This window comes from Nelumbo lutea, chromosome 1, assembly GCF_056320005.1.
Source record: "Nelumbo lutea isolate HS-2025 chromosome 1, American lotus-T2T, whole genome shotgun sequence".
NCBI lineage: Eukaryota > Viridiplantae > Streptophyta > Magnoliopsida > Proteales > Nelumbonaceae > Nelumbo > Nelumbo lutea.
In genome coordinates this window covers 78675405-78819583 of record NC_142684.1, presented here as the reverse complement: position 1 = coordinate 78819583, position 144179 = coordinate 78675405, and the positions used below count along the sequence as shown (strand labels likewise).

The following is a 144179-nucleotide window of genomic DNA, read 5'->3' as shown; positions in this document are numbered from 1 at the left end:
GAGGGTCCTGGCTCCAGTTCCTTGACCTATGAGTTGAGATTTGCAAGCGCTTATTCCCTTCAAAAGCTGCATTGGAAGTAGTTGCTTCATCTTCATCAGCATCAGGACCCATTAGAACATTCTCTAGTTCCTGTAGAACGTGTTTCATGCTCTGGCCACAATTAACATCCTGTGAGAGTGAACTCCCACCAGAAAAGAGCTGTACACTGTCTGGCAGATGGACAGAAGAAGGGCTTTTCCAATGGAAAGAGCTGTTGATTTCAAGTGATGAATTACAATGACTAGTCCCTGAGAGGTTATCTGTTCCTGTTGAGCTGTATTGCTCCTGGCTATTGCTCAATGAAGTAAAAGTGTCACAGTCAAAATGAGTTGAAAGTGGTGAATCGGGGGAGCTATCTAGGTTGAATTTCATGGACCGAATCATCCGTTCAGAAGTCACTGGAGTAGTAGCATGAGAAAAATCACAGGACATATCTGCATCATTAGCATTGTATCTGAAAAGCTGGTGCAAATCCATACTAAGAGGATTGCATTGGTTGCTCGTCTGAAAAGTTGTTATCTCCTGATGATTCAAATATGGATTTTGCTCAGACCTTTGTCAGTTAAAAACTACGGGATGCTACATCATCTTTTGAAGAGTGGAATATGTACCTCCATTCTCACAAACAGAAAGTTCAACCTGCAATAACAACACAGAATTGAGAAAATAGAATTGATCCTAAGGGTTTGAAAGAAAAATGGATAATCTCTACCACTGTTTGAAGCTTCGTGCTAGACAAGCTCATCTAAATCTTTTGTCAAGTTATAATTGTGCATTTCTAACATTGAGAGTATTATGGAGTATTCCGTATAGCATTCATTACTAATGAACTGTCTAAAATATGGTACAAGCTTCTTTAGGATGAATCTTACACACCTTAATGATGTCCAGATGACCTGATCCTTATGCAATTAAAAATTGCATGTTGCAGAACAAAAAAGAAGAGAAAAATAACAGCGTAGGAGTAACTGCTATTCTAACTCCCATGTGCCTATTCTCATTTAAAATGTAAAATTGACAATTAATGCCTCATCTGTCAAGTATACGGTCATATTGAAACTGTAGAGCTGTCAATGGGTTGGGTCTGGTTTGGGAAAGGTGTACTAGTCTTGAACCAATTATTAATCGGTTCCATAAGATAGACCCAGAACAGGAAGTAATTATTAATTGGGTATTGGAATAGAATTGGGATCTGCTCCTCCTCACAGCCACATCCCACCCTGTATTGGGAACATCTCTCCATGAATAATAAATACAAGTACAGGATATGTTCCCAATGTGCGGCCAGGACATGTTGTGAGGTTGGTGTGAGCTGTGATCTGTGAGGAGCAGATCCAGACTCATTGGGATGATCGGGTCTGACCTGATGAAACCCAATTATACGGCCTAACATCTAAAATTACTTATGATAGTGACAGTGACAACTTAGAACTTTACTTTTGATAATATGACCTTAATAAAAATAGCTGTAAAATAGTAAACTGATTGTATGTCGACAAAACAAGTGTTTTTTAACCTTAATTATCTTATATACTGACTATAAAATTTACCCTATAGGCATAAAATATAATAAAAATTGCAAAAAAAAAAAAACCACTACACCTTTATATATTATTAACTATATAATCAGTTTGGAACAGAAAGAAGCGGTCCCCAGCCCAATTTTTAATTGGGACAGCCACAGAACCAGAACAAACATAATCCGGTTCTGTTATATTGGGTAACCCAACCCATTGACAGCTCTAATTAAAGGCAGGGGTGCAAGTCAGGTACCTAACTCGAAGAATTTACATAGCAGCAGGCTTGGGCTCTCAAGTCAGGCTCATGCAAATTTTAATAAATGCTTAACTCAAGCCTGCCCAAGTTGCAGGCTTGCAGCGCCTAATTTAAAGTGGTTTAATTTATCCTACATGTGGTATATTGAAATTCAGCATTAACAACTTTGGACGTTGCCTGCTTGTAAAGTTGGCATAATCAATATGTAGTAATACCAAACCCTGAATTCGGCACCTGTTGTAACCACTTCTCTACAAACTAGTGCATTAATCATCATATTACTGGTACATACCTAAGCATCATCTTAACCTTAAAAACTGAAGATGTTTTGGCGACCAAGATCTCAAGTCTCAACTTAGAAAACAGAAAAGAAAAATTACTTGAAAGGAAAAGGGAAATGTATCAACCTGACTTAATTTTTTTTTTTAAAACAATAATCAATAGAGTATCTTATCAGCCGGAAAAATTTTAAAAACAATAATTACTAGAGCATCTTAGTACCATATCATTTTTGTTTTCAGAAAAATTTGAAATGTAAATATTAATATTTGCTTCATCTAGCAGTAAATTAACAAGGATTTGATTACCCTTTAGAATATAAAACCATATAAAAAACATATAGCAGTAAATCAACAAAGGCTAGCAGATAACCTCAATTGTAAGAAAAGGGAAACAAAAGAAAAGGAACATGTGCTAATCTCCTTGTTCCTTCTACTATAAACTTGAAACAAAAGAAAACAAAAGAAATTTTCTCTTTCATTTCTTATTTCAATAATTATTTTTTTTTCAATAATTGGGCATTAAAATCTCCTGAAGCTCTGAGTTTAATCGAACTAAAATTAAATTAAAATGGAAATTCCCAAGGATAGATCATAGATGCAATAGTTACCAACCTTCAGGCAAAAGCTTACATTAGAAGATAAGTTTTAATTGAGAACCTCGAATCCTAAACTTAACCCAGAAGAACGAATCCTCTCAATAAGACCATCAATGGGACTCGTACAGAGATTCTTCCTCTTCCCCGGTTGTCAAAAACTCAAAATTCCGAGCAAGAACGCAGAAAATTCCCTTTAGAAAAGGGAAATGAAAAAGAAAAAACTATACCACACCTAAACCAGAGAAAGAAGGCCTTGAAAATTATACTAGACAATCAAATTGTAATTTGCCAGATACAATCCCGTAAATTTACGAACAATGTTTTCTCAAGAAAATGAATTTCCGTGACACAAACAAGACGATTCCTCTCAACAACATGCACGGAAGAAACCAATTCCAAGAATTAATTAAGCACACAATTCCAAGAATCTCGAAGGGAATAGCTCAAAATAGGAGAAGAAAGAAGATACCATTTTGAAAGTTACCTCAAGCTTCTGAAGAAACCAAAACCAAAGCCCCTGCTTCAGTGCTTCTTGTTCCTTCTTCTTCTATAATTTAAGTTGGGGCCGAAGCCGACGAAAGAGTTGGGAAAGAATCGCCTGAGAAGCTGCAGTTTTATAAATACAGAGACCGAGTAAGAAAGAGAGATGGAAGGGAAAGAGACAGTGAAACGGAAGCTTCGTACGGCAATGGTGATTAACGGTAACGGCTGTCATGGTTGGTCTCTTCTCTTCTTCTTAGAAAAAGGTCGTTTGTCCGCGTCTTTGACGAAACCACGTCATTGAAGAGAATGACGGCGTGTCACCGACCACACCTTACGATCGACCTCATACTAGAGCATTCAATTTCCTGCGCATTGTAGCACCCTGGAGTTCTACCATCTCTAAGGTGCACCTAGCGCGTTGTGTCGTAGGCTTACTTTGGGCCGGCTGACGACCACGTGACATATACGTGACGCTTTGCTGGGTTGAAAACGGCGGACTTTGGTTTTTGGCAAAAAGGATGGAAACACGTGAGAATGCGCATGGACTATGACTCATAAAGGAATACTTGGGACACGTGTAACGTTGTTTTGGTAAAAGTGTGATGGTTTGACCTGACGTGGCACGCGATGAGGAAAGTTTGGTTCTGAACATCGAGGCTCGAGACGGAAAATAAATGACCCACCACCAGGATTCTGGAAACCGGAAAATGATTCCAACGCACAAGGGTGCCATTACGATTATACCAGCTACGGGAACCAACCTCTCGCTCTAAACCGTGGGCTGCCCTGTCCAGCTGGATTGTGCTGGATTTTTCAAAGAACTTCCTGGTAATTCCCATCCAACGGCTGAGAGCTTGATAATTGCTTAGTGGCTCTATAGTGATCCTAAGTCTGAACACTGACCAGCGGTCAAATTTCAACAAGTAGGAACGCCCCAAATAATCGAGACACCACTTGAAGCTCATTAGCTGAAGGATCCCCCACCCATCCCCCACTTGAAGCATATGTTTTGTCTTATCAAATCAAAAACAGAAAGAAAGAATATGTTTTGATAGGCTGTGTTTGGTTGTAATGCAAATAAGTTTATACTGTTTTGACTTATTTTTGTTTTAAATTTTAATTTATTTACAGTATAAATGAAGTAAATTAAAACATAAAGTATAATAAAATAAAATTCAAAACAAAATTAAACAGGATTTACATATTTTTGCATTTGCACTCTCATACATTTATACTAATATAAATATAAATAAAATTATACAGCAAACAAACACAGCCTAAGTTTCTCTTTTATTTTTGGATATGTAACGATTCAGGAGGAGATAAATTATAAATGAAACGATCAAACGAAACCTTCTTTAATGCGGAAACGCAACTTGAGTATAGTCGATGGTCATGGTCCAAAGTAAATTCCACTACACAGTAGAAGCTAGTATGCATGGAATCGAATTGGTAGCACGATAGCTGATGTACACCTCCCAATGGGTCCACCGTGGTAAGTTTCAGATTTAAATGCGCACCCCAATCGTGTTAACAAGGCTATTTAAATAATTGTCATTTTGTAATGCATGTTTATTTGGTATGTGTTTGGTATAATTTTCGTTTATTCATTAAACGTTTGTAAAAACGAGAAAAATAATAATAAAATTATTTATTGACAATTAGAAGCGTTAGACATCATATATTAGTGAATAAACGTCTAATCATCTGAGAAAATCATTAAAATGAAGATTCTCCTATTGATAGACATGCACATAAATCAATACCAGCTTTTGCAATTCTCTATGTAGATGAATAACATGATGGGCTAAATGCTGAAGTGGCGCCTATGTAGTAACGTTTATTGAAAAAACACCCTTATTCCATAAGTGCATTTATCATTTATTTTCAAAATAAATAAGACAATAACCATTTTATCCTCATGAATTGACGCTAATCGTCCTTATTTTGAAACAATGGAAAAGTTTTTCATAATCTTTACTTATTAACGAAAAAGACAAGGTGGTTGTCATTGGTGTGCAACAGAGAAGGCGGATTTTTCTCAACAAAAAGATATCCATCTCTTGAATCTTTGGATAAATTCTCACTTTTGGAGCTTCTTTCGGCCCACTAGTTAGGTTAACTTAGCAACAAAAACTTAAAGTTAAGGAGTAGGATGTTGGGCCCTCTGATACATTATCCTTTATTCACGCCAAATTTTGAAAAGATGGGCCGACTCCTTGTTGTCATCTCTTCAAGCCTTTCTTATAAATGGAAGATGGGCCACTCCTTACTCTTAGGTTCCATTCACTTTTCGGTAAATTATTTATTCAGGTAAGTGCATTTATCCATGTTCTTTTATTTTTCAGGTAAATAAGGCAATGATCATTTTAGCCATAAAAATTCATCATTAAAAGGGGTATTTTTGTCCCATTCAAGTGTTGGCAACTTCCCTCTATGTGAGAAAGTTATTTACCGAGATGGGTATCACTTTCCTGGGTAAGTGATACCTAGGAAAATAAACTTTCACTAGTTTCTACATAAAGCTGAATAAAGAACTTGAGATTCTTGGTCAATGGGAACCAAAATCCCATTGACCAACTTTCCCCCCTCTCCAAATCCAAAAAAAAGAACGCCCCCTTAGTTGTTCCTCTACAGTAGACGGGAGTGAGGGTTCAAGTCCATTCAATTGATGATCTCGTTTTGACAAGTCTTTTTTGTGTGTGTTTCCTCTTTTGTGTTTGTTGGTAGGTGTTCAAGTATTTGTATTATCTCTTCATTGTTATAGGAATCTTCAAGGGATTTGTGGTTTATGTTGAAGGATTATGACCTTCATTTTATTGTTGATTTCCTCATTAATGCCGATTGCAAAGACCTTACTTGTTGATGCTCTTAGTGCTCAGCTTATCTAGGTTGTTGTTTCTTTCTTGATGTATGGTGGTGTCTAATTGGTTTTGAGTCTTGAATTCCTTAAACTTTCTACTTATTTCTTGTAATCCGAGCATTTTCAATGAAAAATTGCTTTTGGCAAAAAAAAGGGTAAATCTCTTCAACCATTCCTACCGTTCACAAATTTGACATGTAGTACTCTTATTGTTTAAATATCATCTTAAATACCCTTAAATTTTTTGACAATTATCCAAATACTCCCCTATCATTCCTCAATGTCGGATCCCATTTACATATGAGCACATGATTGATAATTTTATCCATAATTTTTAAACCCTTTTACCGTAAAAAATACACTTTTAATTTTAGTTTGGGCTCGCTGGCTCTGTCAGCACTGGACTAATTGAACTGTTACGTGTCACCAGCAGCACTGGAACTACCGTCCCACCTCTTCCCCACCCTCTCCACCACCCCTTCACCCTCTCTGATATAGTGTGAATCTCACCGTTGTAGGAGAGGTCACTCCCTTCATTTTTACTTCATCAGTCCCCGTAGGCCATAGTCGTAGACGACTGTAGACGAAGAATAGAAAAGGCAAGCAGAAAAATCTATGGCCTCCAATTCGAGGTTGCTGGTCTGTTGTAACCTCCTGCTCTTCCCCATCCTATACCTTCGTGACCGAAGAGGCAACTACGGCGGTGAAGTCTCGATCGATGGCAGAGAAGGCACCGGAGGTTTGTGCAGAACAATCTCTCATTTTCTATAGAAGGCCATCTTTTGAAGCTGGAGTCCAGATGTTCTTCTCTCAGGTGGTGATAGCGGTGCTATTAAGGATCACTCTAACGATCTCAGCAACGGTTGTGCCATCCTGGTAGTGGTCATGGTTTGCACTTATATTTTATCGTTCGTGTGGTCATGGGGCCTCTTGGGTGGTCTCTCTCTCCTCCATTCTCTCTCTCGCCCCTGTTTTATCATCGCCGCCACTGCAAGTTGCAGCGCGGTGGTGATGAACTAGGGGCAAGAGAACAAAGGGGAGGAAGAGAGAAAGGGAGGGAGTGTCGTCGCCTGCGATGGCTTCGCCAAGAGGGAGAGAGAACGAAATGGCTCATCACAGGCACAACTATTGTTCTTTCTCCCTCTCGGCACAGCCGTCGTAGGCGATGGTAGCCACCGGCGAAGGGCTCCCTCCCTCTCTTTCTCTCTTCCTCCCCTTCATTCTCTCTCTCCCCCAGTCTCTCTCTTGCTCCTGTTTTATCACCGCCGCTTGCAGTAGTGGTGGTGATGAAACAGGGGCGAGAGAAAGAAGAGGATGTTGGGGAGGAAGAGAAAAAGGGAGGGAGGGAGCGTTTCACCGGTGGTTGTCGTCGCCTGTGACGGCTTCGCTGAGAGGGAGAGAGAACGAATGGCTCATCGCAGGCACAGTCATCATTCTCTCTTCCTCTCAGCATAGCGGTCACAGGCGATGACAACCACTAGCGCTCCCTCCCTCCCTTTCTCTAAGCACAGCCGTCGCAGGGGACGACAGCCATCAGCGAAGGGCTCCCTCCCTCCCTTTCTCTTAGCACAGCCGTCGTAGGTGACTACAGCCATCAGCAAAGGGGTCCCTCCCTCTTTCTCTCTTCCTCCCCTTCGTTCTCTCTCTCTCCCCTTCGTCCCCTTCGTCCCCTTCGTTCTCTCTCCCTCTGAGCACCCTAAGCCTTTTCCCTTGCTGCTTCAACATGCAACACCTCCTATATCTTTCTTCCCAAGCAACAACTTACAACCATGGATATATAAATTAGGACCCAGACTGCGGAGAGCTTTTGTGTACTGTCTATGTGTGTCTTCAGTACTTTCGTGGTGGGTTAGAGAAGAAAGTGTAGGAGATCACTTTGGATCTTCTCGGCTGAACGATGATAAACAACTTTCGGGCGAGAATAATCCTTTAATGATAGTGGAAGGGTAAAAACGTGAAATTAATTTTTTCGTCCCGATTTAATGATAATGATAATTGTCAAAAAAAAACTTAAGAAGGGTACTTCAAAACAATACCTATAAACAAACTTTCTCTTATCCCCATATAAATATGAAACAAGAATATAAATTTCAAATTCATAATCCCATTGACCAACTTCCCTCCATTCTAAAAAAACCCCTTTTCTTCTTTATTTTTTCCATTCTATATTCAACCAAGTGTATTCAATTGACTTGGTGGCTTGTGAAGGAAGAGGCTGGCTGTCACTACTTCAGTCTAAACAATAGATGGGACTGTGTTTTCATTTGACACGGTCTATTGATATTCAAAGTTTGCCCCAAGTTATTGGTCAGAGGTCAATACATCTATTAAAAAGGGAGCTCAGAGTGGCCCTCCCTTTCATAACCTTTATCTATCCATCTATGGCTCAAGCCTGAGACCAATTAAGGGTATAAATGGACTGGATCATAATCCCATCCGATCCTCTTTTTGTTAGATTTGAATAACCCCTGTCATATTTTTGTATCTGATCAGACTGAATAATAATATCCGGTTGAAAATTGAATCGAATTTGAAACACTTTTTATCTAATTTGAAAGAATTTGATCTTGTCCAGTATATACAAGTTGTTTATTTATTTATAAATATGTTATTTTACATTTTTATACTTATTTTTATTAAAAGACTGTATATGATGAAAATGGTTGAAAAAATATTTGTATTATTTATTTTTCATTATATAAACTGTTATTTTTTCTTTTAATAATTTATTAAAATGTTCAGAAATTAAATCAGAATGAATCAGATTTTGACATCCAACATCCATAATGGAGTTGGATTTGAACCGCTGTTTATGAGATTTGATATGATCTTTAGATCAGATCAGATATAGGATATGTATTATTGGATTGCATTTGAATATACTCTAATTTGAATCTGACATTCCTAAGACCAACTTGAGAGCTATTGGATACTTGGGTTTAATTAAGTCGGCTTGGGCTGGGAAATTTCAAGTTTATCGGGTTAAACTTGAGACTGGATTCAAGGCCCGACCTAATCCCCTCAAGTTGTTCACTGGTCATGTTCATCATTTTTTAAGGCACATACTACTGTAAAGTAAGTGCACCTACTCTATGAACTACACATTCTGTGTATTTGGTAAGCTGCCAGCTTATAATGTTACTCACTTAGTCCCCCTGAAATATAAGTTGAGGTTTTTCTTTAAGGTGATTATTTTACTGTATGTAATGAAGAACCCATTTTTTAACAAAATATACATAATATAATAACCTATCAGAAAGCATAAAAACCATTCCTTCAAAAGGGGAAAGCTTTGGCTGTTTGATACCTTCCTGACTTCCTCTGCATGAGTTTCTTTTTTGTCTTTTTCATTAAAAGAATATTAAGAGCAAATGAGCAATTAGTCTTTTACTCCATGTCTATAGGAATTAGGCAGCAAGTTAAATAAAAAGTCATCACGTTCCAAGAGCTCACAAGTTGTTTTGAAACCACAAACCTTGTGAGGGCATGATAATAGACTTCCAACTTACTCTATCTCATCCCTCTCCTCCTCCTCCCTCTCTTTATCATCATCTAAGCCTTATCCCAATTAAATGGGGTGGATTACATGAATCTTGTTTGACATTCTATTATGTTTAATGTTAACATTGTAAAACACTAGAAAGAGGAAAAGAAAATGTAAAAGAAAAATGAAACAAAATTAAAGAAGAAAAACGTTCTACAATTTACATGAAGCTTTGATAGGCCAACACCTATATTGATATGGCACTCTATCAAGTCATGACTCATCTTTATTCCCTAACTTCTTAAAATAATATTCCTAGTCATATTAAGTGGTGTTTAGTAGTGTGGTGAAACCATGATATATTGGGTTTCAAATCGTGCTACACCTCATTGGGGCATTCGGTTATGGTGTGGTGTGGCCCAAAACCCAATATATCGTGGTGTGCTCTATACCACACCCTAAATATTGACCACAGTATTTTCTTGTGGTCGTAACCACGCCATAGGGGACTATAATCCCATCGAGAGATATGGTGCTTCACATTTGGGAATTTGCAAAAAAATATATTATTATTATTATTATTATTATTATTATTATTAATTATTATTATTTTACACAATATTTTTAGTGATTTATCCTATATGTGATTAATAATATTTATCTTAACATTACAATTGTTATTACATTGGATATTAAAAGTAGAACTTTTATTTATTTTTATGTTTTTTACTAATATTATTATTTTGGTATAACTTTTTAATAATTATTTGTCATTAATATTGGTTTTCTTATGTATGTTTTTATATTACTTTTAATTTTTTAATCATTATTAATTTTTCAATTCAGCCAGTTTTTTTTTATTAATTCGTATTAGACATGGTTAAAAATTGACCACATGTTAAATTAATTTGTATTATTAATTTTTATTTTTCTTAAAAAAGCAAAAAAAAAAAACCCTTTATCAACAACGTATATTATCTCACATCATGTATTTGAGATGTATGGAATCAAAACACAAGGTGTGGCTTAAACCACACTACATCCTGCAAAATGTTTATGTGGTTTGGTGTGGTTCAAGCTATCCATTTTTTACTATGGCTCAATTTGGAAAGAGTACAAATACAAATACGTATTGTACAGATAAAAAAAATTTTGAAAAGCATGCTTTCCAAAACAGAAGTACCATTTTCTGTTTGGCAAAAATATTATATCAATTATGTGATTCATCTGATCTTATATGTGACAAAGGCCACATTACCCATGATTGGCCACCTGTATACACTAAAGATACACACACATGCACGCATACACATCATGTACACGTGGCAACCACTTAGAATTGGCACTTGGTTTAGAAAACAAAGTGATTTTGTACATGTATAATGCTATATATAACATTAAAAGAAATGAGGAAAATATGGAACCATAATCTATATTTGTGATTCCGGTGAGAACTGTACATCCGGCGACGATCTCTGGTGGCAATGGTGATTGGAGATGGGTGATGGCGGAGCAAGAACCCGTGGTGGCAAAGAGGTTAGGGCTTGAAGACGACAAGAGAATGGGGGAGTCTTGATCGAGGGGTTTTACTTGAAAGGTGGAACCTTCACACGAAATGGTAGCAAAGCTTCCCCAAAAGCACAAAGTAATAAAAGTTGACTTCATGCTTTTGGGGGGTTTCATGCTTTTAAAAAGTATGAAAGCCAAAGTATGAAGTATGCCATCCAAACACGAAGTGGTGTTTTTCGTACTTTTGTACATACTTTTGAAAAGTCTATCCAAATAGGGCTTAAAGTTTTGCACTCTACGTATTTACATTTGTACTCCTTCCAAAATGAGCTTATAGTACAAAATGCTTATTCCATTGTGGTGTAGTGTGTTCTCAACCACACCGCACCTGTGGTGTGATTGAAAACCCACCACCCAATTTCTCAACCACACTATAGAACACCCCCCGTTAATTAGTAGTGAGCGGTAAGATGTCTTGTTTTGAAATATGTTTTCTTCATTTCCATGTGTTGTGTATATATAGGGGGTGATTCGAATTCGATCCAAAAATCTGAAATATATATGGATATCATCTGATTCATTTGCACCCCTACAAGATACAAGATTCATAGGTGCCTTAATTTGCAATCTGCCATGTGGCTAGTTGGTAAAGTCTCTTGCTAACAGGGTTGAGGGTGGGGTTATGGGTTTGGGGATGGGCTACCCGCCCCTTGTTGTGTAACCCATGGAGCCAAAAAAGAGTTTATGCTACCAACATTATTTGATAGAACACATCTCATGCATGGTGGGTTCCACTTTTATGGTGGGCCCTAATTTCATAGTGAAGTGTGTGGTGTCAGATCAAGTTGATGGGTGTTGGAATGTGTTTTGTTGGTAGGAGATCCCAACTCTCAAAAAAGTACCCTAATTCATCTTTTACTATCATTAACCAACTGCTGTTATTGTTATTGAAAATATGCTATAAACAATATTTTTACCATATAAATGTTTTTTTCATCACGATGAATTTAGAAATAGCTGATTTTAGTGTGTTAGTTCTGTATTTTAGCAGATTTAAATTTCCTAGGGGGCTAGTAATTTGAAATTTGTGGACTTACTTAAGGGTTGTGTCTAATCCTATTTCCTTTCCTCCTAATAGAGATCGTATAAGTCCTTATTAGTGGTTAAGGATCTAATTCGACATGATGCAACATGGGATATATAGTGATAGAGTGAGGTTTATGTTTACTAATGGTGTACAAATATGTACAGTATAAATATATGCAAAATAGTACAAAATACATGGTTTTGCAATCTACATATTTATATTTGTACTCCTTTCAAATGGAGCCTTAATCAAATTCGATAACTTAAAATTCCTCTCTGCTTTAGGGGCCTTCTTTTTTTGGATTTTAAGAGGGGGAAAGTTGGTCAATGGGATTTTGGTTCCCATTGACCAAGAATCCCATGTTCCTTTTTCAGATTAATGTGGGTAAGTGATACCCATCTCCTAGGTGGATAAATAGCTTTCTCACCTGGGGAAAAATTGTCAACACTTGAATGGGACAAAAATACCCTTTTTAATAATGGATGTTTATGGCTAAAATGGGCATTTCCTTTTTTACTTGAGAAATAAAAGAACATAGGTAAATAAACTTACTTAGATAAGTGTTTCTTAAGAAAAACTTACCAAAGTAATTGCATTTACCTGAATAAGTAAATTACTTAAAACAAACGAGGCCTTAGGCTTTCACTACAAGAAAAACTGGATAAGCTGGGGGTCTTTGAAATTGCTGGTTCAGATGTGTTTAAGGTGGCATTATTTCTTGACTCGCCGGCATGAATTTGAAATTTGAAAAATAGAAAATAGGGTGATGATTTAATTGGTCTAATTCGACAATTATTTGGGTTAATCCGATCTAAGCAATTCAAGTTAGAAAATTGGTTTCACTATTTCCTATTCGACCCTTTCTCCATTTCACAAAAGAGAGGAGATTTGCCACCAAGCTGCTTCTCATCTTGCCGTCCAGGAGACGATAGAGGATCTCTCTCCGATCAAGTTGCAGCCTTAGTCAATAGTGTAATTCTAGCCCTAAATCAGAACCCCATTAAGCCCTAGTATGTAAAAACACCACTACAAACTTTACTTTCGACAAACTACTCTTAGGCCCCGTTCGTTTTTCGATAAATTATTTATCTGGGTAAGTTTTTCCTATGAAACACTTATCCGGGTAAGTGCATTTACCCATGTTCTTTTATTTCTCATGTAAATAGAGCAATAACCATTTTATCCATAATAATCCATTATTAAAAAGGGCATTTTTGTCCCATTCAAGTGTTGTCAACTTCCCCCTAGGTGGGAAAGTTATTTACCCACCTATGAAATGGGTATCACTTAAACATTCTTTGATCCCCACATAAATCTGAAAAAAGAACATGGGATACTTGATCAATGGAAACCAAAATCTTATTGACCAACTTTCCCCTATCTTAAAATCCAAAAATAGAATGCCCCCTTAAAAGCAACCAGAAATAAAAGCTAAAGATGATTTACTTGGGCGGCCAAACAAAGTTATTCACATTCTTTATGGATTTAAAGCTTCATTTCTTTACTGCTACTTTGGGGAGTTGAAGGTTTAATGAGTAGGGTAAGATCCATTTGATGTTTCTTCTTTGCTCCTAATCTCAAAGAAGCCCTAACCAACTGGTATAGCTTTTACTTTTCTTGGTTTTTCCTAATTTATTGTTGTCGTTCCTTTTTTTTTTTTTGATGATTTATGATCTTACTTCGGTTAGTTCTATGGTCTTGTTCCTTTTGATTTTCTGTTTTGGAGTTCAATCTCAAAATTATATTGAGTTACTTTTATTATCTTGATAATTTCTCTTCCCCTTGATTTTTGAGATATTTGCTTGCTAGTCTCTTTGAAGGCCAGTCTTCTTTCGGTATTCAATCTAGTTCGATGGAGGGCAAGAGGGAAAAAAGTCCTCGTAATAAATATTCTAAACAGAAATAGAGAAAGCGCCTGCGGCCAAAGAATGAAATCACTTGCATGGCCTCTAGAAAGGCCACCTCCATCCACTTAGAAATTGACAGCAAACCACATCAAAAAGGACATCTATCTATAAGGGATTAATAAGACCTATAGAAAGCAAATCTCTTGGACTTACAAAATTATAAGTTTATTCTTAGAATTGGGATTGTAAGCTTGGTAGTGTTCTCATATATATATATATATTTTTGTCTTCATATCAAAGGATTAGGATCCAACCATCCATGCTAATCCTTCAAATAGTAACATGTGGTAAGTTATGAAAGGCCTAGACCGTATTTGTGGGCCCTACAACTCCCTATAAACATGTCCATGGGCAAGAGATCTTCTGCACAAGAGATTATAGTTTTATTTAAAATGAAACATAGAAGCTTCAAATATGTTTTTGTTAAACTGAACTATTTTTTGTAAGTTTACCATTTGGACCAAATTATAATATTGAGAGCTAAATTAGCAGAATAGAAGTCTATTCCAAATAGGTATGCCTATAATGACCTGTATTGTGATAATTTGAGTCAGAATTTCAAATTTCACAATGGCACATTTACAGATTGCTGGATTATTAATTCTTTTTTGTAATTTCTTTCATTTGTGCAAAAGAATGCATATAATAGTTTCTTTAATTTCTCTTGACGGTTCAATTTTGTGGAAGCTCTTGATCTTCAACAAATTACTTGGCATGGTCATTTGAGTTTTTCTCTTATATCTTTTCAAGAATCAAGAATCGAAGAAGAACATACAATCGATTTTTATTGATTTACAGAAAAGGCCTTCTTGGTACAAAGAGATGGTCTATCTTACGAATAAGATGATGTGCTCTAAACATTATCTTTGTTTAAACATATGGTTTGTTCAATATGAAGTGCCGTGTTTTCTGATATTGTGAGTGGATGGTCAATGGATTGACTTGATCTAGTTTTGTAGAACAAAGCTTCCTTTACGTGCTTATGAAGGACAAAATATTTTAGCAAGAAAATATCTCTAAACCCCCTCCCATTTTGTGCTTTGCAGGTCCATAAGACTTGCAATGCATGTTATGGTGGTAAGTTAGATTCTGTCTGCCTTTTTCATTTTCTGTCGCTTTTGTTGTTATTGCTTACTTGTTTCTTTTGGTAGGTGAATTCTTCGATTCATGCATTAGCAGCCCAAGTGGAGAGGAGCTCGCGACAGGCACGAGCTGCTGAGGCTGCCGCCCATGCTGCCGAAGAGGCTTTCCGTGTTGCAGAGGCGAATACCCGAGCTGTTGAGGCGGCCGCTTATGCTGTCGAAGAGGCTGCTCGCATCGCAATGGCCAGGCAGGCAAGGTCTCAGCGTGATGCCGAGGCCATGGGGGTAGTTGTCAAGCACATGGCGGACTTGAAGTTGGATTTGCAGCATCAAGTCGAATATCTTCAGGAGGACATCAGGGAGAGAACATAGATTTTTTCCCAAGGCATTGAAGACGCCAAGAAGAAGGCCGTTGAAGACTACATTGCCTCTTCGCGTTTTGACGATCTGATGGTGGATTCTTACAGGAGGGGGTTCAAACTGTGCAGGTGGATGATCCAGATCACGTACCCCGACCTCGATGTTAGTGCCATATCCACTTTGCGTATAACTCAGGAGATGGCCAATGCTGCCGATGGTGAGTCGGACACTGAAGGAGAGGCAGGGCCTTCGGGTGTTGTTGAAGTGCCTTCTAATGGCGAAGAAGTAGCTCTGGGCATGTAACAACTTTTTTTTTTGTAAGTCCCTTATGATGGCCAATGTACTCCTATTTCTTGCAACAGAATAGATAATCTTTTTGCCCAAGTGTTCATTTTCCCCGAACTGATTCTTTGTCGAACTGAATATGCCACTTTCTTGTCCGAGTTATTATACTTCCGTGACCTGTTTTGCCGCGAAGGCTTTTTGCAGCGAACTGATTTTTTGCCGACCTGATTTCGTCCACTTCGCTTGGCGGTTTATAGGTAGTATCGCCTTAAGTTCACGATGTTCCACGCTCGAGGTACTTGTATGCCTTCCAAGGTTCCGAATTCGTATGCCCCCCCCCGAGCGCTCTTTTTACTTTATAGGGCCCTTCCCAGTTTGGTCCAAGTTTGCCCACGCTGGGTTCGGGCACCATAATCTTATGAAGGACCAGGTCACCGACTCGGAAGCTTCGTTGCTTTACTCTGGCATTATAGTAGCGAGCTACCTGCTGCTGGTATGCCGCTCTCTGGATGTGCGCGAGGTCCCTTACCTCGTCCAATAGGTCAAGGTTGGTACGTAACTCGTCTTTGTTTGTCCGATCGTCGTATGTTTCTAGTCGCAATGTTGGTACTTCGATTTCCGCCGGGATCACTGCTTCAGTGCCGTAGGTGAGGTTGAAGGGGGTTTCTCCCGTGGCGGTTTTTTCTGTAGTTCGGTGAGCCCATAAGACACTTGGTAGCTCTTCGACCCACAATCCCTTAGCTCAATCCAGACGTGCTTTCAATCCGCACAGGATGGCTCTGTTCATTACTTCCGTCTGACCATTTGTCTGCGGGTGCGTGACTGATGTGAAGTTTTTCCGAATCCCCATGTTCTGGCACCAATCTTAGAACTTGATATCCTCGAACTGCTTGCCATTGTCGGAAATTAGTACCCGAGGTAATCCGAAGTGACATACTATGTTCTTCCAAAAGAAGTTCTATATGTTTCGGGCCGTAACAGTTGCCAGAGGTTCGGCTTCTATCCACTTCGTAAAGTAATCTACTGCAACAACTAGGAATTTTCTTCCACTTGTTGCTGGTGGGAATGGCCCCAGGAGGTCGATGCCCCATTGTGCAAAGGGCCACGGGCTGGCGAGGTATTTGAGGTCGGAGGTAGGTTGATGGTGGATATTGGCGTGCTTCTGACACTTGTCGCATTTTCTGACGAGCTCAACAGCTTCTGCCTTCATCGTTGGCCAGTAGTATCCTTGTTGAAGTGCTTTTTGGGCGAGTGCTCTACCCCCCAAGTGTCCGTCGCACAGGCCTTCATGAGTGTCGCGGAGTACGAACTCGGCTTCGGCAGGTCGCAGGCAACGCAAGTAGGGGAGTGTGTAGGACCGTCGGTATAACCGTTCATCTATTATGACATATTTGGCTGCCTGGCACTGCACCCTCTTGGCCGCATTGCGTTCTGCAGGGAGGGTTTCGTCTATCAAGAAGCTCGCGAGTGGGTTGATCCATCTTGGCTCTACTTCCAGGACGGGAGTGACCTCCTCTGCCCCCCTGAGAATACTAGGCCGAGGTAAGTCCTCTATGTACACGGTTCTCATGTTGTTGTGACTTGTGCTGGCTAACCGGGACAGAGCATCGGCCTTAGTGTTCTCTGACCTCAGGATTTGCCTGATGAAGTGTGACTAGAAGTTGAGCAAGGCCTCTTTGACCACGAGCTGGGAATTGCTGCAGATGATCAAGTGCTTTGCCTTTACCTCTCGCACCAGGTCCAGCCCAGCTATCAGTGCTTCGTACTCTGCCTCGTTTTTGGATGCCGTGAACTCAAAGCGTAGTGCGTATTCTAATTTTGTGCCGCCCGGGCCGCATAAGACTATTCCAGCCCCGCTGCCTTGCTAGTTCGAGGAACCATCCATGTGAAGGATCCAGGGCCCCTCATCCCAGTTCGCATTTCGCCTGACCAAGAGAGATGTCCCACTGGCTGCTACTTCACGGGGTTCAGACTCTATTGGCTCGGGAGCTCCGGGTTCGCCCAAACTGGGGACCTCGGGCTCGACCTGTAGGGCTTCGTGGCTGAAAGTGCACTCGATGATAAAATTTGCCAAAGCTTGGGCCTTAATAGCAGTTCTTGGCTTGTATTGGAGGTCGTACTCGCTAAGTTCGATGGCTCATTTCGTCAGTCGACCGGAAACCTCGGGTTTGAGTAAAACTTGTCTCAGAGGTTTGTCAGTCAGGACGATGACGGTGTGAGCCTGGAAGTATGGGCGGAGTTTCTGAGCTGCTGTCACCAGTGCGTATGCTAGCTTTTCTATCTGTGGGTACATTGTCTCTGCTTCCTGCAAAATTTTACTAACATAATAGATGGGTCGCTGGACCTGGTCTGTTTCTTTTATTAGTACCGAACTGACCACCTCGTCGCTTGCCGAGAGGTACAATTCTAAGACCTCGCCCACCTCGGGCCGGGCTAAGGTCGGCACACTAGCAAGGTAACCTTTTAGCTCGTCAAACGCGAGCTGGCAGTCCTGGGTCCACTCGAACCCTTTTCCTTTGATTGCTTTGAAGAAAGGTAGGCAGCGGTCTGCTGATTTGGACATGAAGCGGCTTAAAGCGGCTATGCGACCGTTTAGCCTCTGAACTTCTTTTACTTTCTGAGGTGGTCTCATATCTAGAATGGCTTTTATCTTGTCCAGGTTGGCCTCAATACCGCGCCGATTGACAATGTAGCCTAGGAATTTGCTCGAGGTGACGCCGAAGACACATTTGTTGGGGTTCAATTTCATGCTAAACTGACGCAGGATTTGGAAGACAGAATCTAAGTCTTGTATTAATTCTTGTGCAAACTGTGTCTTGACGACCATGTCGTCTACATAGCACTTTATCTTCGTGCCAATCAGGGGCCGAAACAGCCTATTTACAAGTCTTTGGAAGGTCGCCCCGGCATTTTTTAATCCGAAGGGCATGACCTTGTAGCAATATAGGCCAAACTCAGTTATGAAGCTGGTTTTTTCCTCATCGGATGGGTCCATCCGGATTTGGTTGTAGCTCAAGTAGGCGTCCAGGAAGCTTAGCAACTCATGTCCCGAGGTCGCGTCCACTAGGCGGTCAATTCTGGGGAGGGTGAAGCAATCTTTCGGGCAAGCTCGGTTCAGGTCGGTGTAGTCGACGCACATGTGCCACTTGCCGTTCCTCTTTTTTACCAGCACCGGGTTGGCCACCCAGCTCGGGTAATGGACTTCCCTTATGAAGTTTGCTGCGAGGAGCTTCTCGACCTCCTCGTCGACCGCCCTCCAGTGTTCTGGGGCTAAGTTGCGTTTCTTCTGTCTAACGGGTCTGACTACAAGGTCAGTACTAAGTTTGTGAGTTATCAGGCCGGGGCTAATGCCGGGCATGTCAGCCACAGACCAGGCAAAAATATCTAAATTTTGAAGTAAAAAACTCACCAGTTCGGTTCATAGGGGTTCCTCGACGGAAGCTCCGATCTGAAGTGTGTGAGCTGGGTCCGTAGCCGAAGTCGGGATTGCGACCGTTTCCTCTGTGGGCGAAGCTCGTTCCTCACCCTGCTCCGCAGGCCGCTCTAGTTCGAGGTTGTCGGCCGCCTTGGTTTTTCCCTTTAGGGTGGCAACATAACACTTGCGGGACTCGAGCTGGTCACCCAGCGCTACCCCCACACCGAAGTTCGTATGGAACTTCATGGCCAAATAGTAGGTGGAGACCACTGCCTGTAGGATATGCGTGATCGACCGCCCTATTATGGCATTGTATGGGGAGGGGGTCGCGACCACCAGGAAATCATGGTTGAGTCTGACCGCACAAGGCCATGTGCTGACTTCCACAGGTACTGTTATTTTTCCGAGGGGCCTAACTTCCTCTCCGCTGAAACCCACCAGGGGAATGTTCGCGGGCTTCATCTCGCTCCTCTGTAACTATAGCTGGTCAAACGCTGATTTAAAGAGGATGTCCATTGAGCTGCCCGAATCTACGAGTATGCGTCTGACCTCGAAGTCGCTGATCTTTAGTTTAATGACAAGCGCGTCATCATGGGGGTAGCGGACCCCTCATGCGTCATCATCCGTGAAGAAGATTGGTTCTTTGGTCTTTGGTCTCTTTGGGGGGTTCCGTTCCTCGAGGGCCGCTTCGTGAACTGAAGTTTGGGCCGCTGCTGAGGTACACCCTGCTACCACCGAACCTCCCACAATCACGTGGATGGTTCCCCGAACTGGCCTCTCTTCCGGAGGCTGTCGCTGCAACGGTTCGGCAGGTCTGCTGCTAGACTCGGGGGCATCCTTTTCGTGCTCCCCTTGCCGACATGCTTTATTGTTATTATTGTTGTGCCGTACAAAGTTTCTCAAGTATCCGCGACGGATGAGCCCCTCTATCTCGTCCCAGAGGTTATTACACTACTCAGTACTATGACCATGGTCTCTATGGAAACTACAATACAAATTCTTATTTCTCTCGTTTGGATTTCCCTTTAGGCGAGGTGGCCACTTCACGTACGGGGCATCCTTGATCGTCATTAAGATCTCGGTCCGTCTTGTGTTTAACGGTGTGTAATCCGTTCGAACTGCTAGGGGAACTCGGAACGACTAGTTCGGCTTCGGCTCCCGGGCCGGGTTTTTCTGTCGACCGGGTTGGAGAGCTCGCCTTCCCTCTTTCTTTTCTCGTTCCCGCCTTCGGTTCATTGGTTGATTTCTTCCTCTGTCCTCATGAACTTGTCCGCGAGCTTGAGGAATTCGGCCACGGTTGCGGGCTGGTTAGCCACCATGTGCCATTTGAATTCTTTGTGCGTTACCCCTCTTTTGGCCGCCGCGAGCTGCACTGCGGGGTCCAACCGCGGTATCTGCAAGCATGCTTCGTTGAATCGCTTGATGTAGCCCCGGATGGATTCTCCTTCCCTTTGGACTACTCCGAAGATGCTTTCCTCTGTTCTGGGGCACCGTTGGCTGGTGACAAAGTGTGCGGTGAAGACCTACACGAACTGGGCCCAGCACTTTATCGACCCAGGGGTCAGGTTCCTGTATCAAGTGCGGGCTACCCCCCTGAGGGTGGTGGTGAAGGCCACGCACATGCACGATTCGCTGGCCCTGGCGAGGTGCATTTGGGACTGGAAAGCGTCAACGTGGTCGTTGGGGTCGAAGGACCCGTCGTACTTGTCCAGAGGTGGGAGCTTGAAATTTCTGGGTAAGGGGACCGCCAGGAGTTCTGATGCGAGGGGGGAAGGAACCACGAGAATCAGGGCAGCTCCTACCTCGTCCGAGCTCGTCTCTTTGCCTCTAAGCTTTGACAAGACACGGGTGGCAGTTCGGCGACTTCGCTGACGCCTTCGTTGTTGAGTGGGCCTTGTACTGGCGCTGCTGGCCTCCGTGTTACCGAGCTCGATGGGCCCAGAATGCTGGTAGTCTGCCGCCAGGGCGCCGAATCGGTTTTCCGTGAGCGGGAACTCAGGCTTGGAGCGCCGAGGTGCCGATCTCGCGGGCGAGGTTCCCGACCCGCCTGCGAGTTGCGAGGCGGGGATGATATTTTTCTCTCTTTGGCCTAGGGACTAGGCCTGGCTGTTAGGGGGGTTTTGGGGCCGGGAGGCCTTTCCCTGGTGGGGGCGTCCATCCTGCGGGGAGGCCTTGACCGGCCTCGAAGCGGGGTGGCAAGGTGGAAGTAGTGGTTGGTTCAGTGGCAGTTGGGGGAACTGCTGTTGATAGTGATACTGGGAGATGTTGTGCAGCACTTGGTGCTGGTGAAGCTGGTGCTTCCAGAACTGTTGCATTTGGGCTTGCATTGCCCGCATGCACTGCATCAGGTCGTCCAACCGGTTTTGGCTGGCTGCCAGGGGGACGACAGTCGGTTCAGTAAAGGTTGTCTCAATAGGGGAAGGAAAGGGGATGCTTGTGGTAGGAAGGTTTACGGGCGCCACTGCTTGTGGCACGTTCAAGCTGGGGATCCCATCCACCGAAAGGGGGATGGTGAACTGTCCAACGCACACCACGGGGACTTGAAGTTGTTCCCCAGTGGTGTGTGTCTCCGTGCCACGTCCGGCGCTGCTGGAGGAGGTCATGAGTGTTGGGTTTTTTGAAGAAAAGGGGTTATGGAAGTTTGGAGGGAGGCCTTTTGTAGCGTTCCCACAGACGGCACCAATTGATGAAGCGCGATCCGGCCGATCTTAGCTATCAACGACCTTGCTTTTGAACTGGGTAGCAGGGAACCTGAAACGGAGGAGATGAGGAAGCTCCGGGGGGGTGGGGAACCCGGTGTAGCGGCTCCGAAGCTCAAGTTAGAATCCTTCAAAAGCAAGATAACACCAGATAGCGCAAAGTTTGCATACCTCGTTTGTTGGGGGCAGGGGGCTCTTATAATCACTTCGAGCACTCGCTCCGAGGCCCTTGTCAGGTCGGGTATGATTACCCTTGCGCTTGTCAATTCGGTCGTCGTCCTTTCTGCTGGGATAGAACCGTCACTGCCTAACCGTCTCTCTAACTGGAAATGGCGGTGTTAGTGGCGGTGGCAGGTGGCCGTTTAGAGTGCGGCCGCCAAGCGTCAGATCCCAAGTCAGTCAGGTGCGGCATCCTCGGGCACGGACTTCCTCAGTGTCAGGCATGGTATGACTTATTTGGTTTTGGTGCCCAGAAGGTGATGCGGTGGCGAGCGAGGCGAAGTCTTGAGTTCGGAGGTATCTATAGGGCAGGTCAGTTCGGTGAGGTGTATCCCGAACTGTTACAAGGTTGGCCAGTTTGGCGAGGTATATCCCGAGCTGTTGCGAGGTTGGCCAGTTCGGCGAGGTATACCCGAGCTGTTACAAGGTTGGTCAGTTCGGCGAGGTATATCTCGAGCTGTTGCGAGGTTGGCCAGTTTGGCGAGGTATACCCGAGCTGTTACAAGGTTGGCCAGTTCGGCGAGGTATATCTCGAGTTGTTGCGAGGTTGGCCAGTTCGGATTACTTTCTGATTTTGGGCCAAGGGTGAATTCGGGCTCCCAGTAGGGAGTTCGGTCCGATGGTGTCCCCTTGGTGTTCACGCCTTAGGCTTACTTTTTTGTCGAGCTGTTGTTTTTGCCACGTGTCGCATAACTGTGAGATCGGGCCAAATCTTCCTTCATCAGTTAGTATGGTTTACTTTTTCTTCCTTGCACATAAACTTTATAAGAAATTAGTTTTGATTTGTATAAATGAAAACTATTGCTAACATTCTAATGCTTGACTTGCAAGGAGCGGTGTGGAAATTCGAGAAACCCAAAGTTGAATGCCCAAAAGGAAGACAAATATCATTACCGGTGACGTCTATCGTTAATATGTCAATTGGATATTATTGGTAAGTTTGAAAGTTGATATCCATTAGAAATCCTAGTTTTAAGTTACATTTTTATTTACCAAAGTTTTCATGTATCAACTATCATAGGATTTCTAATGAGTAGGCATATTAAAATGCTGAATCATTAGAAAAATTCAGGTACCAAAAATGCTAAAATTAAGTATATATATATATATATATATAAAGAAAAAGGTCTATATCGGCGGTCTGTTCCTGCCGGCTTAGCTATTAGCAGGATAGAAGTATGGACCAAATAAGACCTAAGGCGGCAGTCAATGTCCGCCAGCTAGCTATTGACAATCATTGAGCTGGTGGTCATATGGCACCTAAGGCGATAGTTTGGACCACCAGTTTAATCGGGCTAAGCCGGTGGTAATGGAAAAACCGCCGCTTTTGATAACTTTGAACCGCCTTCGACCAGGAAGCAAAGGCGGCAATCATTCCTACCTAAGCCGGCAGTCTTGATTTAAGGCGAGACCGGCTTAGGCGGCCGGGATGTGAACACGGACTTATATCTAAGCCGGCGGTCTTTAGGCTTATGCTGGCAGTTTGGGACTGCCGGTTTAGACCATTTTTCTTGTAGTTTTTATTTTACGTGTGTTTGTAGAGGGTTTGTTGAAGAAGAGAATTATTATGGAAGGGGTGTTTGTACAGAGAATATTTATTCTTGTCCTTTTGCTAGGGCCATCCTATTTGCTAGTCTCTAGGGTTGACTTGTCTTACAAGGCAGTTGGTCATCTCGTTTTGATTTTCTTAGGAATATTTTAGCTTATTTTAATAGTAACTAGTGAATGCCCCAGTACTAAGTACGAGGAATTAGTAATGTTAAATTTATATCATGGAATCAATAATGTTAAATTTATATTTATTAATAATTTAAATAATTATTAAAATTTCAAGAAGTAATTATTTCAAAAAATAGCTTTTCAATAATTATTAGAATATGGATAGTTTTCTTTTGTTATAATACATAGAGGGTTAATGATTAATTGAGATTGATAGAGTTTAGACAGAAGTGGTTGTGAATACCGAATAACCACTTTTGCAATTTTTTTGCATTTTTTTAGGAGTGTTGAAAATGGTGGTAGAGGGTTGTGGACTTTAGTAGCAACTTCTCAGAAAATGTACATGTTTAGTTTTACATAAAAATGAAAAGGCCATTTATTTGAATGGTGGGGGGCTGTAGCTTGGTAGTGGGTTGTGGGTTTTAGCAAAAATTTCTCATAAATTGCCATGTGTCTAGCTTTATAGAAAATGAGAAGGCCACTTGTTTAAATAGTGGTAGTGGGCAGTGGACTTTAACAACTTCTAAGAAAATGCTACATGTCTAAATTTGAAAAAGCCATGTGTCTGAATGGTGGGAGTTGTAGCCTCAAAGTCTTCCTTTCCTATATACATATATATATATATACATATATTAGATATGGATAAATCTATTTTTTTGGGTTGGTTTGTAATTCTTTGATATTACATATGGCAGGCAAGAAATGATAAGTTTTTTAAACTGAAAAGTAGGGATAGGCCCAGTGCAGATTTCTGATTTCCATTGTAGAACTATAAACATTCAAAATGTAAAAATAAAAAACCATACTTTATACACCAATGCTCACCCATGAATTGACAACACTTCCGAGCTAGCACCCACCCGAACTGTACTTTGGGCCTAAAAATTCTGATCCTAGGTTGAATCATCATTCTCCCTTTTTTAAAGGTCTATCCCGTTCTTGTTCATGGGTTCTGAAACATATAGGTTTTGGATTTTTCTTTTGGAATGGAGAGTTGGTTTTGGGAAATTCAATTAGCATTATATCCCCCCGTAGAAGCAGTTTTTTATTTTTTTGGAATGGAGAGTTTTCTCACTATCATTAGCATTATATCCCCATTATGAGAAAATTAAATATAATAAAGTAAATACTAACATTTTCTTTTTCATTTATCTTTTTATTTGTATATATTTCAATCAAATGGATTAGCTGCAATTGATGGCTGTATTAGAGATTGCTTAACTAATAGTAACGCTTACGTCAACCAGCACGTAAATTAAGAGATTGCAATGCTTGTGGGGTAGCACAGGTTTTCCTTGGAATTTTGGTAGGCATCTAAGGCTCTATTTGGTTTGTGGGAAGATTTGAGTGGGATGGGATGGTGTAAAAATTGATATATTCATTGTTTTGTTATATGGGAAAATAGAAGGAAAAGTACCAAGAGATATGGGCGTACTAAGAAGGCATATTGCCATTGCTGAGAAAGAGGTGAAGAAAACGACGATCAGAGAAAGAAATAGATCTGGCTCATTGTCGTCGCACAATGAAGAAAACATTGAAGGATTGTGCCACTGCTGCCTCCTCTGTTCAAACAGGGAAGGCAATGAACAGTATATGGTTTGTTGCCGTTGTCAAAAGGAATGGGGATTGTTTGCCGTCATCACCGTCGCCGATGGTCCATGGTAAGGAGATTGTTCATCGTTGGTTTATCGAATCCTTAATTTTGTTGAGTTTTCCTACTGAGGTGCACTATTTTGATGTGACCCTAAATCCTTGATTTTGGGATCTCGCATCTCACCTTTTTCACAAACATGAGAAAGCAAACCTAGCCTAAGTGTTTGTTGTTAAGCTAAAAAACCAAAAATGATATATATGAAACTCATGTCCTCTTTGTCAATTGGAATCTAAAGGCTACAAAGTACTAGTGGTGGATAAAATATCGAAGGAACATAATTATACTTGAATCTAAATCAAGCAAAAAGAAAGCTTACCAAAAGCCACTAACTACAATTTGGTGCATTGAACGAAGCCAAAAAGCATATATTGATATAATATATGACAGTGAAATTGAAAAAGAAAAGCAATTTAGAGAGAGAGAGAGAGAGTACCTGTATATGCACCGCCGATTAATTTGAAGGAAGCGTTAATTAGGATTAACTCGAAAACTCTTCACTTGATTATTCACTGTAATATGTTTCTGCACCATAGGAAAGAAAAGAAGGATGACAAAAGTAAAAATAGGAGAAACGAAACCTAGGAGTGCGGATCTGCTACTTTTGAGTTTTGGCTACACTTTGTTGTGTACAGACAAAGCACAATATATGCACATCGTACGATATGTGGAAAATGGCAAATGCATTGCTTCTGTGCGAAAAAATCAGTCGCTCTTTGGCTTTGCATACAATAGAGCACTTATTGCTACGTACGTCCTGATTATTTACATCACAAACTGTAATGTAGCAAAAAAGAAAAAAGTAGATACGGACTCCTGGGAGTGAGTATATCTTCGCTCATTCAACGAGTGCTCGGAAAAGCATTCAACTGACGGCCGTGGAATTTATCGGTTTGAACGGAGCCTGAAATGAAAATTGCAAGCCTTGATTCAATACTGATTAGTTATTCACCACTGGGGTATTCGCCGCTAGACGACGTCCGAGCGAAAATCTTTCCCAAGCGGAAGTTCTTTTGTATATGTGCATGAAGACTGAAGAGGAGGAGGAGAATGTTGTGAGAGAAAGTAAAAGAGAAGAAGATCGAACCGGCCGTACCTTTGGAAACTTTAATTCAGAAATGAAGGTGGAAGGCTAAGGGGATGACACGCCCCAGCACAGCGTCAGGCAGCGGATGAGTTCTGAGAAGCTCTTCATTCCTTATCCTTTATATAATCATGCCGAGACGTGTGTACTTCAGCAACACTTTATTATGGAGGAGCTTTAAAGAGCGATCATTTATAATTTTAGTTCAAATTTTGTGTGTGGTGATGGGGAACCAGCCACCCAGCAACACTTTATTATGTTTCTAATCCAGTCTCTACTAGCTTAATAACCATGGTTTGCCCTTAAAAAAAAACCATGGTTTTAACAAACAAAATTTGGGTGGGGTGGGGGCAATGATACGCACCAATGAATTTGCATCAACGCCCCCACTTTATTATGTTTTTAAACCAGCTTTCACTAGGTAGTTTTAACAAAAAAATTTGGGATGGGGAGGCAAAGACACCCACCAACGACTTAGCATCAGCGTCTCATACAATCAAATGGGGACACCTGTCCTCTGCACGAGTTTCATCTTAACGCGTGCAGACTCAAATTTCACCCAAAAAATGAAAAAGCACAAAAGCCCCCATTCCCGCTCGGCCCTCTCTCTCGATCCAACTGAGTACTCCTTCCATCTCCACTTCCTTCTCCCGTGCTGTCAATCGTTTCAACAATTACACCGTGCAAAGTAATCAATGCTAGGTGAATCAGCGCCCCTTTCCCGCTTGACCCTTTTTCTCGATTCAACTTCGGAGTACCCTTGTTCATTGTCCTTTCGTCTCTATTTCCTTTTCCGACAACGACGTTAGTTCTTGGCGATCACATCGTTCAAAGGTAAAGTTCTTATATACTGAAATAAAAAATGAGGAAAATCCAATTATTGCTGAAATGATTAGTCGGAGTTCACACAAAGCCTTGAATTGCCAATCCATCTCTTCAGAGTCAATTCCACCTCCACCGGAGCAGAATTAACCTTCTTCCAAACTATCCAACAATGCCAAAAAGGAAGACAGCTTGCTTGATAATAGGCACGTTTTTCAAGAAGATAATAACTTAACCAATGAGTGAGGGATAAGTGAAAGGGCAATGGAATAATAAATCCCTGTGCAAGTCTGTTCGTAATGTTTGAGAGGCTTCTTGTCCAACGGAAAAAAAAAAAAAAACCTTCAATGTTCGCCCGTGATGTATTCAACAATGCAGAGCATTGTAACAGCTTGGGGAAAATACAAAAAAAAAAAAAAAAAAAGAATAGAGGGAAGAAGAAAAAACTACAGCTGTTCAATGGTGCCGGTGGTCGCCACTGATGCCGGAACTAATGCCAGCGCTAGAAAAGGAAGTGAAAACAGAAAGATTTCATTAAAACAACAAGTGTAAAGGGAGGTACATTTACATCGAAAATAATCTCAGCTAACAAACTTGTTGTGCATTATATATTAGGGTAAATTTCTTAAATTATTATTATGATTTAGCTAATTGATTAAATGTATTTTTACTGTTTAAAATTTGATTTATGTTTTTTTTATTATCGTTAGCATTCGTTAATATTTCATTAAAACAACAAGTGTGATTGTTTAAAATATTTTAAAATCTAATATTACCCTTGTCCCCTTCCTCCTCTTACCTCTCTTTATCTTCCCTTTGTCTTCCTCTCCGTTAACACCAGATCGCCGTTGGTTTCAAACCTTACAAATCATGACTCGGCTCCAAATTCTCTTCAATCCAACAGCGGAAGCCACCACCGGAGAGATCAACGACAGCGGAGTTCACGCCAATATGGAATGGGATTTAACGTGTGTTCACGCCGATCTCAATATTTGGTTCAAAATCCAACCGCCGAAGCCCGCTGACAGAAGAATGGAGGTCATCCATTCAGATCTAATAGTTTCTTCAGATCGTCCATATCTTCGGTGATAGCAGCTTTTCAAATCATTTTAGTTCTCCTCCATCCTCTCTTTCTGTCTTTCTCTCTGTTTCTCTGCTCCCTCTCTCTCTCCTTCCCCCTCCTTTCACTTCCCCTGTTCTGCCACTACAGCTGTGACTTGTTGAAAGGGCAGATTCGGTAACAACCTTTCTCGTTCTCGTTTGTTTTCCTCTCTCTTGTATTTTATTTTTATTTTTCCATTGTTTTCATTTTGCGAGCACCGACCACCGACCCACCACTGCAACTCATCTCCCATCGTGATCTCTTCTCTCTCTCTCTCTTCGTTCTTTGATCTTCGATCTTTCCTTCCCCTGCTGCTACTGTCGCTTTTCACGGCCTCCTGACAACTCATTCCGAGACGAAACTTATCTGATTCCTTCTATTACCGGGCCTTAGGCGACACTACAAACCAACAAGCCACCCCTATTAAAACCGAGCAACCATTGCTAATCATTGTAACCTGTCCCTGGATTGAAATTAAGAAGCCACTATCAGAGCAATTGCTTAGGGATGCCCCGCTAATTGAGGCTTTTCTATGGGATTTTTTGTGCCAATACACATTGTTTTTCTGTAAAACTGAAGTCATGATTTTCATTAGTTAACGGAAATCTCAACTTCCTATGTCTTCCTCCACAGCCACAGCCGCAACCGCACTCGCACTTGTAGCGGCCCCCGCCTTCGTAGTGTTTTCCGCTGACGAAGGCCGATGCTTTTGTTCAGAACGTTGTTGCACCCGCTCCCAAAATGCCGAAAGAGATGGAGTGCTGGTGTTTAGTCACCACATCGAGAGAGGGCAAACTGAAAAGGGCTTTAGAGAGACAGTAGTGGTCGTCGTTGCTGCTGCCCGCGATTTTTTCAATCTGCAGGTCACCTCCTTTTATTGTTTTTTTATCTGAATCCAGATCTGAGATTGGTTCGTTTTTCTCCTCAAGGCAGGGTGGCTTGTGCAGTGGAGGAGAATGCAGGCGACGATTTCTTCAACCGCCATTGCAAGCTCTCTCTTCTCTCTCTTCTTCCCCTCACAACGTACCCAAAATGGAGATCACGGAGGATGATTTGGGAAGCGTTGAGCAGATGGAAGTTCCGGCGGAAATGACGACGTAGATAGAGAAGAAGGAGAGAGAGAACAAAGGGGAAGAAGGGATGCAGCGGTGGCAACAGTGACTTCGTTGCTGAAGCGGAGAGAGAAAGAGAGAAACAAGGAGAGAGAACTGTTTGGATTTAATGGAAAGGTAAAATTGAGATTTCAACACTTCTCTTGATATTTAATAGTAATGGTAATTTTTTGAAACAGTGAAACAGTAGGGACAGTGTTAGACTGCAATCAAACAATAGGGGTATGCTTAATCAATTGACTAAATGATAAGGGTAGTTTAAAAGTTTTACCCTATATATTATTCCCTTTGTGTGTTTTACACTTGTGTGTATTTGGAATTGTAGGTATTTATTGAATAAACGTTATCATATATCAGTATTTATGCCAAGTGTTAAAATATTTATTCATTGTTTTGATGATATGGTGTCTAATTATACTTAATCTAAATGTTAATAAACAAATTCATTATTATTTTACAAATAAATCAAATATAAATATTTAATAAATAAACGCGGACGATTCCAAACATATATATAATGCGCTCTTTATATTCTGGAATTTACTGGCACTGCAATTTCAGTCCTTAATTAATTTATTACCTAAGGCGCGGGTTGGTTCAGGTTGTTTTGTTTTCTAAAATTTAAACTTTCTAAATTCAAATCCAATTGATTAAAAATTAATAGATGTTTCATTTAAAACTGTACAATGTACATGTACATATAATAAAAAAGATATTTTTTATATACATATATAATGCTTGAATGTCGTCAGGCTCAGAGCCTCAGGAATGCTCGAAACCCATGCAAATATTTAATTTGATTTTTTGGTTTTAACGGAATAATTCTCACTCCCACTTGAGATCTCAAAAATAGTCTAACTCGCATAAAATTTTCAAACTCAGACCATATTAGGATTGGGTGAGGTTGACTACACAGAAATTGTCGCCATATTTAGAAGGTTGATCCAATTGGGTATAGTAGTACTGTCTATGTGTTTTTTAGGTTTACAGACGGACGTGAGCTTGGACGGTTAGAATAATGTTGCAAGTAAGCTGAGATGGTCACTTGCATCACTCTCAAAAGACTTTGGACTGTTTCCATTCCACATTTGTCTTATTGAGGGTGACTAATTAATACACGATTTGTTAACATCGCGCCCCTGTAGGCTATGGGATCCAAAGCCGCTTCACGTAAATAGAGAAAAAATTTATAGATAAATTCAGATTTTTGTGTGGTTGTAAGTTATTAACATATCATAGGCGCATGGAAAGTTTGGGTGGTATGTCTACAAAAGCAAATATTGACCATGCTCCATACATGACACAGGAGGAGAAAAAAGGATAGCCTCGAAATTCAACTGTCTAATAAAGTTGGGACAAAGGGTCTCATTCGAAATATTCAAAATAAATACGACTTATTTTTCATATTTTCTTTTCTTTGATTCTTTGCTGGGTGCAATTATTCAATCAGTCATACCTTATTTGTTAGATCAAAAAGTGGTAGGATGATTGAGGACTTTTGAAAGAAATTACAGTTCGAAGTCGAACTTTGAAAATTTAGGATTCTATCTCATCTATCTCGATCCATTTCAAACCCTTTCATAAAAAGCAAATTCAACTATATGGTTATCAGTAATATTATTATACAACTTGTAGCCTCTTACAAAACATTAGTGTATACCAAAGAAATTTCCATGTTTTCATCTTTTAACAAGAAAAGCATTGAAGGAAGAAAGCGAAATGTTTTTTTCATTGACTCTTGTTTCATGGGAGTTTCAGAGTTGGATATATATAGGTATAAAAAATACTATATTTCTTAAATAGAAGGTCATCCACAGAGTGTGTTGTGCCAAAAATTGAACCTCTGCATTTCGTAAGCGTGCAAATGTACAACTGAAGTGAACTTGCATTGTGCTTCAATTTGCAGGCATTTGGTAAAATGCGTTTTTGTATAAAAAATAAAAGTAAATTTGCTTTTCTTTTTTTTTAACTGTTTTTGCACTCAAAATGAGAGAAAATTTTACTTGCAAAAAATGAAAGTAAACTTTGCACTTGATATTGATCAATTCCAACCATGATATTTGCTTATTTGCACTCTTACAACCAAATAACACTGTAAATTTATGAATGCAAAATCAAATCAGTTTGTATCCTTCTATTTGAACAAATTTACATTCAAATTAATGCATTTGATTTTTTTTTTTTGCCACGAATTTTGAACACGTCGTCATTTTTCTTACTTTATTACTGTACAGAAGAAAGTTTTTGCATAACCACAAATATTTCCTATGTTTTCTCTATCATGTCGTACATAAAAATAAATTTGACAGTTATGTGTTCATTACCAACTTACCAAGGATAATTGATGAACACAGAACATATTGACTTTATGGTATTATTTGCAAGTCTCAAGCCTAATACTAAAGTTTGAATAGATCTTATTATTATACCTCCATTATGATACCTATTATTCTCATGATAAACTTGTTATGTCAAATTATCAATATTCAAAATTTTCAATTTAACAAATGAATAATTTATTGTATGGTTTTAATATCATTGTTGACTCTTGAAGGTTGAACTGCTCAACCCGAAAACCAGTCACTTATTTGGTTCTTTCCACCTTGCCCAGATGGTTGACTCGGTCATGGTTGAAATCGATGAGATATGGTTCACAATTTAGTAATAAAAAAATGAAGTTATCTTTTAAAAACTAAAATAATAAAGGAAAAGTTAAAAACAAGAAAACGTTTGAGTGTTAACCGGTTGTGGTGGAAAGAGAAAGCAATATATTGATGGGTTGGTTGTGGTGGAAGTACATAAAAGTATTTCCATAAAAGTGCTTTCGTAAAAGTGCTTTCATGTAAAAATACTTTTGTAAAATTGCTTTCGCAAGGGTAAACATCTATTGCAATAGCTTTATAGGTAGATTTTCCTCAGAATGAAATGAGCAAGATGGAGCATGATTATTTCTCATGCTGTAGGCTAGCCAATTTTTGTGCTATGGGGCTGATTTTTCATTCTAAAAAGAATGTGGCCTTGGGCAAGAATTTTGTAACCAAACACTCTAATGCTATTCATTCTTGCCTAGAATGAGCAAAAATTAAGAGAATGAGGCCCAAAGCAGTGAATCAAACATGTCCTAAATGACAAAAAATTGTCCAATAACTAAGATTTTTTTGACAGGTGTCCAATAATTAAGATTGGTAGAAGGGTGTCGATACATGTATATTTTCATTTGCATTTTCTCCAAAAAAATGCATGTTCTTCCTATATGAAAACTTTTAGCCTAAATATTACAAACAACAATTCGAGTCAATATATTTGAAAGTGAAGCAAACAACATGCAACACTCAATGGGTCTGAAGCTGCAAATTATTATGAGGTCAACATGGTAGGTGGGAAATGGTTTTAGAAGGAAGACTAGGTCGATGGAATCATTCAATTGATCAAGTTGGCATTCAACATAGCTTTGTTTAAACATGCACAATACAGTAACATGACAAGTGTTGGAATCCAGAAAGCTTGGGGGGGCCTAAGTGTCACTATCCTCAAAGTACAAGGTGGTTTCCTATAACATGGTTTTCGGACTACTGTTGACTTGAACGGTTGGACCGCTCAGCCTGGGAACCGTCCAGGCAACCAGTTTTGTTTTACCCCAAATCCAGTCTTTGGCAAAAAACCGTTGAAAAAGTCAACAATTTGTTGACCTAGGTGGTTGAACTGTTGACCTGTTCAATAGCTTTTAGCCATTTTTATTTTTAATTTTTTTGTCAAAATGGGTCGTTCGTTCAAACCGAATGGTTGAACTATCAACACGGAAATTAGTGGCAAGGACAGTTCCATTTCTGAGTCATTTTTTAAAACCATGGCTTGTAAATTACTTTGAAAGGGCTCAAAGCCAATGCTGTGTGAATAATTTAACTCAGGTATCGGACCAGCATTCCTAATCATTAAAGTTACATGTAATACTATGCCACAACTCATATTTCAATATTATATTATTAAATAAACCTAACAATGGTTTTTGGATTGAATGCCCCAATAATTAATAGGATTGAAAAATGTCCACTAATCAATAAAAATAGCATTTTTCATATAATAACCAGAATGAGATAGCTTTTTTGAAAAAATTATCAAATAAGGTCATTGAGTATTGTTGCTCATCTTCCTCCTCCTCTATATTCATGTGAACGGAACTTTCACCAAAAACCCAAAGAGCTTTGGCAAACAGACTTGTGAGAAACTCGTGATCAAGCTATAAAAGAGAACGAGAGAAGATCCCCTTTGCCTACCTTAGTACTCATGGAACGCAAATGTTGTATTGCAACGAGCTGCTAAAAAAAGATTCTTTTCTACAACTCATTGTCATTTGTATTGCAAAGGTTGTTGGAATCCTGTTATGGGTTATAGTGGCGGGTTTATGCTGAAATCCCTTTTTAAGTTTTTAATCAACACGTTTCAGTTTGAAACAATATATAATTTCTCAAAATAGGTAATTCCAAGCCAAAATTGGTAAATGGTTTGAAAATTTTGAAGTCAGTGGAATAAAGGGAAGTTAGAAAAATACTAGATGTTGCTTCAGGAGGAGACGTCGGCGTTGTTGGATGTTGGTCGAACTAACAAACTTCATTTTGCAATTAATTTCATCAAGAAGAAACAATATTTTTTTTAGCTGTGCACGTGAGAAAAAACCCGACAATTTATCACCAGGATTCTTGTTTTCTCTCATTGTTTTTTAAAAGTTCCATTGGCATGCATACAGAGGTAGAGGAGGAAGACGAGCAATAGTGCCCACTACCTTTGTTTGATATTTTTCTAGAAAAAGCTATCATGTTTTGGTTATTATATAAAAATATTATTTTTATTGATATTAAGGGCAAAAAGTTGCCTTTATCTACTAAAAGTCCAAGTTAAAAACCAAATTCATTGGAGGCACGCATCAAGCACCTGTGATTGAAGACAAACATCAAACACATATGTTATAAATTAGGTTCATTGAGGACACAACAAAAAACATTCTTGTGACAGTTCAAATTCATTGAATATATACATCATATACTTCTATTACAACTCAAATCCAATCAACAACCACATCAAACACATGTTGTAAGGCCTAGGTTTTAGGATTTAAGCTTAGGTTTAGCGTGGTAGGGTGTGGGGTGGGGGGAATGTGTCAACTAGGCAAGGGTGCCCTAGCTAATGTGCTATGTGGGGAGGGGTGGCTTGGTGGGTGGGCTGGGTGTGTGCTCGAGACTGGGAGGAAGGGGGCTTCTTGGTAGGAGTATTTGGGCGGGTGCACGTGCATGGGCTCATGGCTCTAGGTGTGTGTGCATGAGCATGAATAACACATTTTCCAAAAATAATAAGCAAATGAAAAATCATTTTTATACAAATCCATGTAAACATATTAAAAAATAAAAAATAATACATGTTGATACTCGGTTTGACATCCCAATGCAACAAACAACAAATTTTTACATAATATTGCTTGATTAAACACCAATTATAGTGGTGGATTGGACAGGAAATCTGTTCATGGTTACCTTTTTTTTTCGATCCGGAGAGGTTTTTGTCCACATAATACACAACCAAACAAGAAGATCATAATTTGGATTTAAAAAATAAATCTCATATGATATCACATGGTAATATACATGGACGAAAAATTAATATATGGGGGGTTCTTGTCCGCTGATATCACCTTCATTGAAGGGAAGTTTAAGTCCAATTTAAAAAATAGGGGATGTATCAATATTTAGGTGAAAAATAAGGGGATTTTTACGTCTTTTACCCTTTTCTCCTTAATAGTCCAATGGTTGAATTTATGATTCTGAAGGAAATAATACCAGAAGAGTTTTGACCAATCAAAATCTCTCTTATCCACTGGAAGCAAAGATAATACTGAAGCCAACAGATTGACATTACCCGCATTTTTGTTGCTTTTCTTTTGATAAAATACAATGTCAAAGAAAATGTGTACAAATGAGAGTCTTAATTGGCTGGAGACAAAATTATTCACAGAGAGTGAATACATCAGTGTTCGATACACCAAGGTTTTTAAAATTGAACTGGACAACGAACCGGTCAAGGGTCCTGTTCTTAGGTCAAACGGTCCAATTATTTGAACTGAATAGATGTCATATTCTAACAAAAAAATAAAAAATAAATTAAAAAACATAAAAAATGGCCATACCGTTGGATGGTTCAAATGGTTCGACCGCCCAAGTCAACAATTTACTGACCAAATCAACGATTTTTGGCGAAATAATGATTATGAGGTAAAACGAACCGGTCCACCTGACCAGTTCTTAGTTTTTCCAGTCCAACCGTCCCATCTGATCCGGTTTTGAAAACCATGATGTATACATAAAATATGGGTCTCACATGGGCCCTATGTGTATGGGACATTGATATGTTATTCATAATAGATTGCCCAGCCCATTATGCATCATTTTGTCTCCAGCCCATTTGATGCCTATACAAAAACAATATCAAAATTTAGCAAAGACAATCAATATTAGTGCAGACTTATTTGTTATATATGAAGCTTAGGCAAGGCATAAGGCCAGCCTGAACCAATAAAACATTAATCAGGCTGGATTTGGTACATGGCCCAATTTCAGGATTACGAATAGCTCGAAACTCCATGTGTTTAAGTGGGGCTGGCCCTCATAACTCACCACTTGATGCATCATGCATGGCTATTAGCAAATGAACCAAAATCCATCATTAGATATATAAATGTTACCCATCGATTTTTGTAATATCTTTTGACAATAAATTGAGGTTTTCCACGGACATATATCATCAAGTAGGAGGTATTTCTCCACAACCTAACCTATTTTACTTTTATAAAAAAAAACCTATTTTACCACATCTATATATATTTATATAATAAAATTGGATAGTCCATGTCAACATGTCTCTCCCTTGAGAGAAGCTATTTATCTATTTTCTTAATTTTTTATATTTTTATATTTTCTTTTGTTTTAAAATATAAATAAAAAAGTAATCATTGTCTATTTTCATTAAATCAATAAAGTTGTACACTATTATAACGAGAAAGACCTTTGGGTTTTCCAAAGCCTGTTATTTTAATGAATATTATTATTACATTTAAAAAAAGCATTTAAGAGAGAGAGAGAGAGAGAGAGAGAGAGAGAGGGAATAATAATACAACATAATAAAGTAAAATATTAATAAATCAAATAATATAAGTACGTGGAGATTAAACAACAAAAATAAAAAATATTATTTTTAAAAAAATATTAATTTAAAAATCCACTAGACTACCAATTAAACATGGGTTTGATAAATTTAAATGTAAAAATGTTAATTAATAATTTTAATAATATTATGATTTAAACATGGGTTTGATATATTGCAAATAGAACCCATGGTCCAATGTTGTATTTTGTTTTGTTTATTCTTTTTATTTTATTAAATAACTTTGTATTAATGCATTTTTAATTAGTTAATATTATTATTAAAATTAATAATTTTATGAGTTGGGACCTTTACTATGCATAGTGCATATACTACACAAGAGACTTATAAATTTTAATGAAAATTTAAAATGTGAAACCCATTTTATCACTAAGACAAAGAAGACAAGTTAAATGGGTCTATATTGACCCATTTTTGAAAATGGTTTTGGTTTATCAATATGATAGTAATAATAGTAATAATAATAATAATAATTTGAAACATAATAACTATAATTAAGAAAAACTACTATAGTTAGTACATATATTAAAAGTTAAGATATTAATAAAGATTAGTAGTTCATATATTAAAAAACTAAAATAAAATTTAACTCTATTTGAATATAATTAATATTAAAAAGATAATTAAAATTAATAATAAAAGAACAATCAATAATAGAAAGTTAGGATAATTTAAAATTAATAATAATAATAATTAATTATATCATAAGCTCCTACTTAGAGATGACCATTTATAACTTAGCCCAACTTTGGGCTCAAGCAAATAATGCAGATAGTAAGGTTGTAAAAAATTAGTATTGATAGGATAATTAAAATTAATAATAAAAAGTAACAAATCTTTTATAACTTAGTCTAACTTGGTTAGATCTATAAATTTACATGCTAAAGCAACTTTTTTTTAGTTAGGTATAGCTCAAAGATGCACCAAGCCCACACATAATGTGGGTAGTAGGGTTGTAGATGGATCAGATTCAAATGAAATCCAACTATATTCACATCAACATCTAACTATGAAGTTTCTAGATTTGCATCCACATCTGATTATTATTATTATTATTATTATTATTATTATTATTATTATTATTATTATTGTTGGATTTTGCATATGTTAATATCTATGTGTATACAATAACTATACTACACAATGTTTTCAAAACTGGACCAGACCGGATGGCCAGACAAGAAAAACCAGGAACTGGTCACTTGATCGATTTTGTTTTACTCCATAACCATCTTTTGGCCAAAAGCCATTTTTTTGGTCATCAAACTACTGACCCGGGTGGTCGAACTACCCTTAGCATTTTTTTATTTTTTTGTTAGAATGGGTCATTGTTCGGTTTGAATGGTTGGACCGTTCGACCTAGGAACTGGACCCCTGAACAATTGGATGTGGATTTAACCCCAGACAAATAACATTGCACTTAAGGTGTGGGCTGAGTTAGGCCAAACAACCTTAAAAATTACTAATGCACTATCAAAATTTAGCCCAAGATTTTTATTTTTTTTGGTCCCTTGGGCTACACAATGGGAGTAGCCCATCCTTCATAGCTACTTTAGCTTCAATATTATCTAAAAATAACTAAAAACCCCAAAAATAATGCATGCATGGGTTGCACTTGGTTTACTTCAATCTAATTACGAATGTTACGATGCATACAACTTGGGTGGATTGGGTCAAGATGAGGATCAATCCAAGTTTGATCGAAAGTCTTAAATCTTAAGTTTGGGTTTAGATTAATTTAATTATGACTAAAAATGTTAACTATATATTAATTTAAATATGACTATAACCTAATTTTATATATTTACTAATATTTAGGTATTTTAAATATTTAAGTGATATTTACAAACAATTGAAACATTTAATCATTAATAAAGTAAAATAAATAAAATAGAACACTAACAAATAATATGGAAAATAATTATTTCATTAGGTAATTAGCAATAATTTATTTAATTTTTATATTAATATAATTAATTCAAATTACTAAGTTACTAAATTGATAAAAACATTTTTGTAACAAATTATTAAAATAAAAATTTAATTATTTTAAACAACATTACATTCTTTCATTAGTTATAAGTTTTGTTTATTTCACTTTCCTTGGTAAATCCTGTGCATCGCATGGGTCCCCACTAGTGGATAGTTAAAAGTGGCTGATCTAAAATGTCCACCACTTAGCGAGACCCTTAGAATTGGTCATGTGCTTGATCCTCCACATCAGTTCTATACCTCATTTTGTATTTACTTGTTACCCAAAAAGGAAATAATGAATTATAGTTACAAAATCATCGCATATTAAATAACAATGTCCAATAATAAACGTAAAACCCCGTTCATTTTTTGGATTTTGAGAAGGGTTAAAGTCAGGTCAATGGGATTTTGGATTCATGTAGGGTCCATAGAAGATTTATTTTTCCTAGGTATTACTTTCCCACATAGGAAAATGTTACCAACATTTGGATGGAACAAAATTGCCCCTTTAAATAATGATTTTTATGGCTAAAACGGTTATTGTCTTATTTACTTGGAAAATAAAAAGAACATGGATAAATGACTTTCAGAAAATAAAAAGAACATGTGATAAAGTAATTGTAATTTTATCAACTACTCAATAATTAATTCTAAATCAAAGACATTGTTCATTATATATTTATATACAGTATACGAACTTTATATTTTTAGGGTAAACTCCACATACCCCCTATTTTGGGTGCTAAGACTTGAGTCTCTAAACTATTGACAATATAGTTGGTTTTGATTTTGAAAACAAAAATAACTGCCACTTCAGCAAAAGCAATACAATTTTGCTGATGTGGTAGTCATTTTTGTTTTCAAAAACAAAACCAACCATGTTGTCAAACACCCCCTTAGTATTTCATCAAAGAAACAGATGGGATATGCCGATATGGCTTCTCAAATATCTTAAATGCCCTAAAATGCCTCATTTTCTTTATTTGTATGATGATTTAAACCTTTCTCATTTATATTGTTAAAAAATATTCCCAATCGAATCTTTAAAACAAAGATCTAAATCATTAAAGTGGAGTTTTAAGCCATGGAAATGGAATGGTAGATGAAACTAAATATATGATCCATCAATGTGGTAACCTAATATCAATCAAGTGATAATCTTTGTCCCTCAAGTGCTATGAAAAAAAAATAGGTCATGTAACTAATGAACAAGGATTTAGGTTATCAGGGTAACCTCTTAAGATTAGTAACTCAATCTCAACCAAAGGTAAAATGTACTACGATTTGAGGGTCCGGATGTAGTAGGCACGCTGGGTAAACACAATGAGTGAGCACGTTAGCTGTGTGACACATGTCCCAGTTATTGTCAAACATTTTTGCTCCATTAGACAAAAATTATCTATTATTTTATTATCTTTGTCAAAATAATTAAGAATAAAAAACAATGAAAAAAGAAAACGTAAATGAGTCCCAACTCCCAACACGTTTAGGTTTTCCTTTTTCATTGGTTTTTATTTTTAATTATTTGGATAAAAATAATAAAATAATAGATAATTTCTGTCTAATGGAACAAAAAAATTTGGATGAAAGGCACATTAACTAAGACATGTGTCACACAACTATTACGTGCTCACTCATTGTGTTTACCTAACATGCCTACTACATCCGGACCCATGATTTGAATCAATCTCAACCATCTAGATAAATCAACCAAAGGAACTGTCATACCAAAATGGTTCTTGAAAGTAATAAATTAATCATGGCCATCCAAATACTATTCAATATTTGAACTGATCTCAACTTTCCAATTAATGCATGGAATTTCCTAAAAAATTCAGGTTAAATACATGGCATATAAAAAAATCATAAAATCTATTTGGATTGCATTGATTTGTTGAAATCTTTGTGTATAACCTTGATGGCCAAGATTAAATCACTGATATTAAGAAACTACTTTCATGGCCCGGATCATTGCCTGTTTGGATTGATTTTGTACATCATTCAAACATGCTTATAGATTAGATGAAATATAGGTACACCATTTAGATTGGCTAGATTGCATAAAATTGGTTGAGATGGATTGACTAATTTCAAGAGGCCTTTTTGGTGGTCCAATCTTAGATTTTACTTGGCATCTTAATTTATAAAGCATAGATAATTTTAGATTATGCATTGCATGCATGACTGAGATTTGATAAAATCTTGGCCCATTACTTAGGTGGGCTAGATTTAAGGTTACAAGTTGGGTTTCCCAACTTCGCTCAATTACATTGGGCTCAGGATAGGGTTTGGAGTCTTTGGACCCATTGAAATTTGACAAATTTCCCAACCTGACCTAGACCTTACTAGTAACCCTAGGTAGCTAAAACAGATGAAATCTTAAGATGGCCTTTTTGGAAAAATATCAACAAAGGACATACTGTTCATCATATTCCTCCATGAGAGAATCTCATCGTTAGAAGCTCCCTCATAGTCGATGCTGATGACCTTGGAATTAAACTTGATATGGCGAAGAAGGTCGAACTGCCGAGCATACAAATCAAGATACTCCATTATCTGATTGCTGTTGGGAAACTCTTCTTTTACAGTAGATGACCATGGAAAATATGAGAATTCATAGGTAAGCTTCAGTGTCTGGACCTTGGTAGTCTCTAAAGTTTGCGTTCAAACTCCACTAATTCCTCCCCTGGATTCAAAGACGACCGGACAGAAACCCTTCTCCAAAGTATACTAACTGGAAATGCTCTTCACGTCCCAGAAAGCAAACCGGCGGCCGTGTCTAAGCCTCCATCTCCAAGGACTCACAGAACTTCCGCAATCCGCAATGCTTGCTGTAGGATCATAAGATTCCGGCCGTATATTCTATCATTTTTCGTTATGAATCCATTGTTCCTTTCATTGCTCTTCCTTCTCCTGTCCGCCCATTCCTTTCATTCCTCTTCTCTTGTCCGCCCATGTCGGTGAACCGGATTTGCTGGATTCAGTGGCTCACAAACAATCTTCTCTTGTCCGTCACAGCGTTTCGCCCAAGCCTCGCCGTCGTCTTCGAATCCGATGTATTCACATGAATACAGAGGCAGAGGAAGAAGACCAGGAACAGTATCCACCGCTCTTTTTCGATATTTTTCCAAAAAAATTATCTTATTTTAATTATTTTATAAAAATATTATTTTTTATTGATATCTAGGGCAAAAAGTTGCCCTTATAATCTTCTAGAAACCCAAATTTTTAATACACAACTTGGGTAGTTGAGATTCGTTGACCGATCTTAGTAGACTTTTTTTATGGTCCAGATCTTAGGCTTTGTTTAACGTATTACGTACTTTATACAGCCTAGAACTCTTAGATACTTTCATATATTACTTATACAGCTGAGATTAATTAGAATCTTGGTAACTACTTGGATGGTCAAGATTATTAACTCGTAAGACTATTTTGATGGTCTAGATATTTGAGATGATTGGGTGCATCATTTGGATGGGCTAGATATTTGAGATGATTGGGTGCATCATTTGGATGGGCTAGATTAGATGCAATTTTGGTAAACCATTTGGATGGTCGAAATTATCTCATTGATCTTTAGGATGGCATTTTTCTGGCTAATATCATACATCATATATTGCTAATACTTAAGGTGGCCGCCTGTTTGGTTCATGGTCAGAATTAGAATTGCCTATTCCTCTACCCTTGTAGTCCATACTTAAGATATGCGGAACTCCCAAAGAGGGTTTGGTCGGGTAAAAGAAATAGATTTTTGGGAGGATTTTAAATTATTATTATTATTATTATTATTATTATTAGGGTTAATTAGAATGAGATTCCCATTCTAAGCAAGGGAATTGGAATCCCATTCCCCCAAACCAAATGGGTAGATTTCATTATAATTCCAAACCCTTTTTATTGGAGTCCAGATTTCTTATTCATCTTTTCTACCCACTCTCTACCCGCCCTGAATTGCAGCCACGCATCTCTCAATTCATAATAGAGATGTGTGACTCCAATTCAAGACAAATAGAAAATGAGTAGGAAATCCCGACTGTTTTTATTGCAAACCGAACGTGAAAATCATAAAACTTAAAAGTTAGATCAAAGTAACATGGATGCCATATTTTGATAAACAAATTAATATAAATGTCATATAAGAAATTAATATTCTTTTTATCTTTAAATGTACCATTACACTAATGAAAATAGAAAGCATACACATGCATGCATCATGCATGGATGTAGGATATAACCCATCAAAATCACAAGTGCAAGTGATAATCTCTCTATTCGTCTATTTATGAGTCCTCTCACATGCCTCTGGCCCAAAGTGGAGGGAGGGTGATCACTGCTATACTGCCATTTACTTGATACTCAATGCCATGCATCATGTATTCTTGTCTTTCCTTCCAAGTTTTCTGATATGCTGAATGCCCTCCTCCTCCTCTAACTATATGGACCTTTAAACCACAGGAGATGAGTGATAATAATATGAAGTTTTATTTTATTTTGTTGTTCTTTGGACGTATTTATAAATTGTAATTTATTTATTCTTGGGTTCTATATGGACAAAACACACGACAGTTGACAAACACCATCATGTGAAGATCGATATATGTTTACAGGTGGATACATGTAGCAAATTAAAGCCCTTAAATGTAGCATTAATTAAAGCAGGATGATACATTTGCACAGTGACAGTCTACCTCCTGCCACTATTAATTATAAAAATTTTTTGGTTGGATTCTCACATCCAAATAATTAAAAGAGGTATTTGATATTCATTATAAATGCCTTTAGCTGCCTGCCATAAAAATGCTAATTTGTCTCTACACGACTACACACTTTGTCCTATATATCACATATTAATATACTCACATACATCACTTCCCTCCACATATACATATGCCTTCATCTAATATATTTTTAGAAATGACCCTTAAGGGGTTGGTAATCTGATTTTTTTTTCATGTATTATAATAAATTATATTTAAAAATTTATGCTTTTTCTTCATACGAGTGCATGTATGAAATTTAGGCTTTTTTTTCACACCTCTTACGATGTCAGATGTGCAATGGACGAGACAACATCCGAGTGCAAGTAAAACTTATCTTTTCATAAATTCTGTAAGCAGCTTTGTATTCTCATATTGTAATTTCACAAGCTTTGCATCGTAATTTCAGAATTCCATATTGCAACTTCCTTTCACAGCTTTGTATTGCATGTTCCCATTGTACCATATCATCACATTTTAGCTTCTCATTGCATTAATGTTATCCTTAACTCCATTGCATTCCTCATTGTGCTCAACTTCTCATTTTAGCTTTCTTAAGGGTATGTTTGGTTTGAAGGAAAAAGTAGGAAAAAGAAAGGAAAGGTAGGAAAACTTTTACAATGTTTGTAAAGATTTCTCCACTTTTCCCTTTCCTTTTCTTACATTTTCCTTCAAATCATACATAGCCTAAGGATTTAAAAGGTTCGTAGCAACCCACGTCCTCATATGCATATGCTAATAAGGGGCAGAGGCCCAAACACCAAGGTAACTGCTTGGACACATGGTGAGATCCCAACAAGTGCAAATGGCACAAATTTGGTAATTATGTAACAAACTTAATTCCTTTCTAGAAAGAAAAATCTTTGAGGAAAACTATAAATAAGGAATTCCCAAGAGGATCTATAACATGTTCCTACCTATTCAGACTAGGCATGTTTCTTGCATGTGTTTGAGTTTCCTTTTCTGCCTAAGACCTTCCCTCTCATATCTAAGATCTTATATTTGAGACTCTCTTTGGACAACCTTTCTCAATCTTTCACTTCCCTTCTTGCAGATTTATCTTCTCATCATTAGAATTCCATTGCCAACAAACTACAATGGCCTAATTCCTATTTAGAGGGTATGTAAGCAACCTCCCAAGGGTTTGACTAGCTGGATCCTTTACTTCCATATAGTTTAGATCATTATCTCCCTCAATCCTTTAGGATACAGACTGCACTCCATGGTCTTGCGATATGCACTCTCAAATAGAAACATTCTTCCTTCTTCCTCTGTTGCTCGGTGAAATTTGTATGTCATTCAACAAATGGTGCTACTCATACCGTGGCACATCAGGGTTTACTATTGTGTAGACGTTTACTTGGTCATTTGTTCCCTCTTTCTTGTCTAATATCCTTGTAATGGATATTTCATCAAGCCAGTTGAAGGAATTGCCTTTGGGCATTAAAAACAAAAAAAAAAAAAAACATGTATCTACCCACTCTCACAAAAATAGTATGAGCTTCGAATGATAGCTAGTTACCTTCATTCAAAAATGTTAGTAGCATTTACTTCCACTAAAAATACAAAAAAAAAGTCATTTCAAATGATGTAAAATCCATAAAGTGAATTATTATTTAAAAATAAAACCTCATTTAATCCCTTAAACTATCGACATATAAAAAAAAGGACAATCTATGATATTGAAAAGACGGAAGAGTTTTGACCAATTAAAACACCCTATGCATTTTGATAAATACCACTGCTTGGACATCTTTTTTATAATACTAATTAATTGGTTATAAATATTTTTTGATATCATGTGTTTCCGGTATTATAATCAAATCCACCAAAATATATGAAATTAAAAATAACCTAAATTTATAATATACATAATGGGTATCAAACAAATTTATCTGGCCTTAGGTGGTCATTATCTAGTATATTATGCAAATCAGGTCGACTGTCCAGATTGATGATTCAATTCGGTCCCACCGTAGCATGCCCAATTGATGTCTTTTTGAGTAAAGACGATGCAATTGAAGGGATGCCACATGACAAATTATTAATTCTCCATACTTTGCCATTAATTTGTTCCATTTCCATACGTTCAAAAGGATTGGATCCCATTCAAAGCTGGAGTACTTATTTGTACTATATACATATTAGGTCTACAACTTTAAATATGTGGTCCAAGGGGAGCACATGGTTTCTCAGTCCCATGTCTTCTTCTCATGTGCATTTTACATCTTTTTAAGCATTTTGCTTCTTTCTAGTGACACGCAATATCTGAAGCAGTTCCTAACAGCTAATAAATAGGTGCCGTGCATGTAAACGAGAAAGGAAGTATAGTTTCGTAATCAAACAAAAATCACCAATTAAGTATATATTTGGCATTGATGTTGCAGTTGCAACATTGTTTTTTGAGAAAATGATGCTATTGATGTGTAAATTTGAAGTATTGTACTTTTAGAAAATGGTGTCCTTTTTGGTTTGCAGTCGTTGCTATCGGTTAAAACGTTTTTTGGAGCAATAATAATTTTTTCTATTTGGTACCAATGCTCTATGAAACATTTTCTGTATTTCTACCCATTGTCTGGTGCCACACTATTGTCTTGTTGGTAGCAATGAGTTGCAATTCCACCAAATTTGGTGTTACTCCAAATTATGCCTTTTCCGATTTCCAAGATATGGCTTAAAGTACTATTTTATATGAAAAAATGGTTCTAAACAGACACTGTTTTTTCCTATGTGGCACTAATGTAGTGCCGTTGCTCTTGGAAATGGCAATGGTGCCAAACAGCCGTGAAAACTAGCAGGAACTAGTAAATATCACCCAAACGTCACCAATTAAGATTATTTTTGGCCCCATATACAAAGGATTCAGTATATGCCGATGCATGGCTAACCACTGTTGGGGGATGTTCTCAATACACGGCGACGATGTGCCATGGGCCGTTATGGGGACAATCTGTTGGGGGCTGATTTGATCTACCCATATTAATGCTTTGGATCTGTCCCGTCCCGTACCGGCGGGTAAACTAATCCTGATGACGCCTGACGGTGGATGAGGTTGTCTCGTCAACTTGCTTTAATGTTCGGAATATTTATTTCATTTTTTTTATAATTAATGTTCAATTTTCAATTTTCGTTTTTAAAATTTAGGTTTATTTGATTCAATTTTTAATTGAATAAATCAAATGCTCACAAAATAAACAAAAGGAGATGATCAAGCTGATTATCTTATATTGTCTTGCTGAGAAGAATAATGCAGCTGCTCTATCCATAGATTAGAAGAAGATTCCTTGTTAATATAGTCTGATACGTAAGGTCCTTGCTACTTATTCGATTGCGATTTTGTATACATTAGTCATTGAATTAAAGCTAAAAGTAAAATTAAAAAAAAAAAAAAGAATGATAGAGTCCAATCTTGTTCTCATCAATGGATATTCTAAATAAATTAGACTAATTAATCGTCCTTCCGCTGCATCTGAATCGCTCCACATGGTTGATACCTGATATTGGAGAAAGGCTGTTTACTACAAGCAAGAGTAGTTCAGAACGAACTTGTCTAATTAAGCAACCCAGGAATATTAAATATGTCCGAAATAATCCTCTCGATCTCTCCTTTTGCCAATGCTAGCTTCATTTGTTGAATCAATTGTGTCAGAAGGCCATGCACGCCATGTGCTTACAATGGATAATTTTAATATTAAAATTATTAAAATATTAAAATTTAGAATTAGATTATGATGATAAGAGAAAGGCACGATACCTAAAAAAGAAGTAATAGAACAATGAATCATAAAATTGGCAACCAATCAGATTGTCTTCATCAAAACTCAAATGGTTCTGATTGGCCACAGTTATTCTGATATGATATCCTTCTGGCCGGCATCAAGTAGTTGGGAAACCATAATTACCAAGGTGGGTTTCTCATTTCTGCCTTTCAGGGAGGGCTGATATGGATGGAAGGATTAAGCATGTGGATTTTATAGAGGGTCCTCCACTTGATTGGGAATAGGATGGTTGGAAATTGGAATTAATGTTTGGTGAAGTCACATACGAATGCGACGGACCTACTTCACCAAACCTCTTTTTTCGTATGTAAGGCCCGTCATTGTTTGGTTCATAGCCTGTGTCTATATAAGTCGTGGTGTTTTAGTGGATGCATAATACATTACATAGTACCTGTTTGGGAGGATTTTAATGCAGTGGCTTTGGTTACTATGAGGTAGGTCCATGTCCTGTGCAGAAAGCCGAAAAGTCATGTTTGATGAAATCAATTAAGGTTTTAATTTAAAACTGGATCGGAAAATAAATTGTTTTAGGTCTGATTTTTCAGTCAAACGGCCCGACTGTTTGGACTGAATAAATGGCCTCTTTCGACAAAAAAAAAAAAAAAATATATATATATATATATATATAAATTAAAAACAAAAATTGACGAAAAACTATTATCTAGATCAACAATTCGACTGCCCGGATTAATGGTTTATTGACTAAATCAATAATTTTTAGCCAAAAAACAGTTTTAAGTGAAATAGAACCAATCAAGTGACCGATTTTTCTAATCCGACTGTCAGATCCAATCTGGTCCGGTATTAAAAACACTGAAATCAACTTTCTAGTGAACCTAATTCTGATAAATTCTTCTAAGAGACTCAATCAGCGCTGCTCGATTAACATAAGATAGAACTGCTGCTGGAAAACAATGGAAATGACTTTCCCATATACCCAAGCTGATTAATTAGAGAATGGTTATGGATTGGTTGAATTTGATCGCTGTTGTTTTATTGTCTGTGGGACCAATCATTTTGTTCGATGCCAGTTATGCTATCATTTAAATTCAACTTCATGCCTAAAAGATTATCTTTTGCATGTACAAATTAAAAGTGATTAACACCATTGTTTTTTAAATAATAAAAATAAATCAAAAAAATTAAATCTAATTTTTGAAATTCAATGGAATTCAAATCCCACCCAAGACTCCAACACCCCTTGTCCAACTGGATTTGGAAACATTTTTCACACTTGTTATTGAGAGATGTTCATGTTTTCAATACATGGTTGGGATTTGATGTGGGGCGCAGATGTGTGGGGGAAGTTTCACTTTAGCGTTTCCCCAATGAATATGCATTTATTCACTATTTTGCTGATGTAGTGCCTAATGACGTCTAGTGGCACTTAAGTGTCAATAAACGAGTTTATTATTGATTTTCTCAGCTATGTAAACAAATCAAATACAAACATTTAGTGAATAAACACTCATGGTTCTAAACACATACATAGGCAAATTTTCCGTAGAGGCTTATTTCCATTAGGGGTGTCAACGGTGTTCAAAAATCCAATTTTGAATTCGAGATTCGATATAATCGAATCGGATTCGAATAATTCGAATATCTAATCGGTTGAACTCAGATATCCTATTCATACTGAATAGTTAATTGGATTCGAATTCGGATATGACCTGATTCGATTCGATAAATATCCAAATTTGACCGATTATTTAATTCTTATATATAATATATAAACTATTTAAATGTCTTATTTCATTTATGTATATAATAATTAAATTATATGAATAATTTATATATTTATATACTGTATATAAATAAAATATTTATTTTATATATTTATTAACTACCTAAAATAATTATTTAGTTGAATTTGAATTGAATCGAATCAAATATTAGAATATTTAATCGGATTCAAATTTGGATATTAATTTTTAAAATCCGGTAGGCTGTATTTGGATGCGATGTAAATCAAGAACTGATATAAAATCTACATCGGTTCACTTTTATACGTGTTTGGTAAAAAAGTGTAATCATTATTGACGTAAAACTACACTCCAGTTCAGTTTTGCGTGCGTTTGGATGGAGTGTAGTTTTACATCGATGATAAATGTAAAACCTCGTCACATTTAAAGTTTTACATCGATAATCGATGTAAAACTTACATTGATTTCAAAATACAACAGTCATATGTAGTTTTACACCTCTTATGTAGCTTTAGATATCAAAATTTCTAATTGAATTCGAATTCACATATTATCTAACCAGATTCCAATTTGATTTGTTTACACTCCTAATTTCCATCTCTGAGTAATAGGCTAGAAACGCAGTTTCCTCTTCCTCTTGATAGGGTTAGGGGTAATTTGGGGTTTTAGCTAGGTAATAACGTGTCATGTGCAGTAATCTCCCAAAGGACCCAAACACCCCGGGGGGAACCAGCCAATCAATTTAAATTTAAATTTCAAAGCAATAAAGTATGCAATGATGAGTTTTCAATTTCTAAACAACCGAATGCAAGACCCGTTTCAATACCGTTCAAACGGCAATATTTCCATATTTATATCATTTATTTTATGAGGAAATATTTCCAATATAAGGTTATAAAGGTCGTTGAAACGGGCCTTCCACTCCTAACAACAATCGATACCCAATTTGGATAATCCTAACACATTACAACAATCAAAATATGTAGCTTATCGCTATAGAACCCAATGACCCATGCTTGCTGCATTCGTTGTTAGAGCATGCAATTCCTCACGCATCATCGAAGTTGGGACTTGGGAATGGAGGGCGGCCCATAGCTCGGTCTTCAACGCTATTATTTGAGAAAATAGTGTTTTTTTTAGAAATATTGTTATTAGTATTTGATATCTATTTTCAATATTGGTATCCATTATAAAAAATTCATATCACTGTCACATTATGTTCTCATGGCAGCAACAAGCTCTAAATTAAAAAAAAAAAAACGTTAAATTCAATATTTCTCCAGACCATACCTTTTCAATTTCTAATACATAAATTAAAAATACCATTTTTTATGAAAAAACAATTCCTGGAGCACTACTTTTTTTAAGATAATACTTTTGTATTACTGTTTTCTGGAACAACGACACCGGCTCCAAGCACTGCCTGAAGTTATAGAAGCATTACATCCGTTGGATAATTAGTTCTTTATATTTGCACGATTGCACTTTTTTTTTTTGCATTATGTGGATTATTAATTTATTGTAAAAAAAGCCTCTTTATTCTTTAACTTAAGATTGTCATAATTAATCATAAATTATTTAGGGTAGCTTTTGATTACTGGTCAGTTTAATTCTATAAAATATTAATTAAGATAAAAGTTGAAGTAATTAAGACGTCACGTGAGACGGTGAGATGGTGTTGTCGTCGTTTCTGGCTGTGGCTGGTTTAGTGCTTAGTGGTGGGGATTGCGGGGATTGTGGATTCCTTTATTCAAAGTTGAAGGCTTGAAGCAACTAATAAAATGTGATCGCCCCCAGTTCCCCACTTCCCTTCCCGCTTCCAAGCTCTTTTCCTTAATTTTAGTTAGACTTTTTAAGCATTAATTGGCATTCCCGTCAAAGACATTCTGCATTTGCTCTCTAGTCTCTACATCTCTATCAAATTACATAAATAACCCCTACAGGCCCATATAATAATATATTTTTTGAGACCATGGATCAACAACTTGTGATGGATCTCCTTCCATATCGTTAATTTATTATTAGGATAAGTCTATGATGCCGAAAAGTTATGATATAGAGAATTAGTATTATTATTATTGGCGTTTAGTTTACCTTCTTTCGAAAAGAAACCCCTATCATTGTTAGGTATAGTATAGTTAACTATATTAGGTATGGTGGTTGGTTTGCTCCTATCCCAATTTTTCAAACAATGAATAACTTATTTATTTAATGGGAATTAACTGCAATCAACCACCACTGTACAACCTGCTAAAGTGAAGTTCACTCGTAGTGACTAGTGAGGAAGCGCGGAGATCCTGGAGCCCAGGAGCGTAATTTCGCCACGTATAAGATTAGGGGTATTTTTGGAATACCACCTTCATTTCCTGGCGCCTTCTTTGATATAGTTGACGCCTCGACGGCGATAACTCTAATGCTAAAGCCTAAAAGTAAGATAAATACATGTCTCTCTCTTTGTTGTTTTTTTTTTTTTTTTCTTTAGAATGAGCAGAACTAATCCTATTTTACACCTCAAGACTCTCTCTTATCAGAACCAGAGTACTCTTTTCCTTTATTTCCCTTTGGAATTAGGATAACGATCTGAGCCTGGATTCTATTTGCAGTTGCTTCTGTTCCCGCTTTCGAAACCAACTGTTGAGTCAGTAATGGTTGCTTGAACAGGTAACATCGAATCATAGAACTATGGTCGATCTTCTTTGCTACATTTCTTGATAAAATTCTAGTTTGTTTTAATTCTCTTTATTGACTTTAGGAGTTCGGATTATATCTTATTGTTATCTCTGTTATTCTTATTAGATCTGCTTATGTTTTCCAGCTTAATCTTTTCTATTTTCTTTGGCACTTACTGAATTTGGGTTTATCGGATAGATTTCCGGTTGTTCATTTTTAGAATTTTATTGGACGCCGCTCTAATTTTATTAACTGTTATACTGATTGACAGTTCGAACTTCTTAAGTATAATGCTTTGCAAAGTAAAAATCACGTCGGGATTTTCTGTTACTTTTGTTGTTAAGTTTATGAAACCAAATGTCTAACACACAGATCCGGGACCGTTAATAAATCATTTGTGGTTCTAGTGATTTTGGTAAGTCTCTAATAACAAAATTTAAGCAACTCATATTGGTTCGAACAAGTTCAAATTGAGGTGTGAGTTATTCTGAAATAGATTTCTACTGTCGAAAATTGCTGCTTCCTTTCTTAAGACGCTTTTTGATGCAGAGGTTGATTTGTTTTTTCTTTTGCCGTGTCCTACTCTTCGGATTAAAGTTTTTCTTTCTATTCAGATAATAATGATAGAAAGGATAAAGACTTCCAATTCTTTCTTCTGAACTTCTTCTATCCTTTGTTTATCCTTATTCATTAACTTGAATTAAGCTACTATTAACTCAATCTAACAAGAAGCATCTGTAAGTCTTTGCTTTTCCCTTAGAAAGGTTGGAAAACTTCTTAATGTTTCTCTTTTATTCAGAAGGTCCTTCATTTTCGTTCATCTTGATTGCCATGGCATCTGTTATGAACACTACTTTCTAATTTCATATTAGATCTACTTTTCAGTTATTAATCCTAACAATCCCTGCTTAAAGACAAGGAAGAAGAATAAGAAGCAAGAAAGGAAAAAAGCAGACTCTAATAAAACCATTCAAATTAGTTTTTCTTAAAGATTGACTAACCTTTGTTCGCAGGTGTACCAATGGAACAGAGGCTTTGATAAGGAGTGTGCTACCATTAAGGAGATGAAAGGCGTGTCATGGGGTCTGATAGTTGGGATTTCCATAGGGGTAATAATTGGAGCTTTCTTGGCCGTTGCCACTCTTTTCTGCATTAGGTACCGCAGGAAGCATTCACAAATAGGGAATAGCAGTTCCCGGAGGGCAGCAACCATCCCTATGCGTGTTAATGGTGCTGATTCTTGTACAATATTGTCAGACTCAACAGTTGGTCAGGAATCACCCAAAGCATCTGAAGGGAATAGGTTATCCTTGTGGCTGGAAGGACATAAGAGGAAAAAGAATGTAGTATCTGTTTCCGGAATACCCAAGTATACCTACAAGTATGTTGAAAAATTTTCTGCTGTACCTGTACATTTTTGGACTAACTAATATTCTTTTCCTGCATTTCTGTTCTCATGTTTTCAAGTCATAATAAACTTTTGATTATTGGTTTTGCTGGCGATAATCTTCTACAACTTTTCCTTATTTAAATGGTCTCCTGTAAGTAAGATTCAAATTTAAATCATTTCCTCACCAGCATTTCAAAGCAAGATCAGTGTTACACAACCCATTTTTGCTAAGTTTTACCCACTTGTCACTTTATTCAATTTATTTTGTCCTTTGTATTTTCCCATGTTCATCTGAAGCGATAGAGTCTATTTGTTTGTTTGTTTGTTTGTTTCTTTCTTTTGTTTTTTTTTTCTTTTTTTTTGAGAAGGTAACTTTCATTAGAACAAAAAAGAGAAGGATTTACAAGATGAATAAGCAATACACCTCACCAAAACAGCTCAAAAAACGAGAAAAGAATCCTCCCAACCATTTACAAAGGTAACAAAGGATCACTATATAAGGAGTCCCTGCCCACCACAGAAGCATCTGCCACACTATTGAACTCTCTAGGGATCCACGTGAAAAAATAGAACACCCAAGACAGATTTCCCTGATTTCATTAAACAGATGAGAGAATCTACATGGCCCTTCCTGCAGATTTTTCAGCATTTCCTTCTACCACCACTGAAGACATGTTTAGAGACATCACGGTCCTCAGACCTACCAGCAAATTCTGCACATCTGCCTCCCAAATTGGCTCACTGAAAGCCCAAATGAGATCCCCAGAGGAGGTTAGAATTCTGCCCTCTATACCTGCCTGACCCCTGTGGCTTGATAGGCTAAAACAACTGCCATCAAACTGAAGAATGTACTCTATTGGGGGGTCTTTTACTCAAATTGCACCCCAGGAGAGGCTGGCCACGGGAAAAGCTGCAGTTACAGAAGTATCAAGGAAATACTGCCAAAGGCAGCAAGCAATCTCACAATTTGAAAGATGCCCACAGGATTCCCCTTCCTTTTTCCTAAAAATCATGTCAAAAGTGTTGATACAGCCACATGATGCCTCCCACACAAAAGAACAATCTCTAGGATGGACCACTGAAAGGAAAATCTTTTTTATGGGGGGGGGGGGGGGAAAGAGAAGTTAGCTGAACCTGCATCAATTTACAAAAAAAGGATTTGATGGAGAGCTGACCATTAGTGGGCGGCCACCAAATTCTCTTGTTTAGAGACAGAGAGGTAAGGAAACAGAAGAAAGGGAGGACAAAAGAGAGGAAATGTCCCAGGATTCAACATCAGTTAAAGCTCTACAGAAGCTGAATTAAAGGAAAGACCATGCTCCTCTCTAGAGATAACTGAGGAAATGGTGGCCTGCTTATTCAAGGTAAGCCTAAAGAGAAGGGGGTGAGAGAAACAAAGAGGTTGCTGTCCAAGCCAAATTTCAGTCCAGGATTTAATTCGGTTGCCATCACCTAGACTGTGCAAGAAGGGAGAAAAAAGCTCAAAGTAAGGGACAATACCTTTCCAATGACTGAGGGAAGAAATTCAAGAATGAGCTAGGTTAGTGTATCACCCATTTCTATTCCTTCAGTACTTACTCCAAATGGTTAAATCCCAAAGATGGTCTTTTTCCAAGGGAAATCTCCACAACCACTTACCCCAAAAAGCAATGTTCCTTTCCAAAACGTGGTGTATTCCCAACTCCTCCTTTCCTAAGTTTAAACACCATCTTCCACTTCACCAAATAATCTGCCCATAATGGAGACCCTCTCTTTTTGTTCATGCAAGGACTTAAAGTCTTAGTTTAACATCTTCCAGGGGAGGTATGCAATCAGCATATATACATATTGCTGACTATTAAATTTTAAGTTGTCTTTCAAAAAAGAAAGGAAAAGAAAAGAAAAAGCTCTTTGTTCTGTTTCTATTTCTGTTATCATGCCATCTAATATTCTACTATATATTAGATATGATTAAATATTTATAAGTTCTGTTAGCAAGGTCTTCCATTCAGAGAAAAGGGCTAAATTAATTTTAATTCGAACTAAAAAATATACGAACAATGGTTCTTTCCCACTCTAATTTCAAAATTGTGTTGTTTCTTATTCAATTTAGGTCATATTTGGCGTGGATCCCATTCTTCTATATAGAGTGGGTTCTTAATACAAATAATACCTAATTGAGTCTCTTATCTACCCTATATACTTAAAATACAGGTTTCCACGTCAGCTTATTCTCTTTTCTCATATTGCTTCCTACCCCCCTTAGAATTTTGTGTTTATTGTATTTTTAAAAAATAAAAAAAATGAATGTGGGACTATTTAATCTCACCCACAACCAATCTCTTTGTTAGGAAACTGAATATAACCATTCCCCTGTAGAACATGTGCATCTTTTAATTTGCACATGTCTCTTCTAGTATCCTATAGAAAACCCAGCCTAAATGCTTCAAGATTTACCATGTAGATAGTAGGCATATGTTCATATGGTTGCCACTTTCTAGTACTTGGTACAGGGTTTGTGATTTATTATGTTAAATAATTTGTTATTCCTGTTTGCTTATAACCTTATTTCTTGTGTTGTCTTCAGAGATTTGCAGAAAGCAACTTCTAATTTTACAACAGCAATAGGTCAAGGGGCTTTTGGTCCTGTTTACAAAGCTCAGATGTCAACTGGCGAGACAGTTGCTGTGAAAGTGCTTGCTACTAATTCCAAGCAAGGGGAAAGGGAATTCCAAGCAGAAGTTCGTGTCATTTCATACATACAAGATGTTGCACAAAGTGGTCTTTAAAAAAAAATCAAACAGCCAAAGTCTCCAAATAGTTGATCCATATATAAATAGATAGTTATGTAGTTACTGTGTAATAGGAAAAGTAAACCAAGTGATGAAGCCTTTTCATTGGCTGCTGGTAAAAAAAGCTTTATCATTGACACTTGTTGAGGGAAGCAAAGAGACTTGTTAAGGACATGGTTATAACATGGAGTTGGACTTAGAGATCAGAAAAGAGTCTTGCTGAATCACTAGCAAGACAATGGGTTAATAGGGATCAGTTGTACTGGGGTGTTACAAGGTAGTAAGAAATGTAATATTTAACAATGGATATGACACTGAACAGAATGCCTAGCCTAACAAAAAGAAACGATTTTTTACTCTACTTGAACATTCTTTGTTCATATTCAATGAAGTTTTACTGTTACCCATCCCCCCACCAAAAATTAAAAAAAAAAAAGAAAAAGAAAAATGATTAAACCTAATCCAAGCTAAGAGGCTTCAGTTATGCAAAGCTTATAGTAAACCAAATAGTTTAAAGAACCTATATTCTTATACCACTTCATCTGTGGTATAAGAACACTCTCATGGTGAGTACATATCTATCCTCAACTGTTGATGTGTTGATAGTTTGTACTCCTGGATAAAATGTCCAGGGCAACCAAAGAGGGGTTTTGGAGTGGGTTGAGTTTCAATTCCTCCACCATAGAAAAACGAAAAAGAACATATTAAAATTTGGAACTTTTCAATTACTGAATTTTAAACTCACTAGCTCAACTTTGTGTCTCCTCAAGCTGGCTTTAATCTTAAATTTTTCTTTGTTTTCAGGTTTTGTTACTTGGGAGGTTACATCACAGAAACCTTGTAAATTTGGTAGGATACTGTGCAGAGAAAGGGCAAAATATGCTTGTATATGTGTATATGAGTAATGGGAGCCTTGCTTCTCATTTATATGGTATGTTATCAATTAACTCTATGTGGAAATTTTTATACCATTATTTCAAGGGAATCAAGTTAGGCACTTCCTTTGATCTGCTCTACTTTACGGTATCTACAAGGAGTGTTTTGCAATTGGTACATGCCTTGGACTATTAGAAGAACAGCAAAAACAGATAAAAAAGAAGAAGTTTAGTGGGCATGAGGATGTTCAGATGGATGAGTAGTAAGACTAAAAGTAGTGTTGTTCGTAAAAATCACCAAATTGTCCAAACTGGCCTGATTTGATCCCAAATGGCCTGTTTTCAAAGTTGTTGCATCGGTTTCGGTTCATCAATATGTATAACCTGAATGGTCAGTTCGGTTTTCGGTTTGTAATTTTTTTCAGGTCCAGCAAGCTCTTTTATTGGGGCTACTGTTCCTAAGAGAAACCTGAAATGTTAAGGTCAAGCAGGGTTTTTTACTGTCAACAATCAGTTGGGTTTAAAACCAACCAAACCAAAAAACCGACTCTCAACCCAAATGATCGGTTTCATGCAAGGTCGGTTGGTTTTGGTTGGCAGAAACCTCAATCTGAGTGGTCAGTCAGTTCAGTTCAGGAACCTCAACTGAACAGAATTGACCTGTGTACAGCCCTAACTAAAAGGAACAAAATTAGAAGCAAGTTTATTAGAAATGACTTCCCTTTTTCTTGTCACCCAGTGGAGCCATTCTAGTGCACACATTTCTGATTCTCTTGACTCATTTATGATAACATCATATCATCTCAGCTCTAGTCATTTTTTTGAACATATTGTGTCTCTTAATCACCCAATACAGTCCCATAAGGCAATGCTGGTCTTATAAACTTTTCCTTTTGTCTCATATAGCAATTCATCTCGTCACTGTTTAAATTTGCAGATGAAAAAAAGGAACCATTAAGCTGGGATTTGAGGGTTTATATAGCTCTAGATGTGGCAAGGGGTTTGGAGTATCTTCATGATGGGGTAAAGTTTCTTTGTATCAATAACAAGTACAACTTACTCTAGACTCCTTGAATGAAATTCTATATACTTATTGGGCTTCATTGTTTTCAACAGGCTGTTCCACCTGTAGTGCATCGGGATATCAAATCTTCTAATATACTATTGGATCAGTCTATGAGAGCCAGAGTATGTAATTCTTCTATTGGTTATTAAGCATCTTTGATAATAGCTGAAGTGACTCACTCAACTGAATGAATTGTTGATTTGTCTTTAGGGAATAAGTTATTAAGGAGGTTGTGAGCAAGCTGAAACTGGGTTGATTACTATACCCTCAAATATTTTATTATTTAATTACTTTGTCCACTAAAATACAAAACAATAAGTCTTTTACTTCAGCCATTATCCTAAAAGATAGAGAATGGAAGTATGGGACAAGAAGCATCTCTGTTGCATGTAGAATGATATTTTTGGAGATTGCTCGACTTAATATTGATATAGAACTGAGTTTTTACCATTATCATTTATAAGTATAATGATATTTTTGTATTTTAGTACCTAGGTTTTATATTATCATTTATGAGGATAATGCTATTTTTAGTAGGGATCTTTACTTGGTGTACCGGTAAAATATTGGGCTGACAAGTAGGGGTGTCAACGGCATTTGAAAATTCGATTTTGAATTTGAGATTTGATATAATCAAATTGAATTTGGATAATTCAAATATTTAATCGGTCGAATTGGATATCCTATTTATATCGAATAGCTAACCGGATTTGAATTCGGATATGACCTGATTCGATTTGATAAATATCCAAATTTGATCGATTATTTAATTCTTATATATATCATATAAAATATTTAAATGTTTTGTATAATTTATATATAAAATAATTAAATTATATAAATATTTTATATATGTATATACTTTATATAAATAAAATATTTATTTTATATACTTATTAATTACCTAAAATAATTAATTGGTTGAATTCAATTTGAATCAAATATTCAAATATTTAATCGGATTCAAATTCGGATATTAATTTTCAATATCCATTGGATATCGAATCGAATTCAGATATCAGATTTTTTAATTAAATTTGATTTCAGATATTGCCTGATTCGAATTTGAATTCAATCCATTTACACCCCTACTGATAAGTTCAAGAAGGCGGGTTTGAGTCTGAGAGTGACCACCCAGTCTACCCCTTCCAAAACCCTAGATAGTTGGGACCAATGTTGTATGACCCGAATCGGACTAAAAGCGGGAATGCTCCGCGCGTCCTGGTTTTGCTTTTTAACTGGGCAGTTAACTCATTCAACCTGTAAAAAACCATAAAAACTGTTATTTAACTGGAACCCGGAAAGTCCACTGGTTCCCGGTTTCATGGTCCAACTGTCCAGTCTGGGTGGAGTCTTACGACATTGGTTGGGACATTGACTAGTGGCCTTTTGGTTTTATTATTTATCAATAAAAGAAAACCTAGTTTTTTATTCTTTATGGATGTGGGTAATATGTAATAACTAATGCATTGAACAGGTGGCTGATTTTGGGCTATCAAGGGAAGAGATGGTTAATCCACAAGCATCTAATGTTAGGGGAACTTTTGGTTATGTGGATCCTGAATATATATCAACAAGGGCTTTCACCAAGAAAAGTGATATATACAGTTTTGGGGTTTTGCTTTTTGAACTTATCGCAGGCAGGAATCCTCAACAGGGTCTTCTGGAATACGTTGAGCTCGTAATCTCTCTTCTCTCTCTCTCTCATTTGAAAGTGAAAGACAAATTGTCTAGTTAGGGCCATCTTCATTTTTGTCTCATGGTGTGATCATAAGATTAACTAAATCAATTTTCTGAGGTTATGAATTTTGATGGTGGTTTCATAAATAACTTAGGGTTAGGTTTGGAGAACACTAAGTTTTCCAACACCACTAATATGGAAATTTCTTTTCCCACATGATACTGTTGCATTGATATCTATTACATTCCATGTGCAATGAATAGGCGGCAATGAACACAGAGGGTGGAGTTGGGTGGGAGGAGATGGTTGATTCCCGCCTTGATGGGAAATTTGATGTGCGGGAACTCAATGATGTTGCAGCTCTTGCATACAAATGTATCAACCGTGTATCCAGGAAACGACCTTCCATCAGGGATGTCGTGCAGGCACTGTCACGGATCCTGAAGTTGAGACACAGTAGAAACCATCACAAACGGGCCACATCTGCCACGGCAGAGGAAGTATCAATTGATGTGGACCGATCAGAGGCTCAGACTCCAAGCACAGATCATCGGAGAGTAGAATCTATTGACAGTTTCGTTGACCCTTCTGAAGTATGACTGGTGATTCTTCCCCTTTTTTCTTTGTTTTTTATTCCTTATTTTTTGTTTCAATTTTTGGCTGTGATATATTTCCAATACAGTCGTAGAGAAACTGAGAAGGAAAAATCATTGTTAGTTTTGTGGCCGAGTTAGGACTCAATTCGATCTCTAACTCGCTCTGATCCCCTTGTAACATAATTCATTTTTGTATGTTACTGATGTCTTGAGAAAAGGATAAAAGGAGAAGATTTGGTTTTGTGGTTTTTGATTGTAATTGTAAACAATTTCTTTTACATTTTATTTATGTTCATTGTTCTAACGTGTTGATCAAACGCGAAAAGATTTCGGTCACTGCATAGCTCATCATATAGTATACCATTTTTGGGTACAAACTACGAATCACAGAACACTTCTAATGATTTGATCTGGTAATTTACTAATTTAAACGGACCTTTTTCTGGTTTCGCCAACCATCAAATATGCATGTCTATGAAGAAGATGAGTCAGATGACGACATTGACCATGAACATGTGAGGAAGACTGAGGCCACCGACCAGTCCAGGCAACCGTGAAAAAATTCAGGTATTTATTGTCTTGTTTTTTTATTTGTTAGGGGTACGGAGATGAGCATGGGTTGGTTCAATTTGGTTTAAGGTTCCAAGTTTTAGTTTTTACAATTAGAATCCATCCTATCAAGATCGGTTCAGGGTTGATTTTGTTCTTTAAAAACTTGATTTTCAATAATAATAATAATATATAATTATATTATCTTATATTATATAATTTAAAATTTATATAATATATAATATTATATTCAAATATTAAATTAAAGAACTTTTATAAAAGTACTTTTGTAAAAATATTTTTATAAAATCACTTTTACAAAAGAACTTTTACAGAAGTACATTTATAAAAGCACTTTTATAGAAATACTTTTATAAAAGCACTATGGAAGAATTTTTACGAAAGCACTTCTACAAGCACTTACAAAAGTAATTTTACAAAAGCACTTCTACGAAAGTATTTTTATGAAAGTATTTTTACAAAAGCACTTTTATAAAAGTACTTTTATACTTTTGTAAAAGTATTTTTGCTACGAAAGTACTTTTCCAAAAACACTTATATGTAAGTACTTTTATAAAAGCACTTTTACGAAATACTTTCATAAAAGCACTTTTACAAAGTACTTTCATAAAAGCACTTTTATGAAGTACTTTCATAAATGCACTTTTATCAAGGTACTTTTATGAGTAAACTTTTATTAAAGCACTTTTACAAATGTGCTTTTTCAATGCCAAAATGGTATATTTTTGTAATTTTCAAAATTTCTTCTTTTTAATATATGTTTGTAATTTTTTATATGTTTGTTTTTTATATTTCATTCGGTTTGGATTGGATCCAATACAGTCCATTTGCATTTTAATGATTAGATTGGAATTGGACTGGATTGGGTCTAGTCCATTTGTAAGTGGACTCACATTGGACTAGATTGGGTTGGACCATATCCAATCCAATTGACACCTCTAGTGTCAAGTCAGTTGTACTACTTTGAACTTTCAAATTGTGTCTTTACCGTTAGGTGATCATTAGTCAATACCATCAAGTGACATCAGGTGTAAATTAAATAATTTCAAAATGACAAAATTACCCTTTTGTGGTATTTTTCTAACCATTTTATCCATTTCGTCAGAGTGCTAAAAGAAGGAAAGGGGAAGAAGGGTTATGAAACCGGACACCGATCAATTGTTAAAGCTCCCACTCCCCTGTTCATACTCCCCTATTCAACGATCAACTGGAACCGGACAAAGAATTATATTGCTCAAGGCTCAAGACTTCCTCTAATGCGATAAAGCTCGTTAAAAAGTCTCTAAATGGAAATGGGTATAGTACAATAATAATGTTGATTGACGGTTAATTAATGATAGGGAAATGGGTCTAGTAGAGCCACATTTTAAAATTGGGGGATTGGCTTGACACAAACCCAAAATAGAGGGTACTGTTTAGGAATTTTTTTTACCCTATTTGAACTCGCGAGACTACAATTATATACTTCTAGGTAGGCCTAGCAATTGGGTTGGGTGGGTCGGGTTCGAGTTGGGTCAAGGTACTTTTGGTTAGGTTGTCAAATGCTAGACCCTAACCCTAAGTGTTCGGGTTAGGGTTGACCCATGGGTCAATTCGAGTCATCCCAAAAAATAATTGAAATTTAAAAAAATAAAGAAAAATTACATGAAAAATGTCAAAATTAAAAGAAATAACCTAAAATTTCAAATATAAAATAAAGATATTGAACATTTAACAATTTAAAGAGTAAAAAATAAAAAAGTAAAGGCTAAATAGAAAAAAATAAAGAATGGAAACTTCTAACAATGCATAAATAATTCCAATTAGACTTGAAAATCAGGTCAGTGGATTGACCCATGGCCCAACTTAACCCAAATCATTTTTTTTTTGGGTTGGGTCGGGTCGAGTCATTTTCACATTCGGGTAGCTAAATATGAGACCCTAACCGTTGGGTTGGGTCGGGTTCGTGGTTGGGTCAATTTTTTGCCTGGTGCGCAGGTCTACTTATAGGTTCCAACGGAGTTGGATTGTTTGTATGGAGTGCGCGATGCGCAGTACGCACCCCTATTCCCCTCCCGATCCACTGGTTTTATCTCTAAAACGTAATCCGCTTTTCCGAAGCGACTGACTCTTTAGCCATCCATCGAAAAGGGTGGGAAAGAGAAGAGGCAAAGAGCACGCAAGGGCGCATCTGAATCACAGAGCTGAAGCAAAAATGGCAACGATTACTGCACTTCAGAGTTCCATGACTTCCCTCTCTATCTCCTCCAATTCCTTCTTAGGCCAACGCTTTTCACCTTCTCTCTATTCCGTGCCGGTATGTGATGTTATCTGTCTTTTTTTCGTCTTACTCTTCTACATGTTCTATTTTGTAATTCTTCATAGCTTAACCAGGTCTGGCTATGCTGCATCTCGAAAAGTTTTGTAATAATTCAAAGAGCAGCATTTGCAATGCTTGTTGATGTTGGGAAATATTGCTTTTCTGGTGTTCAATTAGTCATATGTTGTAGCTACTTACTGCCAAAAGTGTAGGGAGCATGCCAAACAATCTGCATCCTTTCTTTCTGGTGATAATTAATGGGAATCATGGCAATTAGGGAGTGCCTTCCCTATGTGAAGTGATGGGAAACAGAAATTTAACATACATTCACCAGTTGTTTACCACCTCTGTCTCAAGTTCTTTTATATCCTAAAGGATTGGAGATATTCTTCTTTAATGTCTTATATTATGAAAAGCATCCATGTCCCATGAGTTTCACAAAAGTGACTGAAATTAGATAGAACAACTTGGCAATAAGCCTGCATTTTGATATCATGATTTTCTTTCGGTTCTATATAGTCTTAGAGTTACGATTGTCCACGGGCAAATTACATCGTTGAGTTTCTTAGAAGGTTGACCAATTTCACTGAAGTTACATAGAACAATTTGGTTATTCACCTACTGATGTATTTTTTCATAATCAATTATCTTTTCTGCACTATAAAAGGGTCAATCCATCCTATTATACAGTTAATATCGTTTCCATGTAGATTGTGGTAATCGTGGTAATTCCATTAAATGAATCATGTTTTCCCTATTAATCTATTTACAACCCATGGTTAACACCCTGTTGACAATTTTTGCATGTCTGATGTGCAGATGAAGTCCATGGAAAAGCCATGTCTCATTGTAATGAAGGTTAGTATATTACATTCTCTTCTTATAACTTAATCTTTGCAGTTTTCAGATGCATGTCTTCTTGTGGACAAATTATGCTGATACTTAAAAAGAAAGAAAGGACAAGGAACTAACACAAACTACCATGCCAACAAGAGGGGCAAAACACACACACACACACATATCTATATATTACTGATAACAAGCAGTATATGTTCTATGCTTCTATCTAAAGAAAAGAAAACTGGGTTTGGAATTGCCATGGGGAGGGTGCAATAATTGCATCTGTTGGATACCAATGGGAGAAAAGCGGTACAATATCTTTGTAGCCTGGGATTTATCTGAACCTTGATGTATAATGTGCTCAAATCATGTAATGAGCATTGGTGTTTTTTCCCCCCTTTGAACAGCTTAAGCAATGGGAGCGGAAGGAATGCAAACCAAACAGTCTGCCAGTGCTACACAAAATGCATGTTAAGGTGGGGGATACAGTGAAAATAATATCTGGACGTGAAAAGGGCAAAATTGGAGAGATTACTAAGGTTTTCAGGCATAACAGCACTGTGATAGTGAAAGATATTAACTTGAAAACTAAGCACGTGAAGAGCAGAGAAGAGGGTGAGCCAGGGCAGGTTGTCAAGGTTAGTTTCTATTGATATAATTTCTAATATGAACTGCCCTTTTTTATTAGTAATCTTTCTTAATTTTGATTTTATCCAAACTACTTTTTGTTTGCTGTATAATTCCCGTTCTCTCGTTTTGTCCTCCATGTCCTTTAAGAGTCTTTGACTTGTACTTAATCCCTCCTACTGATGCTGTGATACGTCAATCCTTTTTTACTCAGCCTTTAACAGAACATTATAAATCCATTACAACTGACTTACCCTTTTTCTTTTTTACCTGTTAACATAACCCTCTTCTTCTAAGGTTTGCATTTATTTCTCTAATTTTTCTCCTTTTTTCTTTTCACTTGTCAATTCACACTTTAGTTTTGCTAGTATTTATGTAGATTTGTTGTTTCTTGGTTTCTTAGCGTTTCTATAGCTTTTCTACTTAAATTTACTACTATGCATTGGTGCTTCTTCAATCCAAAAATAATAACTTCTTTGCATACCCATCTTTAAATTCATGGGCAATATAATCTTTCATCTCTGATGCAGCAAAACGACCTTCTTCTCTTGGAAATTGCTGGTCTAGGTTAAATAGCATAGCTAAAGAAGGAAACTGGAAAACAAAAAAGAGATAAAAGGAAAGAAAAAAACAATAATAAAGCTGGAGTGAGCATCTTAGGGTCTCTAGAGCTTGAATAAACTCAAGAAAGGGTCCCTTTATCTTTTCTTGAAGGATGAAAATAAGAAAGTAGTTAAGATTGCCAGGTTAAATGGCTAAATTATTCCTTGCTTCCATGCCTGCATCAAGTTTATTTTCATTTGTATTCCAAGTCTGCATATTTGGTTTATACCATTGATCATTTGTCATCTTGATATATATAGTGTTATCACTCAGAGCCCCGTTTGACACACTGAACTAGTATAATTTTGAAAAACTAGTCCATTTTTAATGTAATAAACAGCAGATACCACTTGGAGAAAATGCCAGTGTGTGTGCATATGCAACTTTATATATCCTGTAATCTAGTCCTTTCAGTGGAAGGTTTCAAGCACGTTGTGCTTCATATATTCATTTTCTTTATCATCAAGGGTAAAATCTTATATTTCTTGCCATCTTGAATGTTTTTTTTTTTTTTTTTTCTGAGCAGATTGAGGGACCAATTCATAGCTCAAATGTGATGCTCTATTCCAAAGAGCAGAATGTTGCAAGCAGGGTGGGCCACAAAATCCTTGAGGATGGTAGCCGGGTCCGTTACCTCTTGAAAACTGGAGAAATAATTGACAGTTCAGAGAAATGGAAGACAGTGGTAAAGAACAGAGAAAAAACTGAAACAACTGCTTCATAGGATGTAGGTGGAGATCCTTTTCTGTACGCTTACTGGGATTCTTTGTATAATTACTTTTAAACATTTTTTTATGAGTTAATTACTTTAAAAATTTTCTTGCATAGTTCCAAAACTCTTGGTGTTGTTTTGGGTACGCAACTTTTCTCGCTTGAGTTTTCAGTTGCTTTCTGTGGTGGAACCAAATGTTGAACGGGGAAACAAGGAAAGCAGCTCAATTCTGTATATGCAATGTAGGACCTGGGTCTATGAGTATTTAGTATTTAATGCTACATTTTAACTAGTTGATTCCTTGAAAATAACTTCTATCTCCTGCATTTTGATTTTTTTAACTTGTTTATTGTTGCATTTGCATAGGGTACATACAAATTGGTTAATCATAGCCCACAAAATTAACAAGCAAGACTTGTTACGGATCCTCTCATAGTCATTTGGGCAAATGACCTCACCCCAAATTTTATTGTCTTAAATCAATTAATAAACTTCGAGGCGTGCAGAGAAACGTAGGGGGTGGGGGTGTTCGCTTACATCTATGATTTTCTACATCAAAAAAAAAAAAAAAGGAAAAAAGAAAAAAAAGAAAACCAGCTATGGTTCTTTGAATCATCTGCTTGGTTCAGGGGCTCACTATGTAGAAATGTTAATATTCTGGGTACGTCCGTATTGACTAAACAGCAAATGTATTGGACGGATGCTGATTCCATCTCAGATACAAATACTCGTGCAAAACAAACATCTTCTACATTGATTATCTGTATTGAACCCAATTGATTTTCCAGTGTTTTCATCATGTTGAGCAGAAAATCATTTCCTAGAACCAAACCCACCGTTAAGACAGTGTCATTGAGGTCATTCTAAATCATCTTCAATGTGAAGACTAAACCAATCGTGACGTTAGATTTATTGAGGGAATTTTGAAGTAACCAAGTGACCCGAGTCTCCAAGGAACTGTTCAACCTAACAGCTTTATTCTGAATAAATTTTTATTCTCTGGCGTGCCCCCTCACCCACACCTTATGTTAATTTTAATTAATTATATTGGGAAAAAGGATTAAACACAAGACCACTTGGTTTAATAGGTTTTGATATCATCTCAAATAACCAAGTGATCTACTGTTCAAATATTTATATTCAAGTGAAGTCCCTGAATGGATTTTACTAAAAGGCCCACCCATGTTCTTATTCAAATTAAAGGTGACCACTCTACCAAAAATAGGCTTATTTTATTTATTTATTTATTCTTTTGAAATGCCCGGAGGTAATTCATTGCATCAAATCTTTCCACAGTACAGGTGATCAGGAAAACAGACCAGGTTTGGAAAAGACAGACCTTATTGTCGTATTATGTGCGTGCACTTATGATTTAACAAGATATCTAACATTTATATGGAGAGACAAATAAACACTCCATAGTACTCTACTACTCTGTCTAGTTCAGTGCTTACTGCTGAGCTAAATCATAAATCATAATAGATACAATGCTAACCAGATAGCATATCTGGGTAAAAGAAACAATCTCCTTAATTAGTTCTGGAGCAGCCCTTTACTTTTGAAATACTCGACAGATTGATCATAAATTTCTTTAATCCCATACTTGAAGCTGAAACCTTCTTTAATCAGCTTCTCCGAAGAGATGATCAGCTTGGCCTTGGGAAAATCACCGAATCTACAAGAAATTACAACGTCACAACACAAGAGAGCTATAAATATAATTGAACTCAAATTTATCTTGTAGAAGCTAAAATTGTGTAGAACACATGCATGTATAATATATTTGGACTTCATTGATCTATTATCTCTACTTCCCAAGAAAGTTTGCGGACTACCCATGAAATTTTGTGGCATTGGTCCATAGAAAAGGACCTCTGAGCATTGAGGATTTCAACCTCTTCCCAATCCAAGCTGACGATATGTAATTTCTATGTGATGAGATACATTCATCCCAATGATTCAAGAGTTAATGGAGATATGGCAACAACAGACACTTTCAGCAATTTCAATGCCTCAGAAGCAAGAATTGATGGCTAAGGCTGCCATTGCCATCTGATTGATTTGGGAAGCTCGAAATTAACAAGAAACTCCATGAGAACAAAAACTCAAACCCTCTAGCTGTTGCACAAGTAGTGGATGGCTCATATATGTCAAATATACAAAGAGCTGAATGACAAGCACTTATTCTAGGTTGCAACAAGCACGGTGCAGGGGAATCAGTCAACGAAATGTGCTGTGATGCTAAAAGAATAGTAGATATTATTACCTCATACAACACAAGCTGCTTGGAAAGAGAAAGTATTCAGGACTGAGGTGCAGAAACTATTAAATGGTTTTGAAATCTGTAAAATTTGCTATGCATGTAAGTAGGGATGTAAATATGCTGACCCATAAGATAGCTTATGGCCAGTATGCAAGGGGGGGGGGTATGGATAGGAGCTTTCAACTTCCTGAAAATGGAATGGATGTAACCTTTTTGATAAATTAATATAATATTCTTTTTTCTGGCAAAAAAATAAAAATAAAAATAAAGATACATTAATCCCTACAACACTGGAAAAAGCAAGTTGGGATAAAAGATTTTTATGCTCCAGTCAGGGACGTACTCATACTCAGTAGGGACGTTGTATTGTGGGTATCTTTCCCTTAGGAACTTCGCAAGCTCTATAACACTTGTGTTGATGTGACAGCAGATGTATCGACCAGAAGCTGATTCCTTCTCGGCTAAGAAGATCTGGGCCCGACAAACATCCCTCACGTGTATTATTGAGATTGAACCTGATAAAGTTTGCATGACTTTGATGCCATTGATTAGGAGCTCGTTCCCTAAAAAATTGTACAAAAACATATGTTTGTTTAGGTGAATTTCATGAAGTATATATATGAAGTAATGAAATGGAAACAGTTCTACCAAAAAACTGTGTCCATTTCTCTCTATCTTATATCTGGTTAAGGGTGAACCCAATAATTTCTTTTAGGCATGCCGCATGCACGCTATGGTTTGTGTGCTTAACTTCTCAGTTTCTGACCTGTGAGTAAGGACATGGCGAGACAAACGCTGGAGGGCACGTCCTGGGTAAGAGATGAGCCAGCCATGAGAGAAGGTGCGACAGTGATGAGGTTCATCTGGTTTTCTTCAGCGAATTTCCAGGCTGCTTTCTCCGCTAGTGTCTTCGATGCTGCATATCCCTGTAAAGCCGACGAGGTCATAAGTCATAACGCCAAATCTCTCAGCTCTCTAATTTGGCTTAACGAGCCTCTGGCTTCTGATTTCTGAGCCCCATCAGGCATCAGCCCAGGCTTGGGTCGTCGCCAACCAACAAAATAATAACTCTACCTGAAGTAGAAGAAAATAGAAGCGTGAAAACAGGGCTTTACCCAGGTTGGTGGCTTTTCAGAAGTCAAGAACTCAACGTCGGTCCAGCAACTCTCGTCCATGACAAGACCTACGCCATTCAGCTTATTAATCGACACAGCGGCTGCTGATGATGTCAAAATAACACGTTTCAGGGCCTTCGACTTCTTGCATGCTTTCAAAACATTTAACACCCCTTGAATTGCCGGGTTGATCATGTCATTCTGAAATCATTTGCTGTTTTTGTTACAATTCATCATTCTAAAATCTCAAATCCTTATAATGGGGCTATATTGTTTACCAAATCGAGTAATTTATTAGGTGCAAAAACATTATTGATCGTGCACGAGCGAGCTCGAGTTCGATTCATAAAAAGCTCGATTTGGTTTGTTCTAAATTAAGCTTTAAATCAAATTCGAATTCAATATATAGGTTTGTTAATCGAGCCTAATAAAGTTTGATTCTCAAGGCTTGTAAGCAATGTTTTAAAAAACGACTTGGTTATCGGTTTCTAGGTCAACGTCTGACCGTCCGGTTCGAATGGACGGTTCGTTCTGACAGAAAATTTTAAAAAATAAAAAAACAGTCAAAAGCCATTAAATGGGTTGACGGTTTAATGATTCAACCTTCCAGGCCAACATTTTATTGACTTTTTCAACGGTTTTTGACCGAATTCTAAATTTATGCAAAAACAGAACCGGTTGTCTGGACGGTTCCTAGGCCAAATGGTTCGGCCATCCAAGTCAATGGCGATTCAAAAACACTACTTGCAAGCCTAATCGAGCTTTTATATATATATTATACATAAAATAATATAAAAATAAAAATAAAAATATATATAATAATTTTATTGTTTATATATAATAATAATAACTAATTTTTATAATTTTTAATTTTTTATATATCAAATAGAAAATAATTATATATATATTATTTTAATAAAAGATTTGCCTCATAATCAAACTCAAACTTACGAGCTTTTGAGTCAAATTGAACTCGAGCTCGAGCCTCATATTTGATGAGCTGAACTCAAATAACTAGACTCAAATCCACTCCTATACATAAACCATTAATTACTGATTTAATAAATACCCAATCAAACCAAATACGTCCCTAATACCTATGATTTTGCCTTCAATAAAAAAGGGCAAATTAAGGATTATATTCAAGGGCCGAACTTTGGGCCCAGCATGAACATAAAACTTAGGCCCAAGACCCGAAGTTCCGGTTTGTCCTGGTTGGACCGAAATGATTACCCATAGAGCAAACCATCAAAAAGACACATTTACAATTTTTAAAGAAATAAAATATCTTATATATATATATATATATATATATATATATATATATTAAAGGGATAGGGCCCTTTTGCCAAAGGGCAGCCCTTTAATATATATATATATATATATATCACAGGTTTTGGGTCGACGGTTTGATTGTCCAATTTGAACGAATAGTCTGTTCTGACAACAAAAATTACAAGTAAAAAATTATAAAACCATTCTGGCCACTAGTTTTTGGGTTGACAGTTCGACCATCCGTTCGAACGGATGACCTGTTTTGACAACAAAAATTACAGGAAAAAAATTGAGTGTATGAGGTCCAATAAGCAGTATCATACGTGTTATGTCATTCGAGTGCGTGACTAATACGACCCGGAAATGAAACCATTCCGGTCATCAGATTTTGGATCGATGGTTCAACCATCCAGTTCTAATGGACAGACGACCCGTTCTGACAACAAAAATAAAAAAATAACTAACGGCAAAAAACCATTGAATGGGTCGACGGTTCCACCACTCGGGTCAATGGGTCGTTGACCGATTCAACAGTTTTTGGCCAGGGGCCAGGATTGGGGTAAAACAAAACCTATTTCCTGGATGGTTCTCAATTAAAAAAAATGGCGATTTGATCATCGAGTTCGACAAACGGTCTTCTCTAACAACAAAAACTATATGCAAAAAAATGAGTGTGTAAGGTCCATTAAGCAATATCATATGTGTTATGTCATTTGAGTGTGTGACTTATACAACCTGAAAATGGAATCGTTCTGGCCACTGGCTTTTGGGTCGACGGTTTGATTCTCCGGTTTAAACAAATGGCCCATTTTGACAACAAAAATTAAAAAAATAAAAAATGGCCAAAAACCATTAAACGAGTCAATGGTCGACGATTTGATCACCCAGGTCAATAGGTCGTTGATCGATTCAATGGTTTTTGGCTATGGACTGGGATTGGGATAAAACGAAATTGGTTGCCTAGACAGTTCTCAATTAAAAAAAAAAAACAGTCAAAAGCCATTGAATGGGTCAACGGGCCGATAGTTCGACCGCCTAGGTCAACGGGTCGTTGATCGATTCAATGATTTTTGGCTAGGGACTGGGATTAGGGTAAAATAGAACCAGTTGCCTGGATAGTTCCCGGGCCGAAATGCCCATCTGTCGAGGTCAACAACGGGTCGAAAACCATGGTTTTTTGTGCTTTTGAATTTTTACTATTCAAAGGTTTCTTCTACTGTTGGCTTAATTCGAATGTGTGCGGTATATTCCTTTCTTTTTTCATTTTCTGCTTTTTTTTGTGTGTATTTGGTCTTCTTCTTTAAGATCTTCCAAAATGGTCTAGGGTTTACCACCATTTTATTTGTTCATTTTTGTTTTTTCTTTGGGTTTTCTTGTGTAATGTTTTTTTTTCTTACAAGACGATCTGCTTTGTCTCTTTCTTTGATTGCATGTATGTTTAGCTCCACTTCAAGGTGGAACTTTAAACTCGATTTTCTGATTTTTTTTTTTGGGTTTTCAAGTTTGTTGAATTTACCGCCAATTTTTTTTTGGTAAATTACAGAGATCCCCCTATACTATGGAGTCTGTGACAAAACCCCCCCTGCTTTGCTGAAACAATATTTAAAAAATGAACACATGATGATCTCTTTTAAGTCTTTATATAAGTTTCAAAACTTGGATAATTATAATTGCAAGTTTCTAATTAAAAAGCTATTATATTTTTTAATATAGAAAATAGTAATATTGAAATTCCAACCCCTACGAAGAAGGGTCCTTCCGGTAGTAGATAAGAATTATGAATATACTCATTTAAAATTACCTCGGGGTCTTCAGAATCAAAGTGCACCGGAGTTGCAACATGGAAGACGAAGTCACATCCTGAGATAGCAGCGTCGAAGCTCCCTTCATTAGTTAAATCTGCTCGAAAGATTTTTAGGTCCCCCAAGTTTTGTAGCTCCAAGAGGTGAGAGACCTTCTTTTGATTTTCTACATATAATAACATTGATTAATAACTCCACATGCTAATAATGAGAGTAAGAGGATGGAAAACAAATTTAGATTTTGAATGATTATTTTACTATACTTTTTAAATATATATACATATATTTTAATAATTAGACATGAAAAACAGGAAAAAGTTCATAAAAATATTTCTAAATATAAAATAAATAAAAACACAGAAATTTAAAAAAATAAAAAACATTATAGAAATTGCAAATAAAATAAAAAATTATTTTCAAAATATAGAAACTATAGAAATTGAAAAAAATCAGAAAATAAAAATTGTAGAAAAAACATAAAAAATTATAGAAAAACACAGAAATTACAAATAAATAACAAAAAATACAGGAAAGTTTATATATTATATAAAACAGAAAAATGTAAAAAAATAGAAATTATAAAACGTTGGAAATTATAACAAAACACTAAAAATGCAAAAAAAAACATGAAAATTGAAAACTGAAAAAGACCCTTTTCTTCTAACACGCCATCCAAGGGTAATTTGATCATAAAAATTGTTATTTATGCTGATGTGGACACCTCTGTTAAGAAGCATTAAGGGTGCACTAATGGAAATAAGTTTTAGAAAATAAAAACTTACTGACATGGTGAGTTTTAGACATTTTGAAAAGTTGTAGTGAGTTTAAGAGAAATACTAAAAATTCATGATAAAATTTTAACAATTTCATAAAATAAAATATTACATCAAATTAGTTTTTTATTAAAACACTGGCATGTTAAAAAATCATTGGATGATTTTGGGTTTGTTCTGTGACAGTGGTTGCAGGAAATGTGCTCTCCCAAGTCGTAGTAGAAAATTGGGGCATATTATTAATTAGGTATTCTATCTTGCCTTACCAAATTGCTAGATTTTAAAAATTGATGTGGTTGAGTTATTAAGACATACCATCAAATGAAAGCAAACTTGACTTCCGTTTTTATTTTCTTTGCTATTAAGCAAAAACTGAGAAAAAAAATCTTTTTTCCCAACTTCTTGATTGGGTTTCGGGCTTTATAAAGTTGCATCTTGCATGGTAACATTTCATCCTCATAGCATAAAGTCTACAGTATTTTTTTACAAACTAGCATTCGCCTTTTGTTTGTTTTGAGCGTAAGTTTTCAATTTTACAAATATATTTTTAAATCCCAAGTCTTCTTTAATGGTTTCTCTCACTCCTATATATAACTATCAAATCAAAAGTGAACTAAAGCTTTATTTACATGTATATAGTTATTCTTCAGTCATGTGCGGAAGTCATATATGCAATTATGCACATGAACCCAACTAGGTATTAATAAAAGGTAAATTCCATATTAGTAATGTACTTTGTGACTAGTTTCATTTTAGTATCTGAAATTAAAAACGTGCCACTATAATACTTGAATTCCCTGAAAACTATCAATGTGGTATTCATCATTAACAGTCAGTCGGTTATTTGATGTAATTTTAAAATTATCCTTTTTGAAGAAAATACTATTCATTATCTTCTTTCAGATACTAAATCCACTATTGTTTACATAGTCCCAAATCTACTATTGTTTACAACCATTACTTAAATGTTTCCCCCATGGATTTTAATATGTTTTTTTTTTAGCTCTTGTCAATTTCAAATAAATAAACTTATTAAAAACAAAAAAAATTGAAATTTATTCATTAATTATGAATGCCAATTACAAGGTTTTGTTGTTGCTAAGTGATGAGGGCAGATTTGGCCCTCTAGTGGAATTGTGACACGTGGCACCTCATGCCAACTAAGTATGGCCTCTTGGCAGCTCGCTATAAGCGGCTTGCCATAGGCAGCGAGCTGCTGCCACAGGCAACTCGCCATAAGCAGCTCACCATAGGCAGCTCGCCATAAGAAGCTAGCCACAGGCAGCTCACCATAGGCAGCTTGCCATAGGCAGCTCGCCACAGGCAATTGCTAGAGCTTGCCATAGGTAGCTTGCCACAGGCAGCTCGCCACAGGCAACTCGCCATGGGCAGCTCGCCACAAGCAGCTACCAGAGCTTGCCATAAGCAGCTCACCATAGGTAGCTCACCATGGGTAGCTCGCCACAGTAGCTTGCAACAGGCAGCTCGCCATGGGTAGCTCGCCGTAGGCAGCTTGCCACAGCTTGCCATAGGCAGCTCGTCACTTGTAGAGAAGCTCGGTACAGGAGTAGTTTTGCATATCGCAGGAAGATCTCCTGCCTGATGACCTAGCCTAGACACCGACCCGCCGACTGACATAGGCGCTGACCTGACGACCTGGCCCAGACACTGACTCGTTGACTGACATAGGCACCGACCTGATAACCTGGCCTAAACACCGACCTGCTGACTGATGCAGGCGCCGCCCTGACAACCTGGCCCAGGCGCCGACCTGGCCGCCTGACAACCAGAACCGTACCCCGGTTCTAACGGGATGTGACGAGTCTTACCGTTTAAAGGCTTTTCACCCACCTAACCCGCGATGACTCCGGTATATAAAGACCTCAGCCCCCAAAGGGGAGAGGGATGGAAAAAATGGAGGTAACCCCTACTCTATAGCTCTCTCGTTTCTCCAATATTATCTTCAAAGCTCTCTACAATCAGAGTGCTAACTTAAGCGTTGGAGAGCCCCTACTGGGAAAATACCCCTGGGTCCTCCGATTCAGTTCTCGCAGGTCCCTCAGCTCCCATCGCCTGCAAAGAGGAGGAAAAGATGGAGTTCTTGCAGGTCCCTCAACTCCCACCACCTACAAAGAGGAGGAAAATATGGAGTTCTCGCAGGTCCCTCAGCTCCCACTGCCTGCAAAGGAAAGAAGACCACCTCATGATGAGGGCAGTCGGGTTGCACTACACCAGGGAGCTCCACCATTCTCTAAGGCACAGGCCGCCTAGTAGGGAGTTCGCCAGGTAGCTCTCCACCAGGCAGTTCACCACCAGGTAGTTCGCCACCAGGGAGCTCACCACCAGGCAGTTCACCACCAGGCAATTCGCCACCAAGGAGCTCACCATCAGGCAGTTCGCCACTAGGCAGTTTGTCACCAGGGAGCTCGCCACCAGGCAGTTCACCACCAGACAGTTCGCCTCCAGGCAGTTCGCCCCCAGGCAATTTGCCACCAGGCAGTTCGCCACCAAGTAGCTCATCACTAAGGCACGTCACCACCAGGTCAAATAACGAAGTACTTAACCAAAAAAATTTTATATCACAAAACATTGGTACGTGGCAAAAAACGGTTACATCACTAAGTCAACCCAAACCATTTTATTGCTATGAGATAGCATAAACAATGGCAAAACTGCACTCTTCATTTGTTGTACCACCATTGTCATCGTTTATGTTGTCTCTAAATTCAACCTTGATCGACCAGTACAGAGGTTGAGTTTACTCAATCCCGTTTCACGTTGCGGTTCATCTTAGCAATGGGGAGAGAAATTTGGAGCCAAATTGAGCCAACGTAGTCTTATCCTACGATATAAAACTCATTGCCTTTCTTTTTCATCTCTTAGCATCACTTTCATTGTTGTAATTGAGGCATGAACAAGAGGGACTTTGTATGGGGGTGAAAGAAAAGAGTTAAGATAAAGTGAGTTCAATATAGTTGGTTGATAATGAAAATTAGACATTTTACATGTCACTTAACGTCAGTTAATAATTTTATACTAAACTAAAAGTTTTTGGGAGTTTAAGTACTACATTACTACAGTGGCACGTTTTGAAGTTCAAGTATTAAAGTGAGACCAGCCGAAAATTACAAAGTACTAATCTGGAATTTACCCATTAATAAAATAAACTAGTGATGTTTGTTTTAAAAGTATTAGAAACACATGCATCCTAAAGAAAATTATTAGAGGCATATCATGAAATATTTTAAATGCACAAGGATACTGATGAAACACAAAGATATGCATTACATAAGAAAATAATTATTTTAAGAGCACTAGTAAGTAATATGTTTTCAAAATTGTTGACTTGCACCAAATAGGGAAACAACTCCGTTTTTGGTTGATTTTTGATGAAGGGGGATTTGGCCCAACCTCACAATCACCAAACACATGGCAAAGGCAACAGCTTGGCACAAAAGCATGCCTAAGGCATGAGCACCAAGGGGAGAAACTGGCTGATCGAACTCCCCTACCAGTGGTCCGAACTCCCTACTAGGAGCCTGAACTCACCCTTCGGCCCCAAACCAGACAGTAATCCGAACTGACTTGCATGTAACAGTTTGGGACATACCTTGTCGAACTGGCCTGCCTTGTAACAGTTCGGAACACACCTCGCCGAACTGGCCTGCCTTATAACAGTTCGGGATCCACTTCGCCGAATTGGCCTGCCTTATAACAGTTCGGGATACACCTCGTCGGACTTGCCTGCCTTAGCAGTTCGGGACACATCTCGCCGAACTGGCCTGCCCTATAGCAATACAAGACATACCTCCAAACTCAAGACTTCGCCTCGCTCACCACTCCACCACATCGCCCTCAGGACACCAAAACCAAACAATCCGTACTATGCCTGACACCGAGGAAGTCCCTACCCAAGGGCGGCGCACCTGACTGACTTGGGATTTGACGCTTGACGGCTGCACTCCAAACAGCCACCTGCCACCGCCTCCTGATACCGCCATCTCCAGTTACAGAGACGGTTCCGACAAAAGGCAGTGACGTCTCTGTCCCAGTAGAAAGGACGATACCTGAACTAACAGATGCAAGGGTAATCATACCCGACTTGACAAGGGCCTTGGAGCGAGTGCGCGAAGTGGTTATAAAAGGCCCCCTACCCCCAACAACAAGGTATGTGAACTTTGCGCCATCTGGTCTATACTTTGCCTTTGAGAGTACTAACTTGAGCTTCGGAGTTATCTCACCGGGTTCCCCCCGGAGTTCCCTTATCTTTTCTGTTTCAGGCTCCCCGTCGCTCCAGTCAGAGGCAAAATCGTTGATAGCTAAGACCAGCCGGATTGCGCTCCATCAATTGGCGCCGTCAGTGGGAATCGCTTCTAAAAGCCTCCCTCTATATCTCTTTTACCTACCATTCTTTCAAAAACTCCAACACCCATGGCCTCCTCCAACAGTGTCGGACGTGGAACAGAAATGACCACCACTGGAGAACAACTCCATGTTCCTGCGGTGTGCATTGGGCAATTCACCATCCCTCTTTCAGTGGATGGGATCCCCAGTTTGAATGTGCCACAAGTAGTGGCGCCCCTGAACCCTCATTCGTTAAACATCCCTCTTCCACTCCCCATTGAAACGAACTTCGCTGAACCAACTGTTGTCCCACTGGCAAGCCCAAATGCAACAATTCTAGTAGCACCAACTCTAGCAACACCAGGTACCGCACCACCTCTCCCAACACCATTATCAGTAGCAGTTCCCTCAGCTACCCTTAAACCAGTCACTGCCCCCCCGGCACCTTGTTTCGAAGCCGGTCAAGGCCTCCCCTCAAGGTGGACGACCTCACCAAGGAGAAGCTTCCCGACCCCAGAACCACCCTAATAGCCAGGCCTCATCCCTAGGCCGAAAGCAAAGAAAAATCGCCCCCGCCTCGCAGCTCGCAGGTGGGTCAGGAACCTCGCCCACAAAGTCACCTCGGCGCTCCAGGCCCGAGTTCCCACTCACGGAGAACCGATTTAGCACCCTAGGAGCAGGCCAGAATTCCGGGCCCATCGAGCTCGGCAACACGGAGGCCAGCAGCGCCAGCACCAGGCCCACTCAAAGAAGGCACTGGCGAAGTCGCCGAACTGCTACTCGTGTCCTACCCGAGCTCAGAGGCAAGGAAGAGACGAACTCGAGCGAGGTAAAAACCATCCCAATTCTCTCAGTTCCTTCCCCCCCTTTCAACAGAACTTCTGACAGTCCCCTTGCCTAGAGACTTCAAACTTTCATCTCTGGACAAGTATGATGGGTCCTTTGACCCCAATGACCACGTCAATGCATTCTAGTCACAAATGCACCTCGCTAGGGCCAGTGAGTCATGCATGTGTATGGCCTTCACCACCACCTTCAGAGGGGTGGTTCGCACCTGGTACCGGAACCTAGCTTCCGAGTCAATAAGAAGTTGGGCCCAGTTCATGCAAATCTTCACCGCACACTTTGTTACCAGCAAGAGGTGCCCCAGAACCGAGGAAAGTATCTTCGGGGTAATCCAAAGAGAAGGAGAACCCATTCGGAGCTACATCAAGCGGTTCAATGAAGCATGCTTGCAGATCCCTCGGTTAGACCCCGTGGTACAGCTCGCTGCGGCCAAAAGAGGGGTGACGCACAAAGAATTCAAATGGCACATGGTGGCCAGCAAGCCAGCAACCGTAGACGACTTCCTCAAGCTTGCAGACAAGTTTATGAGAACAAAGGAAGAGATCAACCAGAGAACCGAAGGCGGGGTTGAAAAAAGAAAAAGAGAAGGCAAGCCCTCCAACCCCAGCGACAGAAGAAGCCAGACCCGAGAGGCGAAGCCAAGCTAGCCGTCCCGAGCTCCCTTAGCAGTTCGGACGGATTACACGCTGTTGAACACAAGGTAGACCGAGATCTTGATGATGATCAAGGATGGCCCCTACATAAAGTGGCCACTTCGCCTAAAGAACAACCCAAACGAAAGGAACAAAAATCTATATTGTAGTTTTCTTAAAGATCACGATCATAGTACCGAGCAATGTAATAATCTCCGCGACGAGATAGAGGGACTCATCCGTCGCGGGTACTTGAGAAATTTTGTACATAATGACAGTAGTAATAAAGTAGGTCGGCAAGGGGAACACGGGAAGGATGTCCCCGAGTCGAGCAACAGATAGGCCGAAGCCTTGCAGCGACCTCCCTCAGAAGAGAGGCTAGTTCGGGGAACCATCCACGTGATAGTGGGTGGTTCGGTGGTGGCAGGTTGCACTTCGGCAGCAGCACGGATGTCAGTTCGCGAGGCAGCTCGAGAGGAGCAGAACCCTCCCAAGAGGCCGAAGACAGAAGAATCGATCTTTTTTACAGAAGACGACGCAAGAGGTGTTCACTATCCCCACGATGACGTGCTCGTCATAAAGCTTAGGATCAGCGACTTCGAAGTCCGACGCATACTTGTGGACTCAGGCAGTTCGGCGGACATCCTATTCAAATCGGCGTTCGACCAATTACAATTGTAGAAAAGCGAGTTGAAACCCGCGCACACTCCTCTGGTGGGCTTCAACGGAGAGGAAGTCAGGCCCCTAGGGAAGATAATAGTACTTGTGGAAGTCGGCACATGACCGTGCGCAGTGAGACTCAACCATGATTTCCTAGTGGTCGCGATCTCCTCCCCATACAACGCCATCATAGGGCGACCAATTACGCATATTCTGCATGCAGTGGTCTCCACCTATTATCTGGCAATGAAGTTCCCCACGGACTTCGGTGTGGGGGTAGCATGGGGTGACCAACTTGAGTCCCGCAAATGCTATGTTGCTGCCCTAAAGGTAGAAACCAAGGTAGCCGACGACCTCGAATTGGAGCGGCCTGCGGAGCAGGGCGAGGAACGAGCTTCGCCCACTAAGGAAACAGTCATAGTCCCGACCTCGGCTACAGATCTGGCGCGAACACTACAGATCGGAGCTTCCGTCAAGGAGCCTTTGCGAACTGAATTGGTGAGTTTCTTACTTCAAAATTTAGATATTTTTGCATGGTCCGCGGCAGATATGCCCGATATTGACCCTGGCCTTATAATTTACAAACTTAACACTGACCCTGTAGTTAGACCCATTAGATAGAAGAAACGCAACTTAGCCCCAGAGAGCTGGAGGGCGGTCGACGAAGAAATCGAAAAGCTCCTCGCAGCGGACTTCATAAGGGAAGTTCATTACCCGAGCTGGGTAGCCAACCCAGTGCTGGTGAAAAAAGCAAACGGCAAGTGGCGCATGTGCGTCGACTACACTGACCTGAACCGAGCTTGCCCAAAAGACTACTTCCCCCTGCCCCGAATTGACTGCATAGTGGACGCGACCTCGGGACATGAGCTGCTAAGCTTCCTGGACGCATACTCAGGCTACAACCAAATCAAGATGGACCAGTCCGACGAAGAAAAAACCAGCTTCATAACCGAGTTCGGCCTGTACTGTTACAAGGTCATGCCCTTCGGACTAAAGAATGCTGGGGCGACCTTCCAAAGACTTGTAAATAAGCTTTTTCAGCCCTTAATCGGCACGAAAATAGAATGTTATGTAGACGATATGGTAGTCAAAACACAATTCTCGTAGGAATTAATAAAAGACTTGGATTCTATCTTTCAAATTCTGCGTTAGTATAAAATGAGACTAAACCCAAACAAGTGTGTCTTCGGTGTCACCTCGGGTAAGTTTCTAGGGTACATTGTCAACCGACGCGGTATTGAAGGCTCAAGCCTTAGTAGATTTTATCGCCGAGTGCACTTTCAGCCTCGAAGCCCCTCAACAGGTTGAGCCCGAGGTCCCCAGATTGGGCGAACCCGGAGCTCCCAGGCCAATAGAGTCTGAACCCCGTGAAGTAGCAACCAGTGTGGCTTCTCTCCTGGTCAGGCCAAGCGCGAACTGGGATGAGTCTTATGCGGCCCGGGTGGCACAAAATTGGAATACACACTACGCTTTGAGTTCGCGGCATCCAACAATGAGGCAGAGTACGGAGCAGTGATAGCCGGGCTGAACCTAGCGCAAAAGGTAAGAGCAAAGCACATATTCATCTGTAACGATTCCCAACTCGTGGTCAACCAGGTTACGGGCGAGTACGAAGCACGCGAGCTCTCCATGATCGCATACTTGGAAAAAGTAAAAGAGGCCCTGCTCAACTTCCAGTCACACTTCATCAGGCAAATCCCAAGGTCGGAGAACACTGAGGCCGACGCTCTATCCCGGTTAGCCAACACAAGTCACAACATGAGAACCATGTACATAGAGGACTTACCTCGGCCTAGTATTCTCGGTGGGGTAGAGGAGGTCGCTCCCATCCTCGAAGCAGAGCAGAGCTGGATCGACCCACTCGCGAGCTTCTTGCTAGACGGAACCCTCCCAGCAGACCGCAATGCGGCCAAGAGGGTGCAGCGCCAGGAAACCAAATACGTCATAATTGACGAACGGTTGTACCAACGGTCATACACGCTCCCCTACTTGCGTTGCCTGCGACCTGCCGAAGCCGAGTTCGTACTCCGCGACACTTGTTAAGGTCTGTGCGGCGGACACTTGGGGGGCAGAGCACTCACCCAAAAAGAACTTTGACAAGGATACTACTGGCCAACGATGAAGGCAAAAGCCGTCGATCTCGTCAGAAAATGCGACAAGTGTCAGAAGCACGCCAATATCCACCTTCAGCCTGCTTCTGACCTCAAATACATTGCCAGCCCGTGGCCCTTTGCACAATGGGGCATCGACCTCTTGGGGCCATTCCCGCTAGCAACAAGTGGGAGAAAATTCCTAGTGGTGGCAGTAGATTACTTCACAAAGTGGATAGAAGCCGGACCTCTGGCAACAGTTACAGCCCGAAACATACAAAACTTCTTTTGGAAGAACATAGTATGTCACTTCGGGTTACCTCGGGTACTGATCTCCAACAACGACAAGCAGTTCGAGGATATCAAGTTCCAAGAGTGGTGCCAGAACATGGGGATTCAGCAGAACTTCACATCAGTCGCGCACCCGCAAGCAAATGGTCAGACAGAAGTAATGAATAGAGCCATCCTGCGCGGATTGAAAGCACGTCTAGATCGAGCTAAGGGATTGTGGGCGGAAGAGCTACCAAGTGTTTTATGGGATCACCGAATTACAGAAAAAACCGCAACGGGAGAAACCCCCTTCAACCTCACCTACGGCACTGAAGCAGTAATCCCGACGGAAATCGAAATACCAACATTGCGACTAGAAACATATGACGACCAGACAAACGGAGATGAGTTACATACCAACCTTGACCTACTGGACGAGGTAAGGGACATCGCACACATCCGGACAGTGGCTTACCAGCAACAGGTAGCTCAGTACTACAACGCCAGAGTAAAGCAGCGAAGCTTCTGGGTCGGCGACCTGGTCCTTCATAAGATTATGGTGCCCGAACCCGACATTGGCAAACTCAAGACTTCGCCTCACTCACCACTCCACCACATCGCCCTTAGGACACCAAAACCAAACAAACCGTACTATGCCTGACACCGAGGAAGTCCATACCCAAGGGCGGCGCATCTGACTGATTTGGGATCTGACGCTTGATGGTCGCACTCCAAACGGCCACTTGCCACCGCCTCTTGACACCGCCATCTCTAGTTATAGAGACAGTTCCGACAAAAGGCATTGACGGTTCTGTCCCAGTAGAAAGGACGACACCCGAACTGACAGATGCAAGGGTAATCATACCCGACTTGACAAGGGCCTTGGAGCGAGTGCGCGAAGTGGTTATAAAAGGCCCCCTACCCCCAACAACAAGGTATGTGAACTTTGCGCCATCTGGTCTATACTTTACCTTTGAGAGTACTAACTTGAGCTTCGGAGTTATCTCACCGGGTTCCCCCCAGAGTTCCCTTATCTTTTCCATTTCAGGCTCCCCGTCGCTCCAATCAGAGGCGAAATCGTTGACAGCTAAGACCGGCCGGATTGGGCTCCATCAATTTTAAATTCATATTTTTTTCTATCATCAATAAAAACAATTATTCTTTTATATGCTTTTTTTTAATATTGTGAATTAGTATAAGAGTGATGAAAAGTGGGAGTCAATACCCTAAATATAAGACTTAATGAGAGGGAATTGAATGAGGATAAATGTAGTAGTTCAAATTACATTTCATGTCCTCATAGTTAAAGAGACCAAATTCAAAAATAGAGTATTTTAGCCAAGAATATGATTCAATGGATGTTATTGGGAATTAACACCTTAAATGTAAGATTTAATGAGAAGAATTTGAATGAAAAAAGTGATTGTTAGAATTACATTTTGATCCTTACAATGAGAGAGGACAAATTGAAAATTTGGGGTATTTTAGTCAAACAAAAAATTCTATATCATCATTCACACTTTTAATAGTAATATAGACAAGGTCTTAAATTTTCTATTCATAAATATTGTTCATTTTCTTTAATTTCTCAATTAAAGTTTTTTTATTAAAATACAAATTCCCCATGATAGCTTAAGATAGGCAAATTATGTCCAACATATTCACACTTTTATAAATAGAAATAGATATACGTCTTTTATAAATGTAAAAATGTTATTTACACATAAAAAATCATACTTCAATCCTTACCAAAAGAAAACATACTAGAATAGTTTAATTAAAGGCTCAGTTTGGGGAGTCCTTTGCACAGAATATATTTGTATCTGTACTTCCAAATTGAGCCTTGGAAGGAGTACAATTCCACAAATACAGACCTTATATTTTATATTTTTTTTTGCGCTTACCTTATATTTTATTTATATTTGTACTGTGCATATGAGCTCAGATTTGCACCCCGAACTGGGCACCCCACAATGTCCCACAACACATCCCTGCCATGTATTGGGAACATCTCCCAATGATGACATCATCGGTTCTAATACCATCCTCAAGAGATGTTCTCAATACACGGGGATGTATGGGGCTCTCCCTTGTGGGGTGCGGATGTGAACTCTGTGCACATACATGCATTTGAACTTTCCAAACTGAGCCTAATCAAAATGTTGATTATGACCATGACAAACATGAATATGATATGGGCGATGTACGAGTCCAACTACTAAAAAGGTAGCCGTTGTTAATGCGCAAATGGCTGTCGGCAAACCACAAAATGGAGTTGTTTAGGGTGGATATCTTTGACTCCGGATCTCCGGCCCACGAGAAATCTGCCCACGCCTACCCATAATACACTACGCCGGTGAATTGGGAACATCTCCCCTGCATAATAATACGAAGAGGATGAGATGTTATCCATGTACCACTGTGATATACGTCGGCAGGAGATCCAGACTCATATATCTTATCGGTGGCCTGAGAGCCACTGGAGTTTCTTTTGCCTAAAGCTCTTTGCCCCTTCTCCTCGCAGTCACAAACTAATCTAGGTTCAGCTGTACGATTCAAAGGTCGGACTTTCGAAGAAGTCAGTCTCCTCGCAATCTCACACTCATAGGTTCAGTGGTTGATCGGACTCCGCCTTACACCCCAATAAAGATTCATAATTTGAGAATTGCTATAAACAAATCGACAAAGGAAAAGATGTAGCTAGCTCCTAGCTATGGAGCGATTGATTGTGAAAAGAGCAAAAGAAATGAAAATCCAAACAGAAAAAGAAAAGAAGAGGGGTCGGGATTGTAATTCGTAACAGAGAAAGGGCGAGGGAAGAGTAGATTGACTAACCAGGGTCCCTGGCAGTGGTATTGACAGCATAACCTTTATCAAGCAACAGTTTGATGAGAAGAGAAGCCACGAAACCGGTGCCTCCAATGACGCAGGCCGCCTTTTTCAGCATAGTCTGAGAAGCCATAGTTTCTAATAATCTAGTTTCTCTCCGTTAAGTAATCACTGATCAGCGATGACTGATCTGGGGGGATTAGGAACACGAACACGGAACACCCACCCTTCAAAATTGAAAACGCCAGAAAATAATGTTTGGTTTCTTACAACCCACCGGCCACCGGCCACTACACCCTAACTTCCTTAAATACCGATCGAGAATTCCATCCCTTTCACTCCGACAAGCCAAAATAATAAGACATCAAGAGAAGCACATGCTCTCCAAACGCATATAAGGTGTTTGGTAAAAGGTTCGCTCTCTCAACAGTCAACAATCATTTTCTCCAAGTCCGGATATGTACGGCTATAGATTTACATCGGGAGTGCTGTGATCTGCTCTTTGCTAATAACAAAACCATCTTGATATTTGCTGGTGACCAATGTTTTCGAACCATCGTTAATTCGGACCGTCGGACCATTTGGAGTGGAAATTGTTCAGGCAATCGGTTTCGTTTTTACCCCAAACCCAGCATTTGGTCAAAACCGTTGAATTAGTCAATAAATCGTTGACTTGGACGATTTGACCAATAAACCATTTGACCTGGAGAACGATTTAGTGCTCAGATCTCAAATGTAAGAAATCTCAGATCTGAGACAGAGAAATCTTAGATCTGAGAAATCTCTGAGATTGAGAAATCTCAGATCTATCTTTCTCGCGTGAGAAGGTGAGAGAGAGAGAGTGAGAACTGAGACTGAGAACGTTGCCGCTATAGTTCGCTGTCACCGTCGCCATTGTCGCCGCCGTTGCAAGCCTATAAGTCCTCCTCCTCCTCCTCTTCTTCTTCTTCTTCTTCTTCTTCTTCTTCTTCTTCTAAACTTTCAGTTCAGCCGATAGTTCTAATTCAAGTTTCAACCCTTATTTTCTCTTATATACTATGCATCTTACCCTAATATTTCAATCTAATGGGTAAGATGCTCAAACCGTTCAAATCGTTTGACTCGGACAGTCGAATCATTGACATAGAAACCAGTGGCCAGAACGGTTCTATTTTCAGGCTAGTTTTTCAAACTTTACGGTGACTGATCTGCGTTAAGATTTTGCTCCTCATCAGCGTCGCGCATCACACCTACCTCACGGTCATAGTACATATACATTGCAACGGTGCATTGGAAATATACCTATCAATATGGTTGGGTGGTTCGGTTCAAGTTGGGTCAAGATACTTTGGGTTGATTTTAGGTTGGGTTGGACTTCAAGTTGACCTAACCCTAAATGTTTAGGTTAGGGTTGACCCATTGGTTAATTCGGGCCATCCCAAAAAAAATTAATTAAAATTTTAAAAAATAAAGAAAATATACATGAAAATGTCAAAGTTAATTTAAATTTTCAAAAATAAAATAAAAAAACTTGAACGTTTAACAATTCAAAGAGTAAACAATAAAGAGTAAAGATTAAATAGTAAAAATTAAAGAGTGGAAACTTCTAACCAGGCATAAATAATCCCAATTAGACCTAACAATTAGGTCAACGAGTTGACCCATGACCCAACCCAACCCAATTTTCTCTGGGTTGGGTTGGATCAGGTCATTCTCAAATTCAAGTAGCTAAATATGAGACCCTAACCCTATTTTTTCAGGTTGGGTTGGGTTGGGTTCGCAGGTTGGGTCAACTTTTTGCCAAGTCTAATTGAAAATATGGGTTCGCTCACCAGAGAACCTACCTCAAAGGTCAAACCAACCTTAGAGTGGTCTCGGGATTTCCTACTTGCTTTTCTATTCACTTTCTACCCATTGTGCATTGGAGCCACACATCTCTATTATGAATTGAGAGATGTGTACTACAATTCACTTCAAGTAGAGTGGGTGGGACAAGTGAATAGAAAATTTGGGCTCTTTAGAGTGTTTTCAGCCTACATTGAAAACATTCCACATACTTGATATAGTAATAAAATTATGATCTACTCTAACAGAGCTCACCTCACACCAACTTCACAAGTACATCCCACTATGCATCGGGAACATCTCCAGTACTTATGTGTTATTAACTTATGTACTTGTGTGGTGCCTTGTGTGAAGAGTAGATCCCAATTCTATGGCAACATCAAGCACATGAGATGTTTTCAATGTAGGCTGAAAATAATGAGGTTGGCTTGAGGTAGGTTCTATAATGAGAAAACCTAGATTTGTGTCCGTAATGTTAAATCAAGCCCCAACTCTTTTATAGAATTCAGATTTGCTCCTTACAAAGGTATCCGAATTTGCTCCTCATAGAGTGCTCCTCGCACTGACCTCACTACACATCCATCCGTGCATTGGAAACATCTCTTGTGTTTTTAACTTTTTATACTGTCTTTCATGGGATCCAAGTTTATTAAAAATGAACCGGAAACAGAACCAGTTAGGGGACCAGTTTCCGGTTAAGCAGTTTAACCGTCTAGATCGAACGATTCGACTCGTGATGTCATAAATAAATTAAAAAAGATTAAAGATTTCAAAAAATACAGTACAAAACACATAGAAAATATAAAAATAAAATACAGAAAAAACACAAAAGAATTCAAAAAATACAGAAAAATGAAACTATTTAAATACAAAAATAACAAAGCACATAACAAATAGAAAATACAAAAAAAGTAAAGAAGCATTCTAAAAAATACAAAAAAACACCAAAAAATACAAAAAAAATAAAGATAAATTAGGATGTGTTTAGTCATACTCATACATGTGCAGAAAATACAAAAAAAAAAATCCAAAAAACTACATAAAAGTACAAAATAGTAAAGAAATAGAAAAAACACAGAAAATTGCAAATAAATACAGAAAATACTAAAAAATACAAAAATAAATCAGAAAAGCGAAAATAAATAGAGAAAAGTACAGAAAAACAAAACAGAAAAGTGCAAATAAATACAGAAAAATAAAACAAAAAAGTTCAAATAAATACAGAAAAATAAAATAGAAAAGTGCAAATAAATACAAAAAAAAAAATAAAACAGAAAATTGCAAATAAAAACAAAAAAAATATAGAAAATAAAACAGAAAATTGCAAATAAATACAGAAAAAAACAGAAAAATAAAACATAAATGTGCAATAACAGAAAAATAAAACAGAAAATTACAAATAAATACAGAAAAAATAGAAAAATAAAACAGAAAAGTGCAAATAAATACAGAAAAAATACAAATAAATTTGCAAATAAATACAGAAAAAATATAGAAAAAAAATACAGAAACAAAACAGAAAAATAAAACCGAAAAGTGCAAATAAATACAGAAAAATACAAAAAAATACAGAAAATAAAACAGAAAGTTGTAAATAAATACAGAAAAAAATAGAAAAATAAAACAGAAAAGTGGAAATAAATACAGAAAAATAAAACAGAAAATTGCAAATAAATACAGAAAAATAAAATAGAAAACTTCAAATAAATACAGAAAAATAAAACAGAAAGTTGTAAATAAATACAGAAAAAAATAGAAAAATAAAACAGAAAAGTGCAAATAAATACAGAAAAATAAAACAGAAAATTTCAAATAAATACAGAAAAATACTGAAAAATAACAAAAAAATAAAACAGTAAAAATTGAGTTCATATAAACCTAGAGTTCATTAAACTTACAATGTTTTTCTAAAGTTCAAACAATTTTCTTATATAGTTCATATAAACATAGAGTTCACTAAACTTCAAAGTTCAAACAATGTTTTCCTAAACATTCATGCCATTATAATCTGTCATACTTTAGAAAAGGAGGGAAAAACTCAGGTACCTTTGAAACTTTTGAAGATTAAACTTCTCTAGTTCTCTACTCTAATCAAGTTGCTTTTATTCATAGCATATGGCCATATACAATCAGCTGTACATAAGAAATTGCAACTTAATGAATTTGTACATAACAAGAAGTAAAACTAAATAAAAGTAAGGCTTGCTTTATAAATTCCCTTACCTATACAAATGGAAATGAACCCCTTTAGATGGTCAAGTCTCTCAGAGTTTTCTCTACACTTTCTATTCAAAAACAATAAGAAGACAATAAAAGAAAATTTGCAAAGGATTTCATAAATATTACCAAAATATTGTACATTCTTAATTCATCAAACATAATACTTAGATACTCAAAAATAAAAAGATCACAATCATAAGTAATAAAACGATCACAAAACCAAGTTCAATAAGTATTAAACACAAATCAAATCTTCAAGTTCAAAATAGAGTTCAATTCACTAATCTAATCATCCAAATTCTCAAGATATGTTGGCCCCATTTCTCAATGGTACCAATTACCAACCAAAGCCAGGTGGTATATTTCACCATCATCTTCATCTTCATCTTCATCTTCAGAAGGTTGTGTTTTATCTGCAACTCCAAGTTGGGTGTTGGCTGCATTTTCCTCCATGATACCCCATGCTCAATGAAAAATTCATCATCACCATCTAAAGAACAAAAACAAAAAATTAGAACTCAAAAACTAGCCAAAATAATCAAGTATGAAAATGTCATTTGAGATTATATCAATGATAGTTACTGATGTAGGGTGATCTGGCCCGACCTCGTAGCACAGGGACACGTGGACATGACCTGGCATAAGTGACAACTCAGCACGATAGCCTGGTCACAACTCGGCATAACAAGCTCGTCGAGACCCAACCAAGCGACTCGACGGGTGTGACAACTCGCCGAGGAGCAATGCCCAGCTTGCCCCAAGCTCCCTCCGTGCAAAGGGACCTAAGCTCTCCTTGAGACCCGAGCTCCTCCTAAGGGGCTTTGAGCTTTCCCTCCTTAAGAAGGGAGCACCCCAGCTTTTGGATAAGTGTCTTGAGAGAGAAACACCTCGGGATAGCACCGTCGAGACTCCTGTTCGTACTTGCTTAAGGCTCGCTTCTAGTGCAAGCACCTAGGTGTACCTTGGCACCTCGGTGCAAGGCAACCTAGCCATAGGCAGTTCGGTGCAAAGTAGCTCGACAACCTGCAGGAAAGATTCGCCTGACATCCGTACCTGCCAAATCTGGTGGCAGCGCCCACATCTCTCGCCAGGCAGTGCCATGCCTGCCGTCTTTGAAAAGCATGGCACGCTAGACGAGTCCGTACCCTACAGCGGCAGCCTGCACCTACCACCTCAGCCCTGGCAGTAATGGCTAGGGTAGTGGCGGTTACGCCTGATTGTGGTACCTTGCCTCAAAGACTTGTAAATAAACTGTTTGAGCCACTAATTGGCAAAAAAGTAGAGTGTTATGTAGATGACATGGTCATCAAAACCTAATTTTCACATGATTTAATACAAGATTTACATTTAGTTTTTGAAATTTTGCGTAGATTTAATATGAAACTAAATTCGAACAAGTGTGTTTTCGGTGTCACCTCGGGTAAATTCTTAGGATACATCGTTAACCGACGAGGCATTGAGGCCAACCTGGACAAAATCAAAGCCATCCTAGAAATGAGACCACCCTAGAAATTAAAGAAGGTTCAGAAGTTGAACGGCTGATTAGTTGCCCTGAGCCGCTTCATGTCCAAATCAGTAGATCGCTGCCTGCACTTCTTTAAGGCCATAAAAAGCAAAGGCTTTGAATGGACCGAAGAGTGCCAGCTCGCGTTCAACGAGCTCAAAAGGAACCTCGCTAGCATCCAAGTCTTAACCCGACCCAAAGAGGGTGATGTTTTAGAGCTATACCTCTCGACAAGTGAGGAGGTGGTCAACTCGGTACTAATAAGAGAAGTAGATCAGATCCAACAACCTGTCTATTATGTTAGTAAAGTGTTGCAGAGAGTAGAGACAAGGTACCCAGAGATAGAAAAGTTAGCCTATGCACTAGTTATAGCAGCCCGAAAGCTTCGCCCGTACTTCCAAACTCCCACCATCGTTGTCCTTACCATCAAACCTCTGAGGCAAGTCTTGCTCAAGCCTGAGGTCTCGAAAAGGTTGACAAAGTGGGCCATCGAGCTCAGCGAATACGAATTCCAGTATAAACTGCGAACTGCTATCAAGGCCCAAGCCTTAGTAGATTTCATCGTAGAATGCACCTTTTGCTTTGAAGTTCCCAGGCCGGTGGAACACGAGGCCTCCAGTGCGGGTGAGCCCGGGGTTCCCGGGCTGGTTGAGCTCGAGCACCGTGAAGTAGCAACCAACACAGAATCTCTCCTAGTTAGGCCAAGCACGAACTGGGACGAGGAACCCTAGATCCTTCATGTATATGGCTCGTCAAATCGGCAAGGCAGCGGAGCTGGGATCGTTCTGTACGGGCCAAGCAGTGTAAAACTAGAGTACACACTATGCCTTGAGTTCGCGACATCCAACAAAGAAGCAGAGTACAAGGCGCTACTAGCCAGACTGGATCTGGCAAAGGAAGTGAAAGCCAAGCACATTGTCATCTGCAGCGATTCCCAACTCGTGGTCAATCAGGTTATGGGTGAGTACGAAGCTCGTGAGCCAACCATGGTAGCTTACTTAGCCAAAGTAATAGGGGCTTTGCTCAACTTCCGGTAACACTTCATCCAACAAATCCCGAGATTAGAGAACGCTGAGGCCGATGGCCTATCCCGGTTAACCAGCACTTGTGATAACACCATGACAACTGTGTATATAGAGAACTTGCCTCAACCTAGCATCCTCAGGGGGGCAGAGGAGGTCGCTCCCATCGTTCAAGCAGAGCTGAGTTGGATTGATCCGCTCACGAGCTTCCTACTACACGGGACCCTCCCTACAGATCGTAATGCCGCCAGGAGAGTAGAGCATCAGGCAGCCAAATACGTCATGATAGATGGATGATTGTACCAAAGATCCTACACACTCCCCTACCTGCGCTGCCTGCGACCCTCTGAATCCGAGCTCATCCTCCACGATACTCATGAGGGCCTGTGCGGTGGACACTTGGGGGGCAGAGCTCTCGTTCATAAAGCACTACAACAAGGGTACTACTGGCCAACGATGAAGGCAGATGCGACCGAGCTCGTAAAAAAATGTGACAAGTGTCAGAAGCACGCCAACATCCACCACCGGCTTGCCGTCGACCTAAAATACCTCACTAGCCCATGGCCATTTGCAAAATGGGGAATTGACTTACTCGGGCCATTCGCACCAGTGATAGGGCAAAGGAGGTTCTTGGTGGTGGCAGCTGACTATTTTACAAAGTGGGTCGAGGCTGAACCCCTCGCAACAATCACGACCCGGAATGTGTAGAACTTCTTTTGCAAGAACATAGTGTGTCGTTTCGGATTACCTTGGGTATTGATCTCCGACAATGGTAAGCAGTTCGAAGACATCAAATTCCAAAACTGGTGCCAAGACATGGGAATTCAATAGAACTTTACCTCAGTGGTGCACCCTCAAGCAAACGGTCAGGCGGAAGTCACGAACAGAGCTATTCTCCGTAGACTAAAGGCGCACCTGGACTGAGCTAAGGGCCTATGGACAGACGAGCTGCCCAGTGTACTATGGACAGACAAGATACCCAGTGTACTATGGGCCTATCGTACCACAGAAAAGACTGCCACAGGAGAAACCACCTTTAACATCACTTATGGCACCAAAGCAGTCATTCCAGCTGAGATTGAAGTGCGGGACCTCGCATACATCAGGACCATGGCCTAACAGACTCCGGCATAATAACCTAGCTGCCTCCATGACAAACGAATTCTAAGGGTGGCTGAAGCCACTCCCCCCCCCCCTCCCCGGCCAAGGGGCTAAAACACCGAGCTGACCAAGGAGCTCAGCACCATAGTACATAATGTATCAAGGGTGCAAGCGACGCTTAGCTCACCTCGGTGTACAACCAGAAGACAGTTCAGGCATATGCCTTACTATGCCTTACTATGTCAATCACCTCGGTGTACGCCACAAGATAGTTCGACCATATGCCCTACTATGTCAATCACTTCGCACACTCAACTATGATAGCTCGAATAAAACAACACTTGAAAAAGAAAAGTCAATTTCATTAATAAGTAAATTTTGTACAATGAGCTCGAAAAAAAAAATAACAACAACAACAAAGACTGAGCTCGCTGGCTTGGAATACAAAAACAATCACTTCGAGGGCTCTTCATCTCTGTGCGGGACCTCCTCGGGAGCTTCAGGTTGGTCAGGAGCATCTACTTCTTTGTCACCATCCTCCTCCTCTGAATCCGGATCCTCTATGGCTTGACGAGCTATCTCATCCATGAATCAAGAGGTGGTGATGGCGCTCATGTCAAGCTCGGGGTACGTGTGTCTTATCAGCCACCTGCTGAGCTTGAACCCCTTGCGGTAGGCCTCCCCCAGAACAACATTGAATTTGACAGACTGGATGTACTCCGCAATAGCCTTGATCTTCGTCTCCTCTATGGCTTGAGTAAAGATTTCGGTCTTCTCCTCGATGTCAGCCTTGAGGAACTCCACCTCTTGCAGGAGGGCCTTCTTGTCCTCCTTAAGGCCTTCCACCTCTGCCTTGAGGGCGTCCAGCTCACCCCTCAACGCACCCTTCTCGCGTGCTAGCTCCGCTTTGAGGGCCTCCACCTCGCCCCTCAGCACGTCCCTCTCCGTCGTCAGCACCGCAATAACGTCCCTCTGGGCCCTGGCGCCGCTCTCCAACCGGTGGATCTACTCGCGAGCTGCCCTCAGATCGGTATGAGCTGCACGGGATGACTCCTCGGCGGTCAGAGCCCGCTTCAGGTTCCTCTTGGACTGAAGAGTTAGAGCGTGCATGGCGGAATTCGCCTAACAAAGAAATTTGGTTAGTACCGAAGAAACATACATATAAAGGAAAGGGAAGAGAAAGAAAAGAGAACTTACCACCATAGTGTGGGTAGCAGCTCGGGCTCTGAGCTGAGCAGGATTGAGAATATCAGCCCAGACCGAGATTTCCTTAGAGTAAACAGCTCCTTTGCTTTTCTAAAGGCCACACTAGGGGACCAAGATACTTCGGCCCTCGTTCGGGCTCCCCGAGCTGGAGACCGCCGTCTCAGCTATACGAATGGGCTCGACGGAGACCTCAGCTGCTGCATTTTTAGCTTCTCTGACTGCGTTTCACAACTGATCTCGTTCGCTCTTAAGAGATATCAAGAGTTCGACCGCAGAGAAGAACTTCTGCTCCAGCTCTTCCAATGTCCACTCCAATTTTGAGTTCTGGTCTTGTGCAATCCGAAGATCCTCCAAGACTGTGTCTTGGTGTCTCTTCATGCTTTCTAGTTCTTGCTTTTCTTTTGCACGTAATTCTTCTATTTCTTCTCTTTGCTTGAGTTCATGCTTGGCCTGTCAAAATTTGGCTGTGATTGGTGAGTTTCGTGAGAAGAAGATGAAAGTTCTCAAGTTTCATGTAAACTTTGACTGTTGGATCACTGTACACACACACACACTATGATGCTCCTTTCTAGGAGAACTCAAGGAGAACTACAATGGGATGTAGCCAATTAACCACAACAACAAGAGCTACTAAAGTTTCACTACTTAATTGTCTCTCTGGTGTTGGTATTCTTCTAGACCCTTCAGGAGAAGAAAATGCTGCAGTTATTCCTCCATGCCCATGAGTGCTATATTGCAAGGATCTTGCTTGTCCAAAGTCACTTTGATATGGGTTAAAAAGTGCCAAAGAATGGACCTATGCCTGTGTTAAACAGTTTTGTATGCCCTTAGCTTCAATCAAAACAGTTTTGCAATTCACCCCCTTATTCCACAATCTTTGGGCGTCTATGTGATGGATTTCCTATTCCTTCAGTGGTATCAGAGCCATGGTTCAAATCTTGAACCATTCTGTTTCACATCTGAACTTGTGCAAAAAGGGAGAAGGTGTTCTACCCAATTTGCGCAGATATGGGTTTTGGGAATTTTGTTCCCAAAATTGATGGGCAAATAATCTGAAATTAATTTTATATAAATCTTATTTTTATTTAGAATAGTTCTATATGATTTTTTTGATTTATGGGATGTTCGTACAAGAGGAGATCGAATTCTTGGTTTGCGTAGGGAGAACTGCAAGATTTGCAATTTCTTGAATTTATTTATTACATTTGGTCTGTAAATAATTTTTTTATTTTATTTTTAGACTCAATGTATAGGCCTTCGATCTGATGTAATTATTAATAGAAATATGATTTCTATTTAATTTTATTTTTGGATCGAAGATGGTGGCGCAGAGAAGGAGATTTCGCAGATGGGACATTCGCTATCTGTGATTTGTATTTGAGAAACTACAATCTGTGATCTAACATCTGTTTTGCAGGATGGAGTGTGCGAACAGCCCTGATTAACTGATTTTTTATTTTCTTTTTTCAGTTATTTAATTTCAGATTATTTTCTTGAATTAATGATTTAATTAAAGATCAAACCCTACACCCATTCGAACCAAGATTGGTTCAAACTGTTTGGACCAAATCTAGGGTTTAATAAAGGCTGAAAGTTAGCCCTAATTTTCCCACTAATGGGGTTGAGGATTGATATTTAATTAAATGGTTAATTCGGCCCAACCTGTAAAGGCTCAGTTTTAAATAGTTAAAACTGCTAAAAGTCCACTTCAAAGGATAAAGCTATATGGGCGAACTGGGTAACCCTAATTCAGCCCATATACCTAGATAATATTAATGGTTACTATTATGAATTTTCAACGGGCTTCCAATGGGCCTTACAGATAATTAATTGATTGGATCAATTTATCCCTGCATGAGATGTTTGGATGTGTGATGTGCTCTGTACATGAGCCATAAGTGCTTGGCCCATGCTCATTCGACAGAGGCTCTTGCGCATACCATGGCTGAATGCTCATCATTGCCATGATGTCCCTTTTGGTCATTGGATGACCTCCCTCAGTGGTGAGCCCCACACCTCATCAAGAGGTTACGTGCGGAACCCTAGCCGATTTAAGGCCAACCGAAATCTGACTTTATAAAAGTCAATGGGAGCCACTTTGGTTTGACCTAAATCAAATTAGGGCATAATTAATTGTTCCCTCCAGCTAATATGAGTACATGTGATAGGGAGATTCATATGATGAACTCTCTAAAGGCCTTCCATTATTAGCATGAGGATGGGTCCTTCAGTAATGAGGAAACGCCCCAGAAAATGGGCTATCCATTTGCTATTGGGCTTGTCTAAGTGTTTCATAAGATGATAGGGGCGTCATAGACCGATGTGGGAGGGGCTTCACCAGAAATTGAGAACTCTCTCACGGTACCTTGGTGTTCATGAATATGATGGGTAAGCACTCACTAGACAGAAATGTTTACCTGAAAACGGCTCTGAACCTTGTCTGACAGAGGCCAAAAGGGAAAACTCATATGATGAGTGGATATGATCCTTCACAGAAAGGTGGTGGGGTTATGCATTTGAAACAGTTGGCTCCATGCACCCTATGTGATTTCCCACATTTCTAGAGACAACCCGTAGTCTCTGTCACTAAGAAAGGAGGGAAATCTCAGAGATGAATAAATGGAAATGGATCGTAGATTAAAATCCATATCTATGAAAAGAACATGAATCAAATTAGGTTGTGGACCGATGTTTGCTCTTTTATCAGAAAATGGCAAACGGATCATTTGCAAAGCTTCTTGATGACAACAAACTTAAGGGCCCAAACTATGTCGACTGGTACAGGAACCTTATGCTGGTCCTAGCTTCTGAAAAGCTGGACAAAGTGGCAAAGAATCCTGCCCCAGAGAGTCCGGGTGGCAGGGCTTCTGAGGCCCGAAGGAGAAACTATCAAGAATGGGAGGAGAAAAACTCCCTTGCCTGGTGTTACATCATTGCCTCCTTGGACAATCCAATACAGAGGCAGTTCGATCAGATCGAACTTGCCAAGGACATATTGGATAGTCTGAGGACGATGTATGAAGAGTAGAATCGTTCTACTCGACAAAAGGTCTTGAAACAGTTCATGACCACACAAATGTCCAAGGGCCAACAAGTTCACGACCATTGTCTTCGGATGATGGGTTACATCAACGAACTAGAGGCTCTTGGATCCGGGCTGGACCTTGCGACCCAGATAGATGCTATCCTTAATTCTTTGCCTCCTTCCTTTAATCCATTCATCATGAATTACAACATGAACAAGCTGAATGTCAACGTACAAGAGCTAAGCAATATGCTGCAAAGAGCCGAAGAACTGATTAGGAAGGATGAGCCTGTAGCTATGCTTGTTGAAGCTAGCAAGACGGGCAAGAGAAAGAGGAAAGCAAAGATGCCTCAGAAGATAGCCACTAAGGGTAAAAAGTAGAAGAAAGACAAAGCATCGGATGCCTGTCACTTCTACAAGAAAACCGGCCACTGGAAAAAGAATTGTCCTGCCTACCTGGAATCCAAGAAAGGTAATTTCGAATCTTGTGTTATAGAAACCAATTTATTGGTAGCTTCTGCGTCTTGGTGTATTGACTCCGGGGCTTCAACTCATATGTGTAACTCACTGTAGGGGTTCAAGGTAAGCAGAAGGCTGAGTGAAGCAGAAGTCACTCTCTACTTGGGGACTACTGCGACAGTTGTAGCCGCGACCATAGGAACCTTGGAGTTAATTTTTAGAGAATGAATAATTGTACTGAAAGATTGTCTTTATGTACAAAATTTAAGACAGAAATTTGATTTCTGTCTCAAAATTGTGTGCAGATGGTTATTCTGTCTTCTTTAGTAATACGATTACTATTAAAATAAATAACAGATTCATCGCATACGGGGAACTGGAGAACGGTCTCTATGTTCTACATCCTTATCTAGAAACTAACATAACCGAAACTACGTTGGCTGAAATCCCCAAGAAAAAAGCCTGTGATACAGTTAATTCCACGTGTCTGTGGCATTACCGATTTGGCCACATCGGTGTTGACCGAATCACAAAGTTGGTAAATGATGGTCCTTTGGATTTTATAACTGTAGAAGATCTTCCCACCTGTAAGCCTTGCCTACAAGGCAAGATGACGAAACGGCCATTTAACGGTAAGCCTGAAAGATGTACAGGCACACTTGACCTAATACATACTGATGTATGTGGTCCCCTGAGTGTTAGGACACGAAATCAACATGTGTATTTCATCACTTTCACAGATGATTTCTCACGATATGGTTACGTGTACCTAATGAGACAAAAGTCTGAATCCTTTGAAAAGTTCAAAGAGTTTAGACAAGAGGTCGAGAAATAGTTGGGGAAGTCTGAATCCTTTGAAAAGTTCAAAGAGTTTAGACAAGAGGTCGAGAAACAGTTGGGGAGAGAAATTAAAGCCCTTCGATCTAATCGAAGTGGCGAGTATCTCTCTGACGAATTCAGGGACTACTTAAAGGACAATGGGGTAGTATCACAATTAGCTCCTCCTGCTACACCACAACTTAATGGTGTTTCAGATAGGAGGAATAGGATCTTATTGGATATGGTCCGATCACTTCTCATACACTCAAAGTTACCCACATCCTTTTGGGGTTACGCATTAGAGATTGCAATTTACGTGCTGAATCGGGTTCTAACCAAATTGGTTCTGAACACTCCATATGAACTTTGGACCGGAAAGAAACCAAGTGTCAGACACTTGAAGATTTGGAGTTGTCCAGCACACGTTAAAAGAACGAGTGCAGATAAGTTGGAATCCAAAACCAGTCGTTGCCTATTTGTAGGCTACCCAAAAGGCTCTGTAGGTTACATATTCTATGACCCAAATGAGCAGAAAGTGTTCTATAGTCGAAATGCCCAATTCTTGGAGACTGATTACATCCTGGACACCCATCGTCAAGAAATTATTCTTGATGAGGAGAGCTCAGGAGCAGTGGGAGATGTCCCACAAGTTTCAGGTAGTGACCAACCTAGAAGATCCACTTGAGTATCCAGGCCACCAGTCCGTTATGGTTATGACCAGGATAGTTACCTGGTGGAAACCTTGACTAGTGAGGAGGATACCGTGTCTTACACGGAAGCTATGTTGGACATAGATTCCCAGAAGTGGGTGGAGGTCATGAGAGCAGAGATGGACTCAATGGAGACCAATGGAGTCTGGACTCTAGTAGATCCGCCCTCCGGGGTAAAAGCAATCAGTTGCAAATGGATTTACAAGAGGAAGAAAGGCCCCGATGGTAGGATTGAGACCTTCAAAGCTCGTCTGGTGGCGAAAGGGTACATTCAAAAAGAGGGCATCGATTATGAGGAAACCTTTTCACCTGTGGCCATGCTTAAATCCATTAGGATCCTGCTAGCTGTAGCAGCATACCATGATTATGAGATTTGGCAGATGGATGTCAAAACTGCATTCCTGAATGGAGATCTTACTGAAGATATCTATATGCAGCAGCCGTAAGGCTTCATAGCTGCAGGTCAAGAAAACATGGTATGTAAACTAAATAGATCCATTTATGGACTTAAGCAAGTTTCTAGAAGTTGGAACATCCGTTTTGACTCTGCTGTCAAATCGTTTGACTTCGAGCAGAATCTGGATGAACCCTGTGTTTACAGGAAGTATAGTGGAGATAAGGTTACCTTCTTGGTTTTGTATGTAGATGACATTCTACTCATTGGGAATGATGTAGGAATGCTGACTATAGTGAAAGTATGGCTTTCACAGCAATTCTCCATGAAAGATCTTGGAGAAGCCTCCTATATACTGGGTCTTCGACTCTATAGAGATAGATCAAAGCGGATAATAGAATTATCCCAATCTGCCTACATTGACAAAATAGTCAAAAGATATAGCATGGAAAACTCAAAGAAAGGAAATGTTCCTTTCAGGCACGGAGTCACTCTCTCCACGAAGATGTCTCCCAAGACTTCTGAGGAGATTGATGGCATGAAAGACATTCCCTATGCCTCTGCCGTAGGGAGCATCATGTATGCCATGCTGTGCAATCGTCCTGACATTGCTCAGGCAATAAGTGTAGTAAGCAGATTTCAAGCCAACACAGGGCAGGAGCACTGAACTGCTGTGAAAAACATACTTAAGTACCTTTGAAAGACAAAAGAGTTTTGTCTAGTATTCGATGGTAATTCACTACATATCCAAGGGTATACTGATGTCGATTTCCAGTCGGATCCAAATGATAGAAAGTCTACATCTGGATATGTTTTCACGATAGGATCGTGTGTTGTTTCCTGAATGTCAGCAAACAGAGGTCCTGAGTAGCAAATTAATAGTCCACAACCCAAGCCAAACGCATTGCTGTAAGTGAGGTTGCTTCATGAATGAAGGTGTTCATTCCTGAATTTGGAATTCAGCACATCACCCATTCTACTGTTGTGTGACAATAGGAGGTTGATGTTAAGAGGTAGCATCAGCGGAGAATGTGGTAGACCCATTGGCTAAGCCACTGACACAGAAAGTGTTTGAGAAACACGTGGAAAGCATGGGACTCCGGTTAGTACCTGATTGGACTTAAGTGCAAGTGGGAGTTGTTAGACAGTTTTGTATGCCCTTAGCTTCAATCAAAATGATGTACATTATGAGTTTATTGTAAATGAATAAAAGTGCATATTTGATTCATGTTCCCTTGGTATGTTTCTGTGTAATACCCTTAAACTAGACACTTAATGAGACTCGTGTTAGTTTAGAATGTTCACAGCCAGTGGGTCAGTCTGGGGAGACCTATCCTGATAAGGCTAACACTATGGTGCCACCAAGTCGGTTGGGGTGGCTTGTCTCAACTACCGGGGTGAGACCCTAGGCACATACAGTGTAGGATTAATTGAATCTTTGAACTCGACCAGATTTCCAGTATTGCCCTGGACCTTGGAGATTGATGGGCAAAACTGGAAAGTTACACCCGACCCCTACACTCGATTATGATACTGCACTTGGTGTCGGATTAGGCTGTCTTTGATGTACCAATCAGTGATATCCTTAGCGGGGGTTAAAACTTGGGTATGTTAGGACAGTCTGAGAATTCATCTGAGTGGGTGATCATAGTGACAGGATCAACCCCTTTGTCGTACAAAGGTAATGATCGAGGATGCACTTTCACTGATGGAAACCAAGACTACCGGCAGTCGATTTCAATCGTTGAGATTTGTTTTGCAAAATATATTTTATATGAGATATAAAAATATATAAATTATGGTTTCGAAATGATTTGCAAAAGGTTTTAATTCCTGGGATCCATACAAGAGAAAGTGCAACACTGTTCCTTGCAGCCGAGGGAGAGGTCCTCTCTTGTCGGTCAGTGTATGATCATTATGGGCTGAGAGGTTAAGTGTAAGACCATTGAAAATAATGCCTGATGGGCTAATCTTGCATCTGCCCACAGTCCCTGGGTGTTACAATGTGGCTTGGCCCAGAGACCACTTAGGGTAAGTGTTGGGCCCATAGAGCTCATGAGATGAGTTTCAGGGGGTGCACTGTCTATAACAGTGCATTCGGTCAGGCCTTGTAACAAAGGCTGGGCTGAACCCATGTGGCTGATGTGTAGATCAATGTTTGGGTCCCACGCCATACAAGGAAGCCCAACTGGGCAATAGTTTAGAAGGCTAAATGAATACATAATCTTAAATGGGCCTTAAGCCCATTTCGAACAGGGCTAATTTGATTAGTCACTTAAGGAGCGAATTCTGAGATGGATCAGCTGATAGGATTGGGCCCACACCCTATCCACTTAGAGAGTCTGAGATCTAAATAACATTTGGTTCTAGAAACTTTCTAATTAGATTAGGAAATGACTGATCTAATCTGCAGATAAGATAAGGGTTATCCCTTATCTTAAAGGGACTTCTAATCCAGATATGATTTGGGTTAACAACTCCTAATGGGATTAGGAGCTGATCCCTTTAAGTCTATAAAAGGAAGAGGGGGCAGCAGTCTTTAGAGAAAATCATAAGCAAGCAATATATAGTCTTGTCTTCAGAGCTGAAAACACAGAAGAGAGAATTTTGCACCTTGTATATACTCTCTTGCCGCCTCCTTCCTGCAGTCGCTGCCTACAGCAGTTCGATCTCCAGTTCTTGAGAGAAATCAAGATTGGATTTTGATTCCAATCTTTTGGAAAAACGATTGGTAGGAGTTGTATTCACAAACCGTCCAGGTGATTCTTGAGAATGATCAAGTTCTTTTAGAAGAACACTGCTGATTCTGCTCCACCCTACACTGCGCCATCTTCAGTAGGAGCAGATTTTGGATTCTTCCTTGGGCGTGAACACCTCCATTGGGAGATACCACTTCTCTGTATCAGGTATTATCTCTCCCTACTCCTTTTGGTTCAGATCTGATTCAGTTTATAGTTCAAGAATGATCATTGAAAATATGATTTTCTCAATGGGGAATTAGATTCCCAGTTGAAGGGAGAGAAAAATTTTTGCAATTTGCCCCCTTATTCCACAATCTTTGGGCGTCCATGTGATGGATTTCCTATTCCTTCAACCTGTGGAAAGGATAGAGATTTCAAGTACTCTTGTTGGCTGATTTCACTGAATGGACTGGATGGAAGATTTGGAGGGGATACAAATACACCCTCTCTTTCCCTGTTTAGATATGTTTCCAATGTAAATTTTCATGAAAATCAATAAGACTGCTTTGTTTTATCAAATCTAAAGTCTACCTCGTGCAGATGAGGAACCCCTTGCAAACAAACCATATGTGGCAGGAAAAATGTGCTTTTTCACGCACATAAATTGCTTTCTTGGATTTGAGGTCTGTCATTCTCCTGAAATAATGAGACCATCATGTTGCTTTTAAAAATTTCCCATCAAAATCATTTTGAATTTACCAGCTCATACATCCCAGAAAATTGTATTCAGACAAAATAAGCATTGCTTAATTAATACAAGGCACCAAATAGTAAAAGACACCATTCATCTGTATCTCTCTAAGGACATTAGTAAAGAATGTCACTAATGTCTTTTCTCAAACTGAGTTACAAACTTACAACCCAAAGGGACATATTTAACAGGCTCATGAGTGGGCATGGATCTTATCCTGATTCAATAAGGATTTATTTTATTGGTCAAAGTCCAATAAGAGGCCTTGGAGATGGAAAGCGGGGACCTAAATATTTTGGCAGATAAGCTAAGTTTTGGGTTTCATGGATGGATTCAGCTAAGTTTTTCTTGCAAATGTAAAGTTCTTCCATCTTTTGAATGTTCAGTTTTGTACATTTTGTACAGGCTATTGAAAAGTTCATACTGTTCAAAAGAAAGTACTTGTACTAGTTATTTATCAAAAAGAAAACAAAGAAGGTTAAGTGTAATAAACCAAGGTTTTAACTCAAGATTGAACTCCTACAATCAACAGTTCGATCTTTGGGCACCGTTGGATTCTAAAACATAGTCCAATGATTCAAGAAATAAGATTCATAAATCGGTGTAGCATGTATATGACAAGTATTGTAGAACCCATAAGATCAAAAGTTTGATGATCATGTTGACTACAAAATAAAGGTAGTCCTTTTGGAGTTCATACTTTGAATACTTCTTGTTTGCTGCTGCTCCCATAACAAGATTTTTTATCCCATGACGAGTGACAAGCTCTATAATACCTTTCTTGATATCATCCATTTCAATGACAAGTTTTTCTGCCCATACCTACAAAATGAAACAATTTAGATCAATGATGTTTTTAATATTAATCTATGATTACCAGATACCTGTACCAGGGCACCATACCATGTTCAATACCTTGATTTTTAGTTTAAATTCTATATCTGACACTGTATCCAGCCATGTCCTTCCTTTATCTGGATATCATAATTATTAATCTATAGGATAATGAGGTGAATAACTGATTAGAACATCTGAGAAAAGGTTGTGTGGATCTCATGATTTTAAAATCATGGTTCAAATTTGGAAGTGATATAGTATGAAACAGCTTTTAGGTTCAAGGTTCATAATGTTACATTAACAGCTAACTCCGAGAATAGCCATTCTCATTAGCATTTCCTTAAAGTTTCCGATTTGAGCACTCCCTCTTTTTGGTAAACCAGGCATCCCTCATCAGTGAAATTATCTTCGGCTGACAAGCATGAGAACATGGGTTCGAGTCAGAGAAAACTTCATGCAAGAAAACGCAGAGGTTAGATCTGAATTCATTCCACCCTTCCAGGACCCCACATAGCCTGCCCCTTATTAATTAGTATTAGAGGGTAATAATGTTTTTTTTTCAAGGGTTAGTTGTATTGTATTAGACAACAGAAGAACCGTTATACTTGTCCTTAATAAGAATGCCCTTTTTCTCAAAAACAGGGGATGCTCAAATAGTAGGTCTTAAAATATTGGAGTGAAAAGCAAGAGTCATTATGAAAACTTAAACACCAACCCCTAATTGTGCTATCTTTATCACTATTTTGCTGTGTGTCATTGTATTAGCATTTCCCTCTTCCCTAGCTTTTGTGTGAATTGAAATTCAAGTGAGAGTTCAAATGCATTAGCATTGAACTGTTGATAAACTGGAACTCCTATGCATTGAAAATCCAATATCTGAAGCATAAGAATTTCCACCTAATCTTTTGACAGTTGATATCATTTGGGGAGTCAATGGGTATAGGGCTGACCTTGTCTGGGGGAATCACGAATGGTCAATGTATAGGGTCCCCATCCAATAGACAGCTCAGATACTACATATCATCTCCCCATGTTGCAGAAATCAGTAGGTTATCTTGACAATAAACCTAAATGACCGATTAGGTTACTTCTTTACATACACAGATGACATGAATATACATATCTTTAAATAATCAAAAGAGTACAAGAAACAATGTTCCTCCTCTATTTTCAACCATTTAGTTAGCTAAATCTGCTTGTCATTATTTCAATTCCACAATTGATACAAGGAATTTTTTCATTCAATTATCACTTTAGTTGAAAGACTAGCAGGGAAAAGAAAGAATAACAATACCCCTTGGTTAATACATATGACAAGGTATTCATTTAGAATGTTATGCATCCTTTGCTCTTCCAGCTCTCTGTATGCCCTAACTTCCTGTTCCTTCACTTTGTTTGCTGGAAACTTTGTACCCACTGCAAATCAGAAAAGATAAATGGCAAAAAATAAAGAAAAAACATTAATAATCAATGGAAACTACAAAATGTGGTTACAGGATCAAGAGGTTGCAGAAGAACTGGAGAATCATTTTACCTTTACCATTTTATGTAAAGGATGGGGGTAGGGGGTGAGGTGAAGTGAAGATTTAGATTGATCATACATGCTCATAAATACTTCAGAGAAGACTATGGCTTCCAACATCAATTGTACATTTCTTGGAAAAGAAGTCAGTTTAGATTAACTTCATCCTACTTTTTCCAACTTGGAACAGATTCACAGGGCTCAATGGACTTATATAATCCTCACTCCCTCGTCCTTAAAATTTTGCCCACAGCTTATCATTTTGATAATGGCTGATAAATTCTTAGTTACTGTTCAAGATTACTTATTTCAGATAACCCCATGGTTAAAAGCTAGAATCGATTGCATCGAGTTCAACTAAATTTATCCCAAATTCATCCAGACAATCAATTTGCTGTAGTCATAGATACTCCAAGGAGTTTTCTAGAACTCACAACAACGAAAATTAGGAAAGGAACATTCAAATATTAAATTATATAAAAGGAAATAAATCAGTAAAGTTTATTTTCCAGGAGTTTAGATCCCACTCACTCGGACCCGGGATGAACTGTGCCGGCTGATGAACTTGAAGGATGCATATCTTCTTCCCTCTCGAATTCTTCAATGTCCAAAGTAGAGTGGATTCATTCTCTTTTACTTCTTTTCCAACTGCCATAAAAATCTTATCATAGATGTTTCTGTGGGATTGCAAATTGATGGTGCGTAATCCGGTCGGTCCTAGCTGTCGGTTACCTTGCTTCTGCCGGTTACCTTGCTTCCAACCGGGGAGGAACCCGGTTGGAACACTCCAAAGCTCAAGTTAGTGCTCTTCAGAAGGCAAGGGAAATGAGAAATTCTAAGACCAAAAAGCGCAAGAATCACATACCTTCTTCCCTATGAGACGGGGGCCTTTATAGTCACCTTGTATACTTACTTCCAAACCCCTGTCAGTTCGGGTATCATTACCTCTGCCAGATCGGGTCACTTCCTCTGACTGATCGGGTCACTTCGGATGTCATAACCTCCACTGCCAGTTGCCAGTTGCCAGTTTGGGTGTCATAACCTCCACTGTTCCTTGTCAGGGCCGTCCCTGCCACGTCTGAGATGGCTGTGGCAGGTGGCCATTGGGGGGTAGCTATCATGTGTCAGACCCCTAATCAATCAGGTGTGTTGCCTCCATGTACGAGCTTCCTGGGCGTTGGGTACGGTTCAGTCAGGCGACTTGGGGCCGAAGTGGTGTGCGAGGTGAAATCTTGAGTTCAGACAGAAGTATGGCTCGAACTACCCTTGGGTGGACAGTTTGGGTCTTTTGCCTTTTGTGCTTTTTGTAAGGATCAGGACCTTGAAGGGAGAGCTCGGGTTCCTCCTTGGGGAGCTTGGGGCTCTTCAGCTCAGAGCTCGGGTTGTAGGTTCCCCTTGGGGGAGTTGACTTTTTGCTCAAGCTCGGGTTGTGGGGCCCGTTGTCGTGCCAAGCTGGCGTTTCTGCCAGGTAACTCTCGGTTGCTTCCACATGTCGTATAGCCAAGGGGTCGGGTCAAATCTTCCTCCATCAGTTGCCCCCCACTCCCCATGCTCGGGGTCTTGACCCGGCGTGGGGAGTTCACGGGATGATAGGTGGATTTGCCTCGGGACACTCTGGCCTTGGTTTGGGACTTCTCTGGTCTGACCCACTTGTGTTCCTGGCTCAACCAGGGTTGGCTTGGTTTGACTAGGGGTCAGTCCCAGTCTGCGTGTAGCTCACACGCGTAAATGATTTCAAATTTTTTAATGTAAACAATGCGCGCCAAAGTATATTTTCCTTGGGGAGTGCACAACTGATTTCGCCCGTTGGATGGTTTCGATCTTGGCCGTTGATGTGCAGGTACAGTGGTTATAAATAGTGGGGGCCCCCTTGTCACTTTCCTCCGTCATCCTTCAACATTTGTTCCTTGAGCTCGCGTCACTTGTTTGTAGTTCAGTAGCTTTTCCTGGTGAGTCCCTAGCCCTCCTTGTTTCGATGTCTAGCTCGGGTAGTTTAGGTAATCTCCTGGGGGGGTCCAACGCTGGTTCTACGAACAGAGCTGCTGCCCCCGACAGCCTTAGTGAGTCCGAGGCGGGGCCCGAGGTAGAGCTCGAGGAAGAGCTCGAGTTCGAGCCCGTATACCGAGTTACCTTGGATAGTTTGGCATCCACCTCCCGCCGAGGTCGGGTGCCAGACAAGTTCGGACCTTCCACTATGACGTCCGAGAGGCTTTGGTCCCTTATCGTCCAGTACAACCTGCCTAGGGAGTATACTTACTTTGTACCCTCGGGTGACTCCTTGGGAGCACGGTCCAGATGAGATTGTGATATTCCGAGAGTAGCTTGTTGTCAGACTGCGCCTTCCCTTTCATCCTCTTATTGTCGAAATCATGAACCACTTCGGCGTTACTATAGGTCGGCTTCATCCGAACTCTGTTCGTAACCTTGTTGGGACTATCTCCCTGTGCTGCGAACACTGCCTTCCTTTAGACCTGGAAGTCTTTTTAGCTATCCTCATGCTCAAAAAACAGGCGGGTCCCCTGCCCGGGTGTAGGAGGGCGTACTACTTGTCACCTCGCCCGAGATTCAAGCTCTTACACAACCTCCCAAATAAGGTCCCAGCATGGAAGCGGAGACTACTTCGTGGTTCGAAGTGCTACCAGGTGGCCGTTTCCTACTGAGTGGGGTTTGGCTGCTCTTGACCCCGATGTCGCATTAGACGAAGACACGGTAAAGGGCCTCCAGGACTGGGCCCGGCAAGGGCTCAAATGCAAAGTCTACCTGACGGAGGACAAGCTCATTCAGGCCGGTCTGAGTTAGGGTAGGTTTCTTGCTCAGACGAAGATACTCTTGCTTTTGCTTTTATTCCCATCTTCTATCGCCGAGCTCCTTTTTGCAGGTGTTATGGAGGCCGAGAAGACTCGAGCTGCGAACTTGTTCGCTGGCACACGAAAAGGAGGAAGCTAGCTGCTAAGCGGGTCCGCGTCGATCCTTCCCAGGTTACTGAGCCCGAGGCGTCGAGAATGGAGCCTCTTGGGGAGCCCGAGGTGCCCCCTTCAGTTCGGGAAGTGGCAGGGGCTCCCTATGCCGACACTGCCTATACCCGAGCTGTGCCTTCGGGCTCGGGAAGTTACGAGGAGGTTGGGAGCGTGCTGACGCCGAGCTACGCTCTCCGAAAAAGCAAGAAGGCCACTTGCCCTAAGGAGGTCACACAGTGGGCCGATCTTCCTACAAATCTCATAGGCGCTCGTGCTGCAACTCACGCCATGGTGGTAAGTCAGGGTAGTTTTTTTTTTTTTTTTACCGAGCTGATTTGTCTTCATTCTGGCAGGTGAACTCCTCTATCCATGCTTTGGCAATTCAGATGGAGAGGGGCTTGAAGCGAGTAGAAGCTGTCGAAGCGGCTTTCCGTGCTACGCAGGCCGAGCTATCGAAGTCTCGGAGGGACAAAGAGGCCTTAGGAATGGTGGTGAGACATATGGCCGACCTGAAGTTGGACCTGGAGCATCAGGTCGAGTACCTTCAGGAAGATATTAGGGAGAAGACTTTGATCTTTTCTCAGGTCGTCGAGGAGGCGAAGGTGAAAGTTGTTGAGGATTATATCGCTTCGCCGCACTTTGACGATATGATGGTGGGCTCATACAGAAGGGGTTTCAAGTTGAGCTGATGGATGATAAGGAACACGTACCCCGAGCTTGATGTTAGTGCCATAACCACTTTGCGCATCACTCAGGAGATGGCTGCCGCAGCTGATGACAATGCGGATTCTGAAGATGAAGCGGGTCCTTCGGGTGTTGTCGAAGTCCCTTTTGAAGGTGAGGAAGATTGACTTCCGGGCTTGTGAGCTTGTTTGTTGTTTTTTGTTTGTTTTTGCTTTTTCTTTTTAAACACTATAAAGCAAACATTTAGTAATGAAGTACTTTTTCTGTTCAAAAGTGTTGTGCAAACATTCTTCTTTTTCCGTGGTGACTATATACCCAAGCTGCTAGACTTAGGCCCCAAGGCGAGTTAACATAGTAAGGTTATGTGCCCGATCTGTTCTCTGCCCGGGCTAGGCACCTCGGGATCCATACTTGTGCAGATTGCTTTCGTTGATGGGGTGCCGAGGTCATCTTTAGCTCGGTATTCCACCCATTTCGGTGCCAAGGTCCTTGCTGTCTCGGCATTCTGGGCCTTAGGGTGCCGAGGTCTTTGCTAGCTCGGCATTCTAGGCCTTAGGGTGCCGAGGTCTTTGCCAGCTCGGCATTCTGGCCCTTAGGCTCTGGAAGTGGCTCATGGCCTGCTTAGTTTGATAATTTATAGGTAAAATCGTCTCAAGTTGACAATGTTCCATGCCCGGGGTATCTGTTTACCTTCCAGGGTCTCGAGCTCGTATGCTACCCCGAGTACTCTCTTCACTCGGTAGGGCCCTTCCCAGTTCGGCCCGAGTTTGCCAACGCTGGGCTCAGGTACCATGATTTTGCGGAGGACCAGGTCGCCGACGCGAAAGTTTTGTTTCTTAACTCTGGCGTTGTAGTACTGAGCTACCATTTGCTGGTATGTTGCGGTTCTGATGTATGCGAGGTCCCTCACCTCATCAAGTAGGTCGAGGTTGGAACATAGCTCGTCGTTATTAGTATTGTCGCTGTATGCTTCCAACTGAAGTGAGGGGATTTCGATTTCGGCTAGGATGACTGCCTCCATGCCGTAGGTGAGGTTGAAGGGAGTTTCTCCAGTGGCGGTCTTCTCTGTAGTTCGGTATGCCCATAAGACGCTGGGCAGCTAGTCTGCCCATAACCCTTTAGCTCGGTCTAGCCTGGCTTTTAGTCCACAGAGGATAACTCTGTTCGTGACTTATGCCTGACCGTTTGCTTGTGGGTGCGCAACCAACGTGAAGTTTTTTCGGATCCCCATGCCTTGGCACCATTCTTGGAATTTGATGTCTTCAAACTGCTTGTCGTTATCGGAGATCAGCACCCGAGGTATTCCGAAGCGGCACAATATGTTCTTCCAAAAGAAGTTCTGGATGTTTCGAGTTGTGATGGTTACGAGAGTTTCAGCTTCAACCCACTTGGTGAAGTAGTCTACTGCCACTACTAGGAACTTCCTTCTTCCTGTTGCTGGTGGGAATGGCCCAAGTAGGTCGATACCCCATTGTGCGAAGGGCCATGGGCTGGTGAGGTACTTGAGGTTGGCGGCGGGCTGATGGTGAATATTGGCATGCTTTTGGCACTTCTCGCACTTCCTGATTAGCCCGATGGCGTCTGCTTTCATTGTTGGCCAATAGTACCCCTGTCGTAGTGCCTTCTGAGCGATGGCCCTACCCCCCAAGTGTCCACCACATAGACCTTCATGAATGTTGCGGAGTAGAGCTCGGCTTCGGGAAGTCACAAGCAGCGCAGGTAGGGGAGCGTGTCGGATCTTCGGTACAGTTGTCCGTCTATCATGACGTACTTGGCTGCCTGACGCTCTACCCTCCTGGTGGCGTTGCGTTCTAAGGGGAGGGTTCCATATAGCAGAAAGCTCGCAAGTGGGTCAATCCAGCTCAGTTCTGCTTGGGCGACAGGAGCGACCTCCTCTGCCCCCGGAATATGCTAGGCCGAGGTAACTCCTCTATGTACATAGTTCTCATGGTGTTGTCACTAGTGTTGGCTAGCCAGGACAGGGCGTTGGCCTCAGTGTTCTCTGACCTCGGGATTTGTTTGATGAAGTGTGATTGGAAGCTAAGCAGTGCCTCTTTTACCTTTGCCAAGTAGGCGATCAAAGCTGGCTCGCGGGCTTCGTATTCCTCTGTAACTTGTTTGACCACGAGCTGGGAATCGTTGTAGATAACTATGTGTTTTGCCTTTACTTCTTGCGCCAGAGCTAGCCCTGCTATCAATACCTCGTATTTCGCCTCATTGTTGGATGCCACGAACTCGAAGCGTAGCATGTACTCCAGTTTCGTGCTACTCGGTCCGCGAAGAACTACACCGGCTCCGCTGCCCTATTGATTTGAGGAGCCATCTACGTGAAGGATCCAGGGCTCTTCATCCCAATTCGCGCTTGGCCTAACCAGGAGAAATACCAAACTAGGTGCGGTCTCACGGGGCTCAGACTCAACCGGCCCGAGAGCACGGAGTTCACCCAAACTAGGAGCCTCATGCTCAACCGGGTTGAGGACCTCGGAGCTGAACGTGCATTCTGCAACAAAATCCACCAAGGCTTGGAGATCGTACTCACTGAGTTCGATGGCCCACTTCGTCAATCGTCCAAAGACCTCGGGCCTGAGTAATACTTGCCTCAAGGGTTTGTCGGTGAGGACGCTGATGGTATGAACTTGGAAATACGGGCGAAGTTTGTGGCCCGCAATGACCAGTGCATAGGCTAGCTTTTCTATCTCTGGATACCTTGTTTCTGCTCCCTGCAATATCTTACTAACATGGTAGATGGGTCGTTGGACCCGATCTGCTTCCTTTATCAGTACCAAACTGACCACTTCATCGCTTGCCGAGAGGTATAGTTCTGAAACATCGCCCTCTTTAGGCCCGGACAACTCTGGGATGCTGGCGAGGTATTTCTTGAGCTCGTCAAATGCGAGCTGGCAATTCGGGTTCCACTCGATCCCTTTGCCTTTTATTGCCTTGAAGAAGGGCAGGCAACGGTTTGCTGATTTAGACATGAAACGACTCAAAGTGGCTATCCTGCCGTTTAGCCTCTGAACCTCTTTTACTTTTCAGGGTGGTCACATATCTAGGATAGCCTTTATTTTGTCCAGGTTGGCCTCAATACCGCGCTGGTTGACGATGTACCCTAGGAACTTACCCGATGTGACACCGAAGACACACTTGTTTGGGTTTAGTTTCATGCTAAATTGACGCAGAATTTGAAAGACGAAATGCAAGTCTTGTATTAATTCATGTGAAAACTGTGTCTTGACGACCATGTCATCTACATAACATTCTATCTTCGTGCCAATTAAGGGCTGAAACATCTTATTCATGAGCCTTTGGAAGGTCGCTCCAGCATTTTTCAGTCCAAAGGGCATAACCTTGTAGCAGTATAGGCCGAACACGGTTATGAAGGTGGTTTTTTCCTCATCGGACGGGTCCATCCTGATTTGGTTATAGCCCGAGTAAGCATCCAAGAAGCTTAACAACTCGTGTCCCGAGGTCGCGTCCACTAGGCGGTCGACCTGGGGAGGGGGAAGCAATCATTTGGGCAAGCTCGGTTCAGGTCGGTGTAGTCGACGCACATCCACCACTTGCCGTTTGCCTTTTTTTACCCAAACTGGGTTGGCTACCCAGCTCAGGTAATGAACTTCCCTTATGAAGTCTGCTGCAAGGAGCTTCTCGACCTCCTCATCGACCGCCCTCCGGCGTTCTGAGGCTAAGTTGCGTTTCTTCTGTCTAATGGGTCTGACTACAGGGTCAGTATTGAGCTTGTGAGTTATAAGCATAAGGTCTATGCCGAGCATTTCTACCTCAGACCAAGCGAAAACATCTAAGTTACTGAGTAAGAAGCGTACCAGTTCGGATCGCAAGGGTTCTTCTAGGGATGCTCCGATCTGAAGTAATCTGGTGGGGTCTTCTGCCGAGACAGAGATGGGAACAGTTTCCTCTGTTGGTGCAGCTCGCTCCTCGTTCTATTTCGTAGGTCGCTCCAGTTCGAGGTCGCTGGTTACCTTGGCCTTTCCCTTGAGGGCGGCGACATAGCACTTGCAGGACTCGAGTTGGTTGCCCCGCACTACCCCGATGCCGAAGTATGTTGGGAACTTCATGGCCAAATAGTAAGTGGACACCACAGCTCTTAAAGCGTGACTGATCGGCCGACCTACTATGGCATTGTAGGGGGAAGGGGTCGCAACCACCAAGAAATCGTGACTGAGTCTTACCGTGCTAGGCCACGTGCCGACTTACATAGGTATTGTGACCTTTCCTAGGGGTCTGACCTCTTCCCCGCTGAAGCCGATCAACGGGGTGTTTGCGGGCTTCAAGTCACTCTCTCGGAATTGGAGTTTGTCGAAGGCCGCTTTAAAGAGGATGTCTGTCGAACTATCGGAGTTAATGAGTAACCATCGGGCTTCGAAGTCGTTGATCTTCATCTTTATGACAAGTACGTCGTCGTGGGCGTAGTGGACCCTGCGCGCGTCGTCTTCGGTGAAGAATATGGGGTCTTCCATCCTAGGCCGCTTCGGGGGATTTCGTTCTTCTCTGGCGGCCTCCCGGGTTGATGCGTGAGCTCCTGCCGAGGTGCACCCTACCACAATCGATCCTCCAACAATCACGTGGATTGTTCCCCGAACTGGTCTTTCCTCTGGGGCCTGCTTCTGTGGTTCTACTGGCCGGCTGCTGGACTCAGGAGCGTCTTTGCTATGCTCTCCCTATCCACCTGGCTTATTACTATTATTATTATTATTGTGTTGTACAAAATTTCATAGATATCTGCGACGGATAAGTTCCTCTATCTTGTCGCAGAGATTATTACAATGTTCGATGCTATGACCGTGATCCCTACGGAAACTGCAGTACAAGTTTTTATTCCTCTCGTTCGGGTTTCCCTTCAGACGAGATGGCCACTTCACATATGGAGCGTCTTTGATCGTCCTTAAGATCTCGGCCCGCTTCGTGTTTAAGGGTGTGTAGTCTGCCCGAACTACTAAGGGAGCTCGGAATGGCTGGCTCGGCTTCGTCTCCCGAGCTGGGTCTTTCCTTCTTCTGTCATCTGGGTTGGAGGGCTCGGCTTCGTCTCCTCTGTTCTCATGAATTTGTCCGCAAGCTTGAGGAACTCAGCCACAGTCGCGGGCTGGTTAACTACCATGTGCCACTTGAACTCCTTGTGTGTCACTCCTCTCTTGGCTGCCGCGAGCTGCACCACGGGGTCCAGGCGCGGTATTTGCAAGCATGCGTCATTGAACCGCTTGATGTAGCCCCGGGTGGACTCTCCTCTCTAGACTACTTCGAAGATGCTCTCCTCGGTTCGGGGGCACCATTTGCTAGCAACAAAGTGCACGGTGAAGACCTGCACAAACTGGGTCCAGCTTCTTATTGACTCGGGGGCCAAGTTCCTATACCAGGTGCGGGCCACCCGCCTGAAGGTGGTAGTGAAGGCCACGCACATGCAGGATTCATTGGCCCTTGCCAAGTGCATTTGGGATTAGAAGGAATCGACGTGGTCGTTGGGGTCGAAGGACCCACCATACTTGTCTAGAGAGGGGAGTTTGAAATCTCTGGGCATGGGGACTGCAAGGAGTTCTAATGAGAGGGGGGGACTGAGAGAATAGGGGCAGCTTTTACCTCGCCCGAGCTTGTCTCTTCTTTACCTCGGAGCTCGGGCGGGATGCGGGTGGTAGTTCAACTTCGCCAGCGTCTTCGTTGCTGCTTAGAGGGCCTGGTATTGGCGTTGTTGGTCTCGGTGTTGCCGAGCTCGATGGGCCCGGGTAGTTGATAGTCTGCTGCTAGGACACTGAATCGGTTCTCTGTGAGCGGTAGCTCAAACTTGGAGTGCCGAGGTGCTGACTTGACTAGCAAGGAGGTTCCCGATCCGCCGGTGAGCTGCGAGGCGGGGGTGATTAGTCTTTCCCTCCTGCCCAGGGATGAGGCCTGGCTCTTGGAGGGGTTCTGAAGTTGGGAGGCTTCTCCTCGATGAAGGCGTCCACCCTGAGGGGAGGGCTTCACCGGCTTCGGAGCGGGGTGCCGAGGTGGAAGCTGTGGTTGGTTCAGAGGCAATTGGGGGAACTGATGTTGATAGTGATACTGAGAGATGTGGTGCAGTACTTGCTGCTGATGGAGTTGATGTTGCTGGAACTGCTGCATTTGGGCTTGCATTGCCCGCATGCACTACATCAAGTCACCAAACTGGTTTTGGCTAGTCGCCAGAGGAACAACAGTTGGTTCAGCAAAGATTGTCTCGACAGGGAGAGGAAGGGGAACATTCACAGGTGCCACCATGTTTGGTGCGTTGAGGCTAGGAATTCCGTTCGTCGATAGGGGGACGATGAGCTGTCCTATGCACACAGTGGCGGGCTGGGTGTGTTCCCCTACAACATTCAAGTCGGCGTTGTGCCTGCTGCTGGTGGGAGAAGCCATGGAAGCTAAAGTTTCTTTGAAAGAGAGAGAGAGAGAGAGAGAGAGAGAGTTAAAGGTTAGGAAAGGCTTTTTGAAGTTTTCCCACAGACGGCGTCAAATGATGGTGCACAATCCGGTCGGTCCTAGCTGCCGGTTACCTTGCTTCTGACGAGATCGGATGTGCCTGAAACAAGGAAGAAAATGGAGACTTCCGGGGAGGAACCCAGTTGGAACACTCCGAAGCTCAAGTTAGTGCTCTTCAGAAGGCAAGGGAAATGAGAAATTCTAAGACTAGAAAGCGCAAGAATCACATACCTTCTTCCCTATGAGACGGGGGCCTTTATAGTCACCTTGTATACTTACTTCCAAACCCCTGTCAGTTCGGGTATCATTACCTCTGCCAGATCGGGTCACTTCCTCTAATAGATCGAGTCACTTTGGGTGTCATAACCTTCATTGTTAGTTGTCAATTACCAGTTCGGGTGTCATAACCTCCAATGTTCATTGTCAGGGCCGTCCCTACCACGTCTAAGATGGCGGTGGTAGGTGGTCGTTGGGGGGCGGCTGTCATGTGTCGGACCCCTAATCAGTCAGGTGCTTCACCTCCGTGTACGGGCTTCCTGGGCGTCGGGTATGGTTCAATCAGGCGACTTGGGGCCAAAGTGGTGTGCGAGGTGAAGTCTTGAGTTCAGATAGAAGTATGGCTCGAACTGCCCTTGGGTGGACAGTTCGGGTCTTTTGCCTTTTGTGCTTTTTGTAAGGCTCAGGACCTTGAAGGGAGAGCTCGGGGCTCTTCAGCTCGGAGCTCGGGTTGTAGGTTCCCCTTTGGGGGAGCTGACTTTTTGCTCGAGATCGGGTTGTGGGGCCCGCTGTCATGCCGAGCTGGCATTTCTGCCAGGTCACTCTTGGTTGCTTCCACGTGTCATATGGCCAAGGGGTCGGGTCAAATCTTCCTCCATCACAAATCTTCTTCAATCTCTCCACCTCTCTCCATCAATTCAGAGATGCCAACATGACGAGGCACTTTCTTTTGAGCTACCATAGAGGAGCAGGCAGAGGACTCGACACATCCGTCAAGAGAATCTATTTCATTGGAGTATCAGAAAGAGAAGCAGACCATTAGACATCGGGATCGATAGATTAAATTCTTCGAGATAACCGCTACAGATTATATTCCGAATCTCTCCCTCACGGAAGAAAAAATGATGTTTTCGCAATCCCTCGCGGAAGAAAGCGCAAGAATCACATACCTTCTTCCCTATGAGACGGGGGCCTTTATAGTCACCTTGTATACTTACTTCCGAACCCCTGTCAGTTCGGGTATCATTACCTCTGCCAGATCGGGTCACTTCCTCTGATAGATCGAGTCACTTCGGGTGTCATAACCTCCATTGCCAGTTGCTAGTTGCCAGTTCGGGTGTCATAACCTCCAATGTTCCTTGTCAGGGCCGTCTCTACCACGTCTGAGATGGCGGTGGCAGGTGGCCGTTGGGGGGCGGCTGTCATGTGTCGAATCCCTAATCAGTCAAGTGCTTCGCCTCCGTGTACGGGCTTCCTGGGCGTCGGGTACGGTTCAGTCAGGCGTGAAGTCTTGAGTTCAGACAAAAGTATGGCTCGAATTGCCCTTGGGTGGGCAGTTCGGGTCTTTTGCCTTTTGTGCTTTTTGTAAGGCTCAGGACCTTAAAGGGAGAGCCGGGTTCCTCTTGGGGAGCTCGAGGCTCTTCAGCTCGGAGCTCGGGTTGTAGGTTCCCCTTTGGGGGAGCTAACTTTTTGCTCAAGATCGGGTTGTAGAGTCCGCTGTCGTGCCGAACTGGCATTTCTGCCCGATCACTCTCGGTTACTTCCACGTGTTTTATGTCCAAGGAGTCGGGTCAAATCTTCCACCATCACAAATCTTCTTCAATCTCTCCACCTCTCTCCATCAATTCAGAGATGCCAACATGACGAGGCACTTTCTTCTGAGCTGCCATAGAGGAGCAGGTAGAGGACTCGACGCATCCGTCAAGAGAATCTATTCCATTGGAGTATCAGAAAGAGAAGCATACCATTAGACACCAGGATCGATACATTATATTCTTCGAGATAACCGCTACAGATTATATTCCGAATCTCTCCCTCGCGGAAGAAAAAATGATGTTTTCGCAGTCCCTTGAGTGACCAATTCGGTTGGTTGATTGGAAACACTCGAACATGACTCGAAGTGGGGCGTCGGAGGAAAATGATGGCGGGGCGTATCCCCTTCTGCCGTGGTTGACAGTCGGCGACAGCAGTGGTTGCTGGGGCAAGAACCGATTGGTCATGCTCTGTACCATCTCCTCTAAGGTTTATCACAAATTGGAAAAAAAACCGCATAAGTGGGCAAGAACTTGAGTGATTGATTCCGAGAAAAAACCCTCCATCTCCTTCGCTCTCTCTCTGCTTGAAACTCTCGTCTCTCGAGCAAACGAGAAACTGTTCGATGAAAAAACCCTCTCTCTCTGATGATTGGAATCACTCGAACTGGGGTTTCACTAGATTAAAAAGCAGAGAAAAAACCCTCCATCTCCGTCGCGCTCTCTCTCTCTCTGCTTGAATCTCTCCGTCGCGCTCTCTTCTCTGCTTGAAATTTTCCGTCGCGCTCTCTCGTCAAAAAGCTAGGATCGAAAAACTTTCATATTCGTGCGAAAAAAAATTGGACTCCCCGCGGCTGCGTGATTGTATTCGACCGGTTTAATTTTAAAACCGCCGCGTCTGTTCTTTTATACCCCGCGTCTGTTCTCGAATCCAATGAAAGACCGCTTCTTTAGATAGCACTGGTGGCGGTCATTTAGATCGCCAGCTTAGACCGTTTTTCTTGTAGTCCGGCTTCCCTCCCCAGATGTGAACTCCGAACTTCAACCATTTCACTAATTAACCTAAATATTTTCCTTTTCATGGTGGGCAGGTAGCAATCTTACACCTCTATCAGGTAAAATTGAAAAGTTCCTCTTGCCATTTTTGCTTCAGATTCACCTTATGCTTGACTGAATGACACCGCCATGTCTTCCAATCCGAATCATTGCCCCCATGTCTTGAAAAACAGTAAATAACCATCCCATGTCTTCAAATCTAGTTAACGGGTCGTTGCCGCCAGATTTCGGTGGAGTTAGCCACCGTTGGTTGAACCTCTTATACAATAGGCTCGTCGGAACTCGGAAGGATCTCATCGGAATTTGGAATCAAATCTTGGGGAATGTCACGCTTGACCTATCGTTCAACAATCTCATACGAGAAATCGCAATGGGTAAGTTCATCTCTGTTTTAATCTCATTAAGCATCCAAATAGCACAGTTCTGCATGTCCAAAGTATTGGACATCTTTGAGCAGAGTGTTGTACAAGATGGTATGCCTATCCAGTGATTTCTGAATCTCGAGTAAACTCTCGAACAAGTAAATTGGCTTCCTTTAGTTTCTTCATCTTCCCTACTTATCTGTTAAGCTCTCAGGCCTTCCTCTTCAAGAAGAGCTCTCTCACCTTTACTTTAAGAAGCAAAGGAATGAGAGTTATCAAGGCAGTAAGAAATTTGAAAATGGTGAGCACCAGCATCAGCTGGAATGGATGCGGAGCATAAGTCCACCTGTTCAGCAAATGAGCCATCCCGTAGAGGACTATGAAGACAATGAACTGAATGGAACTCAATCGCAAAGGCTGAGAGGCCTCAGGCCAAGAAAAATAGCAAGCATCATCTTTGGGGGTTTGACTGGTACCGGTGTACAAAAAGAACAGAGAGGAAAGACGAACGGGAGGGGAGCGGAGGATTTGGAGATTTAGAAAATTTTAAGCAGTCAGATGGGAACGGGAATTTTTTTTGAAGTTCACTAACGGAACGTTAACGGAGGAGGGTCTTTGTCTAACGGCCAAAGTTTAGAGGGCCTTTATCCCTAAAAAAGTGCAGGGGTCTTTGTCATGGTCCGTGTAATTTACCCTAAATCTAATGTATTTAATGACTATGGCCTAAAGACCAACATGTCTACACTAGGAGTGCAAATAGACCGGATCATTGATTCAATCCAATCCAAGATTTGATCTTCGAATTTGGATCATTCCTATTCGGATCTTTGGATTCGGAGCACCCCCATCATATATAAATAAAAAAATAAATAATAAATATATATATTATTTATTTATTTATAAATATATTTTTATAAATTTGTTATATTATATATATATTTTTTATAAAAAATATGCATATATATGATGAAAATAATTAAAAAAATATTTGTATTTTTTGTTTTTACTTTATTTAAATTAGTATATTTTATTTTTATTTTAATAATTTATTAATTTTAAAAAAGAAGGTCAAATTTGATTAGATTCAAAGATTCGACTTACCGATAGGATTCGAATTCAAATTGAATCCTATCAGATCCGATCGAATCGGATCCAACATGAACAATGTTGGATCGAATTCAAATATACCCTTATTCGAATCCGACCCGATCCGTTTGCATCTTTATCTAACCCATGATTATAGTATGCATTATTGTTTGCACATTAAAGATATGGACATTTCGATGAGTTCAGATCTGCTACTAAAACAATGCTTTCAACATCTGTTGAGATGTTCTTATGGCTGCGGTGGTCCGTTGGGGCAGTGTTGAGAGCATTGTATTGGTAAACAAATCACTACCCCATTAAGAGGCTCTTGAGAAACACCTCCCACAAGAGTTGGGATCGCCTACCAACAAAACAAGTTCCGACATCCTACCAATTTGATCTGACATCGCACATCTTCTTATAAAACTAGGGCCCACCATAAAAGCGGGACCTGCCATGTATGAAATGTGCAATGTGATGTTGTGTTGGAACCTATTTTGTTGGCAGGTAATCCAAACACCTCCCAGAAATAGGGAAACACCTCCTACTTAAAACTTAACCTCCCAAAATGAAGTTTAGATGGGCTCCCACATGCCTTACATTTACATCTCATATGCATTCGGAATATCTCTGTACTTGTTGTGAGGCTATGTTCTCAATGCATGGCTAGAATGTGTGAGGTGTGCTCTATAGAAATTAGAACCACCTGCCAATGAAAGACATTCCAACACTCTCCCAACATAATCTAACACCAAACATATCATACATAGCAGGTCCAGTAGTTTTATGATGGGTCTCAGTCTCATGAAGAGATGTGGGGTGTCCAATCATATTACAAGTGTATTGGAATGTTGTTTGAAAATCCCATCTCGGGAGCCCATCCAAATTCCCCCATATTGCTTCCTCCATTTTCCCTTTTATTGTCATTTGTGAAGGTAAGGGCTTGTTCGTTTGCTTCGAAGTTTGGCATCTGAAAATACAATAATTAACATTAAGAGGTATATTGGTATTGGTGAACTTTTCTTTCCTCTAATTCTGAATAAAGAGAATGTTGTTTTGAATTCTAAATTCTGAATTCTGAAAATTATCAAATATCCATTTTGATCCCATATATGAGAGTTTTTGTTTGTCTTTTTTGGGGGTATCATTGAAAAATAAAAAATTGTATGATTGCACTTTAAAAGATAAGAAATAAGAGGATATGAACAACCATTTTTCTCTTTGGCTACATTTGTTTTAAGTGTAAATTCAAATTTACACGGATGGAAAATTTGATCCCAGTTTAGTGATCCATGGAAAATTGAACCGGGGCATCTATATGTTGATGAGCATTGCTCATAATTTAAAGGATACTTCATAGCTATCATTATTCTAATCCTATTTAAATAGAGGAAGCCATCCATTGAAACAGCAAAAGCTTGGCACAACGTAATGGCACATCATTTCCAAATGTCTAACCAAGGATTTCAGATATGAAGCTAGAACATGAATAAATGCTGAATGTGGGCGATGATGTATTTATGAAATTTCTGATCCGAGAGAGACAATAAAGCTTCAACTTTATTATGCATGCCAATCCAAATTGTAAGCTATATTTCATCGGAATATCATCATACCTCTGTCAACAGACGCATCTGATGCATATGATCTCCACCCAGAAATAATGGCTTCCTCCTATTCATTAGCTCCATAAATATGCAACCCACTGACCACACATCAATTGCAGCAGTATAGTCAAAAGAGTTAATAACAATTCCATCTGCTAACAACATATTATGTCATGAACTCATTCTCTGAAGTTGGTCGAGCAAGACCAAAATCACATATCTTCAGATCACAATTTGCATTTAGCAAGAGGTTGCTCGACTTCAAGTGTCTATGAATGACATTTGTAAAATGTATGCACTTCAGCCCACGAAAGATTTGGTACAAGAAATACTGCAGAGTGGCCCAAGTATGAGTCTAAATCAGTTATAGATAAACTCAAGCTTTTATATGAGAGGGTTGAACGATTGGCTCAAGGAGTGAATGACCAAAGAATTTTACCTAATAGTGCTCCTCCGATAATTCTTGATTTGAGCGGATTATTTGGTTGAGATCGGTCTCCATGAGTTTAGTAGCAATATAGACATCAGAAAATGCTCTTGGTATAGGTGGTGGAATTATATCTCGTATGGCTATTACCTGTTTCACAAACGACAGATTCAACTAGAATGAGACCTGACATGAGCAACAAATATGCATATCTGTATTCTGTACAATGCTCGGATAACCCAGAACTCTAGATCAATTACTTGCCTGACGACTCTGATAGTCCTCCAGATCTTCAGTATATCTGGAATTCAAGCGGTTCCAAACAACACTATCATAACCTCTAGCGGCTAGCTATAAAAGGGATTTCAAGACCTCCACTTTGATCATTGAGACCTCTCATCTAATCAGATACCTCCCTGTTCATCCTCTCAATTCCATGTGCAACTGTGGAAGTACCAAAGTCCTATCAGGAATTGCTAACAAAGAAAGGATGAAACCTTTTACATAACATATAAATTATAAAAAGCTGAGCACATGTGGCTAACAGGACCAAACTCCATTCAAAAAGTAATGTTAATTTACCATATGGTGAGGAAGAAGACCTCCATGACAGAATACCCAGTCATTAACTTTGAGAACAACAGCATGTTTTGCCAACTCACATGCCAATGGACCCCCTGGTCTTAGCAAAGTTGATCTTGCAATCACCCCCTTTTGCCTCTGTCCTTATATTCAGGCAAACTTGTCAGAAACCAAGATATTTAAATACCCTTTTTTTGGAGGGGGGAGGGGAGTTGAGAAGAAATAGCCTCCTTTACATTACAGGAATGCTGATTACAAAAGAATGACAAGAAGATCAACAGAAAACAAAAGTCCATAAAATAGCAAACCCTCCAGATAATTAGCCAACGTATTTGACTGACATGCTACAAGAGAAAATATAGCATTAGCTTGAGGGTAGAAAATACTATCTAGTTAAAACACCTCAATTTGCTAAAGGCATCAGTATTTCAAATGGTGAAAGCATGAGGCAAAGGTCCATGATCTCCAGAAGTGCAGGATGTACTCGTATGCTTAAAAATCAAACAAAAATGGGGCAGAAGGTTTCTAATGGTTATTGAATAAATATCCAGCATTTATAGCTTATGTAAAATCACTTCAAGTCATTAGTTATATGCTCAGTTACTAAAATACATTATAAGGAGAAAAGCATACCTTTAGGTGCTAAATTAAGAAGCACTTGGTCCCCTGCTTTGCTTTCAAATAATACCATCCAGTTCCATCCTGAATTCATAGGTTAACCCTTGTCAGGAGTGAAGCCCAAGATGACCATCCTACTAGGAGTGTCAATCGACCTGCTTGGGTTTGGATCCAATCTGATCAAAACCTTAGTAAATCGGATTTGGAAGGTCCATTATAAGTATTGGATTGGGCCAATCCAAAATAAATTGGTCCATATCCTTATTGGTTTGAATTAGACCTAAACCAAATTTTCAATAATCCGATCATGAGGCCAAACCCTTGTCCAATTTGAAATCAATCAAAATTGAAAACAACACAAAATTACTTTTATGAAAGTACTTTTATGAAAACATTTTTATAAAATCACTTTTATAAAAGTACTTTTATAAAGTATTTTTACGAAAGCACTTTTATAAAAATACTTTTACAAAAGTACTTTTATGAAATCACTTTTACAGAAGTAGTTTTATAAAAGTACTTTTACAAAATCACTTTAATAAAAGCACTTTTATAAAAGTACTTTTACACGAAAGCACTTTTATGAAATCACTTTTACAAAAAAAACTTTTACAGAAGTACTTTTATGAAAAAAATTTTATAGAAGTACTTTTATAAAAGCACTTCTACGAAATTACTTTTATAAAAGTACTTTTACGAAAGCACTTTTACAAGAAGTACTTTTACAAAAGCACTTCTACAAAAGTACTTTTGTAAAATTCTATGGAAGTACTTTTCAAAAAGTGCTTTTACAAAAGTACTTAAAGCACTTTTCCGAATTACTTTTTGAATGTACTTTTATAAAAACACTTCCACAAAAGTACTTTTATAAAAGTACTTTTACAAAGGCACTTTTATAAGAGTACTTTTATAAAAATCTATGGAAGTACTTTTCGAAAAATGCTTTTACAAAAGCACTTTTATGAAAATATTTTTATCAAAGTACTTTTTCAATGCTAAAAGTGCTTTTATATTATTTTTGATATTTCATTCGGTTTGGATTGAATCTAATCCAATCCAATCCAATCCATTTACATTTTAATGGATTGGATTGGATTTAGTTTATATTAGATTTGGACTGGATTAGGTGCAATCCATTTATAAGTGGGCTCACATTGGATTGGATCGGGTTGGTCCAAATCCGTCCAATTGACACCTCTACATCCTACTATCCTCTTATTTGTTAAAAGAAGGGCATGCGTGCAAATGTTTATGTAGTTATAATTATGTCAGGAAGATAAGTTACATAGATCAAGTCCTTTAATACAATAGCTGAACTGTCATGGATATGTTACTTCGTTTCGTGCATGCTTATTGCAGTAGCATTCTTTATCATGTTCTTTTGTGTATGCAAGTGTTGACAATTTAATCTAAATTTGAACTGGTCTTGTGTAAGAGTTCGGCTTCAGTCCAGGCACCCTCAGTCAGGGCATCGCTTGTGCATTTGGAAGATGCGCCATGTGTTCTCCAAATTGTGTAAGCGGCTGAAGTATGCGAAGATGTTTAACGCCGTTAGTTAAGCAAAACGAGACACTCTTCTCCTCTCCCTTGAGTGTTGCAGACGAGACATTTCTTCTCCCTCTCTCTCTCTCTCCCCCATCCACCCGCCAGCGACTTAACAACCATCACTACCGGCGACAAACAACCATCACTGGTGATGGGATCAACCTAAGCTAGTCAAATCCTGGCACTAAGAAGAGGCGGGTGAGGCGAAATCAAGTGTGGTGACATAACCACCTCTTCAAATCTCTGAGATGATAAGCTTAATCGGAGGTTGTTTCTTAGCCAACTCTTGTTCTTTACAGGCACATCAGCTTCCTTGGGATGAAGTACAAAGTTCTAAATTCTCTGCAGAGCCACTTCCATAGTTTCACTGTCCATATTTGCAGCATACTCTGAACCAACTAGGTTCCGTGCAATGGAAAGATGAACCAGGCGAAACATTGAGCTTAACGTCGTTGAGAATCGCACGCCACCGCTCCATCTCTGCTTCGACAGTTGGTTCTTTGAGGAGATCCCTCAAGTCCATCCAACAAAACAGACTGGCATTGCTCTTCAAACAATCAATTCCCACTTTGGCAAGCTTCGTCGTGAAGATCTTATGTCTCGTCGCATCTTTATTGCACTCTCCTGGATGAAGCTCTCAACAAACTCGTTATCTGACAAGATGGATGCGATTAGGTGTTGTGCCTGCGTGGAGACGAGTCCAAAGCTGGACATCTGCGACCACTGTTCACCACAGCATCATTATATGAGTACACTATGCCAGACCCTGAAGCATGGTAGTTCCATGTCCTTAAAGAGACTATAGATGATGTGAATGAGATCACGATTGCACTCAGTGTCTTCCTCTATTATCTCAGAGATGCTTATGAAATTGGTAGGATGGCTGAAGACAATTACTATGTACATCTAATCGGAAACTAGGTGGATGTTCTTTTGGTAGATGAAGCTTACTAGGGTTTTTAATGTGTCTTGATCTAAGATTGTCCCCAGTGGGTTTGATGGATTTGTAACGATCAAGTCCTTTACTTTGATGTTGGTAGGGGTGTCAATTGGACTGGATTTGGTCCAATCCAATCCAGTCCAATGTGAGTCCGTTATAAATGGACCAGGTCCAGTCCAATCCAATGAATGTTTTAGACCAATTTGGACCATTCCAATTCAAAATCTGAATCATCCAATTTGTTCAAATTCATTTTGATTTAAATTGGTTTCAACCCAAATCTGGTCCATTGACACATATATTCTTATCTTATATCAATGGACCAAATATTGGTTAAATCCAACCCAATCTAATATAAATTTGTTACAGACGAACCAGGTCCAATCTAATCTAATAAATATTTTGAACCGGATTAATCCAATCCAATATATCTTGTTGGTCCATCCACTTCATTCAAATTGATTTTGGACTGGATGGGGTATATTGAAGTTGTTAGGGATGTTGCAAATGATTGGAACAAGTTTCTCCACCTCAAATCTCGATCAAAACTGCAACACACGTGTACGACAAAATTAATGACGGACGTATGACAAACTAAGAGAGTTTGGCACGTCCTCCGAGTGCGCGAACGGTGCCTGAAGCCGAACTCCTCGTGTAATCCACTGAGTGCTGCCCAAATTCAGCACAAATAAATTATTTGGTAAAATGCTTGTATATGGGAAGAAACCTGTAACTTAACATTTTCTTAGAAAGATCACCTAGGTGAAACTCTATATGTCATGTCTGCTATATGGACACTGTAATCCCTTCAGCAAGGAGAATGGTACTGGTCCTGAAATGTCAATAGAGTTTGCATCTCCGCCCCACAACACCCCACACGACATTTCCGCCGTTTATTGAGAACATCTACTCATAATAGTTTTAGAACTGATGATGACATCAGGAGATGTTTTCGATATAGGGCGGAGATATGGTGTGGGGCGTTGTGGGGTGACTCTCTATGGGGCGGAGATGTGAATTCCTTTTTCTTCCAATGCATTAAATGCGCAACGGAGATACCACCTTGCCAACATTTTCCTTTCTTAAAGACAACTATTGAGTATTGGCAAAAAAGAAAAAGAAAATAAAGGAAAATTCGCAAGCCTTGATAGCAATGAACAAAGGACAAACACACTGAGTATATCCCATAAAATGACCAAATCATTAGGGATGCAAGTCAGGTTGCCTGACTTGAAGAATTTCAGCTACATCAAGTTAGAATTCAGGCCCATTTAAAATTTGACAAATTCCCAATCCAACCTAACCCAAGATATAACCCTACAAATCACTCAATACATGAACTGCAACCAAGCCCTCAGCTCAGCCTCCATTTCTAATCATTCAAAACTACAGATAAACCTGCAACAAAAAGTTCCAGTGAGTCCACTGATAAAGTTCCCAAAGCCATGCATTCAAGGATTTGAAGTGACCAAATTGCAAATTAACCATGTTCTAGATGTTCTACATGACTGCATCTAGCTTTAGTACCTTTGATAAAACACTACCCCAAGTTTCGGCAAGGAATTCATGAATCATCATTACCTCAACCAACTTAGTGATTGTTTATAGAATGAATTAAGGTAGGAAATTTTGAAATATAATAGCCTCAATGGTGCACTTAATTTTGTAGTTGGATCAAACGTTGGCCACAGGACACCTATTTTCAAGGAACCTCTAGTTGACAGTACCAAGGTTTAGCTATGGAAAACAAATGAAAACCAAATCAATCGTCAAAAAGGAGAGTTCTTACTTTCTATTTAAGTTTCAATGAAGTAACTGGATCCTATCTTACGTTTAAATGATTATATGGATAGGGGAATATAAAAAATGAACGCTTCATTTTTTTTCTGAAGTATGATAATAGCCATTAGAATATTAGATCACATCCCCTCTGTATTCTCAACACGAAATGTTACTTGTTGATGTAGCATCTCCACAATTATAACAAAAAATAAAATCTCCTCCCAAATATCGACACTCCTAATTCACAACTAAATCAATCAGTTAAAGGCAACTTATGGATTTCCAAAATAAACATCAATTAGAACCACTCTTTCGAAGTTCGAGTAAAATCTCATAAAAATCATACAATATATAATAAAAGGGAAAATTTCTGATCAGTATCTTGTATTTTGGTTTGAGTGATAATTTGGTATCTCAATTTTAAAATGCAACAGTCCAGTATCTAAACTTCCAAATGTGATAATTTAGTACCTATCGTTAATCAGTCTATGCTGTTAATTGACATTTGAAAAGTCAAAATTGCCCTTCAAGTGCCATCTAATTCTCTTTATCAACCATCCAAACGTTGACAAAAAACTGAACAATCTCAAATCCTAGCCTCTTATGTTCAAAAAAGTTGGTGACTGTTTAAAAGAATCTAGAATTTAGGACTGTTTGTTTTATTGTCAATGTTTTGATGGTTGATAAAGAGAATTAGATAACATTCTTAGGGCATTTTTTGACTTTTCAAATGTCACACGACTGGTTAACGGAAAGTACTGGAAATAAATCGCTTTTTCAAGCAAGGGAACCATCCAGCAGTTTTCCTTAATTATGATGGAGACCTTTTTTTTTTTTTGGTTTTCAAGTTCAAAGGCATATTCATCATTGACATTTCAAAAAGATTATATCTCAGAATGGAGGGAATATCGGGCCTCATGGTTTTCAAAACCAGACCGTGGTCTGATAGGAAAAACTGGGAGGTTCTGTTTTCTCCCAAAATCGTTTTTTTTTTTCAAAATCATTGATTTTGGTCAATAAATTGTTGAATTGGTCGATTAATTGTTCAAATGGTTTTAATCATTTTTCAATTTTTTTATTTTTTTGTTAGAATAGGCCAGCGATTTGAGTCAAACAATCAAACCGTTCAAACCGATAACCAGACCTCTAACTGATTCAGTGACCGGATTGTTTTTAAAAACTATATCGGGCCTTACAAATGAAGGAGGTGATACCCGGGTTCTCAGACACATGATACTGCTTAGCACAGGTAACAATTAAGTTTGTGAGCTGTTACAACCCCGAAGATATCTGCATTCCATAGTATATTAGCCTCTGTGGGAATTGAGCATATCTTCAATAATTTTAGCATCTATCAGTGGAGGAGATAGGTGTTAATTGACATGACAGCTGTTTTTGTTTTTTAAAAGCAAAACTAACCATGTTGTTGAACATTGAGGGGTGGAATGCCATTAAAGAAGTGCAAGTGTTGAGAATTCTAAGATAGGGAAAATAGTCAAAATACTAGTGTGGGCGATCTCTTATTATTCGCAGATGGTACTTGGAACCAGAGATCTTTATCTCAGTGCTTTGACATAATTCCATTCATCGTATTCTTTCAAGTCCGTGTCAATAGCCAGCTGGCAAAAGATGGATTATTATCAAGGTTTTTAAAATCGGACCATACCGGGAATCGTTCTAAGGACTGGTTCTCGGGTTAAATGGTCCAACCATTTGGTTTGAATAAATGGTTCATTCTGATTTAAAAAACAAAAAAATAATAAAAATGTTAAAAATCATTGTCCGGATCAACGGTTTGATGGTTCGACTGTCCGAATCAACAGGTCACTAATCAAATCAACAGTTTGACCCATGGTTTTTAAAACCGAACTGGTCAGGGGTTTGGTTACTGGTTCGAATGGTCCGACCGTTCGACCCGAATGGTCATCCCGTTCTGACAAAAAATAAAAAACAAATTGAAAAACGGTCAAAACCGTTCGAACGATTAACCGGCCGGTTCAACGGTTTGCTGACCAAAATCAACGATTTTGGAGAAAAAACGGCTTTGGGGGTCCAACCGTCCGGTCCAATCCAGTATTGAAAATCATGATTTAACCAAAAAAGTGTTTTAAGGTAAAATAGAACCAGTTATTTGACCGGTTCCTGAGTTTTCTGGTCCAACCATCCAGTCCAGTACAATTTTGAAAACCATGATTTATATGGAAAGGAAATAGGAGTGGAAAGTGAAGTTGGTAAATCGTTGTTTCATACAATATTAATCATCTTCATCTTGCCATCATAATAACTATAACTATTGGACGAGAATTTGAAAGTTGAAAATCCCAAATAAATTTCCAAGTATTTTTGTGGGAAGCTTATTGGGGTGGTTTGATTTGGGCACAAGTCTTGGCAGTACTACAAGATATTTAACAGCTAGCGGTAGTTTGAAAGAGGGCTAAAAGATGAATAATAGTCTATAGCGGCAGTCAAATAAATCTGTCGCTGTAAACTAAAGCCACTACCGCTGTAAAGGAAGCATCAAAATGAATTACTTTCCATTTACCTCATCCTCTACTTTTTCTTTTTTTTTTTTTTATTCTTCCCAACCTCTCTATATTGTTTATCACTCTCTCCCTCTCATCTTCTCCTCAGTCCTTCCATTGACATCTCATCACTATACAAATCACTCTCGAAATCTTTGTGTCAATTTTATTTCAATCTGTGAAATGCTAGGGTTTCTAGATCTAATATTTTGAGAAAGAGGAGCACATAGAGAAGTGGCAATGAGGGTCTTGCTGCAAGATTCTTTGTGTTTCTACAATGGAGGGGGAAAGTTTGACAGGATGAAAGGGAGCATTTTCTACAACAAAGGTCCGACCATTGCTAGAGTGTATAATGCGAGTGGGTTTCTAATACAAAGAAACCTATTGTTGACACTTTTCTCTCACCATCTTCACCAACCAATCCTCCGGTTTCGACACTTGCTTTTGAAAAACAACTTTATTCATCTCCCCTTGTATAAATGTTTCTTGATTAGGGCTACTAGTTTATCCAATTTGTGCTTCACTCTCATCATCATTTCGTCATACACTTCACCATTATTCCATTTAGATCTTATCCATCGGATTTATATTGGATTCAAATCGTATTTGGTTTGCAAACGAAATATTGAATGGTATAAATAAATTAGACTAAAACTAAACTAAACAAAATGTTACATAGTATAAAAATGACTTTGATATTATATTATATGAACAAAATTAATTGAAAATTATTTATATGAAACTTGAACCTATGGAAAATGTAGTAAAAACATGACTTTCAAATCACTTTTATTAATAGATATAAGCATATATATTTAATCAAAATGAACCGATCGTATTTGATCCAATTATAAACGGATAGAATTTGGGTCATCCTTAATGGGATCGAGTTCAAATTTAAATTCAGACAACCAGATATCATTTGAGCCATACTAATCTGTCTTTAAGTTTGCAACTTAGAAAATATAGAGGATGGTTCCTCATGAAAAAGTTTCTCAAATTTATCCCCTTATGAAGTTAAAAGGGCTCAAATTAAGAGTGAAGAATAACCCCTCAAGTTTAAGCTAATCCATTAGTGAGTAGAAACTGTGGATTAATCACTTAGATTTGGCCATTTGGGTAGAATAACCCGGAATTAGATCCTGAAGACAGTGGGGTTGGGTATGTTTGTTAAATGCGCAACAAGATGAGCTCAACATGCATTTAAAGTGTTAAACTCAGCCAGTGGAGCCGGAATGTTAGATGGCCTGAGGTGGTCCCCATTACGCTATGTTTCGATGGTACTTCTTTTCCATTGATTTCGTATTTATGCTGCTAGTGGTTCTCCTTCCTTTTTATCGTTTTAAGGTAGAGTCTCCTTAGATCGAGTCTCAATCAGGTAGGCACATTCATCGCTCGGTGAACATATTGAGTACGGATTCAATAAATATTCTGACAATTTTGTTTCAATCATTTTAAGGGTAGGCTGGAGGTATTTATGAGTGTCATAAAATTTTTTCAGAGTGCATACTGGGTATATTCACCAAGTGTATGAATTGTAGGGATGGGGTTACTCACTCTCCAATATCCATAGGCATGGCAATTTTTTACATGGGGATCTGAATTACGATGGAGTTGGAGATGGGAATTGTTTTATATATATATATTAACTATATATTATTATATTATTTATATTATATATATCAAAATATATTTAAAAATTTATTTATAATTTAATTTTTTTTTATTTTAAATAAATTTATTTTTCAAATAAATATTATTATCTAAAAAAAATTTAAGGATTCGGGCCCTCGCAGAGAACCCATCCCCATCGAGGATTGGGGATGGAGGATAAATTTTATTCCGATAGGAATGGGGGATGGGGATGGGGATGGGGGGTGGGGATGGGGGTTAATTTCATAATCAGAGTCGGGGATGGAGAATATGATCCCTGCCCCGTTGCCATTCCTAAATCTCCGTCATCATTTTTAAAAAATTTTTCATTTCAAACAAAAATTAAAAATAAATTAATTATATATTCAAATATAGCAAATGATATCTTTAAAAATATTGATAAAATTTTATATTTTTATTACCACAAATTTTAAAATATTAAGTGAGATCCCTTTCCCATCCTCCAACTACACTCTTACAGTCTTGGTTTTCGGAATTCCAGTTTTGCTTGGTGAGAGTCAAAGTGAAATTTGAGTCAGAATTGAAACCAGATATCACGTTGGAGATGGAGGCCAAACAAAGTCTCAAAGGCCTTTACATAAATTTGGGCAGAGTCTGAATCTGTTGGCTATAACGCAACCACCCTCGAGCGCATGCCAACAAGGCACTACAATCGCATATTGAGAACATCTAAGCTGCCATTCATGAGAGTTGTTTCCGACGTATGGATGTTAGGGGTGGTCGTAGTAAATTAGTAATTGAACAATGGTCAAACCAAACCGGCATCAGTATTACCAGTTTTTTTGAAAACCGTGAATTAAAACAAATTAGTTATTGTTGATGGGTTGGTTTTTGTCCAATTTGGTTCTTCAATTTTTCAGTTTTTAATATTTATAATATATACTAACGGGGATCCGTGTGATGTATGGGCTTTGTTAAAACAATTTCAAATAATAAGCTAGGGGTGCAAGTTCAGTGGACTCAATTCAATCCCAATCCAACTCAACCAAAGTTTTTGCATATATTAGGTTCAAATTTTTGAACTTCATGATAAGCTTAAGTCATAAAAACTTAGGCCTAAATTAAACTTGAATTGGGCTTAGATTGAGGCTTCAAGTACTGATCCAATGCAATTTTAGCTTGTCAAATATTTTATGATATATACATGTTAGACAGTGTATGCCCTTAGCTCCAATCAGATTGATGTACTTTTGACATTTATTATAAATTAATAAAGTACATAATTGATTTGTGTTATATTTTGGTATGTTTTCGTGTAATACCCTTAAACTAGAGTCTAATGAGACTCGTGTTAATTTAGAATCTTCACAACCGTTGGATAGACTTAGGGAGGTTTATCCTGCCAAGGCTAACACTAATGTGCTACTAAGTCGATTGGGATGGCTTGTCTCAGCTGCTAAGGTGATACCTGAAGCATATGTAGTGTGAATTTGCTTGAAGCCCTGAACCAGACTATTTTCTTGTTGTGCCCTGGACCTTGGAGACAAATGGGCAAAACTAAAAAGTTACACTTGACCCCTAGACTCAATTATGTTACTGCACTAGGTGTTGGACTGGGCTGTCTTTGATATGCCAATCAGTGAGGTCCTTAGAGGGGGTCAAAACCTAGGTATGTTGAGGCAGTCCAAGAGTTCACCTGAGCGGGTGATCATAGTGACAGGATCAATTCCTTTGTTGGACAAAGTGAATGATCGAAGAATGCACTCTCTGATGGAAACCTAAACTGCCGGCAGTTGATTTCAAACTTGTTGAGATTTGTTTTGCAAAATATATTTATATAGAGAAATGCATATATATTATGGTTTCAAAAAATGTTTGCAAAAATGATTTAATTCCCGATATCCATGTGAGTAGATGGTGCAACACTGTACCTTACAACCGAGGGAGATGTTCTCTCTTGTTGGGTAGTGTTTGATCATTATTTACACTGAAAACTGGTCCATTGACACCCTTATTTACATTGTAAACAAATACATACAAATACTAACTTTTTTTAGGCAACAGCGGATCAATTCAATTATCTTGAATTAGTAACACCATAGGATACAAGAGAGGTATCCACTTCAAGGCAAAGAGACCAAGTATGTGGCCTGTTACAAGATAAAGCCCGGTAAGCTAAGCAATGGGCCACTGTATTAGCAGTCCTCCTAACTAAAGAAACTAAGATAGTTGGAAGGCATGACAAATAGCTTCTGCAGTCAACAATTACGGAGCTGATTTTCCATAGTGGATGAACTGTTTCCACCAACAGAAGCTGAACTATAACCGAAGCATCACCTTCGATGATCACATTATGAAGATTTAATTCCACTGCGAATTCCAATCCATAGAGGAAAGCCAAGGCTTCTGCTTTAAGTGATGTGCATGGCTAAAAGGGGATTAGTCTAGAAAATAGGTGAGCTCCATTATGATCACAGAGCACAATACCAACCCCACAGCCTTAGTACCCGTAGCTCCATCAACATTAGATTTTATGCAATTCTGGGGAGGTTTACTCCAATGTCTTGGGATATTTTCAGACAGTTGTTGTTCATTTAGTGATGGGGGAGAGCCTCGACTTGTCTGAAGAATGGAATTGGTGTAGACCTGTGCTCTGATGAGAACCGACTAGGGATTGAATGATTAGTGTTCAAAAACCTTCTTGTTTCGATGCCACCAAATGAACCACATCAGTAGAACAACATTCAAAAGGACATGTCGTCCTTGCTGAGTTTGGTCCAATTTCCACCACTCAGCTAACCTTTGCGCTATACTTTTTCTCGAATTACAGTCAATGCGCATACCTAAATTGGAACCAAACCAGATCGGTGAGACAGCAAGGCAAGAAATCAGAACAGGCTCCAAACTCTCCTCATTGCCACCACAAAGCGGGCACTCCATCTCATTTATAACTTGGTGTTTTGATAGACTGACTTTAATGGGTAATGAATCATGCAATACTCTCCAAATGAAGATCTTGACACAGGGAGGAATAGTTTTCTATTTCCACCAGTGTTTCCAATACAGCTCATCGTCAATCACACACATAGAAGGAAGTTCCTGGGATTTCAGCTTCTAGTACCTTCAACCATGAAGAAGTTGTGAATTCTCCATGGGGTGTGGCCGTCTAGACTAGTAAATCATGAGTTGCAGTACCTGGATTTGGGAGCCGAATTCCAATTATACGATTGGCAATATCGTCATAAAAAATTGAGCTTAACTCATTTTTTTTCCATGACATAGAGGGGTGGTGGATAAAATTTGCCACTCGGCCAAGTCCAAGCTGTACTTCCATGCTTTCCAGGCCTCTAGAAACTGAAGGTATCCAAGGATCACAACCACCATCAACACCCCATCCATCGCCTATAATCCATCTGCAAGCTTTCAATAGAATTTTCCAGCAACCAAGCATACTGAACCAGGTTAGAGAGTTAGCACCCTTCTTGGTAGAGCTCCAAAAGCATTTATGTTGTAAGTACATCGCATGGAGGATCTTCACCCATAAGGAATCTGGGTTTTTACAAAAGCACCAGCACAATTTTGATAAAAGAGCTTTGTTTCTCTATGCCACATCAACCAAGCCTAACCCTCCCCATTCTTTAGGCTTAAGAATACTATCCCAGGATTTGAGATAGTATCCCTTCCCTCTCTCCTTTTTTCCCCATCAGAAATCTTTGCAAATAGCATTAATATCCTCGGCTACTTTCTTTGGCACAAGGCTTGTCTGCAGGTGATACGTTGGAATTTCTTCAAGAGGAGATTTGATGAGAACAGTATGGCCAGCTTGCGACAAAGTATTTGCTTGCCACCCTTGCAGCTTTCTTTTAATCTTTTCTATTAGAGACAAAACCAGCACCCCACAAAGTTTGTCTGCAGCTTTCTTTTAATCTCTTCCTCCCTTTTGTTGTATATATAAACCCCTTCTGTACTACTTTTCAATTATCAATAAAGAGAATAATCTCCCTCTCTACGAATTCCATTATGGTATCAGAGCTTGGAAAAGAATAATCCCGCGTATGCTTGAGTGTCTGCACTTTCGTATTCAGGCAAGGAACGATCTGGGGTGGTTTGGTCTCACGTACTGAATCACCAGACTTGGATAAAGAACTCTGGGTTTTCAACAATATTCTGATCTCCTGGACTACTCTTTCAGAAGCAATAATCTCAGACGGTCCAAAGAAGGATCCATAACCATCGTCCCTCGCACAATCATCGATCGAAGCAGATTCCCTTTTTCATCTTCCTCCTGATAGATTCTTTCAATCTGCCATGGTGGTTGGATTGCTTTGTTTCAAGAACAAACTCATCAAGAACGTCTTCAATACCATATGCTACGTCTATATCTCTGGAGAAAGAGAGGATTTGTTTGCATGAATAAAGAGAATTAAGACTGTTTCATGTACAGTGGTCTGAAGAGGAAACCATCATCGCCAGATTCCGTCATGGAGGGCGAATTTCAAATCAAATGATCTGATCTCCTTCAAGAGTTTAGTGGAAGGAGAAGCATCGCCATTATCACAGACGTGCTTGTTTGGCCCTGTTTCTTGGAATTCTTTGCACATTCCGTTACGCATGGAGTTCGGCGCTCAAACATCTCCAACATTTCCATGATCTCTAACATCTCTGTGCATTTGATCAGCTAACTGTCCTTGATCTCTTCCTTTCTTGATTATCTTTCATGATCACATCATTACAAACTCTTCGTGATCCGAATTTGTGATCAGCTAAGTATCTTTCCTGATCAGAAAACTTGTCAGGTAGAAGATATTCATGATCCAAATTCTTCCCATATAGTATTTAAGTCCGCATGTGTTTTGCATGTCACTCTTCTTGATAAATTTAGATACGCTTGCTATCATGAAGAGCTTTGATAGCGGCTAGGGTAGATTCACTATCATCAACGGACACATCAATACTCTTAACATATATGTTAGTTTTGTTGCAAGATAAAGAAAAGATAAGAAACCCCATTGTTGTGTTTTTCTTTCTTTTCGGTGGCTTTTGAGCAAGAAACCCCATGCTCTGACTTGATGACGGTGACCACGGTAATAAGCCAAATAGAATACTAGAATTCGAAGATCCACTTTTAGCACCAAAACAATTACCTCCATAAAGTAGTTGTACACTATTTAGATACGCTTGCTAAATTTAGATACGCTTGCTATCATGAAGAGCCTCGATAGCGGCTAGGGTAGATTCACTATCATCAACGGACACATCAATACTCTTAACATATATGTTAGTTTTGTTGCAAGATAAAGAAAAGATAAGAAACCCCATTGTTGTGTTTTTCTTTCTTTTCGGTGGCTTTTGAGCAAGAAACCCCATGCTCTGACTTGATGACGGTGACCACGGTAATAAGCCAAACAGAATACTAGAATTCGAAGATCCACTTTTAGCACCAAAACAATTACCTCCATAAAGTAGTTGTACACTATTTAACCTCCTTTTCTCTGGCCTATTGTCGATCACGATCATTTGCAACTGCATAAGAAACAACATTGTGCAACAACAAGTTGAATATGAATATGACTGCACCAACTCCTTTCTCAACACCTTAGGTCAATCAGTTAACATCAAACATTATTCCAATTGCCAATGAATCAGGTAAATTCATTCTTTCATGCTCCATTGATAATAATGAGTCTCATCAAACCCAATGGATTCTTGATAGCGTGCTACTGATCATATAACCAATAGCTTATCCAATTTTTCCACCTATGCACCTATCACAAATACACATGTAGTTCTACCCAATAACCAAAAGGTTTATGTTCCTTACATAGGAACTGTTATATTCTCTTCCAATTTGGTACTTTACAATGTTTTTTATATACCTCATTTTTCTTTCAATCTCATATCTACTAGCAAACTTACTGATTTATATCCTTATTGTCTCATTTTTCAACATAATCTCTGTATCCTCCAGGATCATCAACACTAGAAGACGATTGGACTAGCAAAAAAGATTAATGGCCTCTACAGGTTTGTCCTACCTTATGTTCCTCATAATTCTTCGATTACTTGTAAATCTGTTACTATTCCCTTTTGTAATAAGCCCAATGCCACTGATATATGGCATTTTAGGATGGGACATTTGTCCAATACTAGATTGAAACTTTTGAGAGAATTGGATCATACTATTTCACTACCATCTTCAGATTACTGCTCTATATGTCACTATGCCAAACAAAGAAAGCTCCCATTCCCAATCCGTTAATCTACTCCTGCAAACTGCTTTGATTTGATTCACATTGATACATGGGGCCCTTTTTCCACCCATTCCTTCTATGGGCATAAATATTTTTTGACAATAGTTGATGACAAGAGTAGATATACATGGATATATCTTATGAAAACTAAGTCTGAAGTGAGACAACATATTCAAAACTTTTGTTTCTTGATTGAAACTCAGTTTCTGCAAAAATAAAGTGTATTAGATCCGATAATGCCTTGGAATTTAACATGCCTGATTTTTACGCTTCAAGAGGTATAATTCATCAAACTACATGCATATATACTCCTCAACAAAACTCTATTGTTGAGAGAAAACACCAGCACATTTTGAATGTTGTTAGAGCCCTCAAGTTTCAATCACAACTTCCCCTTCCCTTCTGGTCTGACTGTGATTCTCATGTAGTCTATCTAATAATAAAACTCCTTCCCCAATCATTTCAAACAAAACTCTATTTCAACTTCTTTACCATACTACTCCTTCATTCAATCATATGAAAGTTTTTGGATGCATTTGCTTTGCCTCTACGCTTGATACAAATAGAAGCAAGTTTGACACTAGAGTTTATCCTTGTGTATTTCTTAACTATCCTTCCGCAACCAAAGGCTTTCGTCTGTATAACTTCAGAACTACAAAGGTCATTGTCTCAAGAGATATTCATTTCCATGAATACTCTTTCCTTTTTTACTCTAATCCCCTTATAACAGATAACTCAGACTTTGTTCTACCAACAGAATATGAAGTTCCTTTAGCAGAACCCTCTCCACCTTCCTTTACACCTTCACCCACAAATTTTCTTAATCAGTCAGCACCTCTTATCACTTCAGATAATACCGACATTGATTCATTCCCCTTTACTAACATTTCACCAGACGCCCTACAAAGTACACATCCTGAAACTCAACCTAGAAGATCATCTAGACCTCATACACTTCCGTCATATCTTGACCAATATCACTGTCAAATACCAAATCTTAAAGTCAATTCTATTTTCAAAACCTCCAACCCTCACCCCATATCCTCTACCTATTCCACTCACAAATTATCTTCTTCTCATAGGATCTTTGCCACTAAAATCTCCCAAACTAAAGATCCTAGAACTTACAATGAGGCTATAAAATCGCAATGCTAGAATGATGCAATGGCACTTGAAATCAAAGCATTAGAACAAAATAATATTTGGGTTTTAACGGACTTACCTATAGGAAAACGCCCCATAGGCTACAAATGGGTTTTCAAAACCAAGCATCACGCCGATGGCAGCATTGAAAAGTATAAGGCCAGATTAGTTGCCAAGGGCTATACTCAACAAAATGACATTGATTATCTTGATACTTTTTCTCCAGTTGAAAAAATAACAACTATCAGGGCTTTACTTGTCGTTGCAGCTATTAAAAATTGGCATCTGCATCAACTAGATATTAACAATGCCTCTTTACATGGTGACTTACATGGAAAGTTTACATGACCCTTCCCCCAGGTTTTGAAACATCTGATCCTTCTAAAGTGTACAGATTAACTAAGTCCCTCTATGGTCTCAAACAGGCAAGTAGACAATGGAATCAAAAACTCACTGATGCCTTGTTATCTTAAGGATTCACTCAAACAGTTTCTGACACTTCTCGGTTCACAAAACAAACTGGTTCTCATTTTTTAGCCTTGTTAATTTATGTTAATGATATCATTTTGGCAAGTGATAACATTGATTTGATAAATAAAGTCAAAGAATTCTTACATGATACTTTTAAAATTAAAGACCTCGGCCAACTCAAATTCTTTCTTGTGCAAGCCGCACATAGAATGTAATTGATCTCTTGAAGGAAACAGGTTTTATAAACAGAAAATTAGTTGGCAAATTAATTTATTTATGCAGCACAAGGCCAGACATTTGTTTTGTTGTCCAACATCTTTCTCAATTTCTGGACTGCCCTACAGATCTTCATATGCAAGCCGCACATAGAATTCTTCGATGCTTAAAAGCTAGTCCTAGCCAAGGGGTGTTCTTCTCTGCTTCATCATCTCTACAGTTGAAAGCCTTCTCAGATTCAGATTGGGCTTCATGCCCTAATATCAGGAGATCTATCACCGGCCACTGTGTTTTTTTTGGAGATAGTTTAATATCTTAGAAATCGAAGAAGCAACAAACTATCTCCAAATCTTCCTCTAAAACTGAGTATCATGCACTTACTGCTGTTACATGTGAAGTTCAATGGCTTACTTATTTATTGAAAGACTTGCAGATTCCTCAATTTGCCCTTGCCCTTGTGTTCTGTGACAATCGATCGGCTCTTCACATTGCTCACAATCTAGTTTTTCATGAACGTACAAAACACATTGCCATAGATTGTCACATTGTAAGGAAAAAATTGTAAGCTGGTCTGATCCACCTGATGCCAATAGCTTCTGAAGACCAATTAGTTGATTGTTTCACTCATTTACTAGATCAAAGTTTGTCACGATTAGTCAAGATTGGCTAACCAAGATTAATTGACCAATCAAGATTAGTTATGAGTTTTCTTTTATTCTCTCTTCCTCCCTTTTTCTGTGTGTATAAGCCCTGTACTACTTTTCAATTATCAATAAAGAGCATAATCTCCCTCTCTCTACGAATTCCATTATTTTCTAGCAGGAAGTTCCAGTCAGCCGTTAAGGCTCGAGAACAAAACATAAGCCCACCGAGGTAGAGACTTTGTTTTCCTAGAGAAGAAACCCCAAGCATGGATTGAATTCGGTCAGGGGTCCTTCTTTGGGTGTTGGGGTTGAAATAGATGGCTGATTTTTGGTAATTGAGTTCCTAGCCAGACCAATCACAGAAGAGTTGCAGTTGATCTTTCAAGCAATGGATTTCAGCAAGTGAGCATTTCCCAAATATCAAAACATCGCCAGCAAAAAGCAAGTGATTTATTCTTACACATGTTCTGCCAAATTTAACGCCATGGACTTCTCCATTCTCTAGTTTTGAGCTCAGCAGACGAGATAGGATCTCTATGCACAGAATAAAAGCGTATGAGGAAAGAGGGCAGCCCTGTCTGAGTCCCCTCGAGGGAGTAAAGAAATCTCCAACACAACCATTGACCATAACTGCAATGCTAGTGGTGGCAATACAATTGTATATCAAGATGCAGAAAGGGTTAGAAAAACCAAGAGCTTGCAGCACCTTTATCACGAAATCCCATTTGATCCTGTCATAGGCTTTGCTGAGATCTAATTTCAACATAAAGTAGCCATTCTTACCTTTCTGCTTCTTCATAGTATGTATTACCTATTTACAGATGACCGTGTTATTTGTGATTTGCTGACCCGGTGTGAAAGCTGCCTAGAAGGGAGATATAAGCTGCGGAAGGAGAGACTTCATTCTTCTGGTGATGATTTTAGCAATGACTTTGTATGATACATTACTGAGTCCAATGGGTCTGAAATCTTTGGCCTCCTCAACTTTATCGCTCTTTGGAATTAAGCAGAGAAAAGTTTGGTTAATCTCCTCGATACTTGCCAGATTCCTAAAGCAGTTGTGCACCAATGTCACCACATCATTTCGAACTGTTGACCAGCATTTTTGGTAAACAGAAGCCTGGACTCCATCGGGGCCCGGAGCCTTATGTGCTCCAATAGCAAAGATGGCGCTCTTGATCCCTTCTTCTTCAGGAATGCTACAAAGCATTTCATTTTGAGCTTCTGTTATTTGCACATCCAAATCAAGGAACTCACTAAGATCTGGGTTGTTCGACAGGAACAAAGTCCGGAAATATTATGTGTCCATGATGCAGTTTGGAGAAGATTTCCACCTACCATTTGAATCTTTCAGCCAATGGATTGTGTTTCTTCCTTTACGATTGGAAGCAATAGCATGGAAATATCTAGCGTTTCTGTCTCCTTTAGCAAGCCAATCAATTCTTGCACGCTGCTTCCAGTAGAACTCTTCCTTGTCCAACCAAACTTCTAGTTGTCTTCTCAAATCCAACTCTTTATTTGTGTCTCGTGAAACACTGTCCTTCATCTGTACCAGAGCTATCTCCTTCTCAAGACGTTGGATATTTGAGGCAATGTAACCACACTGCTCTTGTCCCCAAATCTGCATTTCTTTCTTTACCTTTTCCCATTTATATGAGTAGGGTCCCGTAAAATGGTTCCAATGTCTTGTGAACTCATTCTAGAAACCCTCTTCTCTCATCCAGCACTCCTCGAATTTCAAACATTTTCGGCCCTTGAAGGGTAGGAGTTTTAGGAGCAGGGGTGCATGGTAACTAGCAATCATGCATGGGAAGATGGTTTACAACAGCAAGTGGAAAAGTTTGGAGCCAATCTGCTGTAACGAGTAACCGGTCCAGACGCTACAAGATTAAATGTCCATTGGATCTTTGGTTTGATCAAGTAAAGGCCGGTCCAGACCAACCCAAATCAATTAGTCCAATTCTGTCAAGGACTGCATGGACTTTTCAAACGGATCCATAATGGAGTTCAGGTCACCCAGTAAACACCATGGGCGATCTGTGAATTCAGCAAAAGCATACATGTGTCATGTGCAAACCGGTTCCTGCCATTAGAGCCGAGGTGAGTATAATAGCAAAGCATATCCCACTCCACGTTACAAGGCCAATTACAACCCGGTCAGCAATTTGATGGGGGTTATCAAAAAGCACATCTACTTGAACTCGTTTGATCCATCCAAACCACAGACCTCCAGACCGGCCTGCTGACTCAACAGTATGAACATTATAATTAACAAGACAAAACTGAAGTAAAACTCTACTCTTAACTTCATCACACTTTGTTTCAGAAATGAAAAAGAAAACCGGTTTGTACTTAGAAAGGAGCTTCTTAAAGTGGTGGTGCTTACTGGCCCACCACCTTAGCCTCAGAAGTCTCAGTCAACCGCCCATCAGAACACGAGTCCAACTTTGATTCTCTTCATGCCAACTGTTTCAACTTTAGGCCCGTATCGGGTAACTCACGCCAATTTTGGCCATCAATATTAAGCTTCTTTCGTCGGGGCCCACAATCTTCATTAAAATCTCTCTTTCGAGATTTTAGTCTTCCTTGACTTCCTATTGTGTTCAGCCTATCACTCTCTTGACTTTCCATTAATTGATATTTACTAATTGGGTCTGCCAACTTTGATTTTGTAGCTAACGCCAATTCAACCTTATTTTGCTCCCTTGTATCATTATTTTCCAAATTTGAAGGCTGACGTTCATTGGATTGTGGAGAGACAACCGGAATTATTTTCTCAACAGCAATGGAATGACTATTATGCCTCTCATACTGTATCGAATTTTCGTTCGGTACCGGGTCTGTTATAGTATGGTTGGTGTCGCAGCTTTCAGTGTCCTCTGAGAGAGAATCTGCACGTTGTTTCTCTATGTTCAATGAATTCCGACGCTCCTTTGACGGACTCTGTATCACTGATCCTCCTCTTAACTCTTCACTGTAATTAATTTTTAGGAGATCTTGCAATCTTTTCCTGAATTCTGGTGATTTGCTTTCTTCGATCTTTTCCATAATATCGAACCGGATCTTACATCCCTCAACCTCATGTCCAAGTAATCCACATAGCGAGCAGAATCGGGGTAGACGTTCATAAGCAAGAGGGACAGTGATCTCCTCCCCATTCAAGAGTGTATAGAGTACACTTTTGATTAGTGGTTGATAAATGCTCATTTGGACTTTGATGCGAGCAAACTTGCACCAATTCTTGACATCTGGTTCTGGATCGATGGTTTTCTTACAATGCTTTTGGCCTCAATCGTCAAATATTCTACCGGGAGGTTGGGCAGCTGCACCCATTCCCACAAAATCCAATTGATAAGACGACGGAGCTCTATTAGCTCCACATTTGGCCATTAAGATGAAGTCACCATACAAATACAAACTGACAGTGGAGTTTTACATGGATTCACATTTACACCAAAAACAAATGCAACTTTATACTCATTCCATGTCATGGGTGTAGAATAGGAATGATCAAATTAAGAGAATATCCTTCTACTTATATTTTTTGTTACTATCAAGTTTTTGTTAAATTAATAAAAAATAATAATTATCAAATAATAATTAATAGAATAAATTTTCTATTAATTAATTAATGAATGAATTAGTATTAATTTTACTGTAAATTATTAATTTTTGTAAATTTTATTTAAGATTAACAAAGTATACTAACTTTATTTATTGTTAATTAATTACAGTACCTAATTAGTGTTAACTTCACTGTTTAAGTATTTAACTATGCTAACATATATCCTATTAGGAGCCCAATAATAACCCAAATTAAACTCTTCTGAAAATCCCTAATTAACTTGCTTAGTTTGTTCTACTTAGCCACTTTGGGACACTCTACAAACAACGGATCATTTTAGAACCGTTGGATTTTGCTCATATGCAATGGATTTAATCCCATATATAGCTGTATAGTGCAAACAGCATTAGTTTGGAATCTTTTATCCTCGCTAATAATACATGCTACATCAAAAAACGAAGCTCAAAAACCAAACTGAATGGAAATACAGCCCGATCATTGATATGTTGATTATCAACACTTCCCGTCAATTTTGAGGTAAAAGGTTTCTGACGTCCATGCAATGGGCTTAATCTTGAGCGGTAAAGGCCCTTTACCTATGGAAATCTGCAAAATTCAAATGCTTGTTGGTTACTTGAAACCAAATCAGTTAACTGGAATTTTTTATTTAATTTCATTAATTTGGTTTAATTTTTCAGTTTTTTTATGAACTCCCTTAATAAATGTAATCCAAGTTCATTTTGATATTACACAACGTTTCTCTTGATATACCAATTGAGTGATGATCAGTTGGTGCGTTGATTGAATAGTCCCAACAGATACGCGAATTCGAATTCCGCTATTACCAATTACCTCTGTGAGTCAACAACTCAATGTATTGTGTTAAATACCAAAAAAAAATGATTTCTCTTAATAGTTAATGCAAGTGTTTGAACCTAATTGGGTATACCACAGCGGATCTGGACTCCCTTCTTAAGACCCCAGAAGGATGGCCCTACGAATCGGCAGAGCATGGTATATACAGGTACACCCCCTAACCCTAGCGCACAAGCCACATGAACCGGGCAAGGCAATTGGATGATAATATGAGAATGGAATCAAGATGCATGCTATAGAGCAATGTCTGTCAGAAGGAAGCTGGAATCAATCCTAGGCCATCAGCCTTATTAAACCTTTGGATTAGTATTATATAAAATGGTTGGTTCAGGCTTCAGCTTAGAAATAGCAATAGGGCGAG

At 39.6% G+C, this 144179-nt stretch overlaps 5 protein-coding genes, 2 long non-coding RNA genes and 1 pseudogene across 11 annotated transcripts in view; 3 read left to right on the top strand and 5 right to left on the bottom strand.

The window, feature by feature from the left end:
- LOC148875582 (chitin-inducible gibberellin-responsive protein 1-like) overlaps positions 1-3357 on the bottom strand; it is a 4789-nt gene extending 1432 nt beyond the window's left edge. Inside the window, exons 1-2 of one of the 2 annotated variants that reach the window (XM_088966176.1) lie at positions 3163-3357; positions 1-679 (exon numbers count right to left, since the gene is read on the bottom strand). The exon at positions 1-679 is cut by the window's left edge and continues 1432 nt beyond it. In XM_088966176.1, coding sequence (XP_088822302.1) covers positions 1-517 — 517 coding nt within the window. In that variant the 5' untranslated portion in view covers positions 518-679; positions 3163-3357. The remainder of the gene's footprint in view (positions 680-3162) is intronic. The other variant, XM_088966175.1, reaches the window with a different exon arrangement.
- Positions 3358-26020: 22663 nt separating this feature from the next.
- Positions 26021-26706, bottom strand: LOC148875581 (uncharacterized). Its single transcript, XR_016094926.1, has 2 exons — positions 26553-26706; positions 26021-26360 (listed from the first exon to the last, which is right to left on the bottom strand). It is a non-coding gene; the product is annotated as an uncharacterized LOC148875581 (long non-coding RNA).
- A 1550-nt stretch (positions 26707-28256) lies between these two features.
- On the top strand, positions 28257-29945 carry LOC148875580 (uncharacterized). Its single transcript, XR_016113175.1, has 2 exons — positions 28257-28599; positions 29098-29945. It is a non-coding gene; the product is annotated as an uncharacterized LOC148875580 (long non-coding RNA).
- A 21466-nt stretch (positions 29946-51411) lies between these two features.
- Positions 51412-60309, top strand: CRLK1 (Protein kinase superfamily protein). Its single transcript, XM_088964883.1, has 8 exons — positions 51412-51662; positions 52685-53052; positions 55628-55781; positions 56637-56763; positions 57645-57730; positions 57824-57895; positions 59251-59454; positions 59718-60309. Exons 2-8 carry the CDS (start codon positions 52736-52738, stop codon positions 60051-60053), a joined length of 1296 nt encoding a protein of 431 aa, XP_088821009.1. The 5' UTR covers positions 51412-51662; positions 52685-52735; the 3' UTR covers positions 60054-60309.
- Positions 60310-62625: 2316 nt separating this feature from the next.
- RPL24 (Translation protein SH3-like family protein) lies at positions 62626-66009 on the top strand. The gene is made up of 4 exons (XM_088964882.1): positions 62626-62916; positions 63739-63777; positions 64167-64397; positions 65516-66009. The coding sequence occupies exons 1-4, from the start codon at positions 62815-62817 to the stop codon at positions 65711-65713; spliced, it is 570 nt and encodes a 189-aa protein (XP_088821008.1). The 5' UTR covers positions 62626-62814; the 3' UTR covers positions 65714-66009.
- A 1015-nt stretch (positions 66010-67024) lies between these two features.
- LOC148875577 (anthocyanidin reductase ((2S)-flavan-3-ol-forming)-like) lies at positions 67025-85076 on the bottom strand. The gene is made up of 6 exons (XM_088964953.1): positions 84607-85076; positions 72156-72322; positions 69080-69280; positions 68731-68890; positions 68308-68527; positions 67025-67376 (listed from the first exon to the last, which is right to left on the bottom strand). Exons 1-6 carry the CDS (start codon positions 84731-84733, stop codon positions 67235-67237), a joined length of 1017 nt encoding a protein of 338 aa, XP_088821079.1. The 5' UTR covers positions 84734-85076; the 3' UTR covers positions 67025-67234.
- A 3738-nt stretch (positions 85077-88814) lies between these two features.
- Positions 88815-118601, bottom strand: LOC148875576 (U-box domain-containing protein 33-like). Of its 4 annotated transcripts, none has more exons than XM_088983237.1 (5): positions 104688-105195; positions 104448-104569; positions 103017-103138; positions 102157-102261; positions 88815-89134 (listed from the first exon to the last, which is right to left on the bottom strand). In XM_088983237.1, exons 2-5 carry the CDS (start codon positions 104493-104495, stop codon positions 89128-89130), a joined length of 282 nt encoding a protein of 93 aa, XP_088839363.1. In that variant the 5' UTR covers positions 104496-104569; positions 104688-105195; the 3' UTR covers positions 88815-89127. The 4 variants fall into 4 exon arrangements, with proteins under 4 accessions (XP_088839363.1, XP_088839344.1, XP_088839357.1 ...); XM_088983218.1 differs by lacking the exon at positions 104688-105195 and adding an exon at positions 105207-118601 and having other exon boundaries at positions 88829-89134; XM_088983231.1 differs by lacking the exons at positions 102157-102261; positions 104688-105195 and adding an exon at positions 105207-118599 and having other exon boundaries at positions 88829-89134.
- A 5364-nt stretch (positions 118602-123965) lies between these two features.
- On the bottom strand, positions 123966-141004 carry LOC148875575 (1-aminocyclopropane-1-carboxylate synthase-like; annotated as a pseudogene).
- Positions 141005-144179: the final 3175 nt, after the last annotated feature.

Excerpts from the sequence above, each read along its gene's own strand:
- LOC148875577 (XM_088964953.1), bottom strand. The coding sequence starts at position 84,733 with ATGGCTTCTCAGACTATGCTGAAAAAGGCGGCCTGCGTCATTGGAGGC. Across the intron at positions 68,528-68,730 it reads CGCCATGTCCTTACTCACAG|GGAACGAGCTCCTAATCAAT; the intron begins GTCAGAAACTGA and ends ACAATTTTTTAG. Across the intron at positions 67,377-68,307 it reads AACGTCCCTACTGAGTATGA|ATTCGGTGATTTTCCCAAGG; the intron begins GTACGTCCCTGA and ends AATTTCTTGTAG.
- LOC148875576 (XM_088983218.1), bottom strand. The coding sequence starts at position 105,330 with ATGGCAGTTGGAAAAGAAGTAAAAGAGAATGAATCCACTCTACTTTGG. Across the intron at positions 103,139-104,447 it reads TCATATGTATTAACCAAGGG|GTATGGGCAGAAAAACTTGT; the intron begins GTATTGTTATTC and ends TTCATTTTGTAG. Across the intron at positions 102,262-103,016 it reads GCAAACAAGAAGTATTCAAA|GAGAATGACAGACCTCAAAT; the intron begins GTATGAACTCCA and ends TCATTATTTCAG.
- RPL24 (XM_088964882.1), top strand. The coding sequence starts at position 62,815 with ATGGCAACGATTACTGCACTTCAGAGTTCCATGACTTCCCTCTCTATC. Across the intron at positions 62,917-63,738 it reads CTTCTCTCTATTCCGTGCCG|ATGAAGTCCATGGAAAAGCC; the intron begins GTATGTGATGTT and ends TCTGATGTGCAG. Across the intron at positions 63,778-64,166 it reads CATGTCTCATTGTAATGAAG|CTTAAGCAATGGGAGCGGAA; the intron begins GTTAGTATATTA and ends CCCTTTGAACAG.
- CRLK1 (XM_088964883.1), top strand. The coding sequence starts at position 52,736 with ATGAAAGGCGTGTCATGGGGTCTGATAGTTGGGATTTCCATAGGGGTA. Across the intron at positions 55,782-56,636 it reads AAAGGGAATTCCAAGCAGAA|GTTTTGTTACTTGGGAGGTT; the intron begins GTTCGTGTCATT and ends CTTTGTTTTCAG. Across the intron at positions 56,764-57,644 it reads CCTTGCTTCTCATTTATATG|ATGAAAAAAAGGAACCATTA; the intron begins GTATGTTATCAA and ends TTAAATTTGCAG.